Source organism: Osmerus eperlanus, chromosome 21, assembly GCF_963692335.1.
Source record: "Osmerus eperlanus chromosome 21, fOsmEpe2.1, whole genome shotgun sequence".
Lineage (NCBI taxonomy): Eukaryota > Metazoa > Chordata > Actinopteri > Osmeriformes > Osmeridae > Osmerus > Osmerus eperlanus.
Genome location: NC_085038.1, coordinates 5,642,558 through 5,744,233, shown reverse-complemented (window position 1 = coordinate 5,744,233; position 101,676 = coordinate 5,642,558). Strand labels below are relative to the sequence as shown.

The 101,676-nt window shown below is 42.6% G+C and overlaps 2 protein-coding genes across 2 annotated transcripts; one reads left to right on the top strand and one right to left on the bottom strand.

Annotated features, from left to right (window-relative positions):
- Nucleotides 1–1,497: 1,497 nt before the first annotated feature.
- Nucleotides 1,498–70,183, bottom strand: lrp1ba (low density lipoprotein receptor-related protein 1Ba). Its single transcript, XM_062447573.1, has 90 exons — nucleotides 70,099–70,183; nucleotides 62,629–62,766; nucleotides 61,113–61,232; nucleotides 60,810–60,938; nucleotides 59,818–60,075; nucleotides 59,563–59,725; nucleotides 58,212–58,434; nucleotides 57,767–57,950; nucleotides 56,998–57,141; nucleotides 56,126–56,362; nucleotides 55,425–55,605; nucleotides 54,755–54,974; nucleotides 54,359–54,548; nucleotides 53,472–53,594; nucleotides 53,182–53,322; nucleotides 52,959–53,084; nucleotides 52,726–52,842; nucleotides 52,401–52,481; nucleotides 51,724–51,888; nucleotides 51,312–51,488; nucleotides 49,227–49,427; nucleotides 48,207–48,452; nucleotides 47,647–47,844; nucleotides 46,945–47,149; nucleotides 46,660–46,824; nucleotides 46,318–46,562; nucleotides 45,702–45,833; nucleotides 45,002–45,235; nucleotides 44,720–44,894; nucleotides 44,473–44,567; nucleotides 44,060–44,209; nucleotides 42,263–42,403; nucleotides 41,490–41,615; nucleotides 41,267–41,398; nucleotides 41,016–41,150; nucleotides 40,789–40,918; nucleotides 39,067–39,193; nucleotides 38,722–38,873; nucleotides 38,217–38,341; nucleotides 37,596–37,967; nucleotides 35,289–35,478; nucleotides 34,306–34,510; nucleotides 32,008–32,200; nucleotides 31,184–31,309; nucleotides 30,527–30,655; nucleotides 30,200–30,319; nucleotides 29,949–30,062; nucleotides 29,700–29,849; nucleotides 29,318–29,440; nucleotides 28,020–28,139; nucleotides 27,668–27,796; nucleotides 27,333–27,455; nucleotides 26,992–27,132; nucleotides 26,516–26,703; nucleotides 25,656–25,839; nucleotides 25,014–25,099; nucleotides 24,162–24,284; nucleotides 22,368–22,549; nucleotides 21,839–22,038; nucleotides 21,135–21,323; nucleotides 20,763–20,911; nucleotides 20,504–20,597; nucleotides 20,068–20,184; nucleotides 19,802–19,921; nucleotides 17,841–17,960; nucleotides 16,874–16,990; nucleotides 16,514–16,620; nucleotides 16,277–16,424; nucleotides 15,422–15,528; nucleotides 14,703–14,835; nucleotides 13,601–13,723; nucleotides 13,312–13,450; nucleotides 12,691–12,818; nucleotides 12,462–12,596; nucleotides 11,585–11,704; nucleotides 11,216–11,457; nucleotides 10,551–10,774; nucleotides 10,343–10,449; nucleotides 10,130–10,246; nucleotides 9,722–9,895; nucleotides 8,988–9,113; nucleotides 8,653–8,817; nucleotides 7,025–7,186; nucleotides 6,714–6,888; nucleotides 5,981–6,085; nucleotides 4,016–4,089; nucleotides 3,710–3,800; nucleotides 3,429–3,579; nucleotides 3,237–3,311; nucleotides 1,498–2,675 (listed from the first exon to the last, which is right to left on the bottom strand). The coding sequence occupies exons 1-90, from the start codon at nucleotides 70,181–70,183 to the stop codon at nucleotides 2,535–2,537; spliced, it is 13,689 nt and encodes a 4,562-aa protein (XP_062303557.1). The 3' UTR covers nucleotides 1,498–2,534.
- Nucleotides 70,184–73,615: 3,432 nt separating this feature from the next.
- kynu (kynureninase) lies at nucleotides 73,616–81,748 on the top strand. Its single transcript, XM_062447442.1, has 13 exons — nucleotides 73,616–74,114; nucleotides 74,528–74,648; nucleotides 75,084–75,166; nucleotides 75,741–75,802; nucleotides 75,896–75,967; nucleotides 76,121–76,195; nucleotides 76,656–76,802; nucleotides 77,318–77,416; nucleotides 77,556–77,629; nucleotides 77,763–77,815; nucleotides 78,016–78,101; nucleotides 78,245–78,475; nucleotides 78,632–81,748. Exons 1-13 carry the CDS (start codon nucleotides 73,922–73,924, stop codon nucleotides 78,758–78,760), a joined length of 1,425 nt encoding a protein of 474 aa, XP_062303426.1. The 5' UTR covers nucleotides 73,616–73,921; the 3' UTR covers nucleotides 78,761–81,748.
- The last annotated feature ends 19,928 nt before the right edge of the window (nucleotides 81,749–101,676 follow it).

Below are 101,676 nucleotides of genomic sequence, written 5' to 3'. Positions count from 1 at the left end.
TCAGAGCTTTATGATGCAGACACACTGACAGGCACATCTCTTTTTCATTTGCCCAGTGGCAGTAGAGTTACCTGAACAGTGGGAGTCAGCAGCTAATGAGTGGGCATGCAGGGGAGCTTGGAGACATGTACTGTATGAAGTGGGCACCAGCCTTACTGTGTGAATTCTCTTCAAATGTAGAATATGCCTGTTCAGTACACCTAAAAAATGAACTAACCCACATTAGAAAGTTGTCTTTCATAGAGTGGAATGAATATGAATGTGCTTTATGTGACGTGGTGTAAAACCAGAATATATATACTGTATATATGTCGATTATAAATGTTGTTGCTGCAAGTAAACAAATGTAAACAATGGATAACCTCCTTAAACATCGACTGATACTCTGGGCCATTGCAGGGAACATGTGCTGCTGTTGTGGTATCCACTCTCCTCATACCATCGACCAATTAACACAGCAAGGGGTTGTTGCCATAACACAATGGGGCACATTCTTTTGATCAGTCTCCCAATAAAGCAGGGTCGAGACCACATTAAGCCATCTCGTTTTTGAGGTTTGGAGGGGGGGGGGGGGGGGGGGGGGGGGGTCAAGCGACTTTTACAATGACTGATTTGCTTTCAAAACCATTGAATACTTGTGCATTACCCACATACAGGTGTCTGTGATTTGCACAGACATCACTCTGAGTTTAGTAAAAACTTCTTATTTATTGTCGCCATCGTGCAAAATAATGTGCAACAGCATCAAAGAGAAACCTGTTTCACTATACCATTACAAGTGAACTAAACATGTTATAGTATCCTGTTTCATTGTTGCAATAAACTCCTGAAACCCTTGTTGTATATTTTAGATTCTGGAGATGCACTTAATAAAAGGCTCTGTTTGACTGAAGTGCTGTAACATCACACTTATCCTCCTTCTGTTCCTTTGAACACTTCTCATTTTAGACAGTGGTGGCCCATGGTACTTAAACTTACTTTACAGGGGAGAAATCATTATCTTGCTCCTTTGATGTCTGCTCCCTGAGAATGACTAAGGGAGAGCTCCCAGACCTCTCCCACGAACCATTCCAGATGTCACACATCCTCTTTTACTGTGAGAAAACATGAATGGAGAAGCATGTCAGCAGCCAAATTATGAAACCATTTTACAAGCCAATTATAGGCTGCAGTTGATCTGAGAAACAATAGTGTAGAGCAGGCTCTCATTTGTCACACTCATGGTCTATCCTAAATAATTCAATTTAAGACCAACATAATTCTTGTCATAATGAGAACATCTATTGTATAAGTACACAGAGTACTGAATTGCATGCACAACCACATACGGTAGTGCCCCCTATTGATGTACCAGAAATGAACCCGAACTCCATTGCAGCACTCATGTTTGCAGAACGAACAAAGCAATACTAGTTGGTCAGTTATAGATTGGATCAATACCAAACACTGATAGTAATGATAATAATTAAAAAAACAACACTCAAGTATAGTACTATATTTCATTTGAAAGGGTGAGAAAACCCTATATATTTAATATTGATATACTGTACATTTAGTATAAAAGTACTACGTTTAATATATTTTCTGAAAATACAAGCTGTAATGAACATATAAATCAAATAGCATATAAAATTATAAAACATGTCTTACATATTTTATCTGAGAATGTACATATTAATGAGTGGCACCAGGGCAAGTGTTTATATTTCCGAAAATATATTTGCAACAATTACAGTAGGCTATGTTTATTTCACAGATTTGTTTGCAGTTACTGTAGCTGGTGATGGGTTAGAGCATAGTGTTTCTTCTCAATTTGCTGCTAAAAAGCACAATATCATTTTCTATCTAGAGAAGGTTGAAAAAGACAGTCATACATGACATGAATACAACTTTTCTGTCTATTTAGAGAATTCATGGAAACCCTCCTTGGATCTAACTTAGTACTGAGTACTAAACCCAATATTCCAAAACAAGATACAGAAATAAATGCATATTGAATTGAAGAAAACTTGATTGGCACAAATAAAAGTACTCAGATTGTGTATATACTTCCTGATGTTACAATAATACAAGTATATGGATCAAAGGAACAATCAGCAGACTCAAACAAGGCATATGAAAACTACATTAAGAACAATACTGCCTGCCTCCCTTGGAGGAGTATTCCTGTACAGATTGATAGCCATTTGCAATACCACAAAATCTCTTCATAGGCAACTCAGGCATTTTACTCATTGCCTTGGCCAAACCAAAGACTAATGGAAAGAATAATGAAGCAGAAAATATTTCTACAATACACAAAACCATAAAAAAGTGGTGTCATGAAAATCTATAGGTCTTTCATGGTAGACTGTAAAAAAAAGAAACATGTAGACAGTGAAATATCTACAAGGACAAAACAAACAAACAAACAACAAACATACAAAGCATATTCAATGTCAAAACTCTGCAGGGCACAAACACTGAGGTACATGAACTACATAAATGTAGAAAATTCCGGTCATATAAAATATGCGCAACATGTAAAAAGCAGGCTATGCGACCGTTTCACGGACGGCTGCTTCCAATTTCTTTGGGAGTAGCTTTCTTCTCTTATCCATGTTGATGACTGGCTTCCGACAGTTCTGCTCATCCAGGTACATCTTGGTATACACAGGGTTTGAGTAGTTCACCGCCTGGGGAAACATTTTTGACAAACAACCAAATCAGACAAACGGGACCTTAAAATACAAAAATCTATCATGAAAAAATCTGCAGTAAATCTTGGAGTATACAAGTTGTGTACACTCCTACAGGCGTCCAGGGCCTTTGGTGTAGCCAGCATGACAAGAGCATCAACACCCCGCCAGGGGAGATGAGTCTGTCAGTTTCATGTTGACACACTAACAGATGCTTCTCTTCCTGGAGATGCATCAGCCATGGAAACACCACAAGGGACAGATCATTAAAGAAAGATGTATCCCATGACCCCAACAGCCATGGGTGTGCTTCAGCATCAAGTCACAATGTACGACAAATTCTCCATACCAGTCACTCTGTATGCATCTATGCATCATTCATGTATTCGAACTTCATGGATGTAATACATTGAAGCATATTATATAAGTAATGTTCTGCTAGTTTATGTGTAGCTCGTACTAGTACAATACATGCTGTGCATGTAAGTGGTGGTAGCCGTCAGAAGAGGTGACCGCAAAAAGCATTTGTCCAACAGCGGGTGTTCTGCAGTAAAGTACCTGCCGTGCGTTAATCTCCTTAGGGACTGTGTGTACCGGCAGACGATGCAGGTTGCTGGACTTCACACACCAGCCCTGCAAAACACAACACCGACATGAAGATCTCCTCAAGTAGACGTGTCGTTTGTTCAGACTTCACAAAGGGTGCGGAGCAGTCGAGATGGGGGGATGATGGAATGGAAATGTCCGAACCTTCTGTGGGTCCAGGGTGAAGTGAGGCTGGAGGTGGTTCCCTGCGTCCAAATGATTGTCGTGGTCCACCTCGCACATGTTGTAGGTGGGGTTGCCGATCTCCACGTTCAGGCCTCCATTCATCATGGGCTGTCGCTGAACCCTCTTCCCCCTAGATAGAAGTGGGATTGGGGGAGGTGTGAGATGAGGAATCCTCTGGGTGGTCAGATGTCTATAGGCAACACTGTACTTTTTAATGTTATGATTTTCTTTTTTAAGGGATCAGAAAAGGCACACATCACCTTTGCTTTCTCTTGCACAGGATGATCCCTGTCACCATCATCACAATGAGAATCACAAGGACCACAAGAGGCACAATGATAGCCATGTTGCCTGCAACACAGACCCAAATCAACAACAGTAGGAAAAACATGCATTTGCATACTGTACAACTTAATATATAGTGCGGGTAAATGATATTTTGTGAGAAAAGAGAAAGAGAGAAAGAGAGAGAAAGAAAGAAAGAAAGAGAAAGAGAAAGAGAGAGAATAGAGAACGTGAACAATAAAAAATAGATGGAGGGTGGGGTGGGAGGACTCACGACTTACCATCGCTGTTGCCAGAGCGACTGATCTTGGGAGCTGGCTTCTCACACTGTGTGCCTGACCAGTCACCTGGACACCTAAGAAAGAAAAAAAACTATGAGACACTGCCTACTGAGAGAAGCCTCCGACACACCTTGTTAATGCAACACACTGAAGCATGTCTCTGTGTGTTTAAGTGTGCAGGAATGTTAGGGGGAGGTGTGGGTGATGGAACAGTCTTTTCCAATTCACACAATATGATATGTAATTACAGAGCGAGTGACCTGTCAAGAGCCGTGTAATGATGACATGCAATTGGGGAAATCTGAATGAACTAACTGCTCCATTTAATCAAGTCTTTCTTATAGTATGTGGGGGGGGGGGGGGCTGTGGGTGGAACAAGGGAGTGACAGCCCGGATCTAGTAAGTGACAGAAAGATACAGGTCTAATATTAATTATTATTGAAAGGGGCAGGAAATGACCTCACGTTGAAAACACGCACATATGCAAATCAGTTGCGAGGGTAAATGACTTGTGTGTGGGCCGTACATTTTGTTTGCTGTGAGAGACATACAATTCACCCACGGGAGAGACATGTGAACAGATGGGAATGCTGTGAGTGTCATCGGCTGGATGCTGTTGGGATGTGAGAGGGTGAGTGCTGCTCTCAGTATGGGGAGGAGGAGGAGGAGGAGGAGGAGAAGCAGAGAACCTACTTGCACAGGGGTTTGTTTAAGGCAGTTAACGTGCAAATCCCTTTATTCTGACAGTAGTGATCACACGGGTCGGCCCGCTCGTCACATCGCAGACTTTTAAACCCAGCCGTGCAGCTGCGGGGGGAATCGGAGCGAGGAGCGACGAACAATAAGAGATACACAGAGGAAGAGGGTCAGCAGAGAAACAGCACGACACATTCTCACAGTCCATCAGCCAAGGGTGTGGAGTATGGAATCTGATGGAATTGCCTGTAGTGTGTTTTATATAAAATGGAGGAACCCTCAGTGGGCCTTTTTGACCAAACCTATATGATCTCTGTGGAACTTATCTGACTTAACCTTATAGAACCCTGCAAAGTAGGTTCCTTATTTATGAATAATATACAAATAATCTGTATTCTTTTTGACTGGTTTTTACTACTGGTGGTTATACATAGCTCCTTTCTGTTTTAAGATTGTTGAGAGACAGAGCTCTTGGGAATTGCACAAGACCCACAATGTGCAAACAACATTAGTGCACAAGCAACTGAGGACTAATAACTTACTGGATGTTTGTAGAACAAATGAAGCAAAATATCCAAACAGGAAAAAGCTAAACCAAAAACGACATGTTCTCCAGGAGGGGGAACAACACATTTCAAAGCTACACATCTTACTCAGACACACAGTATCCTGTACGACTTACTATCTGCCTCTGGGATACACGGATAAAACAAGAGCATAATCAACAAATTAAAGAGGCTACATTTAGTGATGCAAGACAGAGAAACAGACACATTGCAGCCTGCTAGTACTCTACATGAACATTCTGTATCAGGTCTGAACATGACACATTCATCACATCACTGGATTGTTACAAATCCTCCGAGCCAGTATCAGAGTTTTCGTCTTTTCTTTCAATTTTTCCACTGTTCACTGTTCAAAAAAGGACAGAAAAGTACTAATTGAATGCAAACTGGAAGCCGAATCAAGACTTTTTTTTAGATGGACACGTATTTCCCAGCGTCGTTAAGGATAGTTTTGACGCAGATCATTTGACCTCAACTGTGTGTTATGCCAATAAACTGTCAACTATTCTCCATACTTAATACAAATATTATTGAAATACAGACATGTATCCATGTTATCCATACAGACATTTGAAATAATATACATGTACAATATAATTAGCTTATAATTACAGTAGTGGTTTTCAGCAAGGGTTATTCGCATTCCAGGAAGACTGCCGGATTGAATATCTTCCCTCATTAAAACCATCATGTCATTACTTACTGGCAAAATGGCAAGCTGGATTCCGAGTCGAGGTGACAGGTGCCACCGTTGTAGCAGTAGCCGTCACACAGCTGACAGCTGGAGGCCACTCTTCCGTTGCTACAGCTGGAGAAGCAAGGAGAGGAGGAATGAGCAGGGAGAAGTTGCCCGAGAGCCTGCTGACGAGGTGAAGCACTTGACACGCTAAGATGTCCACCTCTCCTCCAACCAAAATAGCTCAACGATGCAGTAAAAATGTGTTGGCCTTGATTGACTGACCATGCCAAGCCACAATGTCAATATTAGCAAAGGGTGGCACCGGAAGAATATAATGATGTTCAGGTCTACATATTGCCCAAGATTACTTTAAATTGCTGTTTAAAATGTTGAAAAACTCCCAAATTATATATATACATCTAAAACATTGACATTGAGCGAAGCCTTTGATTATATTAGTTATTTCTCCCAATTGTTCATTAAAAGTCATATTTACACTGTGGGAAACTTCCATAACAAACTGCTAACTTGTCATGCTGTCATCTGCGCTTCTCTGATTATTACGAACACTGCTGATGAATGCCGCCTATATTATTTAGAATTCTCGATTTGAATTCAGAAATGATCTAGTTTGTTGCATTATTCAATGTTCCCTTATTAGTGCAACTCTTCAAGATGAGCTTCTAATTGTTGAGCAGTACTGTTATCTAGAAGAGGACGAGAGGACTGGAGGAGCAACATCCAAAGGCATACTTACTTGCAGGCCACATTCTCAGTCTCAGGGTCAATGACGCACAGAGATCCTCGACATTGCAGACACTTATCCACTTCACATTTTGCACCCTCATATCTGGCTGGGCACACACATTCCACATGGCCCATGCTGGACAGAGTGCACGCCTTCGCATGTGTGCAGTAATGATGACATATATCTAGCCAAAGGGTAAAGAGGAAGGCTTTTATCAGTCTCCTACCAAATAATTAACCCACATCATAACTCTCCCTAGATACAGATATTTCTTCCAACCTATGTGTGTGTGTGTGTGTGTTTAGGGGGGCAGGACTCACGGTAGAGACAGCGCTCTCCAGTGTACTCTGCCATGCAGCTACACATAGGCTGGTTTCCCAGGCTGACATCACACGTACCACCGTTGAGGCAGTAGCCATCACAGACGCTCCTCTCACAGACGGGGCCTGTGAAGCCCAGCGCACAGCGACACGTAGGCCTCCCTTCAGAGAGAGAGAAACGGAGAGAGAGAAGGAGAGAGAGAGAGTGAGAGAGAGATGGAGAGAGAGAGAGATTGAGAGGGAGAGAGAGATGGAGAGAGAGAGAGAGAGAGAGAGAGAGAGAGAGAGAGAGAGAGAGAGAGAGAGAGAGAGAGAGAGAGAGAGAGAGAGAGAGAGAGAGAGAGAGAGAGAGAGAGAGAGAGAGAAAAGAGACAGGAATGAGAGTGCAATAAAGAGTGAGAAAGATCGAGACAAATATAGGGAATGGTTAAAAGATGGAAAGAGGGAGTGAGACAGAGAGGTGGAGAGAAAGAAAGAGCCTGTGATTAGCGAGAGCATAGAACATTTGAATTTGTCTCAAAAATACCATAAAGCCAATGACCCAAATAACACAATTATATACACAAATAACCACACTTGACTCAGTCAAGCATTTCAGCTGTGTGCTCGGGCCCACGTTAACAAAGCCAACAAACACACACTAGCCAGATGTTTTAGACTTCTTTTGCTATTCATATCAGACATTCGCACCCCCTCAAGCAGCTTGGTACATTAGTATTCCGACGGTGCTCTCTCTGATGGTGTAAAGACCAACGTAAGGTTCGCTGCCCTCCAAAACAACCATGTCTATTTACACTGGACCGAGCTGGGCTTGTTTCACAGCGCTCCAGCAGCCTGCTGCCCCTCTTTTTTCCTGCCCGTGTTAAATAGATGCCTGAGAGTTGCTTTGTCATCGTGTTGAAACCCGACCTATCTGCCAGCTCAGAGGGGAGGGTGGTATTGATGTCTCCGAGCCAATACAAATATTTCACTGTTCTCCCCCACATGAATATTTGACATTCTCCTCACTCTGCTGCACTACTGCCAAGGCCCCCACATCAGGAGATAAAAGAAATGATGCGTGCCGTTTATATCCCACCTTTCCATTATTTATTTTGAACGGACAAGAATAATAGAAAGCGCTTCTCTGTTTTTGGGCGCTGTGCATTTGCAGGAACGCGGTGGGTGCTGGACTTTGCCTCCACCATCCAGTTGTATGTTTTAGCAACTGTTAAAATATTTAAAACCAATACCAACACCAACCTGCATCAGATGGACAGAGATCTGCATTTTTGGGATGGTGCATTCCTTGGCTGATGTTGCAATGCCCTAGAGACATCCTATTATGCAAATTCATGAAATATTTCCTTCTTGATTCCCAATGTCGTCATCATTTCGGACTACATTCCACAGCGGACAGTGCTGACAAACAATCAGTGGTGAAACTGGAGCCAGATGATTCAACTGGGCTCGGGCCCAGTTGAATTCCCGAGGATTCGGCCAATGAGAGGAGTCTGAGAGCATCTGCAGCCTTTCATTGGCTGGCAGGGGGCTTTTAGCGTTCATTTCCCCCACGTTCACGCTTGAGCGCCCCGTCAGTCTCGGAGGATGTCCCCCCCAGGTTACAGAGCGGCGCACAGCGCACTTACCTAGAGGGGAGCCAGAACACGTGCCCCCGTTCTGACAGTAGTCCTTGCAGTGGTTGACTTCACAGCGCTCCCCGGAGAAATTTGGCCAGCAGTAGCAGCGCGAGTCCCTCTTCTCGTTGGCTATGCATCGCCCCCCATTCTCACACTGGGGACTGCAGAGCTCTCCTGGAAGCACAAGCACTGCAGGGTTGGCGGCTGAGGAGTCGCTGCACCAACCCCTTTTTCGCTCGCCATGTTTTTCGTGACCAATTCTGACGTGAATGCCTGCATCTCTTAATCCATCCATCCAGAGTTCCACAGGATCAGATCCCAGCAGAGCACATGGACAACCTTACCTGAACTGTTGGTGTCGATGCAGGACTTGTTGACAAGGGTCTTCCCCTCAGGACAAGAGCAGCTGGCACCATCGGGCTTGAGCAGACACAGGAAGTCACAGCCCATCCTCAGGCAGGGGTTGGGCACTGACAGGGAACAATAGGAGAAGGTTCGAGAGTTATGCACTGTTCAGTAGCTTTTCATGTTCCACATAGAACGCATTCGAAGAAATAAAGGAAGAACGGTGAAAACAGCATCTTTCAAGTGCATGTTTCTAGACTTGCTGATTAAAATCTTCCGCAAGTTGAGACCAGGCAGCTGTGACAGTATGTAGAGATATCACATTCATCTCCAGTCACCGACAGCAGGAGATCTGGAGACCACAAGTGCCAAGACCAGCAATAATCTGGCCAGCTGGCTTTGCAAAAAATATACTGGCCAGAGAAAGTATAGAAAAAGACCATTCAGATGCACATCCTTTGTTTTGATATTAAATGATAAGAGTCAATGACATATCTCTCTCTAACCATCCCCTCTCTCTCTCCTGGTCAAAAGCCTGTTTACATCCAGTACATTATATTAACTTTGTGCTTTACACAAACTTTTTCACCTGCATTGCTAAAAGAGTGACTATGTGATAAGTAAGTAAAGGTCATATGTCTGCCTTTCAGAGGAATAGCAATGTGATGTTTCCATTGATCATGCCCACGTGCTTCACACCACAATGCAGAATAAGGACAAAGACAAGGGTTACCATCCTGCTGCTTGAAACGATGAAGGACCAGAATAATGGAAGCTTTTTCAATCCCCAAATGGAGCCTCTCTGCTTGCTGCCTGCCATACTTATGAACCCTGAACACCTCGTTTCTCATTCCGATGCCATAGATGTAGTCCTCGAACACATCGATTCTCAAAGGATGAGAAAAACCTGTAGGTAAGAAGAATGCAGCAATTGCAGACACTTGAGTGTGCAACAATAATATACGACTACGAATGTCTAAATCCTTGAGATGATAAGTGTAGGGCAGTGATAGAGCTTGGATGTTTGCAGTACAATGGACACAGAAAAATCCCAAAGTGTGTCAAACTACAATAGTCATGTCGACCCCTTTCTCACATGCAAACGGTTCAAGAGGATGTACTGGTGTTCCTCAGATCTCACCGTGTGTCCAGCTAGCTGCTACAACTGAGTCCGACCCATCAAAGCGCACGCTGCCAATCACAGACAGCTCTGTATCGGCCCAGTACAAACGCTGGCTGAAGTAATCAATGGCAAGGCCTGTGAAAACGTTTCAAGCAAATGCTTATTATTCTAGTTGTGTCCTGTTTCTCGGAGGTTGTGTCCTGTTCTAGTTGGTGTGACGGCCCGGCGTACCACTCGGTCTCCTCAGGTTTTTCTCCACCAAGACTCTCCTCAGGGAGCCGTCCATGGCTGCCTCCTCGATGTGGGAATGTTCACCAATCACGGTCCAATACATCATTCTGGAACACAGCACAAGCAAGGAAAAGCATTAGCAATCAAATATTATAGCTGGCTTTTTCAGAGACGCAAACGTGTCGAAAATCCGAAGCAACCACCTTACCCCTGAACAGGGTTGACAGAGATAGAACTGGGCTCCCCTGCGATGTCTGTGACCAGCCGGGTGCAGTTTGGTCCGCCGAGATGACCCACGTTGATAGAATACCGAAGCCTCCTCCAGTGGGCAGTATAGTACCTGAACCAGTGCATTCTGGAGTGGTCTGTCCAGTAGATGTTCCCAGTCACCCAGTCGGCAGATATGTCTTTCGGCCTCCTGAAGTCAGGACACTGGAGAACCGAGACATGGGTTATGGGTTCATGTTTACAGATTGACTTTGGCTTTCAGTCTCGCTTCACAGTCAATAGACACATATTCTGGGTATGCGGAGATGCACACACACACACACGCACGCACGTGCGTACACACACATGCACACACGCCAACACTGTCATATGAGTTGTAGCTCAAGTGACAAATCAGCGCGACAGCCCTCTTTGAAGTCACACAGAGAGCACTCCTCTGGGTCTCCAATCAAAGATTGACAGAGGTATTGAGGGACTTGCTTCTATGCCCAATAAGATCTTCTAAGATCCAGCTCTTTTGAGATGTAAAGCATGTGATTATGCTGTTTCACTGCTAACATTTCAAAAACCTCCACCTTTCCCTTGGCATGATGAATACAAAGAATACAATAATGATATTAAGAGACTGTGATATCCTCGACTTACTATGGTTCCACTGTTCACTTTCGCCTGACTTCTATCCAGTATATCTTTGTAAAATATTCCTCCGGGGTTTAAGTTGGTGGCCCACACAAACTTGTGCTGGTGAACAAGAGCATCCAGTCCGACAATGCGGGCGCCCTCCTCCATCCGGGCGTGCAGTCTCTGTCCGTGGGTTTGCTTAAACGGATACACAAAGCTCCGGATCTCGGTGTCGTTTGCTATGTAGAGAACTTGATCCTCTGGTCCTGTCCATGGAGCCATAAAGATAGATCCATGAACAAGTACATGCCATGAAGCCCTTCAGGTCAGTGCACGATTGCTCAAATAACAAATATATAGTATGGTAAAATGACACAATAAAGAAATGCTCACCTTTAGTTATACATTCCCCGTCGATTTCCTTAAAATTACTTTCACAAGTGCACTTGAATGAGCCTTTTGTGTTTGTGCAGTAATGAGAGCAGGTGCCAAACTGAAGGCACTCGTTCACTTCTGTGGAAGAGCAAACAAAAACAAATTTCATTTGACCTGACCAGCATTACCATTATTTCTTCTCTTTAGGTTACTAAAATTGACTGGCCCAGCTACAGCATTTTTAGTCAGGCTATTGTATTCATTTGTGTTGTTGCATACATTAGAGTGGTTCAGTCTAGATTTTAGGCTTTGTATTTTCCTTCAGAGACTGTTGTTGGGGTATAGCAAGATGAGAAATGAAGCAGTATTGATATAATTAGGATGGGTGTCATAAGGCTTGAAACATGGAAATAAATAATTCAGCAACAACCAAATTCCAGAAACTGACTACGGTAGACGGCACTACAACACGCAACAAGACAATGTCCCTGAGCATAGGGCCAGACTGATCAAGGAGGCTTATACAGCCAAAAAGTGCAAAATCCTTGGCTGGCCAAGTGAAATCTCCACCCATCTAAATCCAGTTGATGAATTTACAAGCTTAAAAGATAGAAGTGAAGATAAAAAGTGCCTGAAAGCAGCAGGTTGTAATGACAGTTGCTTTACAGGCCTGAGAGAGCAGCATAGAGGAGGTATCAGGTGTCTGGTGGCACTCACTGTATGCAAAGGGTATGCAACCAAGTATTTAACAGTATTATTGGAGTTTTGCACTTCTGTGTTTGTGATTGTATACTGTCATAATATATGGGGTATATACTGTACTCCATATTTGAAAGGGCACTTGTGCAAACTGAAAGGAAACTAAGATCAAATAGACCTCTTATACTGTACGAACCTTCACAGAGCCTATTCCTTGGGTCCCTCTGAAAGCCTGGCTTGCACTCACAGAGGGGTTCGGCTCTTGTTTGGTTGCAGATGGCGTCGTCTCCACACAAATTCAGTCTTCCTCTACAGCCCTGTTCCTTGGAAACTGAAATGAAAAGAAATGTTCAGCCCAGGCCTCAAGGAGCCTGGCAGGTGGAAAGAGCTGGACAAAACAGCCAGAAGCCAGGATGCCTGCTCACCAGTCTTACAATCCTGCTCGTCTGAGCCCCCGTCGCCACAGTCATCAAAGAGGTCACACTGCAGCTCAGCTGGGATACATCGATGGTTGCTGCAGGCAAACTCTGTCTTCCCACAAGGTCTGGGAGGCCTAGCGGTGTCCTCTAAACCAGGGCATGGCACAAGAGTGTATACAGAGGTTACTGCACCACCAGGGAATAGCGCAAACCATAATGGGTATGCTCATAACCTAGATTGAGATGCCCTTCCTCTGTTTGTTTGGGTGGATGCATCCTTTTTAGACCTAGGAATGCATTTGAATTAAGCATACTCTGGATACGAAACAGGTTCTTCCCCAGCAAAACTGATAGAGCAGGGTTCCAGCTCACACTGCTTAGCACAGATCTCTGCTGATCAGACAGAACCTTGGATGTGTCTGATGAAATGCTTCCTCCTCGGGGGCTATTCTAATGTGATGTGGTGTTCATCGCTACAGCGTTGCTTTCGACGCTGGTTCAGGTAGTCCTGTCTCAAAATCTATCCAGTTCAAAATGCAAAATGTGTGGAAGAGAGAGAGAGATAGCTGACAACCCTGGTGTTTACACGGTGCTATAGCATCTGTGAAGGGACCGGTCTGATACGGCGCGATGATTGGCTCACCACAGTCCTCCTCGTCTGAGTGGTCGCCGCAGTCGTCCACGTTGTTGCACACCTGCTCGGGGCGCAGGCACACGCGGCCGTTCCAGCAGCGAAACGGTCTCGTCGGCGGACACGGCATTCTGCCTGGAGACGGAATTAAGAAGAGACGGTGGCAAGGGGCACAAGGGTGGATATCCTGTATAACCTTCATCTTTCAATCGACAGAAATATCAATCGAAGGCGGACGCTCTCTTTTCGGGAGAGCGAACGAGTCCCAAAAAACGCCTCTCCTACCGCACATGCTGGAGTCTTCGTCGGAGCCATCTCCACAGTCATCCTCTCCATCACACACCCAGATGTGCAGCTTGCAAAGCGTGTTGTTGCAGATAAACTCATCGGCGCGACAGTAGGGGGGCCCTGCAAGCACTCAGATAAGACGCTGATCTACTGAGAGGTGCTGATCTACTGACCAATACTCGATACACACCATATCATGACAAGTTCAGACATCTCAAAAGTAAACGGCGAACAAAGTCTGACAGAATGGAAGAATCCAATGATTTTGCCACAAACATAAAGAAGCAGATGTGGTTTTCTTTCTCACTGATTAACACTGCCTTTTCCGGCAGCCTTGCAACCAGCACAACAAACAGCATAGCTCTAGGGGTGGATTTCAACCTGCGAAAATGAATAACTAAACACATGCGTGAATAATACACGCTGGCAGCTGCGACGCACAGGTGGGATACACAAAGGTGCTGTTACGATGGGGAAACTATTTCAAAGGGGCACAGAGGTAAAATACGGGGAGGGGAGGTTGAGACAGGCAACTTTGTATGAACGACGGTGGTGGAGGAACAAAACAAAGGCTTCGAGAGGCCTAGAATAGGGCGGAAGGTCCCGTCCTGTCACGTACTGAGTCACTCCCCTCCAGCAGAAGGCTGCGGTCCATCAGGACCAATACCTCACGCCACAAAAACAGTTTCTTCCCTTCCGATGTTGGCCTCTTCAACAAGGCCAAGGGACCACACTGACTCTAATGACTTCCTGCTTAAAACACACTGCTTTTTGCACTGCATTACAAAATTGTATCTTGTACATTTTTATTTTTTGTGATATTTGTATTTTTGTATTTTTATATTGTAAATTACGGCAACTTATATTTTATTTTATTGTATATTTTATGTAATTCTTATTCCACTTAGTACTGCTAGTTTATGTACCCTTAGTATAGATAGTCCACTTATTTAAATTTTAGGTCCCTATATGTTTATTGTATGCTCCTTCCTGCCAAAGCAAATTCCTTGCCTGTGCAAACTTTCATGGCGAATAAATCCCATTCTGATTACACTCCATCGTACTGTTTCACCACAGGAACACACGGGCGGGAGCCTACCCTGCACACAGCTGGCCTCGTCGCTGTGGTCCACGCAGTCGGAGACGCCGTCGCAGCGCCAGCGGGCGGGGATACAGTAGGCTCGGTTCTGGCACAGGAACTCCTCCTCCGTGCACTCTCTCACACAGTCCACCTGTCAGCACAACCACGACAGCTACTAAACACACACGCGTGCATTGTGCAGTACTGCTTTGCCACAGCAAGGGCAGTGTCTATCCATCATGTTGAAGATCCAGCTACCCTTCCCATGAGTGTTATCCTCAGGAGAGCTGAATCATTGACTAAATTAAGAAAGACGACTCTGGACTTTGGTTCCAATGAAATTGCATTTATAAAGGTCTATGGCTTATGGGAGTCATTAAAAATCTGATATCTGGAAGCATTCTACAGACATTGAACAAAGAGCATGTTTTTCATTACTAGCTGATGGGAAAAGCCATAAGGTCAATGTCACAACAATTCCATGGAGGTATTTAATATTCCCGGATGGCTTTTGCACACTTAGATTGTTTAATCTGAGATGAACTGTGCAATCACAGACAATATGATGGAACAGAAAGTAAAATCGGTGAAAACAGGACAAAAGATGGCGACAGGCGTCAGACATTTGTGTGTATGTGTGTTTGTGTGTGTTTGTGGGTGTGTGTGTGTGTGAGGGGGGGGGGCTCTGCTGAGGAGCTCTATGACGTCGGACAGAGGCCAGCTTCCTCGGAACTCACCTCATCCGATCCGTCAGAGCAGTCGGTCTGGCCATCGCATCTCCGGCTAGCTGCCACACAGCCTCCTCGGGCACAGACGTACTCGCTTTGCAAACATGAGGACGCCACTGCAAAACATAGTGTTACATGTGTTTTTATGTCTTCTGATATTGTTTGGTTGTTGAAGGGCTATCTTTAGATTATCTCGACGGTATTGTTGAAAAACTATTACTGAAATGTGAAATTTATGGGATTTTATGGTGTCTATATTTGTAACTTCACTGGTCAAAACAGATTGTGCTTCAGACTTCAGTAAGCTCATCTGGAGCTGAAGGATGTCTGGAGCCCTTTCATTCTCTTGCCTCACAGGGGGGAAAGGCAAAAGCTTTTAGATGCCTCTGAATGGCTGCCCTGCATTTGAGTCATCTACACAGCATTTGCAGCATTGGCTGTCCTTCGGCACCGTACCGAGAAAGTACTCGCTAAAATATTCAAGTCCAGATATGAAAAAAGACCCTTGTGAACTCGTTCATTTCAAATGTCACACCGCTTGTTTGAAAATGGAGCAAAACGTCATGTAGTTATGACTGAGGCCTCAGCTAAGCATTGAACTGCCTCCAAGCAATCTCGCCTCTCCATTACATGACAAAATTAGATTTTCAGCATGCATTTCATACAGAAACAGAAGTGTCAGGTGTCGAGTCTGTTTGTGTCACAAACCTGGAGTGCCTTTCACTGCATTCACAGGTATTCATTTAACATAGCTTCTACCTAGCTTACACACATGTCCTCAAAATACAATCATTATATGATTGATGGACCTCAGTCCCGAGACAAATAAGGAATATCCAGTTGCTATTCTGAAAATGGGCAAACCATAGCTGATTCCAGGCTCCTGGCAGTTCTTCTCATCTTCTCCCATCTTGCAGTCTTCCTGTCCATCACAGAGCCACTTGTGTGAGATGCAGAGCAGATTCAAACATTGGTACTGGTCTTCTGGACAGGAGTGTGTCTCGCAGCCTTTCTGTGGGGACAGAAGAAAAGAAAACATGCAACTTTAGAGTTGCGACCCTTTCCTATGGTTATGGTTCCTATTTGATGTTTTGTGCGTACCTCGTCGGAGTTATCACCACAGTCTTTGTCCCCATCGCAGCGGAAGCGAGCAGAGACGCATTCTCCATTAGCGCACACAAAGTCCTTGGACTTGCATGTTTCCGGCTCTGAGACATACCAGGGAGAACAAAGAGGTTTGAAGCCCTGGCTTCCCATCTCAGCACTAAGCATCAGAGACACTCACCATAGTGAACAGCACCAAATGTATTCCTTTTATCCGCAACAAGTCTTTTCAAGAAGCTATAGTGTTCTCCTTCCATAGTGAAACCAGGAGCTTCTTGTCAGTTCCAACCCACACCATGTCTGGCTACAGTGTTTTATTTACGTGCTGAAAATGATCATTTTACACCGGTAACTCACTGCAGTCGTCCTCGTCAGAGTGGTCTCCACAGTCGCTCTGGCCGTCACACCTCCAGTGGTCTGGGATGCAGTTGTTGTTTTGACATCTGAATTCATGAGGTCCACATGTCTTCTCATCTGCAGGGATGACACCAACAGACCAAACCAGTGCAAACCTAGAAATCAAGCAATGCCATTGATTCTGGTCCTAATGGTCCTGATGAATGGAGTATTATCTATATATATGTGCATGACTTCTGTAAACGTAAAGTAACAGTGAGGATTAAGAAAAGTCTATCGAGGAGAGGAGGATAATATCTTTCCCTCGTTCCCCTGTTCCCCTATTACAATGACAGCCAGCTAATGTCATCTCCTCATGGTGACTCCAGCACTACACAAATGGGCATGGCAATTTCCTCTCATCTCACTGTCAAGACTTTTAATCCTGCTGTCAGGAGATGAATACAGAATGAATTATTCATTTACAATCTGCGTCATGTTTGAGTGCTTATATTCAGATTTAGTGTGTCATTAGAAGAATCTTAATTCGAACGAAGCTTATTACTCAGGAACTTCCACCACTATGTTGGAAACTGTATTCCTGGGAAAGATGAGTGAAAATGAAGGAAAGTGATCTAAGGGAAATGAAATCACATAGGATTACACATCAGGTGGAATAATAGAATAGTATTATTGGTGGGTATGTGGATTTTTAGATGTTCAGTCATAATCCAATTTCATCTTCAGAATGTATTATTATATGTGTGAATCCTCTTGAGCTCAAGTTGTTATTTGTATCCACTGTACTAGACAATGTTCTGGTTGTGTGAGTGATGAGTGCTACATAAAATGTATTTACTAGTGCAGTGACGCAAATAAAGCATCCAACTGGAACTTACATGCAATAATGCACCTTCCAACCTGTACAAATCTCAAGGCTCATGCGCAACAGCCTACGAAACTCTGGGTGAAAAATGGGGTCACTCACCACAGCTGGCCTCGTCCGAGCCATCAGTACAGTCAGGATCCTCGTCGCAGACCCACAGCTTGGAGATGCAGTGCATGGAAGTCTTGCATTGAAACTGGTCCGAGGAGCATGTGCTGTCAGCTGAGGAAGAATAGGTGTTGAGATGGAATTACTACAGAAAGTACAGTGGCGATTCAGTGAAGCTGAAAAAGCTTCTGTGAAGCTGAAAGAGAAGGAGAAGCAATCAATATCCTCCCGCAGTAGCAGGACTGGAAGAACTCTGTCTGTATTACAGGTCAATGCAACTGACAGAAAATATGGAAAAAGAATATACAAATATTTGTGACAATATCAAGGATTCAAAAAATACCAACAAACGGGAGAAAATATCTGTCACTGGGCCTAACTATGCCGTCCCCCCTTCCCCATCGCTCCCCCCCCCCTTCCAACTCCTCCACAGTCAGATCCAGAACATTCTCTGTAGTATGGTGACTTCCAGCTCCAGCTGTAACACCTGCCCTCCCAGCGTGATCATCCCAGACTTACCCTCCTCCTGTCGGCCCTAATCTCCACCCTGGGTGAGACTCAGCCCTGGGAAGCTCAGCCTCCAGCAGCAGACCCAGCGGCAGCTCCAGCCCCTGCCATCCTCCCCTGCTCAGCCCCCTGCTGGGGCGTTTACCGTACGCTTCCTCTAGCTTCAACACCCCCACCCCAATCACCCCAGGGCACCAGGGTTCTACAATAAGCCAGGTTGGATCTGACAGCAGCAGCAGACACATGCACTAGGGGGAGGCAGGGGAGAGGAAGGGGAGAGGCAGGGGTGGGGGTAGAGGCAGGGGTATAGGTAGGGGAAGGGGGAGAGGAAGGTTTAGAGTAAGAGGTAGAGGTAGAGATAGGGGAAGGGCAGGGGTAGAGGTAAAGAGAGAGGCAGAGGTAAAGGCAAAGGCAGAGGGAGGGGGAAAGGCAGAGTTAAAGGCAGAGGGAGGGGGTGAGGCAGAGGTAAAGGCAGAGGGAGGGGGTGAGGCAGAGGTAAAGGCAGAGGGAGGGGTTGAGGCAGAAGAGAGAGGGATTAAGATGCACAGGCAGCTTCTTGGAGAGGCCTATCATTAACCCGGTACTTGTCTCTAACAGGGATTAACATGGACTCTGGGGGGGTTGAGGAGTGACTCGAGCCAAGTTGTCTTAGAAGATGTCACTTGTAAGACAAGTCCTGACAACATGGCAGGTCAGATTACAGGTGCTTTGAAAATCCCCAGGGCTGCACCTCCCCCTTCTCCATCATCTTTTCCCTCTCTTTAGCACACACACACACACACACACACGCACGTACACACCCATATATATATATATCTTTAAATGTCAAGAGACAGAGAATCCAAATGAACTCCAGCGGTCTGAAGTTAAACTAGGTCGATGTAACAGAAAAATGCTATGTTGGTAAAAAGCACAAACTCTGTGTCCTCTCATCTCTCCTTGTGCTTGTACCCTATGCACTGAGCCTGTAATTACATTTCTCTGGGATGCTTTTGGTAGCAATAGCAAGGCCCACATAACAAAGCCCATCACGGTTCTAATGGTTTTGAACAGGGGATCAAATCTGGAGGGAGGGTGCTAACTCAATCTGTAGTTTAGATGGGATGGTTTAATGATATATGTTGAAATACAACCCTATAGCTTCTTCAGGGCATTGAGGAAAAGAGATTTCTGCCTTTTAAGAGGGGGGAAGATGTATTGTTCCCCTCAGCCTAGACTTCCTCTCTTTCTCTCACTCTCTCGAAGCGCAAGAGGAAATGTCAGCAGTGTTAACAGCTAAGCCTTTTTGAATACTCCCTCATTTTGCAGGGTCATTTTTCACTCGCTGAAACTCGCCAATAAAAAAAATGCCCCGCTATCAACCCATTTATCTCCCAGTCAGTCGCCTCTTCAAGACCCTTCCAGAGAAATGGGAGTGTGAGAGAGAGTGTGAGATCTGGGTGTCTTACGGCAGTCTGTTTCATCCTCTCCATCTCCGCAGTCATCCTGACCATTACAGCGCAGGTTCAGGGGGATGCACTTCTTCTGTTTCCTGCATTTGAACTGTCCTGGTAGACAGATGTATGACTCTAAGGTAAAAAGAAAGAAAAGGCTTTACTTTCCTACACAACTTGTATTATTTTTAGGTTTGGAGAATCTTGGAGAAGAATTAAGAATAATCTATGGTGTGTAATGAAATTCTTGGTGGTTTGAATGAAGGAGCTCCGAGCCTCACCACAGTTGTCTTCATCGGAGTTGTCCCCGCAGTCGTTCTCTCCATCGCAGATGAAGGGGGGGAGAGCGCACAGTCCCGTGCCACACTGGAACCTCCCTGGTTGACAACGGAACTCAGCTGGGGGATGAGAATCCACACACACATACAAACACGCACGCACACACACACCTTCACCTCAGTCACTTAAAAAACAACCGAAGGAAAAAATGTATATCTTTCTAACCATCAGATAATGAGAAAGATAAACATTCGTGTCTCCGCGGAGATACATCCTGGCCTGGTTCTAACACAGTGCTGATTGGTTTTCCGCTGGAAGAGAAACAGAACCTGTGCAGTACGCGTGCTCGGATGGGAATGATTGTCACTTTAGACTCCAGCAACTCCAGCTGGTCACAGTGTGCGCCGCGCACTACGTGGTGTCTGAGGGGACACTCACGGCAGTCTGGAGGCTCATCAGATCCGTCGCCACAGTCGTCCACCGTGTCACACCTCCACCAGAAGGGGATGCACTCGTCTGTCCCGCAGCGAAACTGCACCACACAGCCATTAACAAGGACACACGCATAAGGCCGTTCCATGACATGAATCACATTAGTAGTGTAGGGTGTGTACATAAAATACCAGTAGGAACAGACCGTGTGACTGGAAGGAAGTGACTGAAGGAGCCCTGTCTATGAGGGAGAAGGCGCACTGACCTGACTGGCGGTGCAGTTAGACAGGCAGGTCTTGGAGTCGGCAGCCAGGTAGAAGTGGGTGGGGCAGGCACAACTGTACCCTCCTCCTGGGGCCAGCAGGCAGAGGTGGCTGCATCCACCGTTGGTCACCTGACACTGGTGCTTGGGCACTGCAAGTGGGACAAAACACACCGCTTTCCATTCCATGCTTTCCCCATCCACCTACTCTACACACAGGTGGCCAAACACTCCCAGACGCACAGACACATGCAGGCACATACACACATGTGCAGAGACACACGCACACAAAAGCAAACGCACGCATAGGCGCAGACACACACACACACACACACACACGCAGACACACACAAATGAACACAGGCAGACAATTACCATCAGGCTGGCAGAGAGGATGGTACACCTTGATGCTTCTGATGGCATGCCAGGATCCGAGGAGCTCCACTCTCTGAAGCCCAGAGGTTTTGTGAGCACGGCTAAGGGACTTGGACTTCTCGTCAGTCCAATAGATGTAGTCTTCAAAGAGAGCTAGTCCCACTACTCCTCGGATGTCTATAACAGGCACTGCAATCAATTGAAAATTGTATTAATCAGGGAGTCTAAAATGCCAGCAGATGATGTCACTCGCCCACACACTAAGCCACACATGCCACACACCCGAACGGACAATTGCACCCTTGCTCAGGATCTCCTGATTAATGGCTGTGATAGCCTGTTCTGTCAGACAAGTCACTGGTGGGGTTGCTATTTCATTGGTAAAGAGAAAGATGGACTTGTCAGAGGTTTGTCTGAGCTGGTTCTCACTCACACACAATTAGCATCGCTGCTAATTCAAACCTTGTGCCGGAGAAGTTGAACCACTCTCACCCTAGAATCAGGCTATAAATGAGTTCTTCAAAGACTTTTTAGATTTTTTATAACGGACGATTTGTGCATAATGACTGCATTCCCTATTGGAATGTGCTCATTGTGTTATTTTATTTGAGAGGGTGCAATAATGATCTGTTAGAACAGAATGTCTACAATAAACTCACGTTAGGGTTATTGGGCAAAAATAATGACATCCTTATTTCCTGTACCTTTGTGTGCTTTTGAAGCTTCCATATTTGAAAACAGTAGGTGATTGGAGTCAGCCCAGTAAATCCGCTTGGTAGTGTAGTCGATAGTTAGAGCGGTGGGATTAGACATTTCTGTGCTGCTGAACACCAGCCTGTCAGTGCCATCCATGCCGATCCTGCCGATGTGTGGCTGCTCGCCGTTATCGATCCAGAACACATATCTACGACGGTAGGGAAAAACACTTCAGGTTCATTCCTTCACTCCTTCAGAACTATGTCCAGTAATAACTGTTGCGGTGACTGATTGGAATGTGTTCCCCTTTCAGTGGTAGAATGGCTGGACGACCACACAGAATAACAGTCGGATGTCAATAATTCAGAACAATACGAACATATCTGTTTCAGATCCGATGTACTGAAGGCTGATAAGCATATATTCTGGTACAGTTTTAGATGATGTTTAGGTGTATTTTCTAACACAATACGGTGTCCGTTCTGTGACGAGCAGCCTGTGATTTCTGGGTTCGAGGAAGAGGGAGGAGGTAGGTACCCAGAACTGGGGTCCAGGGCCAGGTCAGAGGGGCTGGTCAGACCACTGCTGACCAGGATGGTGGGATAGAGGCCGTTGGCCTTGGACACCTCCAAGGTCTTCTTCTCGACATCACACCAGTACAGGTTCTTCCCAATCCAATCCACTGCCAGGGCACTGGGGATGGATGTCCGGTGGACTATCTGAGGGTTACCGGGTTCAAGAAATGAGGACATGAATATTCTAAATATAACAAACATGTGGTTGATCAACACACAGAGAGAAAACAGATTGCTATTCAATAATACAGGAAGCCACATTTCAAGTCCACAACTTGGACTGTGATGTAACCATAGCAACCGAGACCGATAATGTAAATGAAGCCCCTTTGAATCAAAAACATACACCGAAATTCCAGATTTTTTTCTCTTTATTTTTCTTTCTGCAAAAATCCTTGCCATCTTGTGTAGATTCAAACAATGGTTGCACCAGATGGAGACGAAGCACCTCTTTTAACCATAAAATAAACTCACATATCCTGTCTCAACAGAAATGGCAGTTATTTTGATCTTCCCTGTCTGAAAGACAAGTCTCTGTTTGACTGGCTGTAAAGTAAGGAAGCTGAGTGGATGAATCGAAGATAAGCTGGCTGAATTGAAAGAAAGGTTTTATTTATTTTTGCCATTACGGAAATGCTGACTTTTTTTTCCCCCCTCCACATAGAGTTGAATGATAACACTGTGAGAGTTCAAGTATAGGATGGGCGTGGCAGGGAATCACTATTACATGAATGAAGGGGGAAAGTGGATAAGTGGCACATAAAACATAGTATCAGAGCTTCAGACTGTATGTGAAAGTACGTGAACCTTTGATACTCTGTGTCTACATTCCTGAAACCATCATTACAACATGACCACATGGGGGAGCAAACATGCTGACTTTTGAAGTCTCCTTCATTCATGCTGTGACATTGGTCTAATGTCATCTCAGAAATGGTCTATGTTCTAGTTTAAGCCCTGAAGCACAAATCCAACAGGGGAATCAAAGGAAGAATCCTTTTTTTTATTTGTTATTACCGATGGTCAGGATTAACAAGAACTCGTGGGGGGGACCCCTTGTTATAGTTGATCTTCCACACCTCTTCAGCCCTAATGGGAAACCATGGTTACCTTCCCCTCTCACGCCTCAACCCAAGTTACCTGCAATGCAGTGGTCCTCATTCACACATTCTAATACAGTTGTGCACCTCTCTTTTTTTATGCCATACCTCATTACCCTCAAATGGAAGGCATTAGAGCACCATAATGCAGAGGAAAATATCCTTATTTTATGTGTGTTTCAATTCAACCTTCAGTTTGGGAGTTTGTCACATTTACAAAGCTACACACCCAGTGTGTTTAATTACAGATTTATAGTATTTCATCTAAGCCTTGTCATTTTCTAGGCAGTGGAATCTTACCCAGCAGAGAGAAGGGGAGAGAGAGATTGAGAAAGGGAGAGAGAGAGAGTGTTTGTGTGTGTGAGAGAGAGACTGAGACAGAGAAGAGGGAGTGACAAAGAGAGAGAAAAAGGAAGATTGAGTAAGAGAGACAGAGAGAAGAGGAAAGAGAGAGATAACAAAAGACATGGAAAGTTAGAGAGAGAAAAAGGAAGATAGACAGACAGACTTACAGAAGGAGATTTACTTTGGAGGGGGAATTTAGTAGTTGGAGCCCATTGATTGAGTATGTCCTTCTAGCAAGAGCCAAAACATTGCCTCTAGCAAAAGCCCACTTTTTTCATATGTATAGAGGACACACTTGAAACTGGCTGTACCTTAAGGTCACTCCCATTCAGGCGCATTCGGTTTATTCTCCGTTGGCTAGGTGTGCTCGAGTCAATCCAGTAGATCAGCTCCTTTCTGTAGTCAAAGTCTAGCGCTATGATGTTACTCAGACCCTACGGACGGAAAGCATCTCCATCATTAAACAGTATGCATCATGTAATCCTCAACACAAATCTCTTGGGGATGGATTTTGTTGAAGCTAATCAAAGTTATCTCTTTGGGGGGGGGGGCGGGGGGGGGGGGGGGGTTGCTCATTGCTTTGCCCCATAACCCAGATAATGTTTTGGTGTTTTGGAGTGTTTGGAATCATGTGTTTTGGAATCATTTCAGACCCAGGATATGAAGATATCCGCCAGACAGCATGGTACAGCAAATTGTATTATTATCTCTGAGATGAGCAGTGCCTCACAGCATGAGCTCCTTGGTCTACAAATAATGGAGGCATGATGACTGTACCTGCTTCCTGCTGGTGTCCATCTTAATCTCAGGCCTGGCTTGAGGCCCGCTAATGTAATATCACAAATTGGACTATGTGTGAGATGGCACTGGGACTCAATCAGTCAGTCAGTCAGACAGACAGGCAAACAGACAGACAGACAGGCAGGCAGGCAGGCAGGCATATGTTTTCAAACCCCCTTACGCAACCAGAACCACAAAATGCTCCAATACTATTCCCATAACTTATTAAGTGTGTGAGTGTTGAGTTAGGGTTTAATGTGCTTTGAGCAGATCATCGCCCTGCGCTCTGGACGTCTTAATACGCTGCCTTCAACCCACATTTAACAAACACACTAACATGCACAAAGAAAATATTTCCATACACTGTCATCGTATTACATTACCTGTTTTAACAGAGTATAATTGGACCCGTCTGTGCTTATTTTCCGAATCTCGTGGTGGTCCGCAAGAACGAGGAAAGGCTCTTCAGCTGCGAAACATGAAAGAAGCAGGGGACTGTTAGGAGGTGAGGACCTCACAGAACACCACCTGGTGACTGCAATTATTACCCAGAGATCCACAGAGGCATGTACTATTATGCAGAGGTGACTCAAAAAATACTGCTCCCGGCGATTATACCCCGACTCATTACTTTTAATAGCTCCGCTGTCTCTGTCTCTCTTTCCCCCTCTCTGCTCAGCCCCATCAGAGACTGGGGAGGTGTCAGTCATTGTCAAACACGGCTCTCCTCCCCACAGACCCCCATTTGGAGCATATGCCAGTAACAAGAACACTTCAGGTCCTCAGTACGGATCTCGGCCCTTTCAAGCGATCATGCACCCACATCCTGACAATGACATCATTCTTCTATGACTGCGAGTCCCTAAGAAATAACTGGCAGGAGGTGGAAGGCTTGAGTGACGGAAACTTAGAGAGAAACAGAGATATATAGATAGATAGATAGATAGATAGATAGAGACAATCAGATGGATGTGGCTGGGGGGGGGGGGGAAGTTGTAGTCGTAGAGGTTGCTCTGGATATCCACCTGAGAGAGACTTGCAGCTGTTGTGATTCTTCGCTGGGGCCTCGTATCCGTCTGTGCACAGGCACTTGTAGGAACCGTAGGTGTTGATGCATTGCTGGCTACAGGGGAAGTCGGACGAACACTCGTCAACGTCGACGCAGGTTTTTCCGTCGTCCTTCAGTCGGAAACCGGGCCAACACTTGCACTGGATGTGGAGGGGACAAACAAGCACGTAGAGGCCCGTTGTTTCAAGAACAACGTCTTTTATAGACTAAGGCACTGAAGCAATCAACAGGAAGCTGATAGGTGGGGCTGTTGGACGAGGCCATGCTCGGACTATAAAACCATACTGATGATGAGATCTATATCAAAGCTTCTAGCTGGTCCTGACATCTCCAAATTATATCCTATTCTACACATCCCTGTAGCTTTTGGAGGCACAAGCCAGTTCTTCACACGTTTTGAAGTGATTCTATGGCTTTTTGTTTCTCTTCAGTCTTCATGTCGATTCTGACAGACAAGAAGAAAAGAGACAATCTCCTATTGTGATTCACCTAATGTTCTCCATAGGGCCTCAGGCTTAAAGAACAGAAAGAACAAGTCGCACATTTCACGGATATAATATCCACAAATCAAATAAACAGTTTGAAAAAGTCCTTACGCCTGTCATAAATTGAGGAATGTAATAACCGTGTCTCTGTCTAATTTTGTCTTGAACGTTTTACAAAGGAGAGCTGCTGAAATTTCAATGCCAGGACCTTTGCTGGGCTTTGGGCTTTCATGAGTTTGTTTTAACAGCTTAGTGGGAAGGGGGTGGATGCTGAATATTAAAACTAGGGGGCTAGGGGTTATAGAGTGCTTTAGGGCTAATGGGGTCCTACCTTGTAGCCAACAGGCAGGTCCTGACAGTCCTGAGAGCAACCACTAACATGGCGGTTGAGACATTCGTCAACGTGGCAGCTCCGCTCATCTGACCCGTCCCCACAGTCGTCTCTCTGGTCACACAAGCCGGCCAGGGGGACACAGCGGCCGTTGGCACACATGAAGACGGAACCATTGCACAGGCTTTCTACTGAGGCAAAGGGCATCGATGGTAATCAAGCCATGTTCACGTCATGAACAGAGACAACTTACAGAGTTTAAAAAAGGTGTCACAAACTGGGTGTCATGATACTCCATATCATTATTCCTTGCCACATCTTTGTGCAAACAACGTGAATTCCAAAGTCATTTAAGCTTTTATAAAACTAGGCAAAGAGTCATGGTGAAGAATAGAACAGGTGCTTGTGCCCATCCCATATGGGAGGCTAGACTCAGCTATATCCATCAAGCGGCTGCTCCCACATAAAAGGCTTGCCTGCAGCTGAGCACTTTGGGTTGTGTGGCAGTTCGTCAGAGTGATCCAGACAGTCGGGTGAACCATCACATTCCCACTGGGCACTCGGCAAACAACGCCCATCTGCACAGCGGAACTCCCCTAGTCCACAGGAGCGGTACTCTGTGAGGACACGCACGCACACACACACACATAATAGATAGGTACACACACAAGCATGTGAAGAAAGGGTGAAAAATTACAGTGTGTTTTTGCGTCATCAGAAATCATTGACTTTTCTAAATCCAATACAATCCAAAACAACGGTGTCCAACACTGCAATAGCTACATATGGGATGAAGGGAAGTCAATAAGTTACGGACCACACTCGGGTGACTCATCGGAGTTGTCGCCACAGTCGTCATCATGGTCACAAACAAATCTCTGTCCGATGCACCTCTGATTGTGGCATCTGAACATCCCCTTGATGCAAGTACTGTTGAGGGCTGATAGAAGAGGGTCACAACAGGGTTATCCTCTGTAGATGTCAATCAAGGACCATTCTTCCATGATGAGGTACTATAAAGACGTTGTTGGTTCAGTCTGGATGTCACGTGTACTAAACGTTTGAGCTGTGTGCACAGTGCGTGAGTGCGTAGAGGGTGAGGTCAAGGGGATGGCTCATCTACGAACAGTACGGTACAAGAGTGAGTCTCACCACAGCCGGCAGCAGAGTGTTCGTCACTGCCGTCGGGGCAGTCCCTCTCCCCGTCACACAGCCAGTTCTGAGGCACGCAAGCGTAGGAGGCGGGGCAACTGAACAGGCCCGGCCCACAGGTCACCGAGCCTGGGGACGCACAGACACACAGTGACCGGAGCAGTGGAACACTCAGAAAATAGGACACCCAAGCCCACTCACATTCGTAGGTCACCAACCCTGTCATTTTGAGGGAATGCTTGGTCATCAAGCAGAGCTTAATATTCCCAGAAGGAATACGCGCATCCCTAAAATGTAACCATGGGACTGCATACTGAAGCCATGCAATGCTGAAGCCAATTCAAACACGAACCACACATCTCTTGGCTCTCGTCCGAGGCATCGCCGCAGTCGTCCTCTCCGTCGCAGAGCCATTGTTTGTCGACGCACTTGTTCACGGAGCACGCAAACTGGTTCCATAAACACGGAGAGTCTAAAGTAACAGAGAACTGACAAATAGAATTAGGGTTCTTAACAGAGCGTTGTTCTGTCAAAAACAGGAAGCCGTTCTCCTTTGCTTCCATGTGTCGTGGAAAAAAGAGAAATGGCATGGGCCCATTGCAAAACCCAGGACTGCATAAATCTCCTACTAAAAGGTAGCATTACATGTTCCCATTTGTTCCCATGCATGTGGAACTTATGGGAAAATATCACTGTCATTTTTAAAATGGGTTCTGTGGTGTACTGTTGGGACATTCATTTGGCACTTTCAAAGTGGCACTCGCCTTGTAAATCAACCCCTGTACAAAAGAGTGCAAAAAGAGGCGAAATATTCCAGCCTGCGCAAGCACATCCTAGGGCGCATTGTCCGTTTTGTTTATTTGCTTATTTGTTTATCCCATCGATTTCACTGTGGCACGTTGCTGCCTTTTTCTCCTGCCGCCAACAAGCTCCCATTTACAACAGCCGAGGCCAAGGTCAACACATGCGTACAGGGGTGCAGTGCCTGGGAATCACTGTGTGTCCACCTGGGCACTGGGACGCTTTCCAAACGCAACTCAGCAAAGGAATGCACATTAACTTGGAATGTGGGGTCAAAGAGCACTGCTTAGGTACCTGCCCGGGAGGATTTTGGGCTCCAGTTATGATTCTTTATGAGACATTAAAGGGCTTTGAAGCGGATCCTCCACAGGATCAAGTAGGGGAGTAAAGATTTGGCTCGGCAGGAGAGAGGAGAGGCATCCTGAAGCTGCACTGTTTGATTTCCAGACCACCTTCCCATAGCCGGCCCATCCTCTTATCTGACAACAGCTCTCCGGAATATTGACCCGAGAGACAGCAGGGGATAAACCGTCCAAGTACATCAGCCTGAAGTAGCTCTTTCACACTGGACACACTTCCACACAATCCTACTGTAGTTGTAGAATGAAGCTACCTTTCCTTGAAACCTAAAGCCTGATGGCTTCTCTATAAAGTTCATCGTCGTCATGGAAATGGTGAAATGCTCTGCTTCTGTATCAAATGTGCATGTATGATTATAACGGTAATAATAAATTATGCTTTTGTTTTAGTACTCTACAAGCAATGTTTATTCTAAATAGTCATGCATAACAACTTACGTATCCAAATATCTGAAATGTGATTCCTTAGTGGGCAGCAGGGCTTACGTACCGCACTGTAATTCATCTGCTCCATCTTCACAGTCACTCTGGCCATCACAGAGCCACACACTGGAGATGCAGTTCCCACTGGGGCACGCAAAATACCCATCAGGACACCCGTGTCTTAGGGAGGCTGGACAGGATCAAGATACAACGGTTATTCACGGAGCATTACTCAAGCTTCTCTTTTTTTTATCAATGAGAAGGAGTATAATAAAGGTGTGTCAGATCAGATACTTTTTACTATTCTGTACCACATATACGGATCAAATACTCTCGACTAAACTGTAAACACATTCAGTCCACTTCAATACCACTGGAGCTTAATCCCCTCATGATTCAATGCATCCAGAGTATGTGCAGATCTACAGTAGAGAACAAGAGCTTGTCACCTCGGCAGAGAGCTTCATCGGAATAATCCCCACAATCGTTGGCTCCATCACATATCCAGGACGGGTGGATGCAGAGCGATGTGGAGTTGCAGCTGATAAACTCAGCGTCTTTCACCCCGAGCTGAAAGTAATCTGAACAGTCCAGGTTATCTGGGAAAACAGTAACGTCCCCCACATTAATATCACGACTACAGCGCCAGGAGATATGAGTATTACATTGGAGGGCCTTGACAAAAAGGCTTATCTTACTGCAGTTCTTTTCATCCGAGACGTCGGCGCAGTCGATGACCTGATTGCATCTGGACGAGGCCGGAATGCAAGTCCAGTCTTGGCAACGCCATTCCGAAGCACCACATGTTGCATCTAAAGGTGAGAATAGACTGTTGGTTAGAGGAAATAAGATAGAATTTCTTATTCTTCAGGTAAAAACAAAAGGACAGGTAGATAGCACATATTGCTGTATTATGTTCTGTGCTGCATTGCAGTCGTTTTTTTCTCACTTTTACAGTACACCTCATCTGAGTTGTCACCACAGTCATCGACTCCATCACAAACCAATGCGTTGGCCACACAGCGCCTGTTAAAACAACTCCTGAAGCCTTGTCTGCAATTTCTGTTATCTGAAGGAGCAGACAAAGAAAAAGCAAAATTATCCAACAGAAATTTGACAAAGTAGTAATTTAACAGATAACACATATTGTGTGTTGTGAAATTTGATGAAGGGAGTCTATTAGTCATTCCACAAAGGTCCCGGGAGATTTTGCTAGAGGAAAAAGGATATGCATTGGAGGAAGCCGCTAAGACAGTAGGATCAATGGGGTGCTTACCACAATACTGCATTTTCTCATCTGACTTGTCTTTGCAGTGAGCTATTCCATCACACGTGAAGAGATAGTCAATGCACTCGCCATTTCCACATTCAAACTCAGTGTGGATGTTGCACAAAGAGGTCTTAGCTGCAAAATGAGAAATGGGGCACACGTTGTTTTGAAGGCTTCATTTCAGACAGCTTTTTTAGTGTTTTGAGACTGCTTTTGTATAGCAATTCTTTAAAAAAATCCTCAGATAAACTAAAAATGTTTGAGTCATACTAATTCCCACATCACTCTGAAATGTTTCTCATTGTCCTTGCCCATAGTTTCACCTTGCAGAATTTAACAGACATCGCTGCTTGTATTCTCTGCTTCTCTGTGGACAATGGGAAATCCATACACAGCTAAAAATGTTTTACACTTTGTGCCATTGAATGAAATACCATAGATAATTTCTGTGGGCTTAAACTGTCATATGCAAATTGATATCTATAGTCCAGAACATTCCCAGAGTCTACTGCGCCCAAACTAAATCCACCAGTTAGCTAAATATCCTGACTTCACTCCCAGTGGTCTTATGAGTAAGACTGGATGTCGGGTTCAAAGCGGAGTCATTAGACCTTAATGATTGGCTGTCGAGTGGGTGGAGGAAGTAAAAAACAGTAGACTTACATACACATCTGTTGTCCTCCTGTAACACACGCTGCCCTCTGCAACTGCAGTTCACTGTGCCTTGAGGGGTGAGAAGGCACAGGTCGTGACATCCCCCATTCAGTACTCGACAAGGAGACAGCTCACCTGGAAAAACAGCCAACATCCTGATGAGAGGATGTTTTCTACTACTGCATGCACATAATAAGGACAAGGCACATACAGAGTTATGGAGGAAATATGCTTTAAGGGTCTCCATTAAATTGGAGGAAAAAAAGCATACAAAATGGGTTGCCCAATTTATCAACCCAAGATTTTGAAGTGACTGCCAGAGTGATTAAGCCTCCAAAAAGTCTGCTAACATTTTAAGGACGCCTGTGTTACGGAGGCAAAGGGCATCCTTCCCTGCGGACCCTTGTTTGAACTGTGCTTGGCACAGCCGGTGGCATGAGGAGGAAATCTGTGAATCATAGCCTCGGTGCCTACGGCCCTGCCAACACGCACATGGACTGGGAGGGTGCTGTGATGCAAATTATGAGGATTTACATGAGTGCACTGGCCATGCCACAGGACGGGTCAAGTATCGAGGGGCTGCCTGCATTACTGGACCTGGCCTTTATTCTTCCCAGCACACTTGAGTTGCATTGTGAGCACTCAAAGAAAAGTATTTCAAATGAGCTATTGAAAGAGAAATTCTATTCATGGTAACCTAGGCCACAGGAACCTTCAACAAATGGAAGCGAACAAGGTTGTGCAATGATTAACAGCGGCTCTAGTTTTGAAAAAGTGTATTGCTGTGCAAAACTTTCAAATGTCATCGAATATTGTAGTTTACAGTCACTCACAACTGTCTGTGTCCTTTGCGACCACGATGATCCCCATTGGCTGGTGTGGGATGTCAGCTCGCAGAACTCTGATGTTGCCCCCTGTGTATTTATCTGCACGTACCACAGCCCTTCTGACCCAGTCCGACCAAAAGATCAAGTTCCCGTAAATTGCCAGTCCAAAAAAGGTCCCTGGCCCTGACTGCAGGATAATCTGCAAACAGAAGGGAAAGAGGAAGCGACTGTTTAACATAAGCCCCCTGTGGTGTGGGCATAATGGATACAAATGCCTCAAAGCCAAGAGGCTGAAGCACTATCAATTACAGTTCCTATGTGTCCATATACAGAGAAAAGCCTCAGTGTTTGAGGAAAGATGGTCTTCCGTTGCACCAGGAGATGATAAATTACTTTCACAGACCAAGTAGTGTAAATGGTAGGTAAGTAGATAGGCAAGTAGGTACTTTATTAATCCCAAGGGGATATTGTATCGTTAAAGGTACAAGATCAAAATAAATCAAAATTAACAGTAAAAATTAACAGGTTACCGATACAAAACACACAGGGCTGTACATGGGGGTAAAACACATTTGTATCAAACAAAACAATTAAACACAGTAAAACACTATACAGTAAAACATAGCAACACTACATACAACATACTATACTACAACACTCCATGACGACAACACTATATGATACTATTCTACAGCACTATACAATAACAACACTGCAGTAACAAATCACGAGTTCCATTTGTGAGACGAGTGCCATATATGCTGCTAAAGTATAGCATGAACCAGCAAACTGTAAAGATGATTGTCGTTAAATACATTCAAACTATTGAATATAGGGAGAGGTGTACCAAGTACTGTGAGATGTACCAAATACCAAACAGCTAAACAGTTGAAAACAAGCAGGGAAAACAATGCAATGTAATTACATTCAGACTTTGTCACGGATCGCACGGTATCTCAGCGCCGCTCTGCGTCACTGGAATAAGACGCACCTGTTTTGTGTTAAACTCGTTAGGATGGCTATATAAGCTGAGCTGTCTCTGACTTGTTTGTGGAGTCTTATTCTTTGTTTTGTTTCCGATGGCCGTGTGGCGTCTGACCTTTGTGCTGTAAACATGTTTATGTCCAGGTAAAGTACTCGTGGACTTTCATCCCAAGACGCCGACTCCTTGCCTGCTTTATCATACTGTGGATGAGAGGCTCAATTCTTTCAGATTGTGCAGGATTTCTCCAGCGCTCCAGGCTTTCTAACGACCCATTAAATGAGGATCCCTGTCATTACAGTCTGAAGACTGAGAGAAAACTAAGGTAAAACCAGCAGTGATGGAAAGATGAAGACCACTAAGAATATTGTGAGCGACAAATATAATGACCTAGGCACTACTCTACTGAATTGGTAGGTACTCCCAGAAAATCACCTTTTTTTCATTTCACTTTGAGTGCTTATTTCTCCTAAATTAGGGTTAGGGGGACATGTGAGTGTGAACTACTGTGGAAGACACTGAACTACAGAGAGAAATTACCAACGTGCATTAATAGAGACATGTTCAGAATAGCTTTAATGGTGAACAAAACAACCAGAGGGGGTTAAACATCATGAATTGTAATGGTGTTGACATGTGAAGGACTGGCAGACAGCTGGAGCTTTGCATCATGAATCCATCATAAATCCATACGGTAAATATTGTATGCCAAGAGGAGCATGTCCCTGACCGTCCACATAGCGCACCCAGGGCTTAGTTCCAGGTGTCCAGGCTGGGCTTGCCAGATCGTGGGCTTTGTGATTGACACATCCGTCGTTCCAGGACACTACACTGTGAAATACTGTAGTGCAGTGCATCAAAGACCTCCATCACAACCAACGTTAAGCCTTGCCAGCCTCTATGGCAGCATTTGAACATTTAAGCTGTCAAAACATCACATTTAAAAGGCAGTTTCCTTAAGTGGCCACATTCATGATGATGCATGGCCATGATGGCACAAGCAGTCCTTGTACAGGGTGGCACTTAAAGGTTGCTCAATTTGACATATTTTAAGTACTAAGAGGAACCAAGAGCCAGCGTGCTCAAAGTCAATTTGACTATTTGAGAGTAGTCAAAGTGCTGTGGAGCAAGAACAAGTTTGGCTACTCCAAAGACAGCTAAACGGCTTCAAAGTCTTAGTTTTCAGACAAAGCAACTCCTTTTCTCGCTGCAATGAACAATAATCAAAACCGAGTGAGACACCTTTCATCGGCACTAGGTGAGAATAATGAAAACAGAAAGAAATGGTGACATAACTTTGAAGTCTAATCCTAGCTACTCACATGTCTTTCAGAGCCGTCATATTCACATCTTTCAATCTTCCCCAGGGTTCCGTCAGAGAAGTAGAGTTTCTCCGCCTTGTGGTCGACGGTGAGGCCATTGGGTGTGAGAACGTCCGTACTGACGATCCTCTGAATGTTGTTGCCCACCAGCGTAGCCCTCATAACGCTGGGGTGGTGCTCATTCCAGTTAGTCCAGAACATCAGACTGGAAAATCGAGGACATAATGACACAATTCAATTTTGACCACTGCAGAGAAATGTCCCGGCATTGATGACACAGTTAGAACTGGCACACACAGACACACAAACCTGGGACGTTACATTTAAAAAATGTCTTAATCAAGGGCTTATGTGTGTGAAAGACCTGCATCGTTGGGATGGGAAAAAGCTTACAGAAAATGTGATTGTACTTGGTTTCTATGTTGTTAAACTTTCCCTAACCCAAACCAAATCTAACTATGGGTACAAATAAAGAGGTCTGAATCCTGTCCTCTGTCTAAGACTGCAGGCGCTCAGGAGTTATTTCACTATTATGTGAACACTCAACACTTCCAATTTCACAAAATACATTTCTATGAACAGAAATTGGAATTACAATAAAGTAAACATTCGTATAAACAATAAAATATACTTATTTCAAAAACAGTACTGCGTTTTTTTTTATGCTGCCATTTTTGTTTTCAGGGATCAGTAGGTCTACTCTAAAGCAGTGTGAAGAAATACTTTTCCTGTGATCATTCAGTCAGCTTCTTACCCAGTGTGCTATAGAGCAGAGAACTCAGCATGTGTTAAAAGTCAAAACGTGTGATCTAAGATGCTGAAGCTTTTTTATATATATATATATATATATGTCCCACCAGTAGAGACTGCAGCTTTTACACATCCATCACAACACACTGAAAGTTCCTGTTATCCGCGCATAATGAGAACAACTAGGCCCCAGAGAATGTACAGTAATGGGGGGTGAAAACAACAACACCTACTTCTGGCACTCCTCCAAAACCAAGGCGTGGGGTTGGTCCTCCTCTGCCATGGTGACAACAGCCTCTCTGAGGAAAGCCCCGGGCTGTCTCTGGTCTAGGCTGTGCCTGTTGATGGTGGAGCTGGTGGAGCTTGTCCAGTAAATCGAGTCCCTGGCTCTATGGTAGGCAAGGCCTTCCACCGAGCCCACATCTAGGGAGGAGCAGTTAAACTAAATTAACTGGATTTCAATGGAACATGAGAGGTATTAGACACAGTCAGAAGTCAAATTGTACCGACGAGTTTCAGACTAACTACTGTGAGCGAGCCACAATTCCGGTTTATAACCTGGCACGGAAAAAAAGACACAAAGTTTCTACAAGAGTGTACAAGACAATTGTACATGACAGACGTGTCTTAGTAAGTGCCGACAAAGCCGTACATGCTGGATCTTTGTTACATGCACGCTCAAGCTTAAGACACGCATTAATTCATAACCACCCCTCCCTCAGTCAGTTTGATAGATCTTCTCCTCCATTCCTTTCCGGTCAAACGTACAGCATCTGAGCCAAGTCAGCATGGAGCCTTGCACACAGAAGCTACAGAACAGTAAGTGACAAGGATCTGCTGTCTGAGCAAATTAGGGAGAGAAACGACTATACCTTTAAACCCTCTGCAGGGGACTGGCTGGGTTCAGTGGTCCTCTAATAAAACAATATATCAATTTGACATACGATAGCAGGTGTGCTCACTTCCTGACATATTTTATTTCCGACTTAAAGGTGGGAAAGATTTGCCTGCCATTGGAACAATGCTCATCCAAGTCTTGAGTTGAGGATTAACAGTAACATTCTGGATAATTATTGCAAGATTTTGTCAAATGAACCCATTATGGTTCATTGTTTGTCTCTGATGATTGACGCGTTGAGATCAAAATGTTTATCTCTGTCTCTGCTCATAGAGGCTCTGGTATAGTAAGATTCATTAAGAATCTCATCTTGAATGTGCCCTCTCTCCCTCATCTGATGTTTATTAAAGAAAGAGAAAGAAACCAATCCAGTTAAGCTGAGTAATACAGAACAAGGCAGATTTGAAGGTAGGCCTCACGGAAGATTTCATTTTGTGTTCCATTTAGCATTTTTTCCTAAGAGATGGTAAAATGGTACAGTACACCATAGGATCAAGGATCAGAAGCACTTTGTTCTTATTTTGCCGCTCAGTCAAGGAACAATCTGTATTTACCTCATCGCAGCTACCAGGCACGGTGAACACATAATACAGAAGGAAGACCTCTATTTCTCGAGGGCAGGAAAGTATTTGTGTTGTGTTCTGGAACATGTCTTTTACAGGATGTATCTTTTATCGTGGTGGTGCTGTATGGTGTGGTGGAAAATGATTGGAGGAGGAGAAGAGTGGATTTCTGATCATTTCCTGTGCATTATTCATCACCTTTCACTGCGGTTAACAAAGATAGATCTTCCCCTACTGACACAAAGAGCTGTCAATACAAACTACAACCCCCAGCCTTCAACTTCTTCTTTGGCCTTAGGCTGACCATACATTCACACTGATGTATGCAGATCACCCATACAACTCAAGCCACTTACAAACTTGGAAATTGAAATACTAAACCGACCCTGGACTGATCCCGGCAAGTTTCCTCCAATGTTTGACTAAATGTTTTCAATAGGTTGTACAGCACACATCAATAACTGAAAGACACTCAACCACACTGAGTTCAAAACATTACAATCCGTACACCTCACTGGATGGACGGTTTAGATACTGTCCTGATATTCTAGCAACGACTTCACACAGCTCTGAATTACGTAAGGTGAAGGCAACGCGAAGGAAAGATCAAAGTCTGTGTCAGACTGCATACAAAAGAGTCTGGAGTCTTCGTCTAAATGTCCACATCGGCTCTGTGAGGCCTGATGAGATTAGGTGGGATTCCTCCGATTTCACACTTTAAATAAAGTGAATCTTTATTAGTTCTCATCAAGGTAGACCTTTCATATCGGAGGAGAATGTTAACATCTTTGGTCTAAGCAGCTCCACCGGCTCATCAGAGGGCCCTGATGTCAATGAAGGCAACACTGGGAAAAGTGATGCAGACACAAGGCCATGAGAGCCTGCCATCTTTATGAAAGCTCCTCAGGCCAGCTGGGGAAGGGTACAGTATTTCCTTTTCATGTAAATTCAAAGCCATACAACATGTAACAAAGGTAAAAAACAGGACTACAGGCATAAAATCGTCATACCCAATAGGTCGGTACACCCTCTCTACGGCTGCAGTAAAAACCAACGTCAGAATAAAGCGATTGACTTACTCTCAACAACCACCTGTCGCCCAGACCAGTCGTCGTTGACCACCTGTATATTCCCAAAATGGACGTCGCTGTAGAATATTCGGTTAGTCCCTGTCGAGTCCTGTCGGAAGTGGAAGGCCAGGGCGATGATATTGCTAAAGTGAGCCGGGTCCTCATAGGGCCTGACGGGGGAGTTCAGGTCGCTCTCGTCTGACAGGTGGACGCTCCTGAGGGCGGTTCTTTCCGAGTAGAGCAAGTATCCGTCGTGTTTGAGACAGTTGAGGCCGTCCACAGCCAGGTGCCCGTGGGCGCAGGCGCAGGTCCTCCTACCACCGCCCTGGTGGAAGCACAGCTGCTGGCATCTGCCATTGTCTCTGCCGCAAGGGTTGGTTCCTGTCGGCGGGAAAAGCGGGAATACATCAGATACACTGTTATGAGCTCTCCCTTTGAAATACAATTTTTATCCTAAAATACCAGACTCCATTGAAAAGGTTACATTAGTGGACAATCAATCTTTACTGAGGGTAATGCAAGAGGCTGCAATATACCGGATTTTTATTAGTTACCATTTACTTGTTTTTTAAAGGAAAGGCTTTGTATTCTTCTCAAGTGACTAACACAGAAAAAAAAATGTTTTACAACCTTTCTCCCTGTCTCGATTAAAGACCTTCACATCCTTCAAGTTGACCCCTAGACCGCTTCTTAGGGTCACCACTTCCGTTGCGTTTTTCTTGGCGCATCGGCGGATGGAGCCGTTGGCGAGGGCCCTGTCACACAACAGGAAGACAGTGCGAAACACAACAAGTTTGACACCAGCTAATCAATTGCCCTCCGCTATTTATAATGGAAGAACTCATTAAATTGCGTCCGACAGCTGGGCTAGCAGAAGGTGAAGGGACCTATCCTTGCCATGACATTGACGTATGTACGATTTAAGCGGGAAAGGTGTCTGTCTTTGCGGTGCAAATGACGGAGCTTTGCTCCGATTGGTGCCGTGACCTTGCGTGGGGAGGTGGCTAATCCTACAAGGGGGGTGGGGAGGGCCGGTGGGGTGCGGGGAAGGAGGGGAGGGAGGGGGTTGCTGGGGAGAGCAGCTGGTTTCCATGGCCCATTTGGTGACTGTAACATTTATGGAAAAATAAATTACCTGTCAGACCAGTAGATGTAAGCTCCAAAGACTGCCAGTGAGAACACATCCGCCCTGCCGTCTGACAGTACAATCTCTCGGCTCTCGCCGCTCTCAAGGTTGATCCTCTCTATCTTGCCGGTACGCCCATCGCACCAGTATAATTTATTTTCCTAGAATGCAATTTGAAAATAAACATGGGTGAAGCAGGTCAGCTCTATCAACCTGGGCCATGTCATTATCAAGAGATAACACAGAGGTGGGAGTGTAATGCCTCTTTAAAATCAGTGGGGGATCCAAATATGTGGGGTGGGATTCAAAGTGCTGTATAAGCACACCGACTGCGAAGAGCTGAGGAGAGCACACCTTGTAGTCCACAGAGATCCCATTGGGCCAGGCTATCCCAGAGTTCACCAGCACTTCCTGGTCTGAGCCATCCAGATGAGCCCTCCCGATACAAGGACTCTGGCCCCATTCTGTCCAGAACATGAACCTGTCCACAACCAATAGCCTTAGAGAACATGTCATGCAGTTTTTCAATTGACAGTAGGAGCTGCCAATTTTAAAGTTTGACACAAGAGACTGGAAAGACATGATGGCTTTACAGACACCAGAGATACCCTGAAACAATGACAGAGAATTTTCTTGACTTTTGCTGCACTCTTTCTCGCTCTGTCTCTCCCTAAAAAAAACGCTTTCTTTGTTCCTTCAGGAATCGTCTTCAAATACTTCTCTTTTCAGGTCAGACAGAACCATCTGTTCTAAAAGGCACCTTTAATCAGGTGTCTTTATAGAGAGGAATTTATAATTCCACTGGCCTAAAAAACTGCCTGTCTTGAACCAGGCTTACAGACAATTTGTTCTACATAGAGTGGCATATATTTTCTCAGAGCGGCAATCAGCAAAAATGTTATTTTGAAATTAGTCTCTAATCTGTTAGTAAATGCATTACAGGAGGTTTGGCTTACACCAAGTGAGACGTGAAGTTAAACACTATTCACATGTCAATCAAAATCCCCCCTCGTTCTTTCCAACAACACTGTTTTTAATGACAGCACACACAGTCTCCCATTACGGCATTCCTATTTGATAGGAACAGCTCACATTCGGAGACTCTCAATCATTAACCGTGGTGCAGAGAGGACTGTGTTTCCATTGCTTATTCCACAGGATAGCACTCTATTGATTCTCCTGCTGATGAGAGCAGCGAGGGAAGGGCGGAGGCGCCCAGAAAAATGGGAATGAGGCAGTTGGCACAGCTTGAGCTTCACCTGCACAGGCTAATTAATGATGTCTCCCTCTAACCCCCATTCCTCACAGCGTCTTACGCATTCATTACCTCACAGCTACAAGCTCACACTCTCTCTCCCACACACACATATACATACACACACGCATGCACACCCATGCATACACACACACACACACAGGCAGAGTGTTTATGTACCTCATATGGCAATCAAGCTGATTGCTTAAATCTAATATAGACTTTGAAATATGTCAACAGTAGGCCCAGTGGATAGTCTAGTTTGTGTTGTGAAATTGGAGGGTAACCTGTCATTTAGTTTAATTGCTGCTTTCCTATGACTTGGTAAGAACCATGGGGATGATAATGTGCTCCATGCATCAACATTAGCATTCAAAAGGCTGTGTACCACCACTGGGTAAGTATTGTGTAGCATTCATTCTCAACCCTCAATGGGAGTCAGGTGGCTGAGCGGTGAGGGAATCGGGCTAGTAATCCGAAGGTTGCCATTTCGATTCCCGGTCATGCCAACTGACGTTGTGTCCTTGGGCAAGGCACTTCACCCTACTTGCCTCGGGGGAATGTCCCTGTACTTACTGTAAGTCGCTCTGGATAAGAGCGTCTGCTAAATGACTAAATGTAAATGTAAATGTAACCCTCTGCCATTATTGCATCTGATACACTACTGCATGGCTGCTATAGAAACAGTGAAGAGAGCCAAGCTTTCCATTCATCAGGGTTTCTGTAACTGTAAGTAACATGTACAAATGTTATATTCAGGCATAGATATATTAAGTAGGAAGTCTTCTAAGTGAGGATGAAAGCAATATTGTTGTACGCACCCTTTCACTGGGTGCACAGCAATGGCTTTGGGCTGGTCAAGTCCTTCAGCTATCACCACTGAGCGATACAAGCCACTGAGACGAGCAACCTCAATCAGATTAAATCCGTGGTCCGTCCAATAGATATTACCTGGGATCAGTGATAACCAGTTGAGCTTATGTGAGATGCATGAGATGGTATTTCTGTAGAAGAGTTAAGAGGACTTGATAAACAGCAGTGACTCGACCTGCAATCCAGTCTACTGCAATCCCTTCCACCCGTCCAATACCACTGGTGACTATGTTCTCTCTCCAGGTCTGGTCTCTCTTGACTCTGGATATCCTGTTTAAGCCCAAGTCCGTCCAGTACACAGTGTCGTTCCCTATTGACATCAAGAGGCAAATACGAACAGACTTTTTCATTACTAAAGCCTCTTAACAAATAAAAGAGCTTTGTTTCGCTTTGGAAACAAAAGGGGCAAGAAAGCTTGACATTCACCAGCATGGAAGTCCAGCCCTACTGTGAACTGTGTGCCTGTCACCGGCATCAGGGCCTCTGTTTTGTCGCCGGGATCCAGAGAAATCCCCCTGATACTCTCATGCACGGAGTACATCAGGAACGGCCCGAGGCCTTGGAAACACAAAGCACACTAATTGTCAACCGCAGACAAATTCACAGCCTTTAAAGTGTTCGGTGAGGATCTCCTGGAGTGGTCGGTTACCTTCGCATGAAGCCCGGTCTCGCCGGAGATTGTAGCCCAGGGTGCAGGTGCAGCTCCGAGAGTTCTCGGAGGTGGGCAGGCACAGCTGAGAACACCCACCGTTGTTTACCTGGCACAGATTTCTCCCTAGACAGATGAAGGGAGAGAGGAAGCTACCGCTGTACTCGTTCGCCATCGCAACTTGACTAATGATCCGCCCAGAGACACTTCAGAAGTGGACGGATTACGGCCTTAATGTTGAGTGCGGGCGTTTTGATACAGAGAGTGCGAGAGTCACGTTGGCGCATGTGTGTTTGAGAAATAGAGCAGCTTTGAAGCATTCAGCGGGCTCCTCATTTTCAGACACCTAGACTAGCTCATTTGAAGCTGAGTAATGAGACGTGCCCCGTTTCCCATGTGGTCGGTGTCAAAGAGATAAATGAAGTAGCTAATCGCTCTGTGGAAGTTTGAAGAGGGAGTAAAAAGATTTACCTTTAAGACACCTTAATTGCCATTTTCAATGCTAATGGGGCGTTTAAGGGCTCCACGGCAATTTTGGTAAAAGAGCTGGCATTAATATGGATGATACTGTCAGTAACCTATGAACAGATTGAAAAATCTGTGGCTTGCCACTGCCAGTCACCATCTGCAGTCCAATTTCACTTGAAAGTTAGATAGATATGCAAATGTCTATTACATCTACACTTAAATGAAGAGAGTGACATTTCAGACATACAGAATCAGAATTTGTAGGGTGGGAATATTTGGAATTTGTTGTCAGTAATCTGTCTTACCTCGCTGGATGTCGCTGTCATACATCTTCATGTTGACAATCCCAGTTGTTTTATTTCGTAGTACAGTAAAATTTAGGCCACTTCTCTCAGTAACAGTCCCCAACTGGGCCGAACTGTCTGCAGCCCACCACAGCTTGTCGCCTGCAGATATTGTTACTATCAATCCAAGTTTATTTCTACAATCACACAGCGGCATAAAAAAAAAAAAAATCGATAATGGACCAAAGTTACATTGTAAAAGACTTAATGAATCAAACATCTTCATTACAGAAAAAGGGTTGTGTTAGTTGTCACACTCAATACGTAGTTCAGAACCAGAACAGCTGCAGTAACATCCCATGACCCATGTTACAGTGAATGGTTGTGTTAGTTGTAGGCTACAGTGGTTCGTGTAAACCTCCATTCTCTGCCCTTGCTGTATTCCCCTGCTGCAGGAATACAGTAGGCTGACTCATGGGATCCTGATAAAATAGGCTACATGCGGAGCTTTGTTCAGAGAATTGGGACTTTGAGATTTCTTATCCTCCACAGCATGTGATATGAGACAGCGAGAGACACAGGAGCTGGAGTTCATTCTTCCATGCTGAGTCTCAAGGGCTCGAGTCCTGGGAGGAAACTAGTAGAACCAGGCCATGTGACACCTTCCCTATCCTATTATACATAGTGAGAGCTCCACAAAAGAGGCCAGACACATATTGAATTGAGTCTGGGCTAGGAAATTACTGACGCAGGGCCAACCTTGAACCAAGGTTTTTCTTTTTTTGAACGCATCAACTGGTCTCATGTGGAACAATAAAAAAAATACTTCTAAGTATGTACTTGTACAGATTACAGATAAATGGCTGAACAAGCCTACAGTCAACCTGGCAGGGACATCAATTGAACCAAGTCACAATGGGTGGTGCCACTGAGGAGGACCACAGTAACTGGACAGAAAAAAGATCAGTGAAGTTCATCATTGATGATAATTGATTCTATGCGATAACAACCACTAGAAAGAGGTCCATATATATTTTATGGTAAACGCATTAATGTACCCTTTCAATCATTACGAGTTCCCACCATGTTGACAATTAAGAAATTCTTGGTATTCTTGAAATTCTTCCTTTGAAAAGACGGCCTTAAACAAGGTCGTACTCCATGTAAAGTAGCAGGTTTTAAAACAGTGGATTGAGTGCATTCCTTGCTAATTGCATTGTTTATTTCTCATCATCTTTTTAATGAATTGCCACATTCGCTAACAGTAAAAGCTAAGTGTCCATTGAGACTTCAGGACCTACCAAGGACACTGTAAAGTTTGACAGCCCGTTATTGAATTGCATTAATAAAAAGACATGGCTGTCTCTGAATTGTTTCAATTTAAAGTTAGTAAATTAGCGTCCGTATTCTTATAAATCCAGTCGGTTATCCACTCAACACTCCTTTAAACAATTAACTTCCTGTTGTGCAAAGGCAGATAGCTAAGCTATTGTAGTAAACTGTAAATGGTAAAGCTTAGACACAACTTGTCATTTGATATATAGGAACATAATTGCATTACTTTTCCACGGAACTCATTTAAATCAATCAAACTCTAACCAAATGGTTGTAATAATATTATATACATGAGGGTCATTTGGTTTAAATTTGAATTAATGTTAATTCATGGTAATTTCCCACATGATACAAATAGTTCATAAAAACAACCCAAAGTCTTCATAGCAATCAAGATTTAGATAAACAACATGAATGACCCTCTTCTACATCATGTCAGAGGCTTCACACAAGGGGAAATCTTTCATGGTTTAAACTACTCACCCATAATGGCCAGGGAAGTGCCCATAACCAGCTGTTTCCTCATGGACTCCAACACCTCCAGACCACTGCCATCCAGGTTACACTTATTGACTGTGCCGTTGCCTGTGCTGATCCAGTACAGCTTTCCAGATGTGTAGTCTATTGAAAGGCCTAGGACAGAAGCATTGACATTAGACCACATAAATGGGGAATTATAAATGGATATGTTGTTGTATAGGAAGTTAGCCAATACACAGACATTATTTTCTAATGAATATATGAGGTAGAGACAAAGAAGGACAGGACTCTGACATAATGTGCTGCTGAGAATGGGAAAACAGTATGTCCACACATAAGCAGAATCTCAGACAGCAAAGACCGAACAGTTTTTTTTGCATAGTTTGCTATGGCAACAAATGAGTCTTTGACTTTACCAACTGGTTCTCTCTGGTTTTGGTGAATAATCTTGCTATTGCTTCCATCCATGTTTGCCATGTTTACTGTATTGCCATCTGTCCAATACATTTTCCTAGATAGCAGAAAAACCAATCAACAATGCAAGATAAACAAATTTTCTTTCAAATTCCCTAGTTACTCCATTACTTGACAGCCTGTTCTTTACAAAGGGTGAAACTTGAAAGGACTTAAAAAACCACAACAACCAGATTTTCTACATCTTACCCCTTAGATGGGTGCAGAACGAGGCACTTTGGTTTATCGATTCCGTGAACAACAGAAGTTCTGAAAGACCCGTCTAGATGAGCCACGTTGATTTGTGTTTCATGATTCTCCGAGCTTATCCAGTACATGTTCCTTGAAAGCCAGTCAACTGCAAGCCCTCTCACGTTCGTAAGACCTTAAAAACATACAACAAATGTGTGTTAGATACATGCAAATAAACAAGTATACAGGGTTTACAGAAGGTACTTATAGTGGTAAACTGTAAACCAAACCACTCTGTACCTCCGGACACAACCGTTTCTAAGGCAGTCCCATTGATAAAAGCTCTTCTGATGGCCTGCGCTTTGACATCGGCCCAGTAGATCCTCTCCTCGGAAGCCGCTGCGTCGTAGTCCACGGCTGTGACCTCATCAATGTCGGGGACAGTCAGGGCCGTGATGATGTTCAGGTAGGGATTGCCGGTGTCCACCCCACGGATCTCACTGCGTGTGGCATACAGAAGGAACCTTCTCACTGCTGTTGGAGAAGGAAACAACAAAATCCCAACATCAGCATATATATATATATATATATATAGAGAGAGAGAGAAACTTTTAAAAACTTGTGAATAGGAACTTGTCAAAATAGCTACATGGCTCTGATGAGAGAATTGTGTGGTTATCCTTGTGTGGACTCAAATATACTGTTATTGTTGAACTCAAGTTGCACTGAGTGAAGCATGGTCAAGGCTTCCTCCATCTCCCAGACAATTTCTTACCTATTTCCTTTCCTATAAGTCTCCTATAAGTGTCAGTTATGCAGTCTACATGCTGTGCATGTTATGCTAACATAATCACTCTGCCCTGAACCTCGAACCCGGCCCATTTTTCACTTTTTGTAAGAGTTACAACATAAAAACACTTTGTGGAGAGTGTGTACAGTCTAGAGGCCAAGTTGGGAGTGTGGCGGATTCTGTCGAGGATTGAGTGTACTGTAGACTCACTGAGGCACGTCCTGTTGTCGGCGGAGAGTCGAGTGAGGTGTGGACAGGTGCAGGACGCCGTGTGATTGTAACTGATAAGGCACAGGTGAGAACAGGGTCCTCGACCTTGGTTCCTCTCACAGGGGTTGGGGGCTTCCAGCAAAAGGGAGACAGTTAGAAAGAGGAGGAAGATACAAAGGATGCTGTTTTTAGAATCTGAAGGCATGCATGCACTTGCAAGCACATTAGAACACATGCAAGCATGAGCGCATCAGACACACCAAGGAACATTTGACTGAAATGTGATACTGAACCAATTATTATCATTTCCATTGTTCTGTCATATCATCAACAATTGTCCATGTTTGACAGAAGCTAAATCAAACCATACTGACAGCTGTTGGGTCATGTCTCTTCTGTAAAGACTGAAACAAACAGTCTCCCATGACAAACTGGAGCAGGTTTATTCTATGTCAGAGAAATAGAAACTGAAAAGCGTTTCTGTGAAAGGAAAAATATCACGCAAGAAAGACAAAAGGAGACAAAAGCAAAATATAGCATCCATAACCAGAGACGGCAGGCTCTTCATTCGGTTAAGTACTGTACGGTACAAATCTATAAATGACATCATGTTTACCATGAGGCTGTCTGCTGGGATGGTAGATCAGCAGATCAAAAGGCTGAGCACTGGTCTTCTGCACCACTGTCACATTGGAGCCAGTCCATTTATTAGCCCTGGACAGAGTGTTCGTCCTCCAGTCTGTCCAGAACACACTGCCCCCGTACACGCAGACAGCGAAGGGGTGTGAGAGGTACTCATGGCCCCGGAGAACCACAATGACGTCGGTCCCATCATACAGTGCTGAGTATATAGCGTCGGACCTACTCAGAAGAATACAGGCATTGTTTAATAGACATTACAATCAAGTTGATTGGATATAAACTCCACATCCCTCCATGTGGAATGTGATCTACTTACCTGGCATCAGTCCAAAGAATCCTCTTTTCCAAGTGGTCCAGGGTGAGGCCATTGGGCCAGGCTCCAGTCTCCATGTCTTTGTAGACTATGTGGCGCCCTTGCCCACTCATTGATGCAGCCTCAATCCTGGGGAAGGTGGCACCCCAGTCTGTCCAGAACATTATTCTAAGCACAAACAAGCTGGTGTAAGCAGTCAATTTTGTTCTTAGTTTTTGGTGCTTTTTTTGGTGAAGTGTTGGGATCACAGTATTTACACAGGTTCAGACTGCATTGTAGAGAACCAACCCATGGTCAGGATCCAGAGCGACGGCTCGAGGATGCTCCATCCCCCCAGCGATCAGCGTGCTGCGGAACTCGCCGTTCAGCTTGGCCACCTCTATTTGGTCTAGGTTGCTGTCAATCCAGTATAGGTTCCCTGCTATCCAATCAACCGCAAGACCCTCCGGTGTAGCCAATCCATGTTGAACCACTACCTCTATCCCTGAAACACCTGTGCACCACCCACCCCAAAAAAGGAATACATTATTCAATAAGAAACTAACAAATAATTCCGGCACTTGGACTGAGTGTACAATAAGAATGACCTTGGCTAAAATATTCCGTTATAGAAACCGTTCCAGAGGAGCTCAGAGTAGAAGTAACAAATAATTTGGGGCAGCTCCCTGGCTCAATCAACAATCCCCTAAACAGCCTAATCCAGCTGTTTGTAATCAACCACAGCATGGATAGTGAACTGTCATTCCTCAGATATTCTCCAGGTACCAGCACCAGATGGGATCTTATTAGAGTGGGGTAATGGAGCTGGTGAGTTTTAAGAGTCTGAAGAGACATGGAGAAACCCCTGATTTCTGATAAGTACCAAAACACTTCAAATTGCCCTGTACGTAAAAAAAAGACCTTGCAGCTCACATTAAGAGAGTATTTTTATAACGCCTCTGCTACATGTAACTACTGGCACTGCTTTAGGTGATACAGATATGCATTTACCTCCGGAGTTGACAAGCTTCCCTCTGTAGATTTTGTCCTCAACCACATCAGTCCAGTAAAGGAGACTCTGGTTGAAGTGAAAGTCTAAGGCAATGGTGTTTCTCAAACCAGGCACTAGGAGACTGTAGTCTCTTCTGTGAAGATCTATGCGCCTGATCTCATGGCGGATAGAGAAGATGATGAAAGCCTCAAAGGAATCTGACAAATCACAGAGAAATTAGTCCAAACATGAAAAACATGATTGGTATTGTTCACACACACACACACACCGTTCCGTCAATTGTCTTTCGCTCATTTGAATGTGATTTTCTTAAAGAAAAATGATTACAAACAGAATTTCATGTTTAAAGCTATCTCCCACTACCCATAAAAAATGCACACATGATTTAAATACATTCGGAACCTTTTAAAACCAGTCCCATTTTTAGAAGAGCACCAGCCACCCCCATGTGCAATTTAGCATTATATCAGCGTTTGCCAACAGGCTACTGCTTTGGGGATAGCTGTTTTTCTCCAGAAGAGAGGGTAAAGTCATGTCAGCAATGACAGTTTGAAGTTACCTGTGCTGTGGCAGGTCTCCCTATCCAGACCCAGCCTCCAGCCCTTGTAACAGGAGCACTTGACAGTGGTTTTGTACTGCTCGCACGCTTGACTGCACCTGAGGTGCTGGGAGCAGTAGTCTACCGCCTCACACGTCCTGTTGTCTGGGCTGAGACGGAGCCCCAGGGGACAGGCGCACACCACCCCCTTCCCCGGGGCCACAGCACACTGGTGGCTACAGCCGCCGTTCCTCAGGAGACAGTCTTCTACGAGATGAGAGGAACCGTGGAAAAACACTCAAATTTACTATGCCCTTTGAGAGGTAAGTGAAAAAAAGAATTTGAATGTGTTTTTCCAACTCAAATGCATAGTTAGAGATGAATATCAGATGGGAGAGGATGTGTGGGGGGGAATACAAAGGTTGCTTAACCTGCATCATTAAACTGAAATGTATTGAATAAGAAATTTTCTTACATTTATATTTAGTCATTTAGCAGACGCTCTTATCCAGAGCGATTTACAGTAAGTACAGGGACATTCCCCCCGAAGCAAGTAGGGTGAAGTGCCTTGCCCAAGGACACAACGTCATTTGGCACGGCTGGGAATCGAACTGGCAACCTTAAGATTACTAGCCCGACTCCCTCACCGCTCAGCCATCTGACTCCCTTCTTGTTTACCACTGTCTTCAGTAGGTGAACTATATCAACTATTCTCAAAGCTGGATCCCATACAATTGGTCGGCAATCTCTGCTTGCAAAATCCCCTTGCCGGTTCATGTGCCTACACTGTCTATTCTGAATAGTTTGGAGTTTTTCCAATGAAAAGCTTAGAGCCAGGTCAGCAAGTATTATATCATATTCAGTTTCACAAGTTTGTTATTTTCCCTGCTTTCCCTTAAGATGGGAACAAGAAGATAAACGGTGCCAAAAGCACTGCTGGGGAATAAAATTGTTCAAACTGTCAAACTAAATCTGCTGGTCATTTAGGTGGAGGAAAACCACTCACTCCAAAGATGATAAGGATGGAATCAAAATATTTACCACATGAATGCCCCTCGTCGGAGTGGTCAGCACAGTCTAGTTGGCCATTGCATATGCTCTCGGGCTTCAGGCAGGTGGAGGTATCGTTGGCGCAGGGGTATTTGGGGGGCTTACAGACAAAAACTTCACAAGCCTCTTCATCAGACTGGTCCTCACAGTCATAGTCACCATCACATACCCAGTTCTTAATGATGCACTTGCCTTTAGGCGGAAACAATGGAAACGTTTCAATTCATTGTCTTTGTGAGAATGTTCTGCCATGTTAATACCAAAATAAAGAATATAAATTCAAAGGACAGCCATACTCCTAAATGTGACCTTTACACTTTACACATCCAGCATTCGGATTTACTTTGTTCCGTCTGAACTGGCAGAAGCCATGAAGATTCAGAAATCCTCACAGAAGTCACGGTCTGAATTCACACAGAAAGAGTGATGGAAAAAATCATATAATCAAATCTGAAAGGGATGGAAAAAAAAGATAAAATAACTGAAAAACTACATTGATTTGAGCAATAAACCGATAAAATGTAAACAAAGCCACAGTGCATAAAAGTAAAGTGTTTCATGCCCTTTCTTGTGATACAATACGTTTTTAGATTCTGAGTAGAAAAGCTGACCAACCATATACTGTCTTTGTTGCCAATTGTAGAATAAATGGGATTTTCTATGTGCTATGTTAATCACAATCAGTAGATCAGCTATTATCTACTTTAATCTATAGTGTTCTGATGACAGTCACAGCTCTATGATGTAGTATCTGCCTGCCTATAATAACACATACCTATTGGCTTCATGTCATCTTTGTTTTTCTCTATTCACTATAAACACCATCCTCTGGCCTTCAGAGCTGAGAGAGGCATGATTGAGAGCTTAGTATGGTGTTGTGTTGTTATTTGTTGTCAGAGGTCTGGTTTTCTCTTCCGATCTGCAGATTGATAATACTTTATAAATCCAGAACACATCTGAACTTAGTCGCTTTTTTAGTGAAGAGACGGATGGAACATTGTCTTCATCACATAACAGATTGGAACTGAGAGGTAAACATGACAAATGAGAGTTCAGGTTTGAGTTAACTATAAGGAGAAGGGATTCAGGCCTCAGGAAATGAGGTAACATTATTAGTGCAGCCAGGCATCAGCCAACCTTAAGGTGATTTTAAGGTTTAGGCCATTAAAAAAAAGGAATAATTGAAAACAAACAAGGTTCTGTGTTGTAAGTGCATGCATCTTTCAGTTATCAGCTATAACTACTGTGCTGGACACAGAGAGTATGGTCTTTTCATACAAAAAGTATTCCTATTTGACTAATATTTCTCTGTACCCTATAAAAGTACTTTTCTGATGCCAGCGTTTGGTAAATCCAAATGTACAAATCAAATTCCATAAAATATCTTGGAACCTGCATTGTATTATTTTCGGTGGGTCGCCCTCACTTTACATGTAATTGCAATGTTAAATGTCATGGTTTTACTGTTGTGGGAAGTAATCAATACGCTTGTGCCTGGTCATAAAATTAAAATTAAATGTATTATTATTATTATAACCATCCTTATAAAAATAGTACAAACTTTCACATCACTCATTTTTTTTTGGTTTAAACGTTGTACCAGCATGAAGACTGAATGATTTACTCTCACCCATGGGATGACCTTAACGTTTGACATTTGAGTAAACCAAAGATTCTCATGTGCGATGTTCCCGAACACAGAATCACATGAATCACCACAAGATAACATCCCAGTGCACCCTCATCCTACTCACTCTGAAAACACTCCGGCCTGCTTTGAATTACTAGACATGTGGAACTATTTTAGGAGTCATGTAGGTCAATATACCCCCAAACGTTCCACATTACCATCATAAATACATTGTGTAAAGGGCCATAAAACAATTCTTTATTGAAGGGAGGGCGCTCGGCAACACCTTAATGATTCATATTTACATGAATGCAAAGCTATAGAATTGGACAGTGTTTTGGATGCACACCAACAAACCACTTTATAAGTCCTAAATCTACATAGTCAAGTTGTCTTTACGGTACACAACTTTCTACACCAACTGGTGTAACTGCAGTCGAACTTACCTGATGTCTTGCACGTAAACTTGGTCTGAGGGTCACATAGTCTGCCGGAGCCTTCGCAGTTTGTCTCGTCACTCCCGTCTTCGCAGTCCTTGTCCCCGTCACACAGCCAGCGATCAGGGAGACATGTCCCGTCCTCACGGCAGTGAAACTCATCCCTGTGACAGTCTTCGGATGATTCTTCTGCTGGAGGGAGACACGGAGGACAAATGGTTAAATGGTAAACGGGTAAATAAGGATTGTAGAACACCTTTTTAAGTCATATAAGTATAATGACAGGAAACAACTTCGTAAAACATTACATATTAAAACAGTAAATATTGTCACAAATGATACAAGACACAGACGTTTTCTAATGTAAGACCAGCGTGCTCAGGAATAGGGGGAGTTGTAAGCCCAACTCCGTCCAACTGACTTGTCTCATGACACGTGACATTCTCATCGCTGTGGTCTCCACAGTCATCATCTCCATCGCAGACCCAGTGGGCAGCTATACACTTCCCGCTGGCACACTGGAACTGGGCACTGGAGCATGCATGGGCACAGCCCACCTCGTCACTCCCATCCCCACAGTCATCGTCTGTATTAAGGGAAGAGGAGGAGGAGGAGGAGGAGGAGGAGGAGGAGGAGGAGGAGGAGGAGGAGGAGGAGGAGGGGAGGTTATGAAATACTGAAAAAGACATTGAGTATATTCGTGTCTTGATAGGTGGGTATACTGTGACTTTTAAGGGATCCCCCCCATCTGAACATGCTCATGACTACCCTGATGCATAAATGAGGGATCAAAAGATAAGTCAGATCAAAAACAGCACAGAAGAGTGCGTTCGTGATACTACTCATAAGAGGATGATTTAAAGTACATCGCTCTTTGCAAAAATACATTGTTCACACAATGAATCAGTGGGAAATAACTTTGCTTGAACAAGATTTGCTGGTATGTCTGGTAAATCAATTTCCTCTGAAGTGGGTAAACGCCTTATAACTACAACTCTGACTCAGCATCCCAGACATTCAGCCATTGACAAGAAAGTGATGGAAGAACAAAACAGCGACTCCTCAACCTTCGCAAAGTATTGTTGAATAATGACTTACCTGAATCGCAGTGCCACTTCATACTAATGCACCTCCCGCTGGAACAGCTGAATTGAGAGAATGGATCACAAGACGGGAAATCTGAAAATCAATGGAAGCACAAGCAGGAGTCAACAATAGAATGGGAATTCATAAACACCAAACCAAAGACTTCCTTTGATCAACCTAAAAGCCAGAGAAAAAAATAAATATATATATATCGATGTACTGAACATTTCACAAAGATAACTTTGTCAGCACATCAACAAATATTGTAATTTTTGGGGTTGAGCCTTAACTTCAACTGAAGGTGAACTCAGTGAGTCAGACTGGTCCAGAAGCTTACCACAAGCTGACGTCTCATCTGAGTGGTCACCACAGTCGTCCTCCCTGTCGCAATGCCATGACTCAGGAATACATCGCCCGTTGGAGCAGGAGAAGTGATGGTCCTGGCACGACTGAGCTGGAACAATAATCCCAAGTCATAATGTACGTCAGAGCAAATTCTAGACACTGTTATATGTAATTACTTCTACATTGAGCCTTATTGAAGGTTTTTAAAACCATACAGTCGAATACCTGAGCAGGTAACGTTAGATTCATCCTCATTACTCCCGCAATCATCCGTTCCATCACAGAGCCATTTCTTAGGGATGCAGCGGTTAGTAAGACACTTGAAGTGATCTGCAGGGCAACTACGGTTATCTGAAGTAAAAAAAAAAATGGTATTAATTAAAAATGACTGTATCTGATAAAGCTTCTGGTATCTCAATGCGGAGCTCGGTGCAGCCGTGTGACATACAGCAGACGTTTGCTTCTTCGTCACTAGCATCTAGGCAGTCGTCTTCATCGTCACACTTCCAAGAAGCCTGGATGCAGCGGTGATTTTTACACTGAAATTCATCACTACCACATGCTTGAAACTCTGAGGCCGTCTGCGCGGCTATACACACACACACACAGAGAAAGACACAGAGAACATTCATTTTTGTTTGTATGCGTAGTCAGTGAGGACATATCAGACATTCAATTGAGGTTGTCTTTGCAATTTTCACTGTCAAATGTCAACTTGTCTTAGAATACTTGACTTACATGAACATGTCCTGTTATTTGTGTCCAAGTGCTGGTTGTCAGCACATGCACAAACTCTGTCACCTGGTATGGCAAGACACAAACTACCACAGCCTCCATTATTTATCCGGCATGCATTTTCACCTAAAAAGCAAACAGTTCAAATTAATCCATGGTGCTCTAACTTTTATAGCTTAATTAAAACATATCTTTCCACATCTTACTGTAATTCACAAAATATTTGACACACGATTATTTTGGGCTTTTGGTGCTGTGATCTATTTTGACCCTTTTATAAAAAATGGATCCTTACATGTCAACATTGTGATTTTGTCTGGGTTTCTATCAACTATTGTTAACAGGTTGGTGAACAATATTCAGTACCTTGAGGAGTGAGACAGGCGAGATTGCTAGCCAAAACAGTTGTACTTGATAGTTGCATTTTGCAGAGGACTTCTAAAATGTGCAATTACATTTTGACTGGAATTTCACAATTAAGAATAGCTTAATTGTATATGCTATTAGCTGGCCAGAACACTTTCTTCTGGGCTCCATTTTGTTCTCAGCTTGGACACTCTTACATAGAGAAAATATCCATGAGTCAAAACATGAGAGATAACCGTAGAATATAATGTTGAAAGATTGAAAAATTTTGAAAAACCTAGAACTAAATTACGTTTCTTGTTTTAATGTTTGTGTCCTGAAAACTAAACAATTTATTTTGTTAGACAGAAATAATTTTAATGGCTCTCCAATTTAGCATGATTTCTACTGCCAATGGATTACAATGGAGACATTTTCTCTTGTGCAGTTTTGTTAAATATCCTGTCATCTGTCTTTTTCCAACATCTTGACAAGAACACAATGTATTAAACAACAAGTCCTAAAGCAATAATGATTGCATTTACCCTGCTGTTGTTGTGTGTCATAAACACAAAGCCCAAACAGAGGAGGCCTCTCGCTTTTCAATAAAGCAACTTGCTTTGACAGCAAATCCAGCTGGAAAATGGACCCACTCGTGTAATCATTCCAGAATACATGGTTTTGGTGTTGAGAGATTCCAAAGGGATGGCTCAGTTCTTTGCCTTTGTACACCACCTTTTGAGAGAGAACATTAACAGTGAGGGAGATTTAAATGGACAGGCATTGTAACTGCAGTTTGTAAGCAAGCAAAAATGGATAGCCATCCATTATAGTCAAGGTTAGAATGCGATGTATTTTACTCTCAGGCCACTGTTTTTGATCTATTTTATGACAGTATGCTCTTAGTGCTCTCAGTAGAGAACAATCACTATTCCACTTACCATTCTGTGGCTTCCGTTGAGAAAGATTCTCTCAATGTGGTCATAGTAGGCGTCACACCAGAACATGGTGCTGGAGTCGTGGTCCAAGGTGATTCCGTTTGGCCACAGCATGTCTGTGGAGACAAAGACCTGGCGGTGGGTGCCGTCCATCCAGGCTCTCTCTATCTTGCCGACGCTGTCGTTCACCTCATCCTCCTCCCAGTCTGTCCAGTAGATCCAACTGAAACGCAGTGCGGTTGGCGATCCACTTTAAAAACACTCAAAGTACTTTCCGAGACATTTTACATGAGCATTCGATTTGTATTCTGTGATTTCTTTTTCAAACCGATTTTAAATATTTCCAACTTTAACGAAATGGTTAGATTTTCGTTTGCGGCATGTCTTTTCTAGATGTTCATCGAGGAAATGTTTTGGTGTACTCACACTTTTCAAGTGCTCTGCTTAGTAGAGACTTACTGTTAAAGTACAGCCCCTGCCGCCTCCCTGAGGACTGACACCTCATTGCACTGGGGCAGAAGGGCTAATCTCAAGTCTTATCATGTGTACATATACCCAGACAGAGGGGGAAACTAAGCAGACATTTGTCACAAACTAAAAACAGGGAAATAGAAAAACACCTTGAGGATAATCCGTGGCAAGCACATCTGACACAAGCGTCACACATTCTCACCTGTGAAGTGGATCTACCACGATGGCTCTGGGGTGAGAAAGATCTGCCTCCAGGAGAGTTCTTCTGGTCTGTGCAGCTTTTTCCAGTCTGGCAACACTGACTGTTTTCCTATAGCCGTCATTGGTCCAGAAGATGTTGTTCCCTATCCAATCCACTGAAATTCCTTCTACATTATCCAGGTCTGGGATGTAGTGAAAAGAGAACAGAGAAAGAGAAGATAGTTGTTGGTATCTTCTCTTGATCCTGCCTCATAGTAATCCATCAATGTCTCAAGGTTCCTATTAATGTAATTTAAACCCCAAAGTGTAGTCCTGTGAGAAATTCATCATAAGCACACACACACACACACACACACACAGAAAACACACACATACATACATATATAGATATATACACAAACACACATACACACATACACACTTGAAAACAACAGCCACGCAATAATGGTGCTTACATAATCACATTTGAGAATTAAAGGTTGACCTAATTCCAGGATACAACTTCAACACATTGCAAATTAAAAAAGAGCAAGTACAGTATATACATTACAGCAAAATGCCAAGTGATTAATTGCAGTATAGACTAGTTGTTTTGGTCAAAGAATTTCCTCTCGTTTCCTCAAAACTCTCGAAACGCAGGGCCATTGGTCTGTAACTCAGAAATGTTGGAAAAAACATGAAGATAAACATAAAATAACGGACCATCCTTTAGGATCGTCTCTCGACGTGACCCGTCAAGTCTCTGCCGGCCAATCAGGAAGCTGGTGCTGTCTGCAAAGTAAATGTGCCTGGTCTCGGCATGGAAGTCGATGGCCCGTGGGTTCACCAGACCCTCGATTGGTGGCATGGGCTGAACCCTTGACTTATTATTCAGGTCCAGTCCTCGTATGACCCCAGGTCTCCCTTTCCCATAGAAGAGAAACACCTCATTGATGGGCTCTGCAAGGCAAAAACATAGAATACTGTAACACATCTGTCAACTTAGTATATTACATTGACACACGTATGATTCACTCATTAGATACTGCATTTGAAAAAGCTAAATGTATCATCATAACTCAAACCATAATTAGTGATGTTGATCAGGGTTTCTGAAATCAATGTGATTAATTATCTGTGTTTTTGTGAGACAAGGCAACAGTGAAAGGAACTGAGGCAGTCTTAAAAAGAGATTTAGATGGCTGTTTACAATTCATTACTGACTGGCTGAAATGTTGTTTGGATTGACTCGGGTGCTTATTAGAACTGGCAGAGGAATACTCTGAAGACAAACAAATGGATTTGTTTGAGCACATGGATCATGGATCTGTGTGTGTGTACGAGTGTGTGTGTCATTTTGTTCAACACCGAAAAAATAAATAAAACAATTTATAACATTGGGATGTGACCTACTAGTTTCAATTACAAATTGCAAGTAAATACTTGATTACAAAATGATGGAGAGATATTTCATACACATGTCACTATGTAGGGGAGGTGCGATGACATCAACAAGAAAAAACGGAATTCCACCAAAGAAAGGGAATCTGTGTTACCCCGTCATTATAAGTGACCATAAGTTGCACTATGCTTACTTTTACAGGATTTGCCATCGCTGGCCAGGACCAAGCCTGTAGGGCAAAGGCATGATCCGGATTTGTACGTTCCGCTGAGCAAGCACATGTGTGAGCAGCCTCCTTTCCTCCCAGACTGATCTGGCTCACAAGCATGGCTCCTCACTGCAGACAGACAGAGAGAGAGAGAGAGAGAGAGAGAGAGAGAGAGAGAGAGAGAGAGAGAGAGAGAGAGAGAGAGAGAGAGAGAGAGAGAGAGAGAGAGAGAGAGAGAGAGAGAGAGAGAGAGAGAGAGAGAGAGAGAGAGAGAGAGAGAGAGAGAGAGAGAGAGAGAGAGAGAGAGAGAGAGAGAGAGAGAGAGAGAGAGAGAGAGAGACAAGAAGACAAGGAGACAGAGAGAGATACAGAGAGACATGGAGACAGAGACAGAGAGAGAGAGAGAGACAGAGAGACAAGAAGACAGAGAGAGATACAGAGAAAGAGACAGAGAGACATGGAGACAGAGAGGGAGACTTAGAGAGATATTTTCAATAAAATCCAAAAGGAAATGAATGGCTAAGAAGTTATCGATTAATCTCACTTGCTATTTATATTGTAGGAGTAATGGCAATCTTTAAGTCATAAATAAAAACAATTGTCAGAATAGCGTACTTAAGGTACCGCTGATGCATAACAACACTGTCAGTTGGCAAACTTTTTCGAGCACACTGGCCTGCACACACACAGGCAGTGACACATGTATTGTTTAAAAAATGAAGTAAAGAGTAGAATAACACATTACACTTTTTACCTGTTGTTTGTATGAGTTTATGATGCACTCGTATTCCTGTTACATTCTCGATGGTTGCAATAGTTTGAAAGTCTGTGAAATTAAACCTGTTTATCTGCAAAATGTCTACTTTGGCTCTGGAGGTCTCTGAGAAGGCTGCAAACAAATAATCTTCAAAGAGTGATAATCCAGTAAGGTAGGACACCTGGGGAAGTGAGAATAAGTGATGAGAAGAGGGAGCTGTCAGACCAAGCAGAGGTGGCATGGCATTCCTTTACAGCAAATTCAATATCATCTCAAATGATTCCAAAGTAAACATATTTGCATGTCCCCTAAATGTAATCCTTACGTGATGCCTTTGAAATGGGAGTATATTATCAGGGAAAAAAAAATAAAGTTTGGCTTACCTCATACACACACTACTGAAACAACATTGACAGTAATTTACGTGTAAAGCTATACTTACAAAGCTCCCCTGTATAACAGTGCGTCTATTTCTCCCATTGTAGTCCACAACTGCAATGTATTCCAGATGGACGTCGGCCCAATAGACCAGTTTCCTGACCAGGTCAAGAGTCAGGGCTGTGGGTCGATCCGTCTGGTTTTCCACTATCCTGCTTCTGTTGCTGCCGTCCATGCTACACTGCTCCACCTTAGCTGGGGCCCCAAAGTCTGTGAGGAAAAGTTTCCTGAAAGGCAAGTCGAAACCCTGGGTATAAAACAGTGTGTACAAAATCAAACTATGTTTAAAGGGACTTCAGGAACAAAAATAGTAACGAGAAAAATTCTAAAAGATTTGCCTGCTGTTTGGAACTAACTTATTCACACTCCAGTCAAAGAGAGTACCAATAACACATAATGTTGCTTCCACTGAACCATTCTTAAAAACTAATTTGAATCATTAAGTAGAGTTAAGTTAAGTTTTGATGACAACAATAAATCGAGACTATCGGCAACCCTCTTCTTGACACATTCATCCAAGTACTGCATCCCAGATACTCATCATGACTGGGCCCCATCTCATATGCACATCACTGAATTCCATTCCCTTCAATTTATTACTTCCATTTCAAAGATCATTTCATTTAATCCAAATTCAGACGTTCTGTATCACTGAGATGATATAATCTATATACCGGTAGTATTTACTTACATAAGGTCTAATTTGTCTCTCAATTTTGTCATATATATTGTGCATCATTGCCATTCAATATGAGTTGGCAGGAAATTCTGCATCAATAATTCAATCCAATGATACTGACATATTACCTCCTTGCCTTGATGTAGTGAGAGAGGCTTTGTTGCATGGAGGTGCGGCGAGTGAGGGTGCAAGGGAAGGATAAAGCATTTGTCTAATGACGACTGACAGCCAGGGTGCGGGAGCCACTTAATCCATACAAGTCACAGCAGAAGAGGAATACCACAGTTTTTTTACCTAAGCCGTGGTTTGGCAGGGAAATGCTCTGTCAGCGGGAAATGGCACTTTCTTCTGACAACAGCTACAACTCCTCATCACAAACCAGTGTGGATTTACGAAAATAAGATGTCAAATATTTTGAATCGTGCACAGCATTTCTAGCATAGAAAGGGGTACTTTATGTGACAATGTATGGTAGTGCTATTTGACGGCGCTTGACAAAATTGAGATGCAACAATAAAATACACTTTTCTCTTCCCTTATTTATCTGACTTGATACACTTAGTACAGTTCACAAAAATGCAAACCGACTCTAACATACCAAACTTAGTTTAGAATGAAATCACTAGAAGAAGAAAAAGAACAAAAGCAAAAAACAAGAGAGAAAAACTAAGCTTACCCCATAAATGGGTCCAGAGCAATTCCACTTGGATTTTGAAGATCTTGATCGACAATTATGACACAAATTTCCTCTTTTACCTGGCAGACTAATATTTCATCACTGACTCCATCCACAAAGTATATATTTCCTGTAAGCCAGTCTATTGCAAAATGCTCCACATCTAAAAACAACAGAAAACGAACAGATATCACCCATCATACATTGATAACAAGAAACACATCAAGAACACAGAATGAAAAATCTGACACATACTTGAAAGATACTTTTCCATCAGTAGTTGGTGTGGTTGTGAAAATCCTTTAAATTTGGTCATAGTGGCACACCAGAGCTGTCTGGTGGAGTTTGTGGAGGAAAGCCAACAGAGCGAATCTTCCTTGTAAATAAAATCCATTGTCCGAGTTCCATTTGTCTTTAGTGGCTTCAGGCTCGAGACAGACGACCCATTAAGGTGTGTTACAGTGATGTACTCTGTGCTACTTATGAGCAGAATAGTTGGTCTGTCCCCGGGGTCTAAAACAACACAAAGGATGAGTGGGAAGTTTGCATAAGTATGGAAAACAAAATTGGAGTCACTTTAGTGTCTGATGTCATACAGTAACTTAGCTAACACCTGTATAGACTTTCAACAAAGGCTCCCATGGAGACAAGCAAGCATGTGTTACAGTGCATCCTCAAATTGAATGTATGCTAATGCTAAGAGTTTGCCTGCTTTGTGTTCTTCTCAGGGCTTAAAATATACAATTAGCATCAATTAACAATGTTCGATTTCATTAAAGTAATCAACATTATGTATGCGCTTTTTCAGTAAAACTGAAAGAAGTGACTGACCTGGCTGGCAGGAGTACAAGGCTAAAGGCATCAGGGGATGATTGCATCCAAGTACATCATTTAGACTAAAATGGTGTATCCCGCCACACTGAGGTAGTTTAACTCATTAGCTTGAGCATTGCAAGTGATCAATTGAGCTTCCCAGTCTTAAAAACTCCAAGGGTTATTCTGTACCCATTTGCCTTCTCTTAACTAAAGGCTTCTCCACTTATTTACTGTTTAGTTACTTCAGCACTAGACAAAACTGTACCCAAATTAACTAACTGCTATCCGGCAAATATGTCACTGCCAGTGAAACGTTCAAACCAGATACTTAAAAAGGAGGACTATCCCATAGCAGTGTAAGATTTATAGTTGTGTAGTATACTGTAGTAGAAGCAGATCCACTGTAGCCATAACATCATAGATCATCTTACCGTCCTTGGCTTTGCAGGACCTTCTGTTGGACTGCAAGGCGTAGCCATCTGTGCAGCTGCATCTGTATGAACCATAAGTGTTCATGCAGGTTTGACTGCACATCCCATACTCTGCACATTCATCACGATCTGCGGAGGCCAAACATCTGTTAGAAAGCGGTGCCATCAAAGGAACTCTCCACTTCAACTTGCCAATATTCCAACTTAAAGTGTCCTATCAGAAGAAACCAAAATGGAAACTGTGATGGGAGGCACAGAGAGTCACATTGTTCCTAGATCTCCAGGGATCTGTCTCCACTATACCTTGGCAGGATCGCTGGTTTTCCCCCACCTCAAACCCGTCCGCACAGTAACAAAACGTCCCATTGGAAGTCATGGCGCAGCTATAGTGACACAACATCCCATGGCATTTTGGCAGGAGTTCTGTCAGTCAAACACAAGAAAAACTTTTTGTCATGTCGTCAAAAACGTAGTTCACAGTTTGAAAGCTGTTTTTGTTGACATAATTCAATACAACGTCAAGAGCTCCACTTCTAAGTATGTAGGAAATGTAAGGTCCCAATGTGGCTAATCCATCACTTCCACAGCACTAAGTGCTTGTTATCATAGACATTACTCTGAGAGCCACGCTACACTGCCTGCAGTTTAAATACCTCTACCCCTGTATTGATTGATATTACCAGCTGGATTAGCCTTTTTTGTAAAAAAAACAAAAAAACAATTCTGTAATTCAAAATGACTGCTTTTATCTTTTTCAATACTGGTGAGTAATCCTAGTCATCCAGTGAATGTGAATAACAACCATTCACCAACCCTTTTGAACATACAGTATTATACCGTAGGAATTCAGTTATTACAAATATTAGGCTGGACAGCAAGCACCACTCATTTTGTAGTCTGGCTGGTAAAGCAGACCATTGTGGTGTGACTGATTTCCCTATCTCTCATACAGTGTTTCCTGAAGGTGAAGCCACCACTGAGTGTTCGACTAACAAGGCGGCCTCAGCCTCTGGGGGTGTGGGAGGCTCAGAGGCTGAGCCATGGGAAGGCTGCCTGGGGCTTCGGTTCAGGACAGCGCCCTGCTGAGACCATCCATTGTACCACCGGGAGAACGTCACTGTGATACACGGCCGTAGGTCCAACTCCGCCCTGTCTCGGTCCGCTAGGCTAGACTAAGCTCCACTCCCACCCAAGTAGGGCACCATGGCCCCTATGGGATGTACAGTACATGAAGGGAATGATGGGGACAAACGTATTACTCAGACCCCGCTGGTTCACGCCTCACATTAGGAACCTGCTCATTATGAGTGCCCAACTCCCCATTGGTGGTGCCCTGGTGAGGCATCATGGGAGAGTGATGAGGCGAAGCGAAGCAATCAGTGTGGGATGGGCCAGCCTGGGGCTGTATCTACTGTGGATGGTGAGGGTTGAGATAGAATTTTTCACAAACCAAAAAAATACTACAGTTAACACTTCAGCTGACAAAGATTTGGCTACTAAAGCAACTTTTGCACCTCACCATAGCAGTATAATCACTCACTTTCATGTTTTATTCTGAATTCTTCCCCTGGAGAGTTTTCTACTACCTTCTTCCTAAAAATAGTTTTAAGGATCATGAATATGGTAATAGAATTGGAAATTCTCACTCGTGGTTTTAAAAGTTTGGTGGATTGTGTTTTACACAGGATTTGTTGACGATGGGATTTTAATAGTTAAATAATGTCACTGTGTAATGCAATCGCAAACACATTAACAATTATTTTAGTAATCTGCTACTCTAAAACACAGCACTACTGCAACAAATCTGTTGTAAACTCACCTCGACAGTGCACTCCTTCATCATATCCGTCTGTGCAGTCTTTTACTCCATTGCAGAGCTTACTATAATGCAGGCATCTTCGTGTTCCAATGCACTGCACATGATTTGGTGGACACCCCACAAACATGTCATTTGTGCCTGGAAAAATGAAAATAATTTGAATAAATCTGAACTTACAGTATGAATTTTGTATAACTATGTGGGTTTCTCATAGCCAAGACAGCAGCAACACATACAAAAAACAAGTTAGAAAAACTTGGTTTTCAACCAAGTTGATCTAGTTTGTCAAACACATAGCCTGAATGTGTTCTTTAGGAGTGGTTCCAGGGTCAACACCCAGAGGTTTCCTCTCCTGGCTTTCCCTGTGGATGCTCGTTCCACTTTAAGGTATTTCAGCAAGAGTATCATATATAATTCAACAAATACCAAAATGGTTAAAAATACTCCGGCTTCATCCAAATCCCCAGTTCTCCAGAGGACTGAGGTAAAGTGTCTGCTGCTGAGAGAACGCCGTTGCTCATCGCACGGTCTACCTGGCTCGGCATGTGCCTCCCCCAGGTAAGGGTACACTGGGACATTGTTAAATGTGTTCACGTCCAACTGTGTTCCTTCATTCAACAAACGGCCAGTCGCAGCAGTTACAATAGCCGTCTATTCTCACTTGAAATGGGTTTAACTGTGTGCTTGTTATCGATTCTTATTACATTAAGGTTTCTTCTGCATAAGGTTCTTGCTTGCCAGATAAACACACACACTAAAACAGACACACACACACACACACACACAAAGGTATGGTCACTTACAAACAAATGATGACACTTTAGATCTCACAAAAAAAGCTCAGCATTATTTTGCTCATTATGGTGTCACGACATGTTGAGGTGTGTGTCTGGCGCGTTTCAGTAGATTCACTCATGTAAATTCAAACCTCACGGATCTATATAATTGTATTAAAAAAAAACACACCTCACTAAACCTAACCCATAACACATCAGACAGCTTGCTGGCAAGATGTGCCTGTTCACGCTCTGAGTGTTTGGAAGGGTGAAATGATCCTGTGAACCACACCTGAATAAGCTTCCAGTACAACAAACAAGCAACACATTTATTTCATATGTCCGTCAGAGACAAGTATCAGCCAGGACTTGTATCAGGTTAAACTAAACAGAAAAGGAACCTGAACTGTAATTTACAACAGAACAAAGTAGAACGCGCTATTGTACAGTGTCTGCCTCAAACTCTCAAGAGAGACTCTAAAATTGAGATGAATTCACAGATCTATGGTTGAGAAGATTCAGATCATGAGTATCCTGCAGTAAGTATGCCTTCAGTACTGTACACAGCTTTGGTGGCAGGTTAACTAGGGACACATCCCTACAGCGTCGGGCCATGTTCAAAGACGCACAAAGACAGTGTGGCCTCTGTGGCTGCATTGTGGAAACTGCTATCTTGCTGTTTAATACCACAATGCCATGCTACATTAGTCCCACAAACCTCTTCCCTCTAGGTGCCAGGTCTCCAAGGGAATAGATACATTCACAAGTCGTTTATTTTTATGTGACGTGTGTCAGGGAAAGTCACCCTGAGTAAACATGCTTTATTAAACATAAGACTCATCTATTGGCTATTGTGTAAATAGCTACAGTCTGCAACTGTCATTGCACATTTTTGTCTGGGTAGAAAAATCTAAGGCCATCCCAGTTTTATTGAACTCTAAGTTTGATGTCAACACTGAAAAAGAAAGACTGATTGTCTCCTCTATTCCGTAATTGACTCATGAAACAGAATATAACAGTTTAGACAAGTCTAAACACAAAGATTTTTTTCCGTAGTGTCATTTCCATAATGACACTAATATACGTAAGGTAAGGTAACCATAGCATTTTACAAAGCGGCACAAAGCCAAGGGAGTAACAGTTAAACTGTCAAATTGTGGTGTATTTATATCGAAAAAACTACGAGAAAACAAAGTATAAAAAGCATTAACAACTTCTCTGGAGGTTGTGCCGACAAGACTGTCAGAGGTTTAAATTCTTGACAGATAAGACATTCTGCCATGTGTCTGCACATCACTTTAGAAAAGAACATTAAGAACACCATCCGCCTCCAAAAAATAAAATATCAAGAAGAAGAAAAAAGATTCCTTTGCCCTATACTATAGTGAGTGGCTGAATAACATTTGACGTGTTTCGAAAATGCATGCACAAGAAACTACAGGAGATCAAAGCATCTACTGATCCTGTCTCAAGTAGCTTAGGATCTCTAATAAAGGTCTCTCTAAGGACAATAGATTGTGTTGAGGGCAGTGGTGGTGAGAGTTGAAACAGTGACAGCCCTGCTCAGGAAGTACCACTGGGCCAATTAAATGCAATTTGGACCACTCAGAGTCTCATCTTGCGGCAATACAGAATGAATGAACATCTCTGAAACTTCTTAAGCAAAATATCCTTTTGATTTCAAGTCATAAACAAAGCTGCTAACAAACCCTGTTGAGAGTCGACATCATGCAACTTCTCAAACGGATTGATAAGGAGCAACTATAGAACTTCTGGAATGTTCAAACTTTGTTCTGACCTTCCTTTCCAAGACAATGCGAGCCGTTTCATCACCTGCCTTCCAGTATAACATAGCGAAGAGCATATTAGCATAACAGCAGGAAGTGTTACAAGGTACCTTCATGAGTGCGCTATTATGAGCTTGGTTACAGACCCCCTGTTGTGCAGTGGGCAGGACACCTCATTTCATAAAAGCAGCAGTCTCTGTACATTTCGCAGCTTTCACAACAAAACCTAATCATTTGTGGAGTAAAAACCTGAGAGTCTACTGCTGATGTTGAAGTTCAAAAGGGAGCATTCCACTTTGTAGTATCTCCTCATCTCAAGATGAGGCAGTTTTTTTATGTACAACATTGATGAGATGCATCATTCTCAGCTTGAACCTTCCGGGTTGACTGTGGATCTGTTTGTTTGACAGTTTAGATAACAACACCAACATTACTATACAGCATGTCATTAGAATGTTCAAGAGCTGAAACTGTTTCAACAATGTAAGGATCTTTAATATGAATGTTAATGTTACAACAGACCTATCTTGAATGATTCAACACAGAACTCCCACATTATTGCTGGTCCAGCTCCTGAGGCATAGTGCCCATTTTAACTTCAGTGCTGCCGTTCATAATTGTGTCAAATGATAGGGCTATACCTATAGTAAGCCTACACAAGATACATTTTCATTCCAATTTCATTAAGTCTGTATTAAGAACTTGAGGCTTCTCGTGGCTACATCTTAGAATTCACAACACCAGGTGCTTTCAGTATGTGAGCAACCTTCATTTTGGCATAGGTCACTTGGTCCCAGTCGCATGAGCAGTTTATCACCATAGTATAAGCACATTTTTAATGGTGTTGTTTTCTATTTAGGAGGCCAAAGACAAGTGTCAAAGCAGCCTCATAATCCACAAAAACCACCCCCAGTAAGAATATATTAATAATGTATGGTTTTATCTTAAAATTCAGTGGATTTCACAGCCAGGCCGCTTCATATTATTTCCCTATAAAGACACCTTTGAAATTCTAAATGCCGTATGCCATTTGCTTTTGTTTCATTTCCCTCCTTTGCATATGATGGTCCAGAGTTTTTGTCAGGACACCAACTAATTTAATGTACACAAACACACAGACACATACTGTTGTATCCCCATAACAGTAGCACTTTTCAGATTGCAGACTAATGGGCCTTGGGTACAGTATCTTTTGATGTCCTGCTGAAATGATACAATACAATGACACATTTAAAAGTAGGACCCAATCCAGTATAAACATCTATCTTGCACTTGTAAATAAATATTATCCTTCCAAAACTCAAATTAGTAATGTTCAAGACCTATGCTTTTGAGTTTCAAACCTAGAGTATGTTCTCTAGTTAAATATCTTGAGACAAGTTCTAGGCACAAGCATTCAATTGATTAATGAACATTTACAGTACAACTATTGGGAGCATATAGAGAGCATTCCATTGTTGTGAAACTACTGTGTCATCAGCATCCAGAGAGGACAGTCTCATTGATACAAAGAAAGGACTACAGTATTTTCACAAATGTATTCATTGTGTGACAGCAGAATTTATGTTTCTTTTCAAGATAATTCTCAATATCACTGACAACAAGGAAGCAACAGACAGCAGTATGACACGCTCTGAAAATGTGAAAAGAGGCATTCTGATTTTGACAAAGATACAAAGTTGTGACCTTATCAAGTTTTTTGCTTGCAAAGAGCGCATAGAAATTTGTCTGACAGACGTATTAGGAAGGAAACTAAAATAGCAGTGCATACAAATGTGAACGGTTGAAAAATGTCCACATCATTGGAGGGTGGAATGTGTCATTAATATGTGAATCACTGCTACGGTATTGTAAATTGAGTAACAAGCCACAGTAATGGAAGTATGTTAATCTGAATTTGGGGCAGAATCTCCATAAGAATTCAAGCATCATCCTTCCTTTAGAGGACATTCAAAACCTGTAGATGCCTCCTCTCTCAGTCACAGTGTCGGGAGAGAGTGAATTAGGCCTACTTCGCGGATGTCCTGGTTTTTCCTCCTGTTTAAAAAGATAATTACCAGAAAAACATTCATGACGATGTTATAGAGTACGTCCCTCGTTTTCCAATGCATTTGTTCCATTGGAGAACCAATATGTCTTTCAGAACCCTGTCATGATCTTAAATGAATCCATAAAAGCCACTTTGCGGCCCATTTCGCAGTTAGGCTGTTGGTGATTAATCTTCTCTTCCTGAGCACTTGTAGAGACCCTTTTTGGCTAGTCACCACGTTTTCTCTCCGCTGTACTCCAGGCAGCCTTTTCTGCTCCTCAGCTGAGAGACTAATCACCCGGAGGGTTGGTAGAGGGATGCAGATTTCAATTACACTGAATTTAGCAACCGTTACACTTTTTCCACACTAATACGATTCAATTAACTTAAATTAGTTGATACCCTTTCCAGACAGGCCGACTGATGTAAAGACTGCATGTTTCCCAGGTCCTTCACAGAAACTGTTATGTGATTTACGCACTTTTACAAAAACCTACAAAAGGTCTTGCAGACTTTTCTTGTGGAAAAAAAACAACTACAGCTATAGTATTCCAGTTTCAAAACTGCTTGAGGCATAGTTTTTCGGCTAATGTGTTTGTGCATCGATAGTTTCTTTGTTGATGATAAGCGGATAAAGGTTCTGGATAAAGAGGTTTGTGTAAGCTGATCCTGAATACGTTTGGCCTATGTTCCCTCGAAAATTTACTTTTCCCCTTTGAGAATGATGTTTCCAATCAATAATGTCCTGGGAGCAGATGGTGAAACAATGATTATGAAGTCAATAACAGACACCTCAGTGCTGGGGATACATATAAGTCTTTTGAGGGGGTTAGGTCATGTGCCAGTATTATCAGATGGCCTCAGTTAGTCCCATGTCAAGCCCACAAGGCTTGCATGTGGCAGTGAAAACCATTTCATCACATTGGCACTCCCTCCTTAAACATATTGGCCATTTCCACTGTTAAATTGTATGAGACATGCAAGTCGTTCACAAACCACCTCTTCCATCGCAAAATAGGAGTGAAACACATGGCTTTGGAAATGGCACCGAATGTCCTGCCAAGGTAAACGTTTTACTGAAAAATGAGAAAGGTGAAATGAGAAAGTACCATGATGTGATTGCTATAGACCAGGATGCTTTGCAGCCAGACCGTTGGGTTCTTCTGGGGTTTGTGCCACTCCTAGACGGGCACCAGCTGTGCTGTCACAGAAAAATGCACTGGATTTGTTTGTTTTTTTCAGAATCTGTGCTTGAACACAGTTTTTCATGTTTACAGTGTAATACTGTACACACTGAATAGTACAGTATTATAGGTTTTACGGTATGTGACAGCTTGCAGCTGAAACCAATATAGCCAGCCATTCAATCCTGTGATGCTTTAAATGTGACTGAATATAGTTTGAATCCTTGTAGGTTGTTTCCCCGCATCTATAAAGGTCTCTTGAATTGACTGAAAGTGCAAGAACAGCACCCTCATGCAAACTCAGCATATCTGACAGTGCTCTTAAAAAGCTGCTGAAAGGTCTACAAGGGATTCTGTATCCACATGGGAGCATTTAACCATGATGGTGACTTTAACTGGGTAAGTTTACTATAATCACTGTCCAGATTCACATGAATAGTAAATGTAAAAGTGTAACAACAAAATAAATCAGATGACCTGAGGAATTACTGGGAATAGTTTCTGCTTACATTAAATACATGAAACAAATGTGACCTGTGTTTTCAAATGTCCCACATACAGTGAATGTGGAGCAAGACAATGGCACCAATGTCACAGACACCTATGTTAACATTATCCAGTGATGATTAATTATTGTCTGACAAGAGCACAAAGTGACCCACTTGGAAAATAATTAGCCAAAAGTGGGGAAATGGGGCAAAAATGAAACATCAACATTCTCATTTGATTGAAATGTGATGGATGAAAATAATGCTTGTGAAATCATAACCAGCAGGGCATGTTAGATGAGTGCAACAGTTAAAAACTTTACAAAAAATGCCAGGAATTAAATGACATGTGTCAGGACCATGGACAGCACTAGACGTCTGCTGCCATAAAGATCTAATAATCACTTAAACGAAAGCATGACTGAAATGTTATAGTAATCTATTTCAACATGACAGGATAAACATATTTTTTTGGTCAAGAATCGTTTGGATTCCGGTGACATTAAAACCGATTTGATTTACGAAGTGGCAGCTCTAACACTAATATGTCATGTAATTACACCTAATTTCACCTCAAAATGACTTCATTCCAAAATGAGACATTATATTTTGGTTATTAAATAAAAGGCGGAATTATTTTGCTGCTGCCTCTTATGATGGGGTTTTGTATAAGCATACGTAAATACATGTGACCCTGGAGCTTGTAAACTGCTATCTGCATTGTTAAAGTCAGGTTTATTGTTGCTATAATATATGCCAGTCCAGATCACATTTTGAGAAGACTCTTAAACGTTTCAACACTACAATATTACAATGACACACAAGTCACAAGTTCAGCCAAACGTAGTATCGACTTAAATCTAATAAATTATCCTGCATGCCCCTTTTTTCAACAAATAAGTGCGAACTTGATGTTAAAGTTTAAAACACACAAAACAAAATAAAAAAAACACCTTTGCCGATAACTGAACGGATGTGGGTTCGTCATTAAGGTTTCGTTGGCTGTTAACGCAGAAGCTATATGCAAACATTGATGTAATTGTATGTGAATTATGCTACTGTGGTTAAATAGCATCCTTACTACATGATTATTTGAGTATGAGTACGCAGATGTAGCTTCACCCTCATGATCCAATCTCCCCAAACAACCTTTGAGGCGCAGCCACACTACACAGAAACTTGCACCAGATATTGGAAACGACTTACCTTGGTCTGCCCCGGCAGTTGTTAGCATTTTAGCAATAGGAAATAACCCCGAAATAGTCAAAAATGCCCAAAGAAAGTCGCACATGGTTGCACAGTGAAAGCTGACCGCAACACTTCGTAAACGCCCTTCCGAATGTTGTAAAAAGCAACCTGAAGTCCTTTCCTGCAAGTCAGACGCGGTCTGTTCTGTGGACCCGTGGAGGAATTCAAGTAAAGTAAAGTGATGAGGATCAGACAGAAGGTAACCACATCAAAGAGGGAAGGATGGCGGCCACATGTTATTTTAACAGTTTTTAAATATGAAGGTAGACTAGATTAGCCTACATAAAGTCTATTGTCAGTGGAAATATGACACAGTTGCCGATGGTAGCGTTTCGCGAGTGCATGTCTGTTATTCAGAGTGCGTATAAGTGTGTGTGTGTGTGTGAGAGAGAGAGAGAGAGAGAGAGAGAGAGAGAGAGAGAGAGAGAGAGAGAGAGAGAGAGAGAGAGAGAGAGAGAGAGAGAGCATCCATAAACCAAACAATATCTGAAATATAATACTGTAAACACCTTGTAAGGACCAGGCCATCTCTCATGCTTTAAAGTGTGTTTTATTTATATTGTTTTATTGAAGGTAAATGATAAGTAATGGGATGTCTTTAACTTGTATGGCTTGAACTACTTTGCTATTTAAATGCCTCTGCTGCCATCTACAGTCCTCACAAAATATCATGTGCACAGAATGAGATGACAGCAGATGAACCAGAATCATCCTTTCAATTGAGAAAACAATACAGAACATTTGGGCAATTCACTGAAGCACTGTAGGCCTCGTGAATTCAGAGGTTTTCCTAGACTAACCACGTTAGAATTGTCATGTCAGTCCAGGATCATCTGAAAATTAACAGTTTCTGTTCAGGCAATGGTCCCCAGCTTATAGAGGGTTAACGCCTGATGGCAGTCCTCCCCTCACAACCCCTGGCAGTCCCACCAAGCCCATCTCTAAAACTCTGGAGCAGAGAACACTGGGGAACATACCCAGTCAAGGAAGAGATCTTTCACTGCTGTTGTAAAATTCCATAAATGACCATTCCATAGTTTTCCAATTCAGTCGGAATTGTGACAAAAATGTGTTCAGCCTTGTGTTCTATCGTGTCCCAGAGCTGTCAGAGGTCCCCCACTGCCATGGCCCCTGTTTGGTTACAAACCTAGTTTTGGAGCGGGGTGGTCAGGAGGCAGGCTCATGAATTTCAATAAAGGTTCACAAAGAGGTTCACTGTCCGGAGGAGTATGGAGAGTGGTTGAGAAGGGCGGTCACAGCGTGCATACAACAACCTTGTAACCGGTAGATGGTGATCGGCTGAGGGAGATGGACTGCGGTGATCTTCAGAGTAAAGGGCCCTCTTGACATAGCTCAAAAACACAATATGCTCTGACTGCTGAAAGTTGAATAGGAAGAAGCTTCTATATATCCTCGTTATTATGCCTCACCAGCATCCTGTATGACACAGGTGCTTTTTGTGTTGTCTGTGACTGTTGTGTGTGGGTGTGCTACAAATAAATGTGTTGTGAAACTCTGGCACCCCCTAGTGTATGTTATGTGTGACAGATCTTTTAGGTGTGGGCCTACAGCCCATTATCGTTGCAGAAAAGGTTAGTTGGACCTTCAGTTTGATTGAAGACTAAATCTGCTAGAGTGAAATAACTTGTAACATTGATTTAAATACCAAGAACAACGATGGGCCAAAAAACCTACATAAGCATTCAAGGTTGTTCATGTTAGGTCTCCATATGAGTGGTAACTCCATGAAAGACTGGTTCTATGCTGTGACTCTTAAGCTCAGAGGGACACTTCAGTACTGGTTTAGTTCATTTAGTCTCACACTAGGTCTGACAACGTGAAGGCAGTATTCTAAACTGGTTTTGCTTCATTTGACAAGAGTGGAACCTCATTTACAGGCACTTACAAAACTGTTTTTTGCTTTAGAGCAAGGCACAGAAAGGTGTTACCTGTACAGTTTCAAAGCAAAAACAGACATACAGGACCATGGACAGCGATAGGATAGTCTTTAAAGAATTCTTATATTAATCGTTATTTATAATTAGTAATTGTTCGAATACAATTCATAATCTCTGTTGGTCTTCGGGCAGCATTATCCGGAGCCATGGTCAGATTTACTGTGTCAGTTCTGATCTTTGGAATTAATGAATCTTTAATTAAACGAGAGACAGTTCGTTTAACAAATGTTGTGGTAGGCCTATTTTAACCACTGCAGTCCACCGGACATTTGATAGCGTTTGAAGAACGCTGACTTTTGGTCATTTAGTAACTGTTTGAGATGACAACGTAAATGCCAAAGTAACGTACTTTGTTGAAAAAACACTGCAAGGTGTATTTAAGCACACAAATCAATCAAAAATAGCTATACTACAGACAAACGCTTGTTATTATAAAGTGCAACTACATTTTGAGTCTACCTCCTCCGGTAACTTATTGTTCACACAGGCTATTAACTTTTGGCAGGGTATATCGACGAAGAGCTGGATAAATGGGCAAGACGTCGGTTTATATGCCTTTATATAAAAGGTGTCTCATAACGGGCCATTTTAATAGCTATATATGACATTTTGACCCTACTGTTGACGCAATTTGTAGTATTTGATAGGCAGCATATAGCCATTTTATAGCCTACTTTATATTTATTTTACATACCTTTCCCCTTAGTATTAGTTAGTAGTGGGTTAGACTTTGTACCTTTAGCATATTAGACTTGTTTAAACTGACACTGTTAGATTTATTCCTATAGCCTATTTTGAATGTATGCACCTTCCTGCCAAAGTAAATTCCTTGTCTGTGCAAACTTTCATGGTGATTAAAACCCCTTCTGATTCCCATTAATCTAACAAGTAGTCAATCAGAATCAGAAGGGGTTTTAAAGCCAGCTATATGCTGGCTATCAAATACTACAACTTGCGTCAACAGTAGGGTCAAAATGTCACTTACATTACGGTAAGGCCTAGTTCAGGTTGGAGATAGCGGATGCTTACCAACAACAGTTGCCATTAGTTCTTCTATGTTATTCTCAGCCCAAGCCCACGGTCGGTCTCCTTGAACATGGCCGTGAACTCCACTTGAAAATACGGAGCAAGATGTTTGCTTTTAGCATGTGTTCTCAAATATATAGCTATTAAAATGGCCCGTTATGAGACAGATTTTATATAAAGGCAGATAAACCGACGTCTTTGTCCATTTATCCACAGGTTTATAGCCTGTGCGAACAATAAGTTACTGGAGGAGGATATAGGCTATTCATTTTAATAAACTTGCTTGCTGGATGAAATGTTTAAACTTGTGTTTTGAGCCTAGAGTTGAAGCAACGGCCGGTGTTGTGCCGTTTGTCACTTTATTTTTGACCGGCATTAAACGCTACTCGGACACACTGTCAGTAGAACTATTAGTAGTAGAAGTATTTATTTTACTTTTATTTGACTAAAGCAGTTATTTCCTTAGTTTAAAAGTGGAAGTAAAACTAGACCGGACAAGAGGAAGTGAACCGTTAGACCAAATCAAATTATTGAGGAAATAACTTTGGAAAGGGCTACGATTCCTTAACTATTCATGTTCAGGGGGCAAAAATCACTGCCTGGAATCGTTATCTCAAAGCTCAGATAATGATTGGCTAAAATATTTACAGAGAAAGGTGAAAGACCACATTTCCAGCGTGTGCCACCTATCTTTTTGCGCTTTCGTAACAAGCAAGATTGTATTTCCTATCTGGAATTGCATATGTTGTTACGTAGCCTGTTCTGCACTTTTAGACCGTCTCTCAAAATACAATTTTATGTTTCCGGCAATAGTTTCAGTCATGGATCCATTTATTTATGACTTCCCCTCGGAAGTTTTCGAGCGTGTTTCTGTTTTGTTGGGCTGCAGTCCTACCTCTGAGGAAGTAGCCGCCTACCTGGACAAGCACGACGAACTGCATTTTATGCGCGATAGATTTTGGATGCCCAAAATTGGCGATCTTCCACCCTGTGAGTTATCAGTTTAAACCTGTAGTTTCTGACACACTGCAATGGTTAGGATATACCATTGCTCAACTCATAGTTTAGCCTACAGTGTTTGTGTAGTATGTATATGTGTCCTCCGGTCAGAGAATAATAACGTTGCCCAAACAGTGAGGCCCAGATCCCAGACATGGACAAAGCCTACTCCTAAAGTAAGAGAAAAATCCAATGAAGATACCCATTCAAAAATTGTTTAGTCTAGGACTAGGTTTAATAATCCTTGTCTGGCAAACTGGACCTGAATCAGCATAATTCAGATGGGTTGGCATGACGCTTGTTACTTTTGTTCTCTAATTCACGACGCTGTGCATTGGATCTTTTTTGAAAATTTCAATTGTGAGTGCTTGGATTGCGCTAATCCACTGTACATTTTGCCATAGCCGACCTCTCCCTCGTAGATGGCTCACAGGAATGCATTTACTTTGGGGGAAACTCACTCGGTCTTCAGCCGAAAAAAGCAAAGCAGTATATCGACGAAGAGCTGGATAAATGGGCAAAGACGTAGGTTTATCTGGCTTTATATAAATGTGTCTCATAACGGTCCATTTTAATAGCTAACTATATGACATTTTGACTCTACTGTTGACGCAAATTGTAGTATTTGATAGCCAGCATAACATGTGTCTCATAACGGGCCAAAAGACACATGTTTACATTTAGCAGACGCTCTTATCCAGAGCGACTTACAGTAAGTACAGGGACATTCCCCTGAGGCAAGTAGGGTGAAGTGCCTTGCCCAAGGACACAACGTCATTTGGCACGGCTGGGAATCGAACTGGCAACCTTCTGATTACTAGCCCGACTCCCTCACCGCTCAGCCATCTGACTCCCATCTCATGTTATGAGACACATGTTATGCTGGCTATCAAATAGCTTAATAACTTAATAACCATAGAACACATGCTAAAAGCAAACATCTTGCTCCGTATTTTCAAGTGGAGTTCACGGCCATGTTCAAGGAGGTCGACCGTGGGCTTGGGCTGAGAATAACATAGAAGAACTAATGGCAACTGTTGTTGGTAAGCATCCGCTATCTCCAACTTGAAGTTGTTCAAGTTGGTCAAATGTAAGTGACATTTTGACCCTACTGTTGACGCAAGTTGTAGTATTTGATAGCCAGCATAGCCATTTTATACGTTATATTGATTTAACATACCTTTCCCCTTAGTTAGTTAGACTTTGTACCTTTAGCATATTAGACCTGTTTAAACTGACACTGTTAAGATGTATTTCTACATTTTGAATGTATGCACCTTCCTGCCAAAGTAAATTCCTTGTCTGTGCAAACTTTCATGGTGATTAAAACCCCTTCTGATTCTGATTCTGATTGACTACTTGTTAGATGAATGGAAAACACAAAATGTTTCATTCTGCAGTTAACCAATGTTTACTGTAGGCCTTTTGGAGGTTATTGAACTTATTGAACTCTTGCATAGTCATGTTTTGTTTAGACTGAAGTACAGATGAAAAACCTTCAATGTTGAACGTGGTTTTGAAATGGAATTAGAAATAAGGCTATGCTGTCCAACAAGTCCATGGGGTGTATGGTGTGTGTGTACGTGTGTGTGCGTGTGTGTGTGTATGAGAGAATAGGTGCTAAAGCTGAGGAGGTGGCCTTGATGAATGGGTTGACAGTTAATTTGCATCTTCTATTGGTAAGTGTGTTTCGACTCAAATCCACCGCTGGTATCCAGTACAACAGACAGTGTAGACATTTATAGTACTTATGTGTCATTATTTCTTGACAGCTCTCCTTCTACAAACCCACTGCAAAACGGCACAAAATTCTAATTGAGGACAAGGCTTTTCCCTCGGATCATGTAAGCCATTTCATGAATCTCTATTGGACTTTTTTTGTTCCTTAAGGAACACTGCAACATAACATGTCCAAATCATGTGCTGAACTGTACTGTGAGCTGGGCCTTTTACGAGGCCAACATTTGTCTTCATGTCTGACCTTGTGAACTCTCCAGTATGCTGTGGAATCTCAAATCCAACTGCGAGGATATGGCCCTCAGCAGAGCATGCTGCTCATGGCTCCCAGACCGGTAGGGTTAAACACATCACTCAGGTTACATAGTTAGAGTTCACTGTGTTTTTGTGTGTACTGAATGTAGCTATATAGGGTGTGGGTTCGGTCAATTTTCGGTAGCACCAAGCACTTTGTGATCTTCATAAAAGCTTACGTAGCATGACTTTGCTTGCCTGTCAAGATATGCATTCCGTCCTAGTAAGAGGACTGCAAAAGAAATGTCAACAATCAATTGCATCATCATTGGTTATTTTTTAAATGGGTGCATCTTCATGATGTGCTCGCTTTATATGTATGTTCAGAATCAGAATCAGAATTCGGTTTATTTGCCATGTATGTTATACAAACACGGAATTTACTGTGGCAGGGAGGAGTAGTCCAATAAACCCAACCATCCAATAAATCTACATCATTGTAGTGTAGACTTTATCTAATCAGATTGGCGATGTGAAGGCTTGTTAATATCTATGTTGCAGGGCGAGGAGACTCTGAGGACTGAGGACATTCTAGACAGGATAGAGAAGGAGGGGGATTCCATTGCGGTCATCATGTTCAGTGGAGTCCAGTACTACACTGGGCAGCTCTTTGATATGGCTTCCATCACCAAGGCTGGTCAGAGCAAGGTAAGGGCAGAGTGCTGCACTCACACTTTTTTAGAGTAATGATTTAAAGTGGGAAATACTGACGGTTTCACAAAATAGGCCAAGAAGAAAGTCTGTATGCAACAGGATTGCTAAAACATAATTGGGTGAAAAGTAGCGGGCCGGTAAAAAAATTGAAATTGGCATTCCATTGGCCCTAAGCTGTATGCTAAACAACCATCAGATGGTCTCATTAGCTTACACAACATGTTTTCAGGGGACAACACTTTTCTTGTTTTAACAATTATTTTTGCCTATTGTATCTTAAAATGCTTTATTGTCATATTCAAACAACGTGTGTCTAATCAACACCCTTGAAAGTCAGTGAAATTCTATTTTATTGTTGGAGATAAAGAAACAAGAGCTTGGGGTTCACAGTAATAACAACACAATCACTCAGGAGACTTGATGACACATTTACACACCTGTAAACTGGCTGTTGACTCTGTTCCTGGCCCTGGGATCTGAGATGGACTAAACTGTTGTGTGTTTTCCAGGGCTGCTTTGTGGGCTTTGACTGTGCTCATGCTGTTGGAAATGCTGAGCTCAACCTTCACAACTGGGGGGTGGACTTTGCCTGCTGGTGTTCTTACAAGGCAAGCCATAGATTGTTACAGGGAAAGGCCAAAAGGCATTTGACCTGGGAAGAACCTTTGACGTCTAGTATAGCCTTACAACAGTGCATACAAGATTATTTGCAAACATACTGCTCATTTGGTTTGTGTTGTTGTGCAGTATGTGAATTCTGGAGCAGGGGGATTGGCAGGATGTTTTATCCACGAGAAGCACAAACACACCATCAAACCTGCGTGAGTTAACCTGCAGATAGTCTTAAAGAAGTTAGACATTTCATTGTTTGGGCTGTACCTATTGTGTAAGATGTAAGAATTGTTGCTTTTTCCCTGCTTGAAGCCATGACCATTAATCACTTTTTTATCTTAGGCTTTTAGGATGGTGGGGACATGACTTGAAAACACGATTCCAGATGAATAATGGTATGAGCTTTATTCTACATGTTTCAGAAATATAAATGTTCAATTAGAAAGCACATTTCAAACATATATGACTCTTGTCGGATAAAGGGCTTTACTTTTCTTAGTTCTTAGCAGTAGACATACTGCCATCCTGTGGTGTATTTGAGTATTACATTGATTTTGTTTGATCATGTATTTACTAATAATGTATCTTTCCACAGAAATGGATCTTCTACCAGGGGTCAGTGGCTTCAGGCTATCTAACCAACCTATTTTACTAGTTTGCCCACTTCAAGCTAGTTTAGAGGTAAAACTTAAAAAATAAATCGCATTATTCAAAAAGTCCATATTCCCAGATGTATTAGTATGATGACTATAATACATTTTTGTCAGTTATCATTACCAATGATTCATTCTTGCTTTTCTCTTTTCTTGTTTTCACAATACAAGGTTTTTAACATGACCAGTATGAAAGCTCTGCGCAAAAAGTCTATCCTGTTGACGGGTTACCTGGAGTACCTAATCAAACATTACTACGTCAGGGATGACACCAACCCTCACAAGCCCTACGTCCACATCATCACCCCATCCAACCCTGAGGAGCGTGGCTGCCAGCTGTCCCTGTCCTTCTCTGTACCCATCAGAGCTATCTTTCAAGAACTGGAAAAACGTGGCGTTGCTGTGAGTAGCTCTACATTTACTCATAATATCTGTCAATAGATTTTAATATACTACTAGTGGAACCCCTGACGGCCAACGTATTCCGTTGCGTTGGATCTTGACGTGAGTCCTGTTCCTCCCTCCATGTGACTCCTGGATTCCACTGTGCGTGTCAAGTGTGACATGAGGGAACCCAGTGTGCTGCGCGTGGCCCCGGTGCCACTCTACAACTCTTTCAGCGATGTCCACCGCTTCATCACCGTTCTGGGATCCTCCATGGCAGCCAGCAAGGAGCAACAGAGCTGAGGGGAGCAGTGTGTCAGGTTCATGGTGTAAGACAACATCGCCCACTTTCTATCTCAATTGTAACGTTGTGGCTTTGAAAGCAATAAAAGTGCATGTTCTTGGTCTCTAATTAATGGACATATGAATAACTTGGTTCTAAACTGTGGGGATTAACTCTAACTGCTTTATAAAAGAGGTAACTGTAAGTGCACTTTGTTAGATTGATCATGCAGGTTTTTCATTACAATGTGTGGATGCACATTTTGTGTAATCAGCACATTTCTCAAATTGTCATCATGACATCACGTTACACAAACTTTACGGAAGTCTTTATGGAATAAACAGGGTCTTCGACTTGTGATTCTTTTGTCTCAGGCTGGGTGTAGCCATTCATATTTTGTGCTTTTATTATCCCTTGTATATATCGGGTGAAGCTGCAGATAGCACAGCATGGGGTAGCAAATGGCATGATTGGAAATCTGATGAGTGATCCATCTCCTCTAAGATTACACACCTCAGTGACCAGCCGTCCTCTCCTACCAATTAACACCTACTTTATTACATGTTGGGTTGTTCCTAATGTTCCTGCGTGTTTATGCACTATTACCTTGACGGATTCCTTTTCCACAATTAGACATAATTGGCATATCAATATGCAAAAGCTAAATGGATTAACCTTCTTTAAAACTAATGAGCACCTCCATAGCCAGCTGGGGAATGGACCACAATTTGCATTTGTCATTTTTAGGGTGATATGGAAATAAATTATTCAAAAGACACTAGATATTTTCTTTTCTTGGACGATTAAACCTTAATACGGTTGATTTATGAGATATTGTTCAGTGACACTTTTAGTAACAGCCAAGAGCATAAACAAAAACCAAAGATTCACACAGTAGCATTTGAAACTTAATCTGTGAAGTGTAGCGCTACAATTCTATTAAATTCATGTCGTACGACGTGACCATAGAAGCCCATATTTGTGTTCTCTTATTGTATTGTTTGGATCCAGCTCTAGTGATAAGGACGCTTAGAGGGAGTGTGGACCGTGCTCAATACCGCCTAACCCCGATTCAATTTCCATGCATTCATTTCCAAAGTCTTTGTAATTTAATCACAGAAAGCAGCTTGGTGGTGCTGGGTTTGCTCGCTGCCAATGACTGATTTGTGGGTGTTCCAGCACACATCCTGAAAATCCAGGAGGACTCATTGATTTGCGTTCTTTGCCAGTTTCCCGTATAGAGGGGAGGGGGGAAGGGGGCTGCATGTCATCTGAATTGCCATCAGCAGAGGGTCTTGTTAAACATCTGGCCTTTGACACCAGCCAGACTCCCAACACCAGCTTGGGAGGAGCGATTCAGCTACTGTGCCAAAACTTCCACAACATCTGACAGCCTGCTTAAGTAACACTACTGTAGCTATGGGTGAACCTGGAGACTCTTATTAGTCTGGAACTGAAGCAGAAACTTCTGCTGAAACGGAAGTGGAGTAGATAACGAATCCAAAACTACAGTGTTAGATAAATGGGAATTTGTCTACAGAACTGTTAAAACGGATCGTATGGAGACGTTTGGGAAGATGTCCATTTCCACTCACAATACAGCACAACCACGTTTCGTTTCCCAGAGAAATAATGATTTCAGACATTTTTGACTACTTCCTTAATGTGAGGTGCTTTCATTAAATTGCCCCGTCTCTCTCTCTCCCTTTCTATGTTGTGTGCAAGGGCATGTTAAACTTAGCTCTCCAGCCTTAGGCGCTGAGCAGTGGAGGAGTCTGCAGGTAATAGGAATTGAGAGCTGCACGCATCAAATTTAATTACCTTAAATAGCACCCCCCTCAGGCTTATTTCCACACTTCACGTCTCTCTGATTTGACAGTTGGAAAAGGTAGCTCCAGATGCGAGGTATGGGACTTTCATCCTATTAATTAATTGTAAGGGAACCAAACCATGACTGTGACAGACGGTGACAGACCTTAAGTGACCATCCCCTCTGGCAGGTCTCTGATGACCTTGGCTCAGGAACTACATGTTTTTGGATTAAGTTCTTTACATTTGTGTTTGTTTTTGACACTGGTATTCAAACTGCTCACAATGGTACTTTTAGAACTCACACTGTATCATAATCCTGTGTATGGATGAATAACCGTTTCCCAGTTCTGATTGTTTAACTTCTTTTGTATCTCACAGGTGTATAAACTTACAGTACATACACTTAGTTTCTTTAATTTGTTTCCAAATCAGAATCAGAAAGAACTTTATAAACCAAGTGTGCTTACACACAAGGAATTTAATTTGGGTTACAGGACACCAAATAATATTTACACTGTACAATAGCTACGTTATGTACCCATAGCAATGGCATCATACAACCATATTCTGTATTTCCCAGGTAATGACACAAAGGAATTGGTTGATTAATATTGTAAAGTACACATTTGAATAGCAACTTACATGCCCTTATGTGGTACACATTAGTCTGTGTTTTGCATACAAATTTGAAATAGTTTCAAGCTGGCTTGAATCCAAGAAAAATGGACAATAACTTCTAGTTATCAAAGGTTTTCATCAAAGGCTGTATACTTTGGATAAAGGGCTTGTTTTCAGAAAATCCAATTTGAAAAAAGCCTTCATGAATAAGAGAAAATAAATCTCAATTGTGGGACCAAAAGAAAAATGTGAAATATTAGGCAATATGGAAAGGAGTGCCTAAGAAAGAAAAGGTTTTTTATGTTTTCAAACAATTTCAATCCCAAATCAGATACTATAACCTTGTTAGCATCTGAGCTTATTTCCATATTAACAACCCCTTCAGAACCTTCAAAGTGATGAATAATTGACAACAAATGAAATGTTTTGATTGTCGTCGCCACAAAGCATGTTTAATGTTTCATATGTTGCTTCCTAGCTAATTATGCAGATGACACATTTGTCAGACCCCCATCCTCAGTTGGTACCATGATTTCAGAGGGTGAATGAGAGGCAGGCTATCCACATTGTAATTAACTACTGGGGAATGCTCAATGACCTGCAAGGGAGTCAAATGGCTGCCAATTCAGGCATTGTTTAGCCACAGAAATATTGGGTAATTAAAATCCTTAAACAAGAAAGGATGCATTGTTGTGCTTATTTCTTAATAGGTAGGGACCAGGTTCATGACTCATACTTGCAACATGACCCATGGTCAATTTATGATGATCACAGACATTTTTCTTGTCATGACAGCAAACTTTGGATCCATAAAATGGATAATCTTTCATTGTCTGTCATGTGTTCCACACTATCATATGTAGACAGAACACAAAGAGAGGCACACCGTTCATATACCTTGCCAAGACTAGAGATACATTCACTAATATGAAGTGACAGGGATTGTCAGCGAGAAGGAGAGAGGGCTTGAGGTGTATACTATATGTGGGTGCATATGCACGCTCGTTTGGGGGACGGTGTGTATGGGTGTGTGTTTGTGAGGGTTTGTTTGTGGCAGATGACAGTCAGTGCCTGTTCAGGTCTGAGTATCCTGAAGACACTGTCAGGAAGGATTGATTTTCACTTTTCCGATCCATGTAAGCATTCCTGTAATACAGCTGACCCCCGAGATGCGTTACCTTGTCATTTTGAGACACAGATCAAAGAAAAGATGAGCTGGAAATAGCCAGGCTCTGACCTTGAACTCGCTGGAGAAGAGAGAAGTGACAAGGACCTCAGTACACACAGACACAAGCACTGAGCAGCAAACTATATCCTGTTCAAGGTATGTTCGCCTTAGGAACAGTAGAGGGCAGAGCAACACTGTGGAAAGAGGGGGACATATTTGGCTGACCACAAACACATTCATTTAGCTCAGTGCATTTCTCTGGGACTACGGTGTGTGATGGTTCAGAGCGTCACTTATACACTAACTGTAAAATGCGGCATGGATACAAATGTTATGTTAAACATAAAAACTGATCAATGTACAGATGATTGTATTTTGCTATCATGAGGAGAGGGTTATAGCTTGAACAACTACATGCCAGTGGTATTACCCATCACCATCACTAGATGTTTGATATAACTACAATTCTAGTGAATAAGTTAAGGAACATAAGCACAGGATTAAAGAAAAGAGCTTTGTGATTAAATAAATATTCTCAGTATTACACACTGTTTTAAAATGTTATTGAGTTTTTATTGTGGAACTAAGTAAGGAGCCCATATGAATGGCAACACCGGATTCTTTTTTCCAGTATGTAGAGGAGAACGAAAGACTATTATTTGTGTTTTACTTTAATAGGAGCTCAGATGTGGTCCATTACAGGCCAGATAAATCTTATATAGTTTGGTGTTGCTCGAACCGGCCTAGTTCAGCTCAGAACATGAGCGTGTGCCACAGCCCCAGCGGTGGTGGAGTCAGCTCTCTCTCTGTCTCTCTCTCTGTCTCTCTCTCTGTCTCTCTCTCAAACACACACACACACTCTCTCTCTCACTCTGTCTCCCTCTCTGTGAGATATTTGGTTCATTATAGTTCCCTGGGGGTGATGCCTCCTGTGAAAAGGGATTCTTGCCAGGCCTTTGCTTGCACTGTGGAGAGACTGTAGGACTCTATTTGGCAGTTGCACAAACACTCTCCGAAAGACAACAGCTCTATGAGGGGAGCTCGTGTTCCTGCTATGTGGGTGGTGCGGGAGTTAGGGGGGGGCATTCTCGTGTTAGGAAGGGCAAACATGGAGGTGCTCTAAACGCTGACACGCTCCGTGGATTATGCAGTCGTTAGAGGTCTCTGAACATGGCGGTAATAACGGCGAAACTCATGCTGTCGTGAAATGTTGATGGCGGCCCCTGTGACACCCCTGATGTAGGGCACCGTGTTTGGGATCACTCTGTCTCAAACGTAGGGTTATCGTCCCTGTACATATCCTTTTTCTGTTTTCTATTCCGTAGGCCGAGTTCTCTTCAAACAAATACTTACAGCTCTTCAGGCTGAGGGAGACAGCTTTTTATTTTATTTCTCTTTCTCCCGCACAATTACGCTGCATGTCTCTAATGTTTGCCATCGCTTGGGCCCTCTGCAGATTTTTGGTGGGTTTGGAGCTCATAAATAATTCACAGAAAGAAGTTTGGAAATGTGTGTGTGTGTGTGTATCTCACAGCTGCTGATTTCCAGCCCATTGTTTGTTTGGTGTTCCACAGAGCAAGATAGAGTCTTTGACTATCACTTTGTACAACAGACGACACACACTAAACATCCCCTTCCTGACAGCGATACACATCATTACCAGACACCCTCTCAACCACTGTCCACTAAAGGTTACAAGCTGTCATAATCTTTCATTTTATCATACCAGAGACACCGAATGTTCTTAATGTCATGTAGATTCTGCGTGTTCATACTGTTATACCATCTCAGAGTGTATTCCTTTTGCTTGAACAGATAATGGCTAATGGATAATGTGTTCAGACATTTATTTGCTATGATGTTGAAAATCTTCATATTTTTTACTGCAACTAGTGCAACTTTGACACCAAATACATATTTTATGGGCATTTCCTCCAGTTTTTTTTGTAAAAAAACTCCAGGAATCTTGCCTAATCATGACTGAATTGATATTTTAAAGTAGTGCCAGGGCACTTATTTATACAGGGTAGAAGATTAGACTCAGGGATCTAGTTGGTGGTGTGGAGTGGGGGGCTTTGTTTGCAACCTAACCCCAGACACTGCGGCCCAAGTCATCCCCTCATGGACAGGTGGATAGTCCACCTCAAAACCCCTCATCCCACCACCCTCTTCTGCCTTCCCAGTACCCCTGACACAGGCAGCCAAGCCTTGCCGCGTAAGAATAACCCCATCTTAACTGTCGGACAGGAGCTGGGTTGGGGGGAGGATGGGGGGGGGGGGGGGGGGGTTAGGGGGAAATCAAATCCACTTCCTTTCCAGCTTCCCCAGTCTGACCTATTTTGTGCAGGGATCTCTTACCAGAAAGATTAGGGCTGTTTAATGGTAGGTGACACAGCAGTGTCCTGCAGTGTTTTCCTTTCTTAATCCTTAGCATCTTTGGTAAAAGAGCTTTCAGAAGAAATATTGTGGTTTTTGGCATCCACCCCTTGAGGGAATGTGAGATTGTCAGAGTGCATTTTTCTGTGCTTGGGAGCTATTCCTCAGGAGAGCAGTAAGGGCTTCACCCCTCAGTGAGTTAGGTAAGCAGTGATCGTTTCCCCAAATAATTCCACCTAAAGCTCTTTGGAAATTACAAAATGTTTCTTGTATATTACTCTGTCACCTTGCCTCAAACATCCCTGTAAACATCATAAAGTGCAGCCCACTGATGCGTCTGTTTCTGAGCAGTGGAGAGGAGGACATCCTGGGGCTGTCTGGTGCCACCCTCAGACGTCAGACTCAGCTCTGTGGCCAGGGGATGTTTAGTTTCTTCTGGCTTGTGAACATGAGTCCGACTGTGCCTCTGAATTGAATGACCACAGTGGTTTGAGGCCTAATGACAGAAAGCACATAGTACTTTACAGTTGGCTGTGTAAATAAAATCTCCAATGAAACTAAGGACTCTGTGCTCTTTAATGTAATTTATAATGCATCAGAAGGGATCAATGTTTGACAAAATGTGAAACTATCTATTTTAAAGTAATAAATAAATAAAAACAATGGAAAAGTATTTCAATATAGTATGCTGTATGCATCAAAATCATGACTGAGGACAGGACTCAAAAGCAGCAGCTACTGAAACAGCAGTCAGACAAATCATTTTCTTTTTCAGTGTTAGATAAAGGGTTGACCTTCTCCAGGGTTTGTGGTCGCACGATTCAGGAGTGAAATGTTATATTAACCTTCGGCATTGGCAGCTAATTGAGGCTCGGTGTGGTTAGACATATCACTTTGTTATTTCTACTTATTGTTTGTAGTGTGGTGGATTATAATGGGAACTTATCCTTAGATAAGGTATGGGACTATCTTCTAATTCTTTGTTATTTTGCACTCTATATTTCTTTCTCAGTCCAGAAAATATGTACTCTTGGGTGGACAGATTTGAGACAAGTTGTAAATATCAGTATTTGTATTGAGGGATTATTTGCACATCAGCAGTGAAAGGTATAATTAAAGTTTTCAAAGCACACTCGCAACTCTAAGCAGTGTTTGTGTTTCAAAGCTTTCTAAATTCATGACTTATGTTATCCTCGGCCAAAAAAGACCTTGAGGTTTTTTTCTTCTTATGCACATTCTTGATGGTAGTGTCTGTCCTATCTTCTTGAGAGGGTAAAATGTTATAATCTCGTCCCCAGTAGCCTTAAGCCCTGTATCTGGTGTGCGTACACTTTTGTTCATCATACAGTAATCCTAGCACCCAGCATGGGGAGGTCATGTTTGTCAAATGTAGTGAAGTGAACATGAAAATTTCCCTGGCTTAATTTAGAATTAAAAATGCATGCGATTTTGAACTTTAGATCTCCGGAGAGAGGCGTAAACAAGTATGAAATTAAGTGTCTTTTGAAATGCTAGGCAGGGACGTGAATCGAATTGAGACTCACACATTATTCACGTTTACGGCCTTCAGTGGAATGTGCAAGCAGGGCAGTGAGAGTGGCCTCTTGAGTTATATCACTGGGAGAATGACTCCTTATTGACCAAAAACAAATGATTGGTAAACTGATGGAAGCTTTGGATTAGGGAGTTTTCAAAAGAACCCATTCACACCATCTACCTCGTTGTCTAGATGCAGAAAAGGAGGAATTACATGTTTTGGTTCGTTCTTAAAACGTGATAAACGTTTTGATGAACGTTAAATAATATATTTTACTTGGTCTGAAGTAAACCAATTAAAAGGGCACTGCTCTTAAACTTGAAAATAATAATGTACTGAATTATGTCTGAATCAGCCTGCCACAACATTTGAAATCAGCCTGCAAAAACATTTTGCAGGCTTTGATGTTTGAACTGTTACATTAGCTTTTGCTTAGCTATATTATAAAATTTGGGAACAATATGGTTTAAGTATCTAACAGCAGAGGGTTCCGAAATTATGACTTGGTTGTTCTTAAGAATTCATGCGTTTAAAGTCTAAATGGGAGCATGACTGCAGTCCTTGGAGTCTCAGTGTTTACTGTTTGCACTTGCAGTTTCCTTATTAGAGGAAGACAAGTTTGTCCCTCCTTAATAGTAGGTTACTCAGCGGTCACTACCCCAAGGAAAAGACAACACTTCCTGGGCCCCGGAGGCCAGACTGTTTTACCCTCAGAAGTAGTCGAGAAAATATGCATTGTAATAGGAGATTAATATTAATTGTTTCCCTTATTTAGCAATCCACATCCAAACCTTAGACAAAGTTGCAGCTATTTTAGAAGTTGGAACTCTACTTTCTGTTCACAGAGTACATACAGCAGTGCAGTGCAATACATACATGGGTTCACATAGTTCTTTTGTTGTTTAAACCAAACTGTAAGCTTACTGCCACGGTCAGGACTGAGCCCAGATTATGTTGGCCTGCTGCCGTCCTTTTTCGAACGGTCGGTACCCTCCCAGTGAAGAATGGAAGAGGGCAGGAAACTGCTGCTTTTATCAGGCAAATTATTCACAAGCAGCAGATATGGACAGGACAGATTCTATCAAACTGGATTGGATTTAATCATTTCCTCCCCAAGATGAATGGATCGAGATACAGAGCTTATTGTCTGTAACCCTTTGAGGACCTCTGTGATTATGATTTATAATCCATTTAGCATTTGGGCTTCTCTGAACACATGTTCACTTTCCTACACAGCCCAGTCCACCTTTCCTAATGATGTTTATCTATTTTTTTATTATAAATTTTTTGTTGTTGTTATTAGACGTTGGAAAGGAGCTCTCCAAGCCTGCACAAAACTCTACAGCTGAGAGAGTTGAGGAAGCACCGTGCGCTGTTGAAGCCGTGTCAGGTAATTTCACAGTCGCACACCCGTGCAGTCATGTTCCCCCTGAAGCCATGAACAAATTCATTACCTGTCTCTGCTGTCGAGAGAGAGAAGGGGGGGTGGGGGGGGGGTGGAGGAGGAGACACCTTCTGGAAACGCTAGCGTTAAACAAGCTATTTAGGGGAGATATGTCTCCTAAACGCCGCAGTGAAAACAGACAGTAATGCTGGGCTGAGAGTGAAACGGTTCATAGTTATCCAGGGGCTATCCACCGAGAAGGGAAAGGGACAAGTGTGGAGGGAGGGAATGGGGGATGAGAGAAGGGAAAAAAAGATCCGTTGTGACAGACCTGGGTATCCTCACACAGAAGCTAACCCGGGGAGGCAGCCCAACTCACCTTGTAGCAACAGAACACTCCAAAACATCGCAGGCTCACCTCTGTGGGCAGGCAGGGGCGAGGAGAGTGAGCCCGCGAGCTGTCTGCCGTGACATTGCGGGCTGGGAGAAACAAGGGGCCAGGCGTCTGACAACGTGTCCCCCTCAACCTCCCTGCTGTGTGGGAGCTGTCAGGGGTGGGCTGGACCTGCCAGCCTGCATCTGCCTGACAGGCCACTGGGAAGGTGCACTGCAAGCGCACGTCACAATCAATAACCCCTACCGTGGCCGACGGGCCGGGGACATTCCTCCACAACATCATCCACCACTGCCACCCTGCTTTTGTACGGGGGACTGGGGCTCAGGGCTCAGGGCTCAGTATATGTGTGTTTGTGTGTGTGTGTTGTCACCTAACACAGATTCATGTACGCTTACTGAGATCTGTAAACCTAGAAGAAGAAAAATGCGCATGAGAAGCGCACACATGCATGGAAAGCTGTTTAGGTGTTGTTCACAACACGAGGCGAGTCAATACTCTGCTGTGGTGCTGAGAAGAGGTAGCAGGGGAGTCGAGGCATATGCTAAGATGTTGAACGCCGCTGTGCGACTGCTAGCTCGATCGTTCGGAAACACTCGCAGGGACGCACAGCCATTTAGATGGGTCACCGGGAAAGGGGAGCATGGAGAGACGGGGAGGGCATGAATGATCAATCACCTCTGTGCTTACAGTCAACAACCTCGCTAACATGTCCTGTATGTAGATCCGTTACAGACATTCCCAGAAAAGTGAGGATATCAACCTGGGTGTCTGCAAGACATGTATTCCTGGCACATCCACACGATGCTGCCAGGGTAAACAGATATAATAAGTTCCCTCGTTCGTAAGATGAGAGAATGTCAATGGGGCTGACACTGAAGCTCTGACCACAGATCGATATCTGACATTACATTTTGGCTTGTCAAGCCGCTTCAGTCTTAAGTATGAAGTTTTGCATTACCGAGGAAGAAGGCCTGCTATTTCTTCCTTTTGGGATCATACATATTCGTGTTTGCTAATGCCACTGATGTTTTCTAGGGGTTATTACCCGCAACACTCAGGGCATTAGCACCTCATAAGAGGTTCTCTCTAAATAAATGAAGCTCATTTCACTCACAGACTATATGGTATTAGATGTTCTTAATATGTAATCTAAATTCAAGGTTTGAACTCCATATACATAAAACTGGCTGAAATTGGTCTTCTCTGGTGTGAGACACAAATCTGAGACGCCGAATGAGGTGTAGACAACATCTTCCGGAACATGGACCGCATGCAGGATCAATAGCCATGTCCAGGTCCTGCTTTGAATCGTCACGTAGTGGTTAAGTTGACAACGCAAATGGTGGCCTCTGTAGGTTCCTCCCTTTCTGGTGCTGTCAGATTCCAAACTGGCAAATTAGCTGGCTTTGATACCAAGGTTTGGAGCTCATCTCTTTCCCAAAGCCAATCAGAATGTTTACCAGTATGGTGAGAAGTTTAAGTATATGATTTTAATCCACTGGGGCTGTGATGTGGCCCTGTCGGCGGAGAGGGGGGCCATCCTCGATGAGCTCGCCACGCTTTTAATGAAGCACGGAGCAATTATCAAAGCCATTGCTATTGATCTCTCCTTAGTGAAAGGTCCACCAGCCGCACGTTTTAAGTCACTTTCAGCCCTGTTCATTATGGGGACCAGGCACCATGAAACGTGTGTCAGGCCCTAGTCTTCTGCCCACGCTCATTTATGCCTGTTTCCTTCCAGTCTATAGGACAGTACATACCGTGCAGCGGGGGAAAGGATGGCTGCTCATGATGGGTTTGTGTGGTTTTTACAAGTTTCTTTACAGACACACACACCCACACACACAGGCACACAGGCACACAGGCACACAGGAACATGTGCAAGCAGAAAATATAACTTTACTTTGGAAATGCTGAAATAATTGGTGAAAGCTTGAGATGAACTCACATATGTAGTCTTTGGAATCTTTCTGAGAAATAAGGGCTGTCTGTTAACTGGCAGACTGTATAACGGAGGTGCTACAAACAAGATTTGTAGATACATATATAGTAGATGATATTAGGAAACCTGCCTCGAAGCAGGAACCATGATGGTCATGCTGTTCTAGTTTACGGTAATATTTACCTTACTCTCTCAATTTTTGTATCACCACCTGTCAGAAACTCATTTATGAAGTAACTGGGGCTCTACCTCCCGCCAAAACAACGCCAAAGCTGTGAATATATGTGTTATATTTATACAGAAAGAAATATAAATATTTGAGCATAGTCCTATGGAGTTTTTTGTGTAAATTGGACAGTTCAATCATGTTGTACACAACCTCAATTGTTACCTTTATGAAATCATGGATAGTATTTACTTTAGGATCAGAGTGAGTGATATCAACCTCAATGCTGTTTGCAATATTAGTGAGCAAAAATCTAAAGAGTCCCAGCTGAACTCAAGGGCATGTATACACAGTTTATACGAAAATCCTGTTTATATTGCAAAAGTAGTGTATTTTCTACGCTTTTTCCTGGTGTTTATTTAATTCTAAAATATTTCCCATTGCCTCACAGCAAAGCTGGGTTGTCCAAGCAGTCTTATAAATCACAAACCTCCAGGTCACAGGCCTTTCAACAGAATGCATGACTGCAAATGGATTTATGAAGCATTGTATCAAATTTATATTTATGGCTTATTTTGATGTTGACATAATGAAATTATTTGGGGATTTTTCTGCAGGATTATGTACATTGGTGTTTTTATTGATTGGTCGCTTTTAAATAATTCTGGAAGGCTCTGTGAAATGTGTACCACATGACAACACTGTAGCAGGTTTCTCATGTACTGTAACTCTATCTTTGAAAATGGGCAATTATCAATTATCATCACTAAATCTATCACTGTACCAACTGTCAGCTGTGGTTTTTAAGTACCAGAATGCATATGGTTTTGGAAGGTATAGAGCCCTCTAATCTCTATAATATTTCCCTGAGCTACATGTCTTTATGACTTCTGCTGACATCTGTAATGTCAGCACACAAAATGAAAAGAAACCAAAACTTTAAAGAATAATCTTTCAGTCATAGCATTAATCAAGTTGCTTAGAATACAAATCATGGGTTGTGACAGAGCTACTTTTCTCTTATTTTTTATTTTTTTTATCTCTGCAGGGTTTGTTTTGCTACTTCTTTAAGTGCAAGGTTAAGTTATCACAGGGAACCAAATCAAAATGACAATATCAGCTGGCATACAAACCATTGTTTAATTTTAAAGAGCTGAGATCAAAATAACAGAAGAAAACATATTTCACGTACAGTAAGTGTTTGGATCGCAAATTTTCTTTGGATGTGTGCTGTGGAATTTTAATTTCATGGGAGATTACAGCTCAAGAGAAGAAATTAATAATTATAAATAATATTGAAGTGTGCATTATGTTTTGAGGAACAAAAATCTTTTTTTGTGACATTGCAGGGTTTTACTGAATTAAATTATGTTTCATAGAAAATGATACTGTACAGATTGTTGAACATAAAGAACAAACCTATTTGTTTATATGTTGTAAAAAAGTGGTTAATCTAATTCAGAGTACTTTAGAGGTACAATGTCTACCATGAGAAAAATGAATTGTCTCTCAAGTTATATACAGTTTTTCTTTACTTTAATGAACCATAAACAGGGACAACTATAAAAGGTTTGGGGCTTTCAGATGGCACCTAAGTGGAGTATCACATAACCAGTATGTCTTTTTATGGATTAACAGTTTATTCTTTTTTTTTTTTTTTTTTTTTGGGGGGGGGGGGGGGGGGGAACTACACCAAACCACAGTGGCTTCAATAAATACAGTACTTTGTGAATTGTGAGTGTAACTTGTATCCAAGTGCCTGTGGTCTTCCTGTTTATTTGTACTACTGGGCAGGTTTATAGTGAGGTAGGTCTGAGGACTGCAGCTGAGCGAGAGTAAACACTCGTCCTGGGACCAAAAGCAAAAGTGGATATTTTTTCTCAAGAGGGATTTCACTGCCCATTGTTTTTATCAAAGAGTGAACCTCTTTAAAACATTGGACACTCTCATGCTCTCTTGTACTGCCTAAAAAGTGTTTTGTATATGTCTATTGACAAAATATTCCTGTGTTATGGCATGTGTATACTGAGAGCCATGTAAACTAAAGAAACACTAGCACATTGGCAGTAACATCAACATTTTAAGACAGTGTTCCCTGAAAGCCTCTCTGGACATTGGAAATAGAGTTCAAACAAAACATTGAAATATAACCTGAGTGTATACTCTAACTGTATACCTCACAGGCTGGTGTCATTCCAGAGAATATTCTCAGGCGTGCTTCGAGTATGTTAAACTCAGGAAAGAGGTCATCCCACAGACAACCAGGGTCTCGCCAGCTTTGCACAGCTCTGAAACTCCTCAAACTGTCTTGCGCTCACAAGCCGCAAAGAGAGTCATCGGGAGCGACAGTGCCTCCAAAATGGAGGTTGGTCATCAGCGGATGGCGGTCGGTACCAGCCTTTACGTCTGCATCCAGCAACAAACATGCCACGTCTGTACAGGGCTAGGATGCTGTTTGAGTGTGCCTCTATGTGAAAGCCACTCTAGGCTGCCTGTGCACTTTGACCGGTGGTTGTGTCCTAGAGGCCAGGCCGTCACTGTGCTCAGGGATAGGGGCTTGCCAGCAGTGAGGGATTAGGAACCAAGCCAGGGTCGGGGGGGTTACATGTCCTAAAAGCAAACTGTAACCTACTTTCCCCTTCAACACAAGGTCCCCGACTGAAGTTGTGGTTAGGGGAAACTCCGAAGTTTTCTTTTGCGCAATGTCAACACGAAATAAACATCAATACGTTGACCTCTAAAAAGGTTGCTGGTTCAAGGGTACAGTTTTAAAAACACACACTGGCTATGTAAAGAAATACCCAGTTTGGCATCATTGCAAAACAGCAATACTAACATATAGTGTTTTGTTGTGACGCTTATAAGAAATGGTTTATGAATAATTTACTTGATCATAAACTACATAACTCACTCCCGAAGGCAAGGTATCCTAAGGCATCAAGGGGAATTGGAAAACAGTTCAACAATACTTTACTTTCTGACACCATGACACTACCAGGCCATTCTCCTATCAGTCATGAATACACTGCTCTGGACTTAGTGTCTTTGTCCTTCCAAGACCCACTGTGGTCCACAGTAAACCCTGCCCAGCACACTGCTGGCTGTCGAGCTTTTACAGCGCTAGCACCATGAGTTTAGAAGACACTTAGCCCTGTAGCAGTAAGACAAGATCTCTTCCACTTAGGATCTCATCCATTTGGTGTATTATTTTCCAGGGTCAGGGAGATATTATATGGTAGAGAGTTTCAGGTTTTCCGCAGGACCCAGCACCAGTCCTCCGTTTGGCTTGGAGGACTTTCCCCTGCGTAGAGGAGCCTATTTCTTTACTTCATTTTAGTGAAAATATACAGATTAACAGAGCATCAGTAATCACGTTAGGGCTGATGGTAAATTACCATCAAACTAATCTCCCTACTACTTGCTCATTGATGCATATCATGGCCATCTGATAGTGCCTCTGGCTAGTCGTGGATTCCCTCTTCTCCCCTCCCATTACTTTGACTTATTTTAATTTGTTGTATATTACATCCGTTTTTACACATTTCTACATACTGTACAAATGTGTGCGAAATCATATACTGCAGAGACTAAACCATGGGAAATTCATGACTTCTGTCATGGAAGGTCACACAGTTGCAATATGGAACACTATTAATATTCTACATTCACTGCATGTACTTTCTTAACAATGTACTATAGGTTGAGGAACGGTGTACTGTAGAATGCAGTCCAACAGCGTGGTTTATTCATCAAGCTTTGAGGAGGAGAATTAAGTCTCCTGAAACACTGTAGGAAATGAAGCGAACAGAGATAAGGGTGTATAGTCCAGTAGGAGCATACTATAGCAGTGGAATCTGACAATGAACAATCTCCAAGGCTACGATCGAAAAGTAACAGGAGGGCACTCCCCAGGAGTCAAGCATTTCATCAGAAACTTGCTGGATAATTTTGTACAAACTTTCATGCTCAGCATGTTGCTTGAATTTACCCCGGCATGATTCTTACTTTCAGTTTTCAGAGAATCTCCGGGGTTGGTACTGTAAATGTGTGTTTTCTCCACAGTGATTGGAAAATGTCTTGTTTGAAAAAAAACACCTCCTTTGTCAATGCTGAAAAGCAAATGAATCCGTTGCTCAGTCTATTGACAATGTAGACTCTTCTCCAAAATAAATAAGAGAAAAGAAAATGAAGACAGCTCCCCAATCGTGTAACATGCTTAAGACTTCATTGCTGCTGAGTGGTACTTCACTATTCCGAATTTTGACTGAAATCTTAATGCAATGAGGATTAAACGGATTACAACATAATCTTGAATAATCCAAAGTGCCATGGACAGAGAAATGCTTGTAATAACTGTTTAAACCCATCCTGAGGTCTGACAACATTGTCAGTCAATGCTAGGCTTAAATATTTGTGGAAAAAGTTTCAACTAATGCCGCATCGTAGAAAACCAAAGTCCAGAAAAGCAATTTGTAATTTAAGATACATACCTCCTTAAATGCTGGCCATCTCATACGGGACAAAAGCCAAGGCAGATTAAGGGGAAGATGGGTCTAAGAAGATTTATTTCTTTAATTTTTGTTTTTGATCAGTGTTTAGCAGGTTCATTATGGATGTAAAGCATCTTGGTTCATGAAATGAAGTTTGCCAAGAATCGATTTTCATTAGGCTTTATTCAAATTTCCATCAGAATGTCCATTAGTTAACCTATGAATATTTATCAAATCTCGTGCATTTTAAGGATAATAAAAAATCTGTATCTTTCAAAATAAGTAAAGCATCATCTGTTATATTGATCTGATGTTTTGACACTTTCAAATACATATTTTCTAAAGCCTTTAATTAGTATTTTTCACTCAATATGTTATGCAAAGATAAGTTGTGAAGGCATATTTGCTTCACATTTTGATGCAGGCTTGAGACTAGATGTATGTGATGTTTTAGGCCATGCACTGATTGCAGGCTTAAATAAGTTTAAAGCTAATAAGTGGATATTTACCATTATGCCATACACTGAAATAACTCAGATATTTGTCTTTGTCATTTGTCTTTTACTGGTTATAATTGACATTTGTATCTTCCAATCATATCTGACAACAACATTGTGCAGTTTTATGAATACACTGTTGAAAATTAAATCACAGTGCTGCCACCTAGTGCTTACTTTAAAAACGGCAACTCTGGTAATCAGTCAGTCTTACAAAACCTTCACCATAATGAAACTTTTCATAAATATTACTGGGGATATATATGTGCTTTAGTTATAAATGATAAGACATGAACAAATCTATCACTTTCACCTACTTACTCCTCATTCTGGGAGATGTAATTCCGGGAAATGTAACCTCTACAGACAGTTTATTTTTCCGTCTATAAGCTGTAATGAGGTTGTGCCCCAGGGAATCACTGAAGTGGAATGTTATTAATGTCTCAGAAATCTGCACCTTCTGCGTGGCATAAAAGCAGGAAAACTCTGTCAAACAATTAAAGTGAAGTGAATTCCCAGGATCGGAAAAAACAACCGCCAGGATGGACGTGTGGGACAGAAAAGGTTTACTTTAGGATGTGAGTGCGGGGAGTGATGAGCAAGAGCTTCTCACTGTAAGTTATGTGAATGTTATCTGCCATGGTAGCAGAAGCAACAGAACAACCGTCTTTTTCCATGGTGGTTGCATGGGAACTGAAAGGAAAAACTTTACATGATAAGGGGGGTGGGGGGGGGGGCAAATGGTTCTTGTCTTCCCTGGGAAAAGAATGGCTCAGCATGAGTAAAGGATGCCACAAATCTATAAATGTGTCATCTCATTGCTTCTCTGTCTCTTTCTCCTCCCTGGGTAGTGTTCCTACTCATTGTGAAGACAGGTTCCTTCCTTACTGGTTACTGTAATCAAGAAACAAAGCTGCCTCAGTTCTGACCACCTTCAATAATATGTTTTTTTCATGAGTACTCTCATCAAAGCTCAGTGAGTTTATTGATGGTCACTGTTTGAGAACATTTATTTTATTTTATTTATTATTTTTCATTGGTTGTAAACTGCATACTGCTTACTGCACGTACTATTCACAGTCAAACTCAAACCCACACAGTTTGTTTGATACCTCTCCAAAAGAAAGATAGAAAAAAAAGCAAGCATTTATTTCCCAACCCCTTTTACCCTGAAATCCTGCCACATGCATTGTTCCTCAGATCCTAGATGACAACATCCTCAAAGGATGTCACTGTCATCATCAAACTGTAACACTCAGGCAGGTCGGGACCCCAGAAGGGTTGCACTTCATTGTCAGCCCTCACCTTTGTGTGTGCTGTCTTTATGTTTTGTCATGTAACAGCTTTTCAAACGTGCCCTAGATGAGCCTGTCTGGGAAACGGCACTTCACAAATGAGGTTCCCACAGGAAGGCAGGGGGAAAAGGAGCAAGGAAAGCATATTAAAAAGGCCTTGCGTAAAGAACAGTGTTCACATAAAAGGCACAGTTGTTCATGCCAAAAGACATCCAGGTGCTACTGCAGAAAGTCAACGCAGTGTAAATTTATACATATCTTCATTCAGAAATGAACCCTGTTGATCTGAATTCAATTGCACGAAAGGGTTAGCTAGTTGAACACATTTTAAAAGCCCTACCGGGGCTCCATGTCTAACCCATCAATGGTGATCCGCTGAAGAGCCCTTATTAGATTCAGGGAGCAACCAGGCAGTAAAAAAAAAATATATATATATATATAATATATATATATATATGCCCGCCCCCCCAAGCAGTTGGAAAACCAGGTAGCGTAAAAAAATAAAAAAAAATAAGATGATGCCCCCACCCTCCCCCAAAGGTCCCAGGCTGCTTCAGTGTTAGTTACTGTACGTGTCTCTCAGAGATGGCTAGTCAGGAGGCCTCTCTCTCAGAGCCATGCATCCATGATAGCTAACCACCACACTAGAGGCCTGTTGTTTTTCCCCCTCACTTTACAAAATAGCCATAAGCCTGTCATGGCTGACATCAAGGTTCACTGGTCTGTCAACATTTACCACAAGATAAAGACAGAGAGGGGAACATTTTTGACTCTGGAGGATTGCCGAGAATTGTGAGCAAGGAGTGTTTGCGAAAGAGTTCTTATGTGTGTTTTCACAGTGACTGTCTAAGTTTAACAGAAAATACTTAGAGCATGCAAAAGGATGTGTGTGGAGTACATTAAGGCCCCATGACATGATGAATCGAAGCCTTGACAAACACAATTGGATATTACATCCCCTGGGTTAAAACAGTACAGCATCTTACGCTTGGCCTATGGGCCTTTTCTGTTAGTTGAGGGAAAAATATCCCAAGCTATGTGCGCTCAGTAGCATTGAAACAGTTGAAACAGTCCACGCTTTAGAGAATCACTGAAGAACTGGGATTGTGTTTTGAGCTCCCATCACTGGCACCCCAACTAATAAACAACATGGGATTGCAACAATGCACTGCTTTCTTTGAAATAGTAAGGGTAAAAGAAAATGTGGCATTGTGGGATTATGTTGAAAAGACACTAATGATCCACCTACAGGACTCGTTCTGTTTGCAGGAAAATATGCTAATTTTGTCACATAAAGAACTTCATAAAAAATGTGTTGAACTTCTGTGGAGTCTTTGACAGAGATTCCACAACATCTTCAGAGAAATTAAATTGCCACTTTACAACGCTACCCTATTGTTGAGTTGAGTAAAATAGGTAATATTTGGTTACATTATGCAAGTATTAGACAGAAAATGACTGTATCCAGCAATCAAATCCAAACAAATGAAGAATGGAGGATTAGAATGGAACTTCCCTCTGTTCAGGCAAGTGAAACACAGGGCATATGATCCAAGCAGTCTTCCCACCATATTCCTGTTTGCACATATGTGTCACCTGTCCAAGAAATTACAGTTGTCCTCTGACCAGGACATTTGACTTGACTGGAGAAGACAAAATGGCATCTATCACTGGCCCATCCACAGTAGTGTCATGGTCCCCACAATCTAATGGAACTGACATGACTGGAGCCTGCTCCGTGTGTCTCAGCTCTTACCATACCATTTCACATTTAACCTAAATACATTCTTAAACATGACCAATCATTTATAGATTACTAGAAGATGCTGATAAAATACTGCAAAAGAATTGACAATAAACTTAGATTTTTTCCTTTTTAAATCTGTCAGAAGGATTTTTTTAAGATTACAACATGTTCTGCATGCTATGGCAATGGTTTGAATGCCCAGTGTAAAATGATTTACAGCAAAGGCTGAATATGAAGACCGTGTGAACAGCCTCCACAGTGTAATCTATGAGGAACAGTTCTGGAATGTGTTGGAATACCTGGGTTGGGTTTCAGAAGCAGGTGTTGTCTTTTTTTCCTGTCTTTTTTCAACGTGGGAAATGACCACCTGTCTTTCCTTCACTTTTTTCTCCAGACACAGACTGAGAAAGAGAGAGAACGAGAGGGAGAAAAGAGAGAGGGAGAGATAAAAAGAGACGGAATGAGTGGAAGAACTTGTGATTGTCTGTGTGTCTCTGTTTGCCTGTGCTTTTTCTTCTGTCTGCGTACATGGTTTTCCATGTTGTAGAGCACTGCTACACTTGTCAATGTATTTGTTCAGGCAACCCGAATGCAAGTCCCAGTGAGAGCTGTGCACGACTGCCTTTTTTCCCTTTTAAAAGCTGCGGCCCTTGCTTGAATGGTTGCTATGTCCAAGCCCAGTGCCCTAATCCTGCCCTGCTCTTCCTCTAAGCAGGGTGTTAACTTAATCCTCCTCATTTAGGCAGCTGCACTGCCTGGGAACTAGAAAAAAAGTTCTAATTCTGTGACTGACACTTTCAGCTGTTGTGACATCCTTCTGATTTTTGCTTTTGTGACTTTTAAGATGCTAGAACTCTTGCTTGAATGTGCAGAATGCCCACCTCATTGTAGATATTGTAGGTCAAATTTTAGCAAGTAAAAGAAGACTACTAAATATTGGCTAGACAAAAACATGAACAAGCTGAAATTGTATTTGGTTATGAAACTTAATTTCACCATAAAATAATTAAATAAAACAAAATATAGAACTGTAAGCTGGATTTTAATCATTTTAATGCTATGACTGTTTTAATGCAATGTATTTTGTTTTTAGTAGTAATGGCCATTCTACTAAACTTAACGTGTAATAATGGCATATAGTCAATTATTGAACTCTCTGGACCCTGGTACCCTTTTTAACCATACATTTAATACCTCTTATCTAATTAGATATTTGATGGTGATTTGCATATTTTTCCATAGTCGCATCATAGGTATCCTGGATGTATGAGGGGGATGGGAGAAAATAAATGTTTTATTTAAAGGGATATTTAGGCAGTCAACTAAGACACAAAGTACCTGTCAAACATATTTAGCAATTATAATCATAATTTTGGGAGGTTGAAATTGCTGGTATCAAATTGACCCTAAAGATAAAAGATGGTAGTAAATTTGAACATAAGAAGATTTAAAAACGGAAGACATTTCTTCATCCCTGATCCAAACTTTAGACTGCTATTGATTCCAGAGTAGGTCAGAAAACGCCTTTTGTAATTTTGCGTTATCTTCTGGGCTATTTATTTATGACATGAAATGTCATATGACATATGACAAAATTACGTATGTTTCAGGGCCACCAGAGCCCATCCAGTGGCAGCAGTGTAGCTTCCCATCTGCCTCCTCCTGCATATAAACGTTTGTAATGACTCGCGATTATACTAGAGGAAGGATATTGTAATAAGCCTGACAGGACCTCTGGAACCTTGTCAAGAAAGGGTCAAATCGGAAGATAAATATAAGGGGAAATTGCTCCCAGTGAGGTTTTTCACTGTCACCCAGCTTGTTACCTTGAGCACTAAAAGGTATTTATCTGTCTCGCCCTCTGGGTTCACTTTCAAGTGTTTAGGCAGGCCCTGTAGCTGCAGAGACATTAATTGTGAGCTTCTCGCAGGAGTTCGCTTGGAGAAGTGCAGGTGCCGTATCCAAGAAAAATAATTGAACAAACAATTAGAATGTGCATTCCCACACCATCCCCAACTCTGTGGGAGACAGGATGGCTCGAGGCCTCCGTGGTTGTCAAAGGCTGGGTATTGACTGTTTAGTTTTACCAATCCAAAGTATACCACATCTTCCTCCGCCTTCACCGTAGGAGTGAAGCAGCGATGAAACGCAGCTAAGATCTATGGTCCGAGTAGTGTGTATTTTGGCTGCTTGCGCACCGAAAAATACCATCCTCCATCCTGGGAAACAAGTTGAACTGTCCATGCGAGATGGACAAAAGTATGTGAGATATTTATCCCGCTCTTCTCTTTCCACTTGGAAAAACAATGAGGGGTTCCTGTCTGCTGCACCTATCATTTAACGATCAGTGACTTGTCGTGTTGACATGGCAAAACCTTGCAAGGAAAGGAGTGCCACCTAGACTTCACAGTGGGTCTCCTCTGCCAAATACGCTTGGCTCAGCCTTTGAGAGCGTCAACAGCCACCGCTCCTCAGTCGTAGAAAGATCCTGTCCACGTCGCAGATTAGACTCCATCAGCGGTCAGTCCTCAGGTCGTTGTTTTTTTGTCTCACAATGCAAGCAGTGCCCTTTTGTTCAAGCTGTGTTACAGACACAGGAAGAGGAGATGTTGGGTGGAACACAAGACATTTATCATCTTGGTTTTCATACTCATGTCGAAGTAGCCTATACCCACAGAACTGCTTCATAGAATTTGAGTGAGACACAGAGATAAAAATCATTACACCACTGCAAATCATGTCACAATGAAGTTCACCATCACTAAACATGAAAAATGGAAAACACAACCCAGAGTAAAGAAAAGCAGCATGGTTTTGTGTCATATCAGTCATATTATAGTGGTGCGCCTTTGAGTTTTCATATGCCCTGCTTTAAAAAGGCCAAGAACATTGACATTACACTGATACATTACATATGAGAGCGTTCACATTCCTGCAAAGTACTTAAAGATAGCACAAAAAGTGGGGCAGGAAATATTTTACTGTTCTTAAACACATTGCACTGAATCTTTCACACTATTAATTTGGACTATCTCAAGGGGCTTATACAGTAGTAGTTGTAATGCTTGTTGTTGTATCATTTCTTTTAACTCCCCTTTTCTCTCTCCCTCTCTGTAGCTCCATCTCTCTTTGTTTCTCGCTTTCTTCCTGAATACGTAGACATTGGCAATGCTTATGTAATAACAGATGGAAGCTGAAATTAACACATCTTGCCTCTTGTTATTCTTCCGTCTTCTTATTTTTACTGCTGCGAGTGCAGCTCCCTCAGTGTGACCCTGGCAGGCCAGCAGCACCTGTCAGGAGGGTCTACACTGATATTCCGTGCCTAATTAGCACACAAGGAATTTGGTCACACAAATGCACGGGATCTGTGGGAAAGGAGTGCAATTAGAAATTGTTGGCATGTACGGTAAACTCCGTCGTCTAAGCTTACCGACTTAAGTGAGAGGGAGGAAGATTGTCCTTCTCACGTACTTCATGTGACCTGTCATCTTCCTTGTTAAAAAG

Bases quoted from the DNA above. Each gene is read 5' to 3' on its own strand.
- lrp1ba (XM_062447573.1), bottom strand. From the start codon at position 70,183: ATGTGCGACTTTCTTTGGGCATTTTTGACTATTTCGGGGTTATTTCCT. The intron at 51,889-52,400 runs GTAAGTCATTAT...CCCTTAATACAG, and splicing joins GAAGTGGCACTGCGATTCAG to ACGATGACTGTGGGGATGGG. The intron at 13,724-14,702 runs GTAGGCTCCCGC...GAGTGCTTGCAG, and splicing joins CGAGGCCAGCTGTGTGCAGG to GGCCCCCCTACTGTCGCGCC.
- kynu (XM_062447442.1), top strand. From the start codon at position 73,922: ATGTTTCCGGCAATAGTTTCAGTCATGGATCCATTTATTTATGACTTC. The intron at 74,115-74,527 runs GTGAGTTATCAG...ATTTTGCCATAG, and splicing joins AATTGGCGATCTTCCACCCT to CCGACCTCTCCCTCGTAGAT. The intron at 77,630-77,762 runs GTGAGTTAACCT...TTTTTATCTTAG, and splicing joins AAACACACCATCAAACCTGC to GCTTTTAGGATGGTGGGGAC.